Raw genomic sequence first — 144,179 nt, 5'->3', positions numbered from 1 at the left:
TGGAAGGATCTCCAGTGTTAAAAGGGCAAATCAAATCTCAATAAAGTGAAACTATGATCAAGATAAAGCACATGCTTTACCCTCACGTACAGATGTTGTCCTCTTATCAGTCTGTTATCTTACAGAGGTGTAAGCTCATTGTCTGGCATTATGGAGTTCCATTCAGGACCAGAGAAAACAGTTTATTACAATGAGAAGCTTGTTATAAGAGAATCTGTAAGGGTGATATTTAATAAATAGTACATGGTTGCACTCTTGCAGCTAGCAGAAACACTGCTGAAAGAGCTATTAAAACGTCCTTTTGTTAAGTTTTGGTAACAGATGAAGTTTTTTTCCCCCGCTGATGACTCAGTCCCACTGATGGTCTACATACATGTGTTAAGCCTAGCATCTGGTATATTAATCGAGGGCTCAGATCTCCACATTTCCTGTTACCCCGGGTAAGTAAATTTCAAGTGTGAGGGAAAATCTTAGCAGTTTTCCCAAATGAAAAACTACCTTCACAAGAAGGATAATGTGATTTACACAGACATAAAGAAGGAAATTATGAGGTAAATGTTATTTCCTCTCAGATCACAGAAGAACTTTATATGATTTCTTAAATAAAATTCATTAAAATAAATTAAAATTAAAAATGAGACAAGAAAGTGCAAACACAAAGAAACCTTTTCATCCTTAGTGGGAGATACTTTAACAAAACATGTTTGGAAGCTGTGATCACAGGATTCAAGATGTTTATATCAGTTAAAAGCCAATGGACAGAAGTACAGATTAATCTGGACTAGGCTGGTTTAAAAGGCCTGAAATCCTATTTTACAGAAGTAATGAATAGTTCAGCTCACAGCTTGACAGCTATATGAAAAGGAATGCTTTCTAAAATACCTATGAAGAAAACTGCCAAATCTGAGGCAAGGGTTCATTTCATTTATAATCAATATAAATTAAAGGCGGCTTCAAAACAGTCATGGATTATTCATGGTTAAGTGAACAGTTTTGCTATTTGTGCCAATTTAAAGGGGAATGGAAGCAACTGGAAACTATTCAGTTAGGATATGTTTAATAATAACTTCATATTTCCTGATTATCATTCATGTAATGTTGTAACTATATCACAATAGTTAGTCCTTCGCTACAAATGTATCCCACAACAAGTTAATCAGACCACCTCGCTATTGACCACTGTGAAGCCTTTTACTTCCGTGATATGTACCCACATGTTATTGATTGCTGTCAATGTGGTAATTCCCAAATGGTTTCGATCCATTGCTGGTCTGCATGTTGAATCCAACAGCAGAATCTGGGTATTCTGAACATCCCTAGCCTGTTGCTGGGCAATCTGCTTTGGTGCTCCTATGACTGTTGGATGTGGAACAGATCTGGAGACTTCCAACTTTGAAATATGGTAGACAAAGTTAAGTTATTTATTTTTTATTTATTTTTCTTTATTTTAACATTTTTAGTTATTTGGCTGTAATTTATATGTAATCAAATTTTTTTTGTTAAAATATTCCTTTTAGATATTTAATATAATTTGTTCATTCTTAAATATCCCCATCAAAGGGTAAACCTTGACAAGTTTAAGGTGAGGATCCAGCCCCAGCTTTGACTATTGTCAAAGGCTTCATGGTGCTCGGGGGCTGGTGGAGCTCAGCTCGATACTGTCTGAGGCCTCCTCTCCCCTGACACCTTCCCCAGATTCCTCCCAGGTGCAACAGTCAGCTCATTGGCACTTCACATTGACACAAAGTAGGATTAGGTTAGTGCAGGAAAGCGGTGCTGAGGTAAAAGATCAGCCATGATCTTATTAAATGGCTAAGATAGCACTTGTGAGCAAATAGTCTGTCTTGTCTTAAATTCTCAATGGACCACAGTTGGCAAGTCTCAGTGGCAGACGGGATCCAGATTGCTTCAGCCCAGCAGAAATTAATTAACACCGACAGTGAAAGACCATTAAATACTACACAACAGCAAATCCCTGTTCTTCACAATTTGCAGGCAATAGTTCACAGAAGCCCCTCCTTTTTGCTAACACTCATTGATTGTTACCCACATTTTAACCCAGAGCATTGCAGGAAGTTTTGGTGTAAGGCAGAATTATGGCTTGCATCATCACCAAAGAAACCTATGTATAACTGATTTCTATCAGCTTAATACCAAAACATTACAATCAGGAAATACTTTGAACATTTGCACTGTTCTACAATTAAATCCTTATAAACCGTGCATTAAAAAATGAGAGTAAATTCATAATTAAAAAGAGTAGGAATAGCAAACATGGTCAACCATTTCTGAGGCTCTATGACTTTTTTTAGTGATTGGTTAAGTTGATCTTAATGAGAGAGGTGATATTATCCATATCATTGACTATTTTGAACATCAGGTTCTGTTAAATAGTCTATTGTTGCATTTTCTTCAAAATGTTGTGTTCACAGAACATAAATAGTTTGATGATTCCAAACTTTAGTTTTCAAAGGACCGGTAAGCAAACATGGATTGACATTAGTAAAATGGGAGAACCTTCACCACATGGCCAGTGTTTCTTCAAGAGAGAGATTGATAGATTTTTGGATTTGAGGGAAGCAAGGGATACCGAGGCAAAGAGTCAGCAATGATCTTATTGAACAAGTCCTTTAGTACACCACATCCATGCTGGATGTTTTTGCCCATCTACACTAATTCCATTTGTCTGCATTGGGGCCATATCCGTTATGTCTTACCTATTTAAGTGCCTGTCTAAATCCTTCTTAAATGTAGTAAATTGTTTCTGACTCCACCACCTCCTCTAGCATCACATTGTAGATGTCAATCACTCTATATAAAAAAACTTTCCTCTCAAAACCCCTTTAAAGTTTTTCTCTCTCCTTAAACCTATGCCCTCTTGTTTTTTGATGCAGTTACCATGGGAGAAAGATTCTGAATATCTACATTATCTATGTCTCTTATAATTGTTATATACCTCCATTAGGTCACACTTTAGCATCCTTTGCTCCAGAAAAAAACAAGCACAGCCTGCCCAATCCCTCCCTATAACTAAGATCCTCCAATCCAAGCAACATCTTGATGACTCTCCTCTGCACCCTCTCCAACACAATCACATACTGTTGCAGAGCCTTTAATAAGTTGCTTGTGGATGGTGCTACAACCACAGTGGATGGTGGTTGAGGGGGTTCAAGCTGAAGGTGATAGATGGAATGACAACTAGACTGTTTTGTCCCGGATGGTGTTTCTTTGAGTGTTGGTGGATCTGCAGTCAATCTCAGGCCTGTTCTGATGGCAAATGCAGTTAATTTTCCAGTCAACAATGATATCCAATCTCCAGGATCAGAATGATCCCACTTGCAAGTGTAGCTAGCATTCAGGATAGCCAGTGGTAAAGTGGCATTAATTGTGAAAAGATTTGAGTACTAGGGTAAAGAGATTTTAATTATTTATATAGGATGTTAATGAAACTACACCTAGAGTTTTATGTACAGTTTTGGGTTAGTTACCTGAAAAGGAAACATTTGCCATAGAGGGAGTGCATGGAACTTTCATTAAACTGATTCCTGGGATGGATAGTTCACCATATGAGTATTCTCTAGACTTCATATGAGTGAGAAGTATTCTCATTGAAACTTACCAAACACCTATAGGGCCCCACAGTCTGTAATGCTGATGTTTGCCCTGGTTGAGGAGACTGGAACCAGGGCCAGATTAGGGGTAGGCCACTTTAAACTGGGATGAGAAATTTCTGCACTCACAGGCTGTTGAATCTTTGGAATTCTCTGCCCTGGAGACTGTGGATGCTCAGTCATTGAGTTCATTCAAAACAGAGTTCAATAGATTTCTGGACATTAAGGGAATTAAGGGATATGGGGATAATGCAGGAAAATGGAACTGAAGTAGATGATCAGCCTTGGTCTTAATGAATGATGCAACTGGCTTGAAGGGCCAGATGTCCTACTTGTGGTTCTCTTTCTTATGTTTCCAATGGTCATACATTGGGCTGCTGGTTTTCTGTACCAACAAAAAAAACCAAAACAAATACTTGCCCAGCTGCAGAGACAAAGGGTACTTCAAGAAGAATTAGGTCAAACAGGGATATAAGTTAGGAATTGATTCAAAAATTGAAGAATTGCTCATTATTTGGGTCAGTATTACATAATTCATTTTACACTCTGCAGGATTCATTATGGAATACATTAAAATTCAAAGCTCTTGTCTCTGTTCAATCACATGAAATCTGTAAGACAAACCAGCTTTTAATGTTTCCTTGGCCTGTCTCAGTAAATTGTTGGTTGAACTAGTTCATAGAAAACAATTAATCTAAACAGAGACACAAGAGAGACTGCAGATGTTGGAAATCTGGAGGAGCAACACACAAAATGCTGGAGGAACTCAGCAGGTCAGGCAGCATCTATGGAGGGAAGTGAACGTTTCTGGCCAAAACCCTTCATCAGGATTGGAAAGGAGGAGGGCAGAAGCCAGAATAAAAGGGTGGGGGGAGGAGGAAGAGCACAAACTGGTGGGTGATAGGTGAATCCAAGTGAAGGGGGAAGGTAGGTAGGTGGTGGGGGGGGGGTGCGGAAGTGGGAATGATCTAAACATTGGTATAGTTCATTTAACAAAGAACTTTGTTGCTTCACTCCCCAAGGTCAGGGTATCATTTGATTATAAACTGGGCACTAAACATACTGATTCAAACATACAAACATGACATACTGAAACATTGGTGAGCACACAGGTTGACCAACCTGGTTTAGGCACTGTTCTCTTTTGCTTCTTCTGACTGCACATTGGTCTTTGTCCCCTCTCTCTTGTACATCTAGAGGTCTGGGAATAGGGATTGTCACTGATCATACAATCATGGTAATTTTTGTATATTCACCTGTAACTTAATCATATGTAATAGAAGCATTGAGCAGATACTAAAGGGAAACAAGCTTGGGCAAAATCTAGAGGATTTTTGAAGTTACTATCCTAGGTGTTATTGTGGGAAAAGGTTTTTTCGGGTCTCAAAGGCAGAGGAATCCGGACACAGTCTCTGGATTTGATAAAGAATTTATTTACGCGGGAACAGAATGAATGGGAATGGATGCACACTCACACACTTGAGTAATCATGAAATGTGAGGGGAGTTGCAATGGGGTGAAGTACACACACACACACACACACACACACACACACACACACACACACACAGAGTAAACTAGTTACAAATGGTCAGGGAAAATGCAATACAGTGCCTGAATCCCTTGCCTCTGGACAAGCAATGGCTCTACGCTACTGGGAGTCTACTTAAAAACACCCCTAAACCCCTGTGGAAGTGCACACTCTTACCAGTGGTCCCTCAACGTGGTTTCAACCCCAGCAGCAATCAAAAAAGGAAGAGCCATACACATGTGGCATTCTTTATAGTGCTGGAGAACTGGGTGGAGCTAGCTCAGTTAATTCAACAAGTCCAATTGGTCATGGCCAGGTATGAGAGGTATGCACAGGGACCAATGGTCAGGAGTGTGCTGCTAACGGCTGGGTGGGGCTAGACCCTGATTGACAGTGATGTCACTTTCGACCAGTACTTGGTGGTGTCACATGACAGCCATGACCTTTCACATTACAGGTGTATATTTAGTTTAAAAAAATATATTTTGTTTTGGCTAAAACCCATTGACTGGATGTAACATTGCTACTTCTAAACTAAGTATGATCGCCGGAGGAACTCAGGAAGTGGAAATATTTGGATAGTGGGTGGAGACTGAATGTCTGTGAACATGTGCTTCTTGCAATACCAAACAAAAATCTGTTTAACTAAAGAATAGCAGCCTAATATGGTGTTTGTACAAAGTAGTCTGAACTCCTCTCACAGTAGATATAAGCCCATCCCACGAAATTACCATCAAATTTCCAAGGTCTTTACTTATTTTAATCATGGGAAAGCGGCCCAGTGTCAATGGGTAACACTTTCTAAACATCATCCTGACCCGTGTGCACTTCACACTGAATTAGGGATGCTGTTCTCACACCTTTTTTGTTAACTGAAGCAATGTGAAGGTTTTTTAGGCAGAAGAAGAGCGGAACATTTGAGATTATTTTGGTCCTTTGAACTAATTAGTGGGCAAATTACTTTACTATCAAATCTGGGTCTCCAGTGGAGTTATTTGCTGCTGGGTGGTCTGCTCTGTTTATTGATTGCTGGTGGGAACCAGGAGTTTCATGTTTGAGACCTTGACCCACACACAGAGATCCAGTCCAGGATGGAGCACTGGGCCAGATAACCTTCTGAAAATGAAACCAAATAAAGTGTCTCCTACCTTAGGGAAAATAAACAGCTGGACTTCAGTCCCGTAAAACCTCAAATGCTTGTGGGATTTTAGCTTCAGACCAAAAAAAAAGTTTATTGTTTGAGGAGTATTAAAATTTACTTTCAGTTAGCTTTAACCCTATTCTATAAGCAGCTGGTGAGGCTCATTGAGAAGATCAGGAGTTAATGACAAATGTGCTTGGTTCATCCTAAATTTAGATCAAATAATTAAATAAGAGTTAAACACAAAACGACCTGGTGGGAAGTTGCATCTGGTTAATGTATCATCACTATTTGATAAAAATAGAAAGACATGTCATTGCCTGTTTCTGAAGCCACTGCCCATTCACTGTCATTGCCTTGAATAAAAATTGATATACTGTAAATGCTGGAACACAGAAATTGTTGGAAATCTTCAGCAGGTCAGGCAGCATCTATGAAAGATGAAACAGAGTTAACATTTCAAATAAAAGACACTTTGTCAGAACTGAGCAAAAGAAACAAGTAACCAGTTAGATTTAAGACGCAGAGAGGGTGTGGGAGGCAAGGACAAGACAAAACAAATACCTCTGATAGGATGAGGCCAGGGTCGTCATGGGGGAGGGGATAAGGTGCAGATGAAATCAAATGCTTGATGGGTTAAATGAGAAAATTTAGAGAGAGAGAGAACATGAACAAAGAAACATAAAAGCTATGGAATAAGGTTAGGGAGGGATAATACAGAAAATGGAATGTGAATTAAAAAGGAACAGGAGATGCCTAGCAGGTCAGGCAGTGCTAATGGATAGATAGATAACCGACAGCAGAACTGGGCAGTTCTGACTTAAACAGAGACCTGAAGTTGTAAAATTTGACATTAAGTCTGAAAGGCTGCCAGATGCCCAGACAGGTTTCCTCAAGCTTTCAGTGGATCTCGTTGTAACAGTGACAGAGGTAACAGAGAAAAGGGTCAGAATGGTAGTGGGATGGAGAATTAAAGTGGCAGGAACCAGGAAGCTCAGGGCCGGCCCTGTGGACTGAATGCAGGTGCTCTGCAAAGTGGTCATCCAATCTGCATTTGGTTTCTCCAATGTAGAGGAGACCACGTTGCTTCAAATGCTGTACATAGATTGGAAGAACTGCAAATGAATCACTGCCTCACACTGAAGAACTGTTTGGGTCCCTGGATGATGGGAAGGGAAGGGGTAAAGTGAGAACTGTTGCATCTCCTGTGGTTGTATGGGAAAGTGTCATAAGGAGGGGAGTCGTTGGTGGAGACAGAATTATTTCAGCCTGCTCCTGCCTGCCAAACTTATTTCTTTCTATTATCCTTTCCCCCCCTGCTCTTCCTTCTTCTCTCTTCATTAGCACCACCTGACCTACTTGGCATTTTCTATAGCTCTGCATTTTGCAGCTTGTGTTGTTCTCTCTAATCGTCCTCATTTCAGAGATTTTAATGGGTTTTTTTGTTCATGTTCTCTGTCTCTAAATTCTCTCTTTAACATTTCAATTGTTTGACTTCATCTGCACCTTATCCCCATGGCAACCCTGGCCTCAGCCTCACCCTATCAGAGATATTCACTTTGTCCTATCTATGTGTCTTACACTTAAAACTGAATTATTAACTCTGTTGCTTTTTCTACAGGCACTGCCTGACCTGCTGCATGTTTCCAGCATTTCTGTTTATATTTTATTGACCAGAACGCTGGTTTACAAAAAATGCATTTAATGTAAATCTGATCCTTTGCTTGTAATGGTGGCCAATCTCATCAATGAATGGATGTTAGAAATCTTCCAGGTTGTAGGACAATTCAGTCTCCAGTGGCTTGCGTATTGGTTTACACTATTTAAACATCTACATATCCACTCCAGTCAAAAGTTCACCGAAGTCCATCCCACTGAGGGGAAAGGATGGTTTGAACAGCAGACTTCACACAATCTTCTTCAATGCCATGCAATAATGTGCTACTTAGAGTATTTCCACATATCAACATATTGTCCTCTTATTGCATAAGGGAGTACATAATACATCTAATTTGCATCAGTAATACTAACTAGAAAAGTCATTCTAAAGCAGGACTAAGGTGTACTTAGTTAAGGTGTTGTGTTCTGCCTTATCAATAAATCATTATTTTTCGATATCCACTGTGTCTACTTGTATGTGTTAGCACCACATGTAGAACACATTACAGCTACCAGTCTTGATATGAAAGAATGTATTACATTCTCGTAAGAAAAATCTGGGAGGTCACACATAATAGAAAATAAGAAATTAACTGGAGGAGAAGAGCAAAAGAATTTGGCAGTACAAACACACAAGTCACTGTGAGATCTGATAGAGGTCAGTAAGACCATAACAAAAGCAAACTAAACTCCGCAGTTTATTTCCAGAGAGTTAGAATTGAGAACTAGAAAAGTTATCCATGATTTTTGTTGAATATTGATTTGACCAGTCTTGGCATATTGTATATAGTTCTGGTCATCATATTATTAAAAGATCAGAGGCACTAGAGAGAGTACAAAAGGATTTTCAGGGTTGATGCTTGAAAAGTAAACTTGTAATGACCAGAAACAAATAAATAAACTGGATCTCTTTACTCTTATGTGGAAAAGGCTAAAGTTTGACCTAAAAGTAGTCTTTGTAATTACGAAAGCTTATGATAAGGTGGATAGCAAGTGAGAGTTTCCATTTTTTTTCAGAATGAACAGTACTATAGGCCGTTGACAGATGTTAGTCACAAAGATATCAAATAATGAATTCTGAACAATCTTCTTAACCTTGAGAGTGCTGAGTATGTGGAACTCAGAACCTCAGGGAGTGGTTGAGATGAATAAAATAGATGCACTCAAATAGATGCTAAGTTATCATACTGGGAAGAAGTTATGAGGTTTTGAAGTTAGAGAGTTATACTGATGGAGCTAGAAAAAGAAGTTGAGTGGAGATTCCAGTGGGACATAAATATCTATGGGACTGTTGGGCTGAATGGCCTCTTTCTATGCTGTATTTTATGTAATAAACTTGTTATAAGATTCTATCGCTTGTGAAATAGAGTATTTTGCTTTCATGCTGCACTTTCATCAAGTGGCCTAGTGGACAGAACTCACTAAGCTAAGGACACGAACCTGACATCACCCCACTACCCACTGCCCCTGCCCTCTTCCCCAACCCACTCACACTACATTAAATTTCAGACAGGATTGGTGGGTGGAATAGGGTTGAATTTAAAACTCATCCCCTGCCCTGAAAATTGATGTGTTGGTCAACTGAGGAGAAGCACAATAGAGGTCATGTAAATAAGCATAGGTTTGGTAAAACCTCACCAGATCTTGTGGTGGTAGGGCTCAGTTCAGAGAGCAGGATACCCTTTCTACCCAGAGGCCGAAGAATCCCAACGAAGCAAATGCAGCAATCATGAAGGGAAATAGAGAGATTGTCCCTAGGAAGCAAGTCCTTAACAACAACATTGAAAGTTCAGTGCAGTTCTTTCTTTCTACATCTCTTGCAACAGAACATTGTAACAGGTCTTCACTCACCTCTTACCCAACTCAGCTAGGTTACACCATACCACTTCCTTGCCTCATTACAATCAATTAAACACTCCTCACTTCCCTGCTCTCTTCATGGCAGACACCACATATTCTCTCCTCACTTTGCAGAATTGCCATCTTCTCTAATGCCCTTTTAATCACATCATACCCCAGATCTGTGCATTCCTTCTACCAACTCCTCATCTTGATTTTTGTTTGTTTATTCTCCCACTCTGAATCCTTTTCTTCTTTCATTTCTCAACAGCCAAAACCCACAAAAGAGACACTTCAGTGGAGGAGAATTTTTCTGTGGAGCCAGCACCATTGTTCAATCCCTCTCATGTACCAGTAAAGATTGATAACGGGGCTGGGTTATAGAGAACCCAGCAATAAAAATTGAAATTGCTAAAAACACTTTTGTCAGGTTGTGGAGGCTTGCCAAGGAGATCTGCTACTGTGGCTGAAAGTATAGCAAAGTTTGCTTCCAGCTTGTGTGGTATGAGCAAATCTGCACCCTGCTATAACCCACTCAGATTGCATGAAACCAACCAGAATGTCCTAGCCGTAGATGAAGTGTTACCGTCAGCAGCCTGGTCCCCAAAAAGCACAACAACAACTTGCATTTATATAGCGCGATTATGGTGAGCCAAGGCACTTCACAGGGGTGACATCAGAAAGCATCTGATATTGGCCATATACCTGTTGGCAGCTGACCAGGTGCATGATCAAAGGGAGTTCCACTGAGGCTCAGGTGCCTAGACTACAGGATCATGTGCACCTCGAGGGATCCCACCTGAGCAACTGTATCCATGCATCTGCTCTGCCGGACCCACTTGGGGAGCACTTCATAGGAGCAGGAACCATTTAAGAAAAGCTCCATGAACTGTCAGTCGGGTGATAAGAGAGTTCCCATTAATATTGTGTTTGCAATTATAAACACCAGCTAGAAATTCTTTGACGTGTGGAATCATGTTCTAAGTATGCACAATAGAATTAGCAATCCTGGATCAGGTGTGCATACTTAGAACATGGAACATAGAACACTACAGCAAAGTACAGGCCCTTTGGTCCACGATGTTGTGCTGACATTTTATCCTGCTCTAAGATCTATCTAACCCTTCCCTCCCACATAGCCCTCCATTTCTCTATCATTCATGGGTCTATCTAAGAGTCTCTTACATGTCCCTAATGTATCTGCTCCCACAACCTCTGCCGACAGTGCGTACCATGCATCCACCACTTTCTGTGTAAAAAACTTACCCCTGACATCCCCCTTATATCTTCCTCTAATCACCTTAAAATTATGCCCCCTTGTGTTAGCCATTGTCACCCTGGGAAAAAGTCTCTGACTGTCCACTCGATCTATGCCTCTTATCATCTTCTATACCTCTATCAAGTCAAACTCACATGACTCATATTACACACAACTCACATGACAGTCCTTCCGTCTGTGAATTCCCACCATAGTGAAAGGATAAGTGACATGGGGAAAAGTAGGGGAGAGTTAGACTGGGGTAAGTTTAGTGGAGGCACAGATCTAGTTGGGGTGAGACATGTAGGGACAAGATTAAGGGGGCAGGTGCAAAATTGGAAAGGGTCCTAATGCACTGGGGTGCGGAGATCAGGAGATAATAGGGAAGAACCTGAGGTAAATAAATGGGGAGATTACAGAATGCATTGAGAAGATCAGAGGTGGTCAAGAAAATGATCAGGGACTAGATGGTGGTGAGGGATAGGGAGGAGATCAGGAGTGAGGGGAAGTTTGGGGATGGCTGTAAGAAGACTAAACCCAGAGAGATGATTGGGGTTATTATGGAAACGGTCATGGCGAGAAAATGTGGAGGTAATTAATGGAATGATGATTATCATGTGGGGGGAAAGGAGAAACTTGAAGTGCAATAGAAGACAATGAAAGGCTGTTCAGATGTGGGAGGGAGGCAGAAATCACTGTGGATGTTAATACTTTATCCTTGAAAGCAAGGAAAATGCTGCTGGAATCTTCACTCTCTGACTCCCTGACTGCAGCCCAGTTACACTTGGGACCTTTAAGCAATGCAGAGGCAGGTCTTCACCCTTCAGTGAAGACATATCCTATGGAGAAGGCGTGATCCATTTTCAAGTCACGTATTTACCATAAACATGTTGTGATAGTGACATCAGTCTCTCATTCCAGACAATTGACGTCACACTGCTTATCCAGTGGTCTCAGTGCTTTTACAGGTCATATGCCTGGAAGACCTCAAAGGCGTTAGTTTACAGTGAAATTTTATTGTATAGCACACAGAAGTGAGCTTATATCCCATCGTCTTAATTGCATTTAGGACTTTTATCTATAGTTTCTTTTCATTGCAGCTTACAAGAGGGGAGGTGAACTGAATGGATCCAATGAACAAAAAGCAGGGAGTGGGAAAGGTAGGAAGAAGAACTTCTAATATTCATCATAGGGCTTTGAGAAGATCATTGAAGGTATTACTTTATTAACTGATCCCAGGCCCTTCCAGCTGCAATGCATTGTACTTAGTTAGTTCCTATTGTTCTCTTTCACCATTGTCCAGTCCTTTTTTATCCAATTTAGTCCTTAACATTGCTGCACTCTTTCAACAAAGGCCACTTTAGTTCATCATGTTACACATAATGTTGAAACCACTGAATGAGGCAATCTTTGTCTGGACCATATTGCAGGGGAGACCCCAAGCAACAAAGGCATTGAACCTTCCACTCAGTAGTGCAATAGTGCACTCTCTAATGCATCTAGTGGTCCCATGACTCTGACTGGACCTGTATCATTCAGTTGGGATGAGATACGGGCAGGGTGTCAGGAGCCATGCACACAGCCACTTGTTCACCAGCAGCCAAGTTTTGATGTTCTTGAATGGTTGTTAAAATAAGGAGATGGATGATTGTTGTCGGATGAAGCAGTTGTGTCAGCAGACTCAAACATAAATTATCTTTCTGGTGATCACACACCAGCTGTACATTGAAGGAGTGGAAACCTTTTCTTGCACTTTGAATGACATGGATGTGGTCAACAAAATCCTGAATAAGGGGGAAACCAGTCACTGCTCCAAATCCCACTGGTCATTCATTGTTGCTGTTGACATCCATCGTGAAGATAATATGCTAGTTTCATCCAACAAAGAGGGTGCTGATGACCTACTTTACTGCTAAGTAACCGATGTGGGCAACCTCCTGGAACAATCCGGAAGGAACCTGCAGCAGAACCTTCTCCAGGTTACCGTTGATGCTCACCAGTCTTTACCCATCTTTCTTCCTTCCTGATGAAAGGTCTCGACCTGAAACATCGACTGTTTATTTCCCTCCATAGGTGTTGCCTGACCTGCTGAGTTCCTCCAATACTTTGTATACAGTATGTTCCTTCAGCCAGCTGCACCACCAGTTGTTTCAATCAGTCTTTCTTGGTCTCCACTTCATCCTGTTTATTCCCTCTGTCCCTCTCTGCTTTCTCTGCAATTTTAAAACTGTTACTTCTCTACCTTTTCCTGGTTCTGGTGAAAAGTTACTGACCTGGAATGTTGGCTCTGATTCCTTCTTCACACTCGCTGCCTAACTTGATGACTATTATCAGGAATTTTTGTTAAACAAAATAGTTGACAGCCACTGACAAAAGGTCCAGCAGCCAGGGGATTTTCTTGCTGGAAGCTGCATGGGTTAGCTGCCCAGCAAAGATAACCTCCTCATGCAGAGGAAATATTCAAGAACTTCATTATTAGACTAGGTATGACTTCAGCAAGCAGCCCCTTAATGTGCTTACTTCTGTTGTTTGTCCTGAGTCTTTTGGCTATTGTAACTACTTCCTCCAAATATTCACCCATCCAAAGACGTGAGAACCCAAAGACATTAGAAGTGGGTAAAAATGATCAGAAAAAAGCAAACTGAAATTACACTACACGGTAAAGAATGCAAACTGAGTACTCCTTTAAATTCATAGTCATTTTTCACATTTCAAAAATATTGATTATATACGCAGTAAATTCAATTTGTACGCATTCGCTTACATTCATTGAACCATCAACTTTTCTTACAATGCGTGAGCACCACTCATGTTTCCTCAAACAATGAATGTGTGAAGGGTTTGAGGGGCTGTTCGACAGAGCCAGGCACCTCAGTGTCCAGTAATGACAGGACTCTAGACCATGGTCCTTCTCCATAAAGCCTTTGTGGTGTGTGCACCAAACTCAGTGTGTCCCTCAGCATCATAGAATGAGCTGGTTGGTAGCACTTGTTTGCAGATGTCTCCTTACATTGAAAGACCAACAAGTTTCAGGCAGACCAAAGTGCATCCTAGTCATATCAGTCAGTTTGTAAATACATTTCCCTCTGTCTTTTGAATGACTGGGTGGAATTTCTGACCCACCCCGTCAAAATCACATCAGAGTGCAAATTGGACCAGTTATGTACCACGCATCTCCACTGGCGGCCTAAGCCTGCTATTCACTCAAATAATTTTCAATAAGTTCCTGTGGCAACGTAGTAATTAGTTGAGTTTTGTCATTTTAGCTGGTCACCTGTTAAAATCAGTTTGTAGTGACATAAGTCACAAGTAGAATTCAGCCCTGCAGGAATTGACTGTCTTGGTTGAAATGTCATCTGCTGCTGGTTGCTATTCATAATAGAATGAATTGTATATCCTTAACAGTAACATTGTAGATACATGAGCATTATTTTGCAACAAAGTGCAGCAAAATTTCCAGTTTAATTCTTAAATCACAATACCCATTCTCTAACTGCTTTTCATTTAGCTAATTTGCAAGTCCATAGTTCCCTGAAGGAGGCAACACAAGTACATCGGGTGGTTAAAAAAGGGCTACGGCATACTTGCCTTCATCGTTTGGGGTGCTGAGCATAAAAATCAGAAAGTCATGTTACATCTGCATAAAACTTCAGTTAGACCACATTTGGAGTATTGTGTGCAATTCTGTTCACCGCATTACAGGAAGGATCTGGAGGCTTCAGAGAGGGTGCAGAATGTTGCCTGGATTGGAGTGTAATAGATATAAAGAGAGGTTGGACAAATTTGGATTGTTTTCTCTGGAGAGTTGGAGGCTGAGGGGTGACGTGATAAAGTATATAAAATTATGAGAGGCATAGATAGGATAGATAGAATCTTTTTCCCAGGGTAGAAATGGCAAATACTAGAGGGCTTAGGTTTCAGGTGAGAGGAGAAAAGTTTAAAGGAGATTTACCAGGCAAGTTTTTTCCACATAGAGCGTGGTAGGTGGCTGGAACATGATGCCAGGGGAAATAGTGGAAGCAGATATGATAGCAATGTTTAAGAAGCATATAGATAGATACATTAGAAGGCAGGGAATGGAATGATATACACCATATTCAGGCAGATGTGTAGTTTAAATTGGCATCATGGTTGGCACAGACATTGTGGGATGAAAGGTCTGTTCCTGTGTTGTACTGTTCTATGTTTCATGTGCTCTATGTAATTAAGCATGACAATGGCAGAAACACTGGTCCTAGGTCAAAAGAAGGGTCTCCTGTTGCTGTAATAGTTTCACATATGGAATATTCTGTAGAATTTGATTGGATCCTGTTTCGATAACCTGTATTTGTTGGTATTGGCTGTGTTCACATTTCCTGCTGTCATTCAGACTTGCAGAATGCATGCAGTATGAATCCTGGCACTAGAAGCAGTCAGGCTGACTATTTACTGCTTCTGACAGTGTCTGCCTTTTGCAAGTTTGATTGAAAGAGAAAAATGCAGAATTGGTTGATACTGGCAAAGACAAATCTCCCCAACTCCTAATTTGCACAGACAACAATGCTGAGAACAAAAATGTGCACTTGTGTGAAAAACAAATTATCTCACTACTCATAAAGTATTACATCTAAATCTCATTTTATGTACAATAGTCAATTATAGCCACACCACAGAATTTAAAATAATTTTGCTTTTAGACCTACAGCTGTAAGTATAAGTGTACTAATAACTGGCACAGAAAGTGTTACAAATTTGAAACAGAGTCAGGGGGTTCAAGTGACATAATGAAATATGACAGCTAATCTATCCCATGTCCGTAGTTGTTCCTGTAGAGTCGACAAAGGAGTTGAGCTGTGAATTTCACTGGTATTTAGGGGGCTATCCATCCAAGACGTACATTTCCCTGGCAGTCCAGAAAGGTTCTCCTTGCTGAATCTTCATGTCTGATCAAAATTATTTTTTAAAACTTGGTATTTGGGCTATCCAAATTCCAGATGGATGAGAAAGAATGGATTAAGCTGCTTGTCACAATAACAATGTTCCTTTACATAGATACATTTGATCCTAAACTGCAATGCTTTAAATCCTCTGTGTATGTAAGTCTATTGATAACATGAAAAACAAGGCCAGTTATTGCTACATTTTTTTTGTTTTGCTCCATTAATGATGACACGTGTTATTAATATGAGCCATTTTGTTCTGAAGATTTCCCACTAGAGAAGTTGCCCAAAGTTTTTGAGCACTCAAATAGAAAAAAAAACTAAATAAACATAAAGCCATGATATTATCACCCTGCATTCATCACCCACAAGTTAAAGTGAGTTAGAAGAGCAGGAAAGTCATTACTATGTTTATTTTGGTTCAGACAAAGAAATGGTGATGCTACATGATCCCATGTGCCTTAACCTTCTGGACCAGTCTACCAGGGTCCTGCATGATAGGCTGATTCAGAATATTAAGGTACAGGGGATCCAAAGCAACCTGGCTAATTGGATAAAAAAAAATTAGCTTGGTGATAGGAGGCAGAGTGTTGTGGTGGAAGGATATTTTCCTAATTGGAAGTCTGTGTTTGGTGATGTAACACATGGATCGGTGCTGGGACTTTTGCTATTTGTGATATATATTAACAATGTGGAGGCGAATATAGGAGGTACAATTAGTAAGTTTGCTGATGACATGAAAATCAGTGGTGATATGGATAATAAGCAAGGTTGTCTAAGGCTACAGAAGGATATAGATCAGTTGAAAAGTTGGATGGAACATTTGCAGATGGAATTTAATCCTGACAAATGTGAGGTGATGCATTTTTGCGAAGTCATATAGGGGTCAGGCATATAGAGTAAATGGTAGGTCACTAAAGAAAGTTGATGAACAGAAATACCTAATTCCCTGAAAGTGGAAACACGGGTTCATAGGGTGATAAAGGAAGCATATGGCATGCTTGTCTTATAGATGGTGGCATAGAATATAAGAGTTGGTTTGCTATGTTGCAACTTTACCAAACAGTAGTTAGACCACACTTGGAGAATTGTGTCAAGTTCTGGTCACTGCATTAAAGGAAGGATGTGATTGTGCTGGAGAGAATGCAAAGGAGATTCACTAGGGTGTTGCCCGGATTGGCAGACTTTAGTTATGGATAGAGGTTGAACAGGCTGGGTTGGTTTTCCCTGGAGCAAAGGAGGCTGGGGTGGTGACCTGTTAGATTATGAGAGATATGGATAGCATAGATGGTCAAAATCTTTTTCACATGATAGAGTTATCAGAAACAAGAGCTCATAGTTTTAATGTTTGAGGTAGGAATTTTAAAGGAGATCTGGGGGATACGTTTTTTACACAGAAAGTGGTTGCTATCTGGAACATTCTGCCACAGAAAGTGGTGGAATCAGATACAATTACTACATTTACGAGGCATTTAGACAGATACTTAAATAGGCAAGGCATAGAAGGATATGGTCCTAATGTGGACAAATAGGATTAGTGTGGGTGGGCAAAGAGGTTGGCATGGATATACTGGGCCAAAGGGCTGTGCAACTCTATGACTCTGCTGTAGGGTCTCAACCTGAAACGTTGACCATCCCTTTGCCTCCACAGATGCTGACGTGTGCTGATGAGTATTTAGTCATTATATGCATTTTGAGGCAAATGAAATATATGTTTCCCAATACCATATGTCTTCCATAAAAGACAGTACTCCATTCAGCAAACAGAAAAACAATATTTTCTTTAAAATATCATGCCATATTAACGCTGCATCATTTCAACACAACCTTGGGGTGATAAAGGTGCAGCCAGTACCAAAAAAGTGGAGGTGGGATGAAGGGACATTGCCATTTACATGCTCAAGGCCCACAGCTTAGGATTTATGACTAGGTGTCTAAATATGTAGACAATGCAGGCAAGAGAGATGCTTGTGTAAGCAAATAAGGGGCTTAAGTATTCCATTCGTTTGTACCAAGTGGGGAGCAGCAATGATCAACAGTCTTTAAACACAAATACAATCAAATTTTTCTCTGTATTGTGCTGGACTTTGGTAAACGTCAATTAGCAGTTTCTGTTTATGTCGGGTTGCATCCACTTCTTTGCTTTACTTGACAAATTATGAAGAGATTTTTTGTTATTCTTATTCCACCTATGTAATGAAAATCCAGCCCATTTAGTCAGAATTTGCAGTCATCAAATTGAAGAATGCCAGTGTTGGGAAGTTTTCCAGTGTCAGCATCAAGTGCTCCCAGGTCAGATATATAATCATTATATATTTCTGTTTAGTCCAGGAATGTGCCTTAGCTCCATCATTAGAAAATCATCCGGTACTCACCACTGTGAATTTCCCTCAATGGCCATTGTTCAATTTTTTTTAATAAGATTGTCAGTTTATGCTGATAAGGAAACATTTTGTGTTAATGCTTTACGTCCACTAAATACTGAGCTCAGCTTATTTCAATTTAGATCTAACAGCCAGAAGTGAGAAGCTTCTATTCTTGGATCCCGGAAGTGAAAAAAACAATGGGCATTAGACCAAATCACCACCCAATCCATTTTCTCCATATTAATCTTTTAAAATGGTAAACTAACAATTCTAGTTTTAGTGCTATGCTGAAGGCCTTCAAATTCTAACCAGAGAGTAAGGACAAAAAGTAACTTGGAGCAGAATTGCAAAACATGATTTCCCAGATAGTCTTTCTTATTTTATCATTCCAGCTATTTTTTGGTGTAGGGGAGTGTTTGTGAATCTTCTACCTATCCTATTACATCAATGTGACATGTGGGAAGCTACTTTGAGACATTTCTCTTTTCGTGCTTATTCAAAATGCTTCAAAATTAATCAAATTTGGCACAGGTTAATCCCTTACTGTTTGGAGACAAAACTAGCTTCTTTTGAAACAAAGGACAAAGAATGTTTTCAGTCCTGAAGGACTGTGAGGCAATTAGGAACCACCACTGTGCTCTTGCAATTGTTGACAGCCTCGTCCCACCAAGCAAATTACCCCTCCCATTCAGTGTGCAAATGATCCCTTCCATTACGAACAAACAGTTTCCCCAACCCATCACTCTTCCACCAGTTGAACAGCCCCTGCAGAACTTCATTTCCAGAGAGTATAATTTGATACATTTAATTCAAGGTGATGGGATTGAGCAAAGTTAGATGAGAGCAGTCAGGATTCTTTTGTTTTGGGAAGAACTGTAATGGAATATGTAGAAGCGTGCAATAGGACCAAATATGTCCATTGAGTCAGGCTATTGTGCAAGACGACAACAAAAGCAGTTCTCATGAACATATCACAACATCAGCTCTGATGAAAAGTTATCAATCTGAAACTGGCTCCTTCATTTCCCACTGATGTTGCCTGACTGATTGGGCATTTCCAACATTTACTGTTCTTTTTATAATGCATAAATCTATCCAGTTATACTATCTCTGTGAGTAAGAAACTTTGCCGGACCATGCCAACAAGCTTGTATGAATGTCAGTTCAACTGTAGTCTAGTTTTTTTAACCACTATTTCAGGGACGTGCTCAGGAACTTAAATATAGCTCTTCTTGGAGGCACACATTCAACAGATATGCTATACATATATGCACATATATGCTTTCATAGTGTGCTGAACGATTAACGTGGGAGGAGGATGAAGAGCTTGACCTGTAATGCCTCCCTTGCTTACGCAGTGCTTTACAGTTGCAATTGCCATCACCTGACCAGGTGACAACATTTGACCTGGTGACCTGTGGCAACTCCAAGCTGCTTCATAGGTGCAAAACTGAAGGCCCAGAGTTAAAAACATTTCTACATGGACAGATAAATCAAGTAGATGATACAGGCTGGAATATATTTCCTGCACACATATGGTAATGCTTATGTATATTATGTTTTTCTATGGCTCACAGATGATTGTACAACCCACGGATTGCTTTGTGTTGCTGCGAGTTGATCTTGCGTGTAATTCAGTAGCACTCTTCGCCAACATAGTGGTTAAATGGAATCAAAAGTCTGCTTTTTTTAAAAAAACAACTGCATTATGACTTGAAATGCTGCTTGATTCCCTTTATTCCAATGACTGAAATGATAATGAAAACCAAACTTACATCATACTCATATCCATGCAGGAAAGGATTTGATATAATTCTTGAAGTAAAATGTCATTAACGGCCAGGAAATACATCTGTTGAGAACCACAGAGTAAACAACATGCATGGCGATGCTATTATTTGTGACCTCAAAGGTTCTCTTATACCTTTGAGTTTGGCCTGGACCTGCCTGGGTGGGGTAAACTAGTCCAGGCTCACAGGGCAGCACAGGAGCAGAAGTTTATTAAGTTTATTAAGACCGAACAAACGCTACAAATAAAAAGTTATAAATATGAGAACTACAAATAATATAACATTTTACATCTACCAAAGATTTTATGATACAAAGTACTGCAAACTAACAGGCACTGATATGACCTCTGCACACAGTTTTAATTTTTAATCCACTTGTACTTCTCTTTAATTCTGATACTGAATGCAAAACATTCCAACGATCACTTGAAGGAGCACATTCCCAATCTGTATTGGTGATCACTCCTGTTCACAGTTTCCTTACAATCTGCTACTTAATTTTAAATATTACTCTCGTCTTTAACTCTAGTTAATTTTGAGCAGAACTAACTCCAGTGATTGCTCAATGGAGTATGGGCTGGGGATTGGGCTGCCCACAATTGCCTGCACATTGCCAAAGTTAGTCTGAACTGTCCTTATTTTATAATGCAAGAAATATACCGGTGACAATTTGATTTATGCAATCTCCTCTTTGATTGTACCATCTTTATTAGATTTGTTCAAGTCCATGAATTCATCAATCTCATTCTCCCATTTGTTTTCCTGTAACCTATTCCCTCTCAGATGCCATTAACTCCCCCTGAATCTTCAACTGCATACCTACACCAGGGGTAATTTGCAGTGGCCAGTTAACCTACCAACCTGTTGGTCTTTGGGCTGACCATGAGTTAAGGGTACACTTGCTGGAGACTGATTTTAAATTATTTAATTTCTTCACTATTGGAATTGTTTGGCCATTAGAACAACAGAAATAGATGGGGGAAAGGACTGAATTTATCAGCATTCTGAAAAGTTGTTGGATTGTTTTTTTCTCTTGTGACAGTTCTGATGTTTACCACTTTCAAAGGCTGTTGGGATGGAACAAATTCCAGACATGCTGGAACCATGGTTTAACATGTAAATCCTGTTGACAGTCACACCACAGGGGTTCAGGAAAGAACACAGAAAATCAAATTCCAACTGCATCCTGTTTGTGTTTGTATGTTCAGCTTCTTCAGCATTTCCACTCTGCTCAGATCATTTTAAAGGTCCATCACAAAGCCTTGTGGTTCCTCATGGTATAGTGGGAAAGATATTTTATTCAAATTTTAGTCCATGACAGTTTCTCTTATTTATACTTCTCATATTTCTTTACAATACAGATTCATAGAGTCGTAGAGCAATACAGCACAGATACAGGCCCTTCGGCCCAACCAGTCCATGCAGACCACAGTGCCCCCCGAGTTAGTCCCAGTTTCCTGCGTTTGACCCATATCCCTCTAAGCCCTGTCCCTCCATGTACCAATCCAAATGCTCTTCAATGATACTATTGTACAATATATAATGTAGAATGCATAATATAGAGGATTGCCATTCACGCCATTGAGCTCATATAGCTATCAGAACAATCCCATCAGTCCCATTCTCTCACTTGTTTCCCTGTAACCTATCACATGCCCATCAGCTTCCCCTGATTCCCCAACCACCCACCTACACCAGGGGTAGTTTACAGCAGCCAATTAGCCTACTAACCAGCAGGTATATATGATATATAGTAGGTAAATTGGCTACTAATCGACGGCAGAGGTTGTGGGGGCAGATACATTAGGGATATTTAAGAGACTCTTAAATAGACACATGAATGATATAGAAATGGAGGGCTATGTGGTAGGGAAGGGTTAGATAGATCTTAGAACAGGATACAATGTCAGCACAACATCGTGGGCTGAAGGCCCTGTACTGTGCTGTAATGTTCAATGTTCTATGTTCTATAACAATGAGTTAAGGCTGGAGATTAACTTTAATTGACTTAACTTCTTCAATCGCTTCCAGCAGAGGCTAGTAGAGGTTTTGAAAAAGAATGCATGCATTTAGGGCCTGATAGTTGAAGGCACAGCCTCCAATAGAGGAACAGCTAAAAATCATGACTGATGCGGTTATAGAGAAAGAGGTGGGGCATTTCTGGACTGGAAGCCAGTGTTGGTCACTAAGCAGAGTGAAGGCTGAACAGGATTATCTTAACTGATAAGGGTAGCAGAGGTTGTGAGGCCAGATAGGAGTGCACTGGAATAACTAGATCTAGAAATAGCTTGGGCTCAAAGGAATGGCTCATCTATTGGCAGCACAATGGCTCAGCGATTACAGTTGCTGCCTCTCAGTGGCACTGACTTTGGGCGCTGTCTGTGTGGAGTCAGCATGTTCTCCCTGTGACTGGGTGCCCCAGTTTCCTCCCACATCCAAAAGACATGTGGGTTGGTAGAAGGCCACGGTAAATTGCTCCGATTGCGTTGTAGAATCTGGGGGAAGTTGATGATAATGTGGGTTTAATGTAGGATTATTGTGAATGGCTAGTTGATGGTCAGTGCAGACTGACCATGGTCTATCCCCATCCCATGGCACTTTCCCTTCCAAATATGAGAAGCAATACCTGTCCTTTCACTTTTCCCTTCCCACCATCCAGGGACCCAAACTGTCTGACCAGGTGAAGCAGTGATTCACTTGCACTCCTTCCAACCCAATGTACTGCATTCAGTGTTCACAGTTGGGGCACCTCTGCACTGGGGAAGCCAAATGCAAATTGGGTGATCATCTCGCAGAGCAGCTGCACTCAGTCTACAGAAGTGACTCTGAGCTTCCAATTGCCTGCCTTTTTAATTCACCATCCTGCTCCCACTCTGACCTCTCTGTCCATGGCCTCCTGCGCAGTTGCAACGAGATGTAGATGGAACAAAGGGAATGTCTGTAGTAGGGTGAAATGATGTGGTCATTAAATGGACAGTAAAGCCCCTTTGTCTGTGTAATATGTTGCTAATGTTGTGAAGTCTAAGTGATGTTGTATAGTCTGGTCCACTGGGATGTGCCCAACAGGGCAGGATGCACAAACAAAAGAGAAAAAAGAAGGGAGAGAGGAATGGCAGTCAGAAATGTAAGTTCGAGGAACAACACATCATTTTTGGTTGAGGCAATCTGCAGCCTGCAGAGCTCAATATTGAATTCTCCAACTTATGATATCTTTATTGGTCACATGTACATCCAAACACAGAGTGAAATGCATCTTTTGCCTATAATGTTCTGGGGGCAGCCCGCAATTGCCGCCAGGCTTCCAGCGCCAAGATAGCATGCCCACAACTTCCTAATCCGTACGTCTTTGGAATGTGGGAGGAAACCGGAGCACCTGGAGGGAACCCATGCAGTCACAGGGAGAATGTACAAACTCCTTACAGACAGTGGGTTGAATTGAACCCGGGTCGCTGGCGCTGTAATAGCAATACGCTAACCGCTATACGACCATGCCTGCCCTACGCTACCGTGCCTGCTCTGAAGTTAACTTCGGATAACTTGCTCTTTCTTTCTGTTTGCATTAGGACTGGCCATTTCCGACTGCCATTCCTCTCTCCCCTCTTGTTTCTCTTTTGTTTGTACATCCTGCCCCATTGGGCACATCCCAGTAGACCAGACTATACAACATCACTTAGACTTCACAACATTAGCAACATATTACACAGACAAAGGGGCTTTACTGTCCATTCAATGACCACATCATTTCACCCTACTACAGACTTTCCCTTTGTTCCACCTACAACTCTCTCCCACCTTCTCTGCCACCTAGACGAACTTGCTTTCTCTCTTTTGCAGTTCTGATGAAGAATCTTTGACCTAAAATGTTACCTGTTTCTCATTCCACAGATGCTGCCTGAGCTGCTGAGTTTTCTGCTTTTAATTCCTGGTCCATGACAGCTCAAAGTCAAGAAGCAGCATTGAGAATGGCACCGAGAAGCTGAGAGTCCATGTGTTGGGATGTAAATGGCGGCGGAAGTGCACCACTTCACAAATTAACTACCCAGCCATCCTGTAGGGAACCTCCTGCCCAATCTGTCATGGGGCTTGCAGGTCCTGCTCTGACCTCATCAGCCACTTCAGAACCTTTCGATCCAGAGTGGAAGTAAATCATCCCCAAACCTAAGAAGAAGACATCAACTTACAATAGAGGAAAGGCTTGAGCTGAGTCAGATGATATCGTCACAGTCCTGCTGAGATTTGGTGAGACCTCATTTGGAGTACAGTGTGCAGTTCTGGTCTCTGTACCCCAAGAAGGATATCCTTGCTTTGGAGCTAGATTGACTACTGGAATAACAAGGTTGTCCTTTGTGGAGAGATTGAGGTGAATTGGTCCATATTCAGTGGAGTTTAGAGGAGTGATAAGGGATCTCATTGAGATGGACAAAATTCTGAGAGGGATTGACAGAGTGGATGCTGAATTGCTGGAGAGTCACGAAACATGGTGCACATCACATGGTCCACTCCAGACATTTAGAATAAAAATAAAATACACTGGTAAAAAAATTAAGAAATTATACATTAAGAACTTAAAAAAAACTGCAACAATTCATTAAAACAATTAAGTACATTTAGAGTAGCTATTAAATACATGTTAATTAATTAAAAATAATATAAATCACCTACCACTCTTGGAGCTGTTCCTCTCCATTCAAATGAAGATTACACATAGCATTGGTTGATTGGACAGATCTTCCCAGTGTAACTGCTGGGAAACTGCAGGAAATTGATGCTGTGATGCAAGGCTACATGAGGAGTCCAACATCAGAGCACGGTCAGAATAACAGTGATGAGGATCTCTCAGGACGTTCAAGAGATCTACGTTTGTTTGAGGAACCCTCCCCTCATAAATTTGAAGGACATGGTATCAGGATAAGGGTTGACCATTTAGGACTGAGATGTAGTGAAATATATGGCCTTCTGCCTCTTATGTTAATGTTTTGTTTTAGAATGATGTTGCAGAGAGGTACAATTTTTGCACTGCAAGATCAGAGCCAAAAACCGACTGATCTATTTCAGTCAGCTATCTAATTGGTCCCCTTCCCAAATCATAACATAAAAATAACCATTTCATGCATTGAGATTGACAAATTGTGTTCCGTATGCACCTATGTAGGTAAGTGTGTGGGAGGAATAGGATATTTTCATTTTTTCAAGCTTCAGTTGGAATCATCAATATTTTCATCAAGTGATACTTACTAATGCACATTTCAGTTCTACTAAAAACACTCAGCTCCAGTTCTTATCATTTTCAAGTAAACATGGGCACAAGAACTGATTGTCAAAGGAGAAGTGACATTTGCAGCACCCAACATCAAAGCAGAATTTAACATAAGAAGGTGTCAAAAAACCCTGACATAACTGAGGTCAGATAATAAATACTAACAACACCAACATAGTGCTATAAAGGGTGATATTTGTAGTCCAAATATCGCTGCAAGAGTTCTTCAGGCTTGATTCTTTAGCCTTACTGTTATTGGTTGATCTATCAATAGCATTCCATCAAAGTTAGAAGTGGGGTTGTTTACCACCAAATTTACAGTGTTCAGTACCATCCATATTCTCCCCAATAATAATTATTCCGCTCAGGATCTGGAGAACATCCAGGCAAAGGTGGACATAAGGCAGATAACTGTCATGTAATATTTGAAGGATCAAAGATTTATGGCTTCTGTACTTTCCAACAAAGCCAGGTAAACTCAAGTTAAAAACAAACTGCTGGAGTAATTTAGCAGGTCAAGTGGTATCTGTGAAAGCCAAGGGATAGTCGACATCTTGGATTTAGACGCTGCATCAGGACTCATGATCAGCAGATTGTTCTTTTGCTCCAGATCCCAGCATCTACAATCTCTTGTGTCTGCACTCGAGTTGAGCATGGTTCCCTAATCAAGGCAAAGGTTTAGCATCTTCAGTCTTTTCTTTCTATTTCATATTTTTCTTTGATCCAGTATTAATTTTAACCTTAATTTTACTCTGCCTAACCAACATAATTTATTTTGCCTATTCAAACATTTCTGCACCCTGATTCCCACCATCCATTTAAAAATTTGACAGGTTTTGAAACAATTGCCACTTAAACAGCTGCTTTATTATAATAGAATGAGGTGATAAATATTTCCAAATTGGCACAAGTACATAATCAGGCCAATGTCTGACTTGTTTCTCAGAGCCCATATCTCAAGCATTTGGATTAGTTCTCCCAACAGAATACATTCATTTTGTGGCGTATTAAAAATGGAAACAAAAAACACTGTTTATTTCAATTGTACATGATTGAGATCACATTCTTAATTTGGTCACCATCAACATTCGCACATCTGTCACTTACTCGTCTTTCTTATCTTGGCGTTATTATCTTGCTAGTTGCCACCTGTTACATACCCATCTGTCAATTGTACTGCAGTGAAAAATTTGAACCATTTCTCAGACTAGTCAGGCTTTAATCAAAAGAAATATAATTAGACTGGCAAGCACCAGCAATTGAAAAGTCACGAAGGTTTGTATGTTTGCCTCATTTTAAAATATATATTAACTGTTGTTTCTTGGATATTCTGAGGACTTCCCACAGATACTGCAAAAATTTGCGAAAGATCTTCCCGATTTCTCTTTAAAATGTCTGCTGTCAATGGTAACTAGCCATTCAAACCATTTAATGCAAATCAGAGGATAATTCACTTAAATGATGATGTTATATTCTGCTTAAAAATATTTAACTAAAATACAGACCATTTGTTAATTTAGCCTTTTCCAACAATAACAGTCTTTGAGAGCAGTGGTAAAATGGATTTTAATTGTGTATTTTAACCCAGTTTTCAGCCAACAGATATCTGGATTATGATCTCCCCAGTAATCTGAGTAAGAACATTTTGGATCCTAGGCTGCTGTACATCTGTAAAATACTTTCTACAATAAGTCAAGGACTGCCAAAAAAGTAAAACTGAAATAATTTATTTAACCACTAGAGCACCACAAGATTTGCAGGCTTCACAGACATACCATGTGTTAAAATACATAGTAATTAGCCAACAAATATGTATGTTCGACCAAAATGTACGTTTGTAAGATAAAACAAGGAAAAAGCACCCACCCTCCCACCCAAGTGGTAAGATCATAAAATGTCCAACATTTACTAAGGATCAAGAAATAAGTATACAATTTAAAAAAACAATAGATTCAGAGACTTCAGCATTACAAGAGAAAGCTTTATAATAGTATCAGTGCAATCCTGAGGAAAAGAAACTTCATCCTAATGGGGCAAAAAAAAGCAGCAGAAAGAAATATTGAGCAAAATACAGAGATAGGTCTTTTTTTAAAAAAAGCATTCAACATTTGGCTGCGTCCAGCGCAGTCAAGTATAGTTTGACATTCTGGCATCCCATCTCCTTCTATTAGAGCTAAAAGACAAATTATGCCATTCATATAGAGACCCTCATACCATCCACAATGAATGACACCCAGAGAGTTAAAGATAAGTTATCCCTGACAAAAGTGCTTAAACATGTCAGAAGCTATTTCCATGTATTTATCCACAATGCATATTTTGTGAATTTCAACTGCTGTATAAAAAGTGTTAGATGAGAACTAAGTTAAGCCCACTGTCTTCATGAAAAAGGTATTTGGCAAACAATTTTTTCATTTGTCTGAAACACATGACACAATTACCTCATAGATGTAAATCTGGCCAAAATGTATCATTGCAGGCAATACTACAATAATGAAGATGATGCATGAGTCTTCACACTTGCCAAATAAAAGACATGTTGCCAACTACTTTTTTTTGAAGGCACTGACCCTTTAAAATGATTTATTCTTTATATCTCAATGAACAATGTAAATCATATGGGAAAAGATCTAAAATGAATAGGCAGTATTATAAAATAGTTAACATGGTTTTATCATCTAGTATGATGAGCATCACAGGCACAAGGATTTTTAAATGGTTTAAATGAATGCCCTATCCACATCAGTGAGTCATAAGAAGTAATGAGGGGAATCTGGATATTTATTTTATTTATACAACTACATCAGCGTATTTTCCACTGTATATCTTAAGGAAGCTGTCAAAGGTCACTGTTATTTCCATGAGTTAACTTGTGAAAGTTTAGCATGGAGTTTCTTGCATATTTTTCTAGTGACCTTATATTTAGTTTGCACTTACGATATAAATGGAAATAGTCACAACAGTGGGATATTCCCATGGTATAATAATGGAAGACTTTTGAAATTAATATTTAAAATAGGTTTTCACAATTAAAATACATTGGAAGTGAAAAAAAGGCCTACATTATGATAAAACTGACTTTTTATAACTCCTCCAACTAAGTAATACCTAGCACTTGAATAGTCCTGCTGTCCTTCTCAGCTGAGAGATGCTACCATATAGATGATACATGCTGTTTTCCAGCTGCACCTTCAGTGCTGTACCCTAGTTACCGACCAGGGATATTACTGAGGCAATGTAGAAAGATACCTCTCTCTTGGTAGTTATCATACTGTATAGAAGGAATCCCATTTTGCCTCCATTGGATTTTTGAAAAATTGATCCACTTCTTTGCTACTTTCCTAAAGCACTGATTGCTGTCCCATGAATTTGTCCGCAATAACCCATTCTAAGCCATTATTTTGAGTTAGGCATCTCATAGATACTCTGCCAGTCATTATAATGTTTCTTGATTAGGATTTAAATAGCATTCTGCTGAGGAGACATTATCCAGCAGCCACAGAAAATTCAGAAATACTAGTTAAGAATGTACCACTTTGCAGAGCAGAATTAAAACACGGAGCTTCTGATCAGGAAGCAACATTTTAATATGATGGGCAGGGGAGATCTGAGATTCGCCTCCTTTCAGCTGTAGCCTGAACAGACATGTTTCATGGCTCATCCACCAGCATAGTAACGTCAAAGGATTCAGCACTATTGTTCCACCTTCTGAGGTCATACAATGAAAGAAAGAAATGAAGCTCTCTTGGAAAGCGGACTCATCCCAGTGTTCATAAGGCACATGAAGGAACTCTATTAATGACGATAAGACATGGGATATAATGGATCAATGAACCCTAATGATTTTTCTTCTGTGGAAAAATAATTGGTCTCCACTTAAAATGAGAATAACACCACTTGAAGAACTGCAGATACAAACCCATATTCTCTTATTCTGTGTTGCAGCATCTTATAGCATCCCTAATATAACTTATGATTAAAAAGGCACAATCCTAGAATTAATACTATTGACCTGTTTCCAGCCTAAAACAGAATGGGTGCCTGGTCAGAAAAGTGTTATAATGGCTAGACTATCCTTGCAGATAAAACCTTGGTGTAAACAGAAGCGTCACTTTCATATTGTTGTTCTATTTTCTTTATTTTTAACAATACTGTACACATTTCAGTTTTGTGTTTGCTAATTGTTCACTCATTAGTAACTGGCAACAATAAAGCATCACACTAACAGATTTAAAACAAGAAATTATAGCAGAGTTAGAGTTGAAATTTAGTATATAGGTTGATGATCAATTTGGAGAAAGGAGAATGTTACTTAGCACACTTTCGGTTTGATATGTGGGAGCAAGGGGCATTTCCTTAACTGCTTTTAAAGATAAAGTCCAAGTACAGAAGCCCAAGAACCTGAAAGCGCATTGAAAATAAGCCCCATATACTTTAATTTCTGCATTTGTTTTTGCAAATACATTTGCCCTGGATTTGGAGGAATCTGCTCCTGCTGTGCAGTCTTGCTCAACAGGAGGGCAGACTGAAGAGATGGTAGAAAGATCAGTGCACCTGAGTTAATGCTTAGCCAGTTTTTCAGATATTAAAAATAGAGGCCATAATATTACAAGTCCCACAGATTGTGAATGCTGACCTCTGCACGTCTGACCTGCACTGGAACAGGAGCATCACAATTTTGCACGAAAATCTGTAAACACAAAGACAGATTTGCCAGAACTGGCGCACTGTGGAATTATATCAGCAAAGTAGTATATAAAAATAGACTTGCGATTATTTAATGAGTCCAATCTCTGCCACCCCTGATGTTCTGGCCATTGACTTTAATTGTTGGAAAATTAGGAGCATTCTCTATCAACCATGCTGATCGCTGCAGCTAATTACCCAAACAGCACACCTATTGCGTAAGACTCTGCACCACTACATTTTTGAGGTTAACATGTTTACAGATGTTGAAACGAATGCAGAGGGGGGAAAGGAAAGACATTAGCTGAACTCTTATTTTGAAATATTAACCCTGACTCTGAGCTTTCTCACCAAATTATTCAAATCTTTCTTTAGCCAGAAATTCTTTACTGTGAAGACACTTCTCCTCTAAGTATCTTAACATTTGGATACTAAGTGTTCTACCTGATATTACTTCTTTCTCCTATCACTCTGATTTTTACTGCCAGCATTCCAAGCCAATATGATATTTGACCATTCATTTTGATTTCAAATTGTCTTGCCATTTTCTGCCATATTGACCCAATAACATATTCCCTCGATGAACAGATCAGCATTACATTTGATTATACTTGTGCCCTTAGAAAGGAGTATATAGGATGCCAACTGCATAACAATACACAAGAGATCAAGTAAGGCACGGGACCTGTACAGCATTTCCACTAAGTGGGACTCCTTTTATTTCACATATTAACACTTACAATTCTTCCAGTGTTTTATTTTAAAAAAAATTAAAGGTTCTGTGTCTCATCTATCACACTAAAATAGTAGGTGAAGGATAGAAATAAAGCCTTCAATGTACATATTTTGTTCCTTTTGTTTCTGTTGGTAGTTAAACAAGAAAAAGTTTCCGAATAGTTCAAACTAGTACCATGTATTGTTCTTTTGTTTAACACTGATGAACCTGGGATTTTCAAGGGACATATTCGTTCTTAGCTGCATTTGCAAGACTTAACAATCATATTTGAAAGGTGTTCAATTTTGGGATTTTTGCCAATGAAATAGAGGATAGTGAGCGGCTCCAGGTCTTGAGAAACACAGCAAGGGGAGGCGGAAGCTTCAGGGTTTATATTGTTGTACAGGCCAAGTATCTGAAATAAAGAAAACATCCTTTAGTCTGCCAAGTAATCTTTCAGAAAAAAACAGTCATATGGCTTGTGGTCATTCTGGTAGGAAGTTTATATATGACTGAAAGAGTAAATGGTCACTTGAGAAATGTCTTAAACAAATACTGCCATACTGGGAAAAAGGTGCTGTTGTTGAACATTGCTCCATTGAATAGGCAAAAGAGAATTGTTTTGTACTTTGTAATTTAATAAAGCAACATTGCAGGAACGTTTTACCGTGAAAAGATGGCATTCAGCCCTATTAATGGATCCAGGTGGCAGTGGAAGTATTTAATATAATTTGATGGCAATGTGTGAAATGTTGCCATTACAACAGTTTGCCACTTATTGGCATCTGTAAATATTTTGGCTGTCTCCCAGGGACTAAGCAAAGCCCTGATACATCTCTTGCTACATATTTTTTAAACATTAAAAATAACTTTGCATAATGGACTGACTACACTTAAATGCTCTATTATTCAGGACTTCAATGTGCTCACAGTGACTTGCAAGACATTGGTGACACTAAAGATTTGACGGCTACCACTCTAACCACCAATGAACAATCATGGGATAAAGCTTAATTGCCCAGAATTCTTGCTTATTAGCTTCAAAATGGTTTTATAAAAACTGGTCAGGTGGACTTCTGGGGATGACATTATGAACCGTGAGTCCATTCATCAAAGACTGCAGCTCCCACATCTCACCTCATCAGACTTCATGTGGGTCTGATGAGGTGAGATGTGGTCAGTTATAGTCAGTTAATTAAGTATATTGTGCTGTGGGTTGTCAAATAAATCAGTGTTCCTATTTATTGTATTTTCTCACCAGATATTTTGAGTCCAGAGTAATTAAATTAATGGAGTAATGTGTGAATGAAAAATGATACCATTCATAGCCGTAAAAGAGTTGCCAATTCTGGAAACTTTATAAAAATTAGCCAAAGATGGCTCAGACCATAACTTTTTCTTCTTTCACCAGATGATGTGCAAATATTGGCAGGTGCATTTGCACTACTTGATCATTATTTGTATACTTTTATTGAGTAATTGTCCAACATTTCATCTTTTCATTGAGAAAGTATAGAGAATACAAAGTAATAACATATGGCTGTTTTCCAGCACAATAAGTAGATCAAACTACTTGCTATGTGCAATTAACAGTATTGTAAAAGAGCAGAACATTCAAGCTTTTCAATGTAATGGTGTTAATATGACCATGCAGTCACAGATGGTACTTACCTGACTGTGTTGAGTATCTGAGCTCCACAAGTAGGGGCAGGCCCCAGCACAGAAGTTGGCATTGTAGCCCTTGGGTTCATGAATCCATTTCCACCCTAGATCTCTTCGGAAGTCAATGTACAGTGGGCGTAAACAGCAATTGTCCTGTAAATTCCTGTTCAATGAACATAAATTCTCATTTAAATGTCAGAAATATGTACATTTTTGCTCTCTTCTTTTTAATTTCTATTCTATTTTCCTGATAACTCCTGGAATTTCTAGCATGCAAGAATATGGCTAAAGCAGCATATATTTTTCACTTGGGATGTGGGTGTGATCAAGAAGGCTGGCATTTATTGCCCATCTCAATCTGCCAGCAACTGATAACACTGAGTTGCTTGTTAAACCACTTCAGAGAGGTGCTCTCAGTTAATCAGAATTAAATATAAAATAAAAATAGTTTAAAAATAAATATTTTAACTTATATCTATTTAGACTCAATGGATAATCTTCATCAGCTGTGGGAATTTTTATAAAACTATCAACCCAATGCTTGGCTACAATTAAGAAAAGGCAATCAAATTTGTGTTTTGTATTAACAGAGTACAAGTGAAAGGAGATGGTACCATTCCGGTACAAGGTGTGCGCTAGGACCCATCTTGATTACTTTAGTGTGACATTGCTGGGTGCAACTTGGCTCCCATGTTTGCAACAGTTACCACATTCAGGAAGCTGATTTCCATCAGTTCAATCAAGAGTGCAATTGAAGTTCAAAAGTTTACCAAATCTAGTATTAAAAGTAACACTTTGTTTGTTTAGTGCACTCGCATTCAGAGAGTCCGGGCAGATCATACACGGACTCAAATGTCGACATAACTACCTAGAAATTGGACACATAACATCATGCTTTAATGTGTTACATAATTTAGTCTGTTTGAAAAATAAAAAGTAATTGAAAATCATGGAAGGATACCTGCATGATGAAGTCTGTGATTTTTGTTCTGAACCTTTATGGCCTGATGTATCCTGCTCTATCTGCAGGCTGTGAGTGCTGAAACATGCATTCACAGCACCTGTGAACTAGCTTCAAAGTGACCTACAGGGAACCTCCCCAAGTTGGTCCCAGGCTGGCACCAGGAACCCGACTCCAGCAAACCTCCTCTCAGTGATTCACTCACCCTACACTCCCTCAGGACCCCACAATACGATGGTTACAGAACCTGAACTCCCAAAGCTCATACACTTTACCTGACTCTACACCCATCCACCAATCTGCCATCTAATTGAACCCAACTTATCCTCTAAATCTGACACTCCTCTGCCAGACCACCGACCCAACTACCTGAACTTTGACACCATCACCAACCATCAACTCCACATGCCTGACTTCCAGTCATATCTTCTGACTACCCTTCCAACCTAAACCACTGACCCAACCCAATGCTCCGACCCCATCCATTATTCCACTCCTGGACCCATCCCTGGACCACCAACTCCCACCCTCTTGGTTACTGACCCCATCCCTGGACAATGAACCCATTGCCAGACTACCAAACCCACCACCGACCACAAACTGCTACTAACCCAGCTCCTACTCAACAACCCTAGGTAGATGAAATTGAGAAAGGAGAAATAGGTCATAAAAATGGGATAAGATGGAATTTGGCATTTATATTGAGGGGAATTTAACCTGCATACAAAAATGGATGCCTACAAATGGAATATTCCATGCAGATTTGTGGTCTTTACTTAGTACACAATATAAACACTATATTTAACTGGAAGAGTAGAAAGTCCAGAGTAACAAGGAGAAAACCCTATAAGTTTTGGCACATTGGTATTGGTATTGGTTTATTATTGTCACTTGTACCAAGGTACTGTGAAAAACTTGTCTTGCACACTGTTGTTACAGATCAATTCATTACACAGTGCATTGAGGTAATACAGGGTAAAAACAATAACATATGGGTCCTACCAAACTTAATAATAGACCCTAGTTATTCCTTTGGTACCCAAATTTATTGACTGAAAAAACAATGAGAGGAGGCCAAATTAAGAGACCTCTGGAGCCCTTGCCAAGATGGTATCATAACCCAGGTCAAAATCTGCCTCCTTAAAAACATAAACTGACACAATCTTCCTTTTTCAGGCCTTAAACCCTCTGACCACCTGTTCATTATGGGGGGATTAACATCGAGGCCATTATATCAGTGGAGCTTTCACCAGATTCCACACTCTGAATAAACAGTATAAATTACTGAGAAGGCCTGGAACAATTATGATCAGTGTATATTCTCTAGAATGGAGAAGACTGCAGACAGATTTGATTGAAGCGGTTACAGTTATAAAAGAATAAAGATAATGAAGATTAGGATAAGAGGGATAATTTTCTTTTTCACTGAAGGCCAGAAGCTATGATATGGTACGGGTGTCACAAACCAGCAACAAAAGAAACACACTGAGCAACACGGGATAAACATTAAATCAAGCAAAAGTAAATAGATTAGAAAAATAATGAGGAATTACGGGAATGTGAAATGCTTTACAGTAAGTGCTGATCAATATTAAGTTATATACAGCTTTCACAAAACCTGTGAATAGGGACATGAAATGAAAGGGGGAATAAACTATAGCTTTAAGGCAGAATAATGGAGTTCCAGGTGAAAGCCAATGCAGAAGCTCTGGAGAAGGTTAGAGAGGAAGGAGGGGGCAACCACAAAAAGATTTATAAAACTGGAGCACTCAATGTATTGTAGGTGCTTGAAGCTCTCTTTCACAAATGGCAATTGATGTGGGGTCAATTTCTGATTTGAAATCTGTTGATCGTTATTTGTTGTCCCAAACTATTAAAGTATACAGGCCTAAAACAGGTCACAGATCAACATGAGATCAGTGAGTGGTGAAACAGATTCAAAGGATCAATGTCTAATTGCTGTTCCAACGTTCCTTTGAAAGGTGACCTTCAACTTTATTAATGAGGATACAAGTAATGGTTGAGGAGGACAGTATGGAATAAGAACATGAGAAATAAGAAATAAGAGCAGGAGTAGGCCATATAGCCTCTTGGGCTGCTCTGCCATTAAATAAGATCATTGCTGATCTGATATGGCTACGGTTTCACTATCCTGCCTGTTCTCCATAACCTTTGACTCCCAAATAGTTCACAACTCTGTCTCAACCTTCAATATACATTCAATGACTGTCTCCACAATTCTCTGTTGTAACAAATTCCATGTATTTTTGACCCACTGCGACCCCCTTAAGTGGGTGTCCCCTTATCCTGAAACTATGCCCTCAAGCCTGTCAGAGACTTTTTCCCAGGGTGACAATAGCTAACACAAGGGGGCATAATTTTAAGGTGATTGGAGGAAGATATAAGGGGATGTCAGGGGTAAGTTTTTTTACACAGAGAGTGGTGGGTGCATGGAACGCACTGCCAGCAGAGGTTGTGGAGGCAGATACATTAGGGACATTTAAGAGACTCTTAGACAGCCACATGAATGATAGAGAAATAGAGGGTTATGTGGGAGGGAAGGGTTAGATAGATCTTAGATCAGGATAAAATGCTGGCACAACATTGTGGGCCGAAGGACCTGTACTGTGCTATATTGTTCTATGTTCTATAAGTTCTAGATAATACACCCCCACATCTCCCCCAAGGGGAAACATTCTCTCTGCATTTACTTTGTCAAACCTCCTCATAAACTTACATGTTTCAATAAGATCACTTTTCAACCTTCTAAGCTGCAATGAACATAAGCTTGAACTGCTCAATCTTTCCTCATTAGACAATCCCTTCATCCTGGGAATCAATTGAGAATACTTTCTCTAAACTGTCTCCAATGTGAGTATATCATGCCAACACACACAAAGCGCTGGAGGAACTCAGCAGGTCAGGCAGCATCTATGGAGGGAAATAAACAGTCAATGTTTCGGGTTGAGACCCTTCATCAGTCCTGAAACTTCAACTCCCTATTTCCCTCCATAGATGCTGCCTGACCTACTGAGTTCCTCCAGTATTTTGTGTGTGTTGCTCCAGATTCCAGCATCTCGTGTCTCCATATCATGCCAGAAGTCTGGAGGTTAAAACTATAAACAGTACTTCAGGTGTGATCTTGCCTGTGCCTTGTACAGTTGTAGCAAGACTTCCCTGCTTTTACACTTCACAATAAAGCCCAACATTCCAATTACTTACTAATTACTTGTTGTACCTGCAAGTGTTCATGTCTGAGGGCACCCATATCCTTGTACCCCAACATTCTGCAACCTCCTTGCATTAAAATAATGTTTCTACTTTACCACTCTTCCTACCAAACTGGAGAATTTCACATTTTCCCACATAATACTCCACATGCTAAAGTTTTCCCCACTCTCTGTCTACATCCCCTTGCAGACTCTGTGGATTCTCCTCACAATTTTCTTTCCTTCTTATCATGGTATTGTCCACAATGCACTCAATATTTTCATTGAAGTCATTAATATAGATAGTAAATATATTGAGGCCGTAGCATTGCTTATGCTTTATGCATTCAAACTTGACTCAAAATGATTCATTTATTCTGATTCCATTTTCTGTTGATTAGCCAATCCACGAGGCAGGCTGAAATATTATCCCATTGCCATGAGGGATAGAACACAAGCAGCTGAAGTTTTCTAAAGATTAAAGTTTCAGAGAATGGGAGAACAGCCTGAAAAGCATTGAGGGAAGTCAACGTAAGGTGGAAAAGGTCTGTTTCTGACATAAGAATAGAAGCAGGTGGCATTATAATAGGGTTATAGTTGTGCTAAAGCAAATATAGGTTTGAGATCAATCAGATCACCAGAATAGGGAAAGGGAAAAGGTGTGAGTCTGGTTCAATGGATGAAGTGGAGAAAGGTGATTCGCGGGGTCAGGGAGGTAAGGATAGTAAAAAGCATGGCATCGGTGACTAAAGAACAGAGTTTGTACCTTGTGGCAAAGAGGACAACTCTTCCTCATGTTTACATAATATTCACAAATGCAAAATACTCCCCTATATCTTTGGAAGAAAGCTAGCGTGAAGGCATAGAAATTTTAGCAACTAATCAGATAAGATTGAGAGGATAATGCTGTATCAGTCTTTTACATGTATAAATGGTTTAAACCTCAAAACATATTTGTGCTTGTGAAGACACATAGGACAGAGTGCAGAGTGTGTCCATATTACCTAAAACAAAATGTGGCATCCAGTGCACGCTTCTTCCGCCGGCTAGATTGCTGTGACTCAAGTCTGTAGGTTGGTAATAGCATGAGGAGGAGATGTGCTGTTTTCCCAATATGGTCTTTACTTTTTTTTCCCTTATCAATACCAGAATAATCTCCTGGATAGTTATCGGAAATTCCTTTAAAACAACAGCTCAAGTTAGAGAAGACTGCAATGCAAATTGTTCATTTAAGCATATTTCTAAAAGACCTTTAAAAATGTCTTTCAAAGTATCCCACTTACTTGAAAATATTTCACCTGGGCCTTGGGTAGAAATTAACTGTTACAGAAATCAGTGTTTTATTGACTGCATTCTACAGACATTGAGCTTGCCTTTGACACTGAGTACATTCTGATTGGTTTCAGTAAAGCAGATGGAGAGAGACGAAAGGCTTTGGAGATAAATGAGGATTGCCCCATTTGTACAATTAGGCCTTCTTCTATGTTGATACAATGCAGTCTGATAGTACTGTCACGTCTGGTCCAGAGGGTTCCTTTGTTGCACAGAATACCATCTACTTGCCTACTTTAAATACTGAGCAAATAAGATAAATGTTCTGCTGTAAGTAGGAGGGAAAGTGAGATCTCAGCTCTGTCTAGGCAGGTCAATACAGAAGTAAGGTGCTTTTTAATCTGTGGAAAAGCTTTTATGAACTATACAGGAGCAATACTAGCTGTCACATCTCCGAATGAGATGGCTAGTTGTTCCAGAATGATGTTCCCCATCAATCCATCCACCACCACCCTTACAAGCTAGACTTACAGAGGTCAATGTTAGCCTCCCAAGGATTAAATCAATCAGCTTTTTAGTCTGTATGGTTCATACCACTCTGTGCTTTTAGTTTCAGTGCTTTGAAATATCCCTTTAAGCTCAGCATTTATCCCAGACCAAGTCTACAACAGCCAGACACATACTCCTTTGGGAGCTGTAGATTTTCCACTGGTGATAATTTGCTATTATTTGTTTTGTTTTGAATTGAAACCAAATTAAAAAAGACCATGGTTCAAAGGATATATTTGTTATGTTATTCTGACTTGATGCACAGGATCGGCCTTGATGTTATTGGAGTGGGGAGTCTGTTCAGGGGGCTGTACGGTCCTCTCCTGTGTATGTTTCTTATGCTTTTATTTCACACTTGATTCCTGCAACAATGGATATTGACACCAACAATAGCTGCAGGTTCAGCGTGTACGTAACAATGAGTGAGAAAAATAGCTCAAGCCACTCAATAACCTGTGCTTGCATCCCAGAGGCTCCGTTTTCACTGGCACCCTAAGAGGCTGACAAAGAACTTGAAACCACTCAGATTAATTAATTAATCTGAGGGACCAGACAACAAGTAAAGAGATGGACAAAAGGTAAGTGCCTACCTTTAATTGTAGTATCAATTTGGTTTTCAGGCCTAGAGATCCTTTTAGTAGCTATTCACCAACAGAAATCCCCCAGAGCCAGCAGGACATTTTCTATCAACATCCTGTTTCTACCACCAATTCCTGGTAAGCAGTGTTGTTGAAGGGATGTACCTATACCAACCATGCCACAAATTGCCATTTTCTTGAGCAGAGGTCAGCCAAGAAAATCAGTCCCTGGGTACAAGTGTTTCTTTTAAGAAAATTCATCACCCCAAACTTAAAATAGGTAAAATGCACCATTTATGAGGTAACACAAGCTGTACTCAAAATTCTCAAAGGGAGTGCCATAGCAACTCCTGAAACAAAAGTAAACCAGAGCTAATTTATCTCTAGGTTTTTAGCTCTCCTTTGGTGCTGTATTAAGGTTCCCACTGCTTCAGTTCTAACTTCACAAGTTGATTACACTAATGAAAGACACTGAAATGCCACAGCTCAGAGTACTCAGGTTTTTAGCTGGATTTTGGTATCACACTGGTAACTAAAATACTTTGGTTAATTGTTAGAACTTAAAGATCCAATGTAACATTACTGTGAAATTCCATAAATATGACCTAACCAAGGTCTGTTAACTTAAGGAATCTCTGGAATGCTTACTGTTTCCAGTAGCAAGATCCATTTTTCCAGCAACTATAATGTACTTTACTGAGGTGGTGTACTAAATGCAGTTACAGCTGCTCAAAGTCCTGAATTCCAATGTTGGTCCCAGCAATGATATGGAGAGTTTAGCTTAATAAAATGGAGATTTAATAAAGAACTAACATAAGCTTCTAAACATTGTTTTAGCTGTAATTTAGGTATCAAACAAGTAACTTTTAGTGTCTTAAATTATGATATTGGGTCCTCTTAAATATAAGAATACCAAAGCACTCATATACAGATATTGTTTTGGCACTGGGCCTCTTTTGTTACCACTTTCTCATTATTATTAAATGGTATAGCTGATTCATTAGTTTGGCTTTATTGGAATAGTTATGCCATGAAGAGTTAAACAATTACTATTTATCAAAGGAACAAACTTTGTTGGAATAGTAATAAATTAACCAATCAGAAAAATATTTCCATTAACATAAACCTTTGATCTCACAGTCACAAAACCAAAAAACATTTTTAAAGTAATTATCCATTTCTTTTTTAAGAAGTTATAGCTGCTGACATTGGAGAATGTATGTCCTCATCCCAAAACAGTTACAAAACCAATATTTGGGGAACTTTATAAAAATTCTAAGCTGTGCAAATGATCTGTTTTTAAAATGTATGTAAAAGTCAAGATTATTTTGATATCAAGAGAGTTCCCTCTGTGGACTCATTCTGCCCGATCAGTATGTGATAAGGAACATTTTGAAGTCATTATTCATACATGTTGCTTTTTCTATAAGAAATTCAAAGTATTTTAATGAATGCCAATAAAGGACAAGGTTTATGAACATCTCACAGCATGGAGGTAGCTCATTTCAGTTACAAGTGGTACCCAAGAGAGAATTTTTATGATCTGGATTTTCTGCTACTGCCTCTGGTCCTTCATTGCAAGTTAGATTCAAACTAAATAAACACATGTTTGTCTTCTGGTCTCAGTCCAAGCACTATTGAATAATCTATTATGCCAATGTCTCCCAATACACATCATTGATATTTTTCACCCATGTTGTTTCAAAATAAATTTATAATAAAATACAGCAACGCTATTGGATTTTGTTATATTGCAATTTTAATTAACTTCAGTAGTACAATAGGAAGATAAATGACAAAAAACTGAGACAAAAGACAGTGGACCAACAAACACATGGCTTATGCACAGAAGCTGAGTTGAAACCAAAGCTATTCAGGGCATAATGAGGTGGCATGGGCCTTGATGGGCAGAAATGTTATAAGCACTTCTTTTATATTATTTACCTGCAAATCGAACTTCCAGCTCTTCACTCTTATTTGGTATAATATAGTTACTTGAAGGCACAAATGTGCAACATGGGCAATGTAGGCTTATTTTAAATCCACTGTTTCTCTCTACAAAAAAAACAAAATATTAAACTACTTAATTTACATCACCACACAAATATTACAGAACCAAAATATTCTTTAAAAATATCATTTTAGAGAATATTAATGTTTAAATAGAGATAGAAATCACAAAGCTTTACCTCGATGGAGTAACCATTCATTTACTGTCTCTGTAACGTCAAACGACAGCCATTCTCCTTCAGTTCTCGTTCGTACAACTTTACTGTCAATATACCGATGGCTCGGAGATGATATGTCCTTATGCTTTAGAATCTGAGAATAAAAAATGCAAAGTAAGTTAATCTGATCACTTTCTATGAATAAGAATGATCTGTCTTCAGCCAACCTCACAGATAGGAACATAGGCCAGTGAAGGAGTGCGATTCTCAACCAATAATTGCAATGTTATACAAAGTATAGTTATAATAAAATGCGCAATAGAATTCTGGAATTATCACTATCACACAGCTGTGAATGGAACGTGAACATGAAGGACTATATTTGCGATTTTTTTTAGGTATGATTGAGGGTATGGGGAAAAGATAGGTGAACAGACCTGAGGTACAGATCAGTCACAGTCTAGCTGAACTGATCTTCTGTCCTCCACTTACTTCTACATTTTGCCTTTATAATTTGAAGGACAAAAATTAATCTGAGTGGATCTGATCTTGATGGATTTATTTATTCTCTTATTAAAGTGGTCCACTTTCCTCAGGATGCTTTATACTTTTATATGTTGTGCTGTGGACTGAAATGAACTGCTTCATCCCTTTTGCCAGGTATGAATGAAGAGATTCTAAATGACTTCTGTACTCAGCCAGAGTTTAAAAGTATCATACAGCTATGGCCTTATATATTCCCTCCTGTTTACTAGAATTGTTCAATAAATGCTCAAGGCGAACTGATGCAGGTCATATATAAAGATCATTCAGTACAGCTCCTTCTACTATCCATCTCCAAACTGGGTTGTAACATGGTTTGGAAAATAGAGAAAAATTGAAGCTGCTGGACTCTGAAACAAAAACAGAAATGCTGGAAGAACTCAGCCAGTCAAGCGGCATCTGTGAAAAGAGAAACCAGTCGATCTTGGGCCTCACTATAGCAGTGGAGGAGGCTGCACACAGACAGATCAGAATGGGAGTGGGATTGAGAATTAATGTGGCATGCAAAAGAAGCTCAAAATCACCCCTACAGACTGAACTACCATGGTCTGAGTGGTGACATGTGTCTGATTTTTACGGATGATATTTATATCCCTGTAGGCTTCACTATACCAAATAATGAATACATTTGGAAGACCCATCAAGATGTTGCAACATCATAGGAGAGACTTGTTATGAAAACCTTTGGAAGGCACACACAAAATTTACTTTACAGAGAAACCAGTTATGAATAGGACTTTTGTATACATTTCTCTATTAAAATTGTGCATAATAAGAATTGTAGTAATGCTATCGCGCAGGATGGTATTTTAGATGAATAGGATTTTAACAAAATCTTTAAGTTTCTACTGTTTACCATTTGCAATTTGACTGTAAATATACAAGTAAGGAATACATTTATAAAACAATATTGACAGTAATACATTCCTCTGTCATTCTCTCTATTTTGATTACAGTGCAAGTGGTTCATACATAACTTGAAGGACTCTCCACACAGGAGGAAAAGCTCACTGTTGCTGATAACAGATAGCTCACTTGCTCTAGGATTCTTTTTATGGATCTCTTAACTGTGGCCTTTCCTTTCCTGTAGAATGTTTGAGCAATTAGGTAGAGTCCAGCTACCAAATTTCAAGTATTCAGCAGGCCAGTATTAACCTGAACTTGATCGGATATGTTGATTTTGTGCTGGGCTGACTGTGATTCTGCTCTCTACAGATACTGCTTGTCTGAGAGCCCACACAGTGTGGTAAATTCTTCTTTTTGTTTGACATTTACAGAAAATATTTTAAAATATAGAAATGATACTTCATATAATGATGCAAACATTTATCATTATCAACTATAGTTATTTATACAAAATGATCTTTTACCTAAGGAAAAAATAGTACAATTTCTAGGTTATGGATTTTAACCTTTCAGGAGAAAATAAAATAATCCCAGTTGGAATACTTCTTATTCACATGGTAGGAAGAGTAATGTCAATTGTTCCATAATTAAGGGCACAGAATTACATTAGATGGTAGGATTCTTGCTTTGCATATTATAGAGAAAATTATTAATAATTCATGGTTTCCATGCAAGGTTATTACTAGGTTTCCCTTTTGACATTAAGTAGGAACTTTCCATGGTACAAACTGCATTAGTGTATAGTGAACTACAGTTAATTATTTCAAAGCTAATTGTTAATTATGTGTGTGAGGTCCTGAGAGCTATTACACATATCAGTGTTAGAACTGTATTTCTTCATGAGTTTGAGCAACAAAATTCTCTAAGGGCTCTTGTCTTCTAGTCCACTTCAATGGGATAGGAGCAGAACCCAATGAAGAACTGGCTGCATCTTATCTCTGCTATTTCAGGGAATTTCTGGCAAAGCTTGCACCAAGTGGAAATTCCACCTGTGTGTTACAAGGTAAAAGGGGTAGGGATGTAGATAGAGATAGGGTCACCCGACAACATGTGTTTTGACTTTGCCAGTTCATTCAGTTTCTGGCTGTTTGCCCAGCTGTACCATGATGCTTCAGTTAGTGTGAATCTCCAGTCCATCACACTTCAGCGGTGGTGCCTTCTGGTACCTCCTAGCATTTAGATTTTGAGAAAACATTGACAAGACTTTGGAGAAGGTAGTGTTGTGAATAAACAGTTTTCAGGCTTGGCAAGCCTCAAGAGTGGGAAGTAATTGGATGCAGGCAGGAAAGCAGATGTGAGTATGAAGTAAAGTTGTAGCTATGAGAAAGAAAGAGGAAGAGGGAATTGAAGAAGGATGTGAGATGGTCAGTAAAAGGGTCAGACTGTATCACCCATGCTGATTGTGAGCAGAAAAATCAAATCTGCCTGCTTAAATTTATTCAGTGGTGATAAAACAAAGCAAATTGTGTACCGTGAGGATCAGTGGTGGCATCCTTAATGTCTGTGATTATACATTAACAAGTTATATATTGATGTAGAAGGTATGATTAATAGGTTGTGAATGACATGACAATGTTTGGTGTTGTAGATTGTGAGGAGGATTGTCTTAGGCTGTAACATGATATAGATCAGCTGGAAGATTGAGCAGAGCAATGGCGGATGGAATTTAATCCTGCCAAATGCAAACTGATGTATTTTGGAAGGCCAAATAAGGGTTGGATATATACAGTATATAGCAGGGCCCTAGGGAGTGTTGACGTACAGAGGGACCTAGGGGTACAAGTCCTACGATCCCTGAAAGTGGAAGCACAGGTAGATAGGGTGATGAAGGAGGCATATAGGATGTTAGCTTTCATCAGCTGTGGCATAGAATATAAGAGTTGGGACATCATGTTACTAGTTTGTAGAACATTGGTTAGGCCACACCTGGAGCACTGTGTGAAGTTAATAAACAACACACTGTTTATTAAAGATTACTGGAAATAAAAGATGCAAAAGGCCCAGAGGAAGGAAAATCTCATCACTGGTTGTTTAAAAGGCCCAAGGACAGCTTCTATCCTGCTGTTATAAGACTATTGAACGGTTCCCTGGTACGATAAAATGGATTCTTAATCTCACAATCTACCTAGTTTGGCCTTGCACCTTATTGTCTACCTGCAATGCACTTCCCTGTAGCCATGACACTTTACTCTGTATTCTGTTATTGTTTTTACCCTGTACTACCTCAATGCACTGTGTAATGAATCAATCTGTACGAATGGTATGCAAGACAAGTTTTTCACTGTACCTCAGTACAAGTGACAATAAGAAACCAATACCAATATCATTACCAGTTCTCGTCACCAGACTACTGGGAGGATGTGATTGTACTGGATAGGGTACAGAGAAGAGTCACTAGTATGTTACTTGGATTGGAATATTTCAGTTATAAGGAGAGTTTGGTTAGGCTGGGTTTGTTTTCCTTGGAGTGGAAAAGGCTGAGGGGTGATGTGATGGTGGTATATAAAGTTATGAGGGTGGTAGATAGTAAAAGCCATTGTCATTTTCCCTCGGTGTGGGGTGTCTAAAGCAAGAGGTAGGAGATTTACAAGGGATCTGAGGTGGATTTTTTTCACTCAAGAGGGTGGCTGGAGATTGGAATGGACTACCTGAGGAATTGGCAGAGACAGGTACCCTCACAACAATTAAGAAGCATCTAAACATGCACTTCAATTGCCAAGGCAGTGAAAGCTATGGATCAAATGTGGGATAATGGAACCAGTACGGATAAATACAAAGATTGGCATGGACATGGTGGGCCAAAGGACATGTTACATGATTCTATTTGAAGGCTGATGTGGATGATGACCTCAGAGTTGAATTCAATGTCGATCAAATGTCATTAAAGGAGTGCCACACAAGTGGATAGATGTGGATGTCTTATGAGGATAGGTTGAGTGAACTAGGGCTTTTCTCTTTGGAGAGAAGGAGGATGAGAGGTGACTTGATGGAGGTGTACAAGATGATAAGAGGCATAGATCGAGTGGACAGTCAGAGACTTTTTCCCAGTGCGACAATGGCTAACATGAGCAGACATAATTTTAAGGTGATTGGAGGAAGGTATAAGGGGGATGTCAGGGGTAAGTTTTTTACACAGAGAGTGGTGGGTGCATGGAATGCACTGTTGGCAGAGGTTGTAGGGGCAGATACATTAGGGACATTTAAGAAACTCTTAGATAGACATATGAATGATAGAAAAATAGGGGGGTGATGTGGGAGGGAAGGGTTAGATAGAGCTTAGATCAGGATAAAATATCAGCACAACATTGTGGGCTGAAGAGCCTGTACTGTGCTGTAGTGTTCTATGTTCTTAAGTACAATCATAGCCTCCTGCACTTGGTAAGTCAAATAAAGTCATCCCAGAGTCCTACCAATGGGTACAGGACCAGCATAATGGACTGGAATTTGGGGGAAATAACAGCAGTTTTGTAGGTACCAGTAAGTTTGGAAGTCCTGTGAAATCACTGAAGTCCCAAACTTATTAGTTGTTCTTCATCGGGAAATCTGCCCACAGAACCATCAACAGGTTAGAACAGAGATCATTCATTTGAATGGAGGCAGATTATTTTGAAGCAACTCGGAACACATTATTCCATTTACATTTTATTGAAATAAGTGAATACTTAAGTTATTAATTGGTTAAAAGTGTTTCAAATAGTATAACTTTATTAGATAGTAAATTTGAATACTAAATATATAATATTATGTATTAAATTATTTTGTTGATTTTGTTAATGGCTTTTGAATGTTTCTGAATATTCCTGAAGGAGCAGCTTAAACAACTGTTAATATTCTTGTTCTGGTATTTTGTGGGCTGTAGCTTGTTCTGACCTATCCCTGTGAAGGCCTTCCATGATGTAAGGCCCTATTGCTAAGCAGGGTCTCACCATTTTGGTCAGGAAACAAATCAACCCGAGTTAGAGTTAGAGTCAGAGTAATACACCATACAAACAGGCCCTTCTGCCCAACTCGTCCAAGCCAACCATGGTGCCCACCAAGTTGTCCCATTTGCCCACATTTGGCCAATATCCCTCTATACCCCGCCTATCCATGACTTATCCAAATGTTTTTTAAATGTTGTTATTGTACCTGTCTCAACCACTTTTGCTAGGAGCTCATTCCAGCTAGGCACCTCCCTCTGTGTGAAGAAGTTGTTCCTCAGTTCCCTTTTAAATCTTTCACCTCTCACCTTAAGCCTATGCCCTTTAGTTTTTTGTTCCTCTTCCCTGGGAAAAAGACTATGTGCGTTCACCCTATCTATACCCCTCATGATCTTAAACACCTCCATAGTTATCATGGGTAGCTTGCTCTTGCAGCATGTTTGGCCCAATGCTGTAACCTCTCCCCACTTCTGTGATACAGTATATAGATAAATGTGTAGTGGCTTAAAACACTTATTGCATCAAAGCTGGTTACAACTGAGTACTTTTGGCTAAACCCTAATATTACTTGGCACTATCAAAATAATTCAGATTTGGGTTGACTAAATAGTTGAGTTAGAAAGAAATCTCTGATTGCAATCATAAACCCCGACACCCGAAAGAACCTTAAATTCTTCTGGATTTAATTTCTCCTTAATATATGAGCAAACTGAAAGTCAGTGTCATTCCAATATTTTCAATGAGCCATCAATGGCATAGCCCACCTTGTGTAACCACCAGCACTAGGAATGAAAAATCAAAAAAAATAAACAGCATAAAATATAGAACCTGGAACAGTACAGCATAGGAACAGGCCCTTCAGCCCATGATGCCTGTGCCGAACACGATGCCAAATTAAACTAAAACTCTTCTGCCTGCACATGATCCTTATGCCTTCATTTGCATATTCATGTGCCAATGTAAAACACCCTCTAAAACACCACTGCACTGCAGATGCTGGAAATCTGAATAAAAACAGAAAATGGTGGAATCACTCAGCAGGTCAGGCAGAATCTGTGGAAAACAGTTCAGTTCAAAATTCCTTAGTTAGAACCTGGAATGACTTGGACCTTTTTTAAGCTGGTGTAAATCTTTAAGCTCAGAAAGACTATTCAGGACCCATAAAGTGGATGGACAAAGAAAAAAAATCACCAATGAAAGAGTTAATTCAGTGCACAAGATCTCTCAATAGAAGAAAAATGTGACTACAGTGTAAGCCTGGTTTCTATTTCAGCAAGCATGGCATTTGCTATATATCGGTAAACACTGTAAGTGCTGGTGTAGCAAGATTTATGTTACCAGTACCTCCCAACGCCTGCCTCGCTTATCCCCGTTCTAAATGTTTCACCACCCAGAGCTATCTTCAGTTGACCAGGAAGAAAAAACCTTCTATTTTAAGCTTTTTCATTTTTACCTCTTATACACACACACACACACACACACACACACACACACACACACACACACACACACACACACACACACACACACACACACACACACACACACACACACAACTCTTACACCCTTTCTCTCTATGTTGACTCTGTACTCTCCTTTTCTTCACATGACAAGATGGAGAACTATATTGAAGCACACTTAAAGTACAAGTTAAATAATGAAATATCCAACTAACAACTGATTCGGCATTTCTTTTTGGAAATTAGGAAAAACATCTGGTAGGCAGACAGTGTCTGCAGCAGCAGCAGTCCAAGAAACCAAGGTTCATTTTCTTATTCAAGAATGGCAAATAGAATTTGTACATGCAGCTGACGACTAAAGCAACAATTTTAAGGGAAGTGCAGAATTCTTTTCTGGTTCCAGCTTTTCTTCCAGTCATTTTTCTATTTTCCATTTCCTCTCCCACAGTCTGTTCCAGTTAAACAAAATGGGCAAGTCTACACATATGCACATGGTTAAATATTTTTTTTTAAATGTTCCCCTCTATTTTTAAAATAGTTTTGTTCAGAAATCCCATGAAGAGAGGAAAACAAATAGAAAAAATAAATATCTTACAGTTTTCCAAAATCTGGAAGTTCTTGGAAGGAATAAGATAATGATGCTGGCATTGTGATAGGTTGGAGCTCTCTAATCTATTTTTCCTATAAATATTGTACTTCCTATTGTTGAAATTGTTCTCTGATCTAGAAAATATTCTGCCTTCAGGGGACAAGGGAACAATGGACTGGCATCAATATTTTGGGACTGTACTTGTAAAAACAACCTTTGGTTTATCTCTGAGACACAGGTGTTTGGATTGCAAGTTTGACTTTGGCCTATATCCTGCTCACCTCTAGCTAGTGGTTCCACTGAGAACCTTAGGTTATCTCCTCCTCGCTGGACAGCTTGACACCCCTGCACATTGAAATGTAGAAGTCAGAAATAAGCTGGAGGTCAGCTGCCAGCATATCAGACCTCTCATTTCACCACTGAACCCACCACTGAGACCAGCAGCAGGGCTCTGATTTACTTTACCTCAGCTTTACTCCAGCCATGGCTAGTGTATGGAGTGTGATTCCATTCATTTTCCTGGCACTGCCATACCTCAGTGAAAAGGTAAGTGGTTTATTTATTTTGCTTTATTTAACTCAATATTAATGTCTTAAATTAATTTCTAGGACTTTGTCAGAGAGCCATACAGCTCGGAAACAGGCCCTTTGGCCTAACTGGTCCATGCCGACCAAGTTGTCCATCCAAGCTAGTCCCATTTGCCAGTGTTTGACCCATAAGCTTCTAAACCTTTCCAATCCATGTACAGTACCTGTCCAACTGTCTTTTAAAAGTTGATATTGTACCTGCCTAACAACTTTTAAAAGACAGTTGGACAGGTACATGGATAGGTGTTTTAATTACATCTACTTTTTTAACTATTTTCCTATTTGAACTATTTTTAAATATCCATGATTATTAAAAATTCAAAGACCTTTAACAGATGCAAGCTGTCAAAAGCCCATAGGGCCTTAGGGTAGGACAGCCTAGGATCTGCCACCTGGAGATCAGTTGCTGTTCATGGCCTTCAGTGCTTTGTTGGATGTGGAAGGAGAGCTTGGTCTTCCATATCCACATCAGTTTAGTGCACATGGACATCGAGAGTGGCAAGTTCAAATACTGGGTTAAATCCAGTACGACCTTTCTCTTTATGAAAAAGCCTTGAAAGGCACTTTGAGAACATGAATTGAGAGAAAGTAACTGCCCCTCAGGATAAAGGCAAGGTTCAAATAGTATAACAAACAATTGGCTGGAGGAACTCAGTGGGTCAAGGATCTTGGGGGGTGGAGGAACTGATGTCAATTCAGACTGAAACCCTGCAAAAATTCCTTGGTTCTCTGTAGAAAAGGTGAAGAGGATGTATATCCTCAGGATCCTGACAATTGCCCAAAGACTTTGCATCACAAGTGACATCAGAATAATCCAGAGCAAATGTGACTGCCCTTACTAGCTCTAAATGGAAAAATTCAAACAATTAAATAAACTAGATCACCCAAAACTGAGGATACACCACATGTGAATATCTATATTAGCAGCCTCCTTGAATGTGGAGAAAATAATCACCACAAATGCTTCTCAGTTTTACACACTGCAAATTTATCTTTCAGATTGTGTTAAGGTGCAGTACTGCTTCAGTCTGGAGGAAGGAACAAATGAAAAGCTGAAAATGGGAGCAAAGAGAAGGTAAAGCAATTTAAATAAAAACAATTTTTAAAACATAGGGGCATGCGCCAATTAGGGACGATATAGCGGATTTCACTCATTTGCAACAAATGGATTAAATAAGGGATTTTAAGATGTAGCTTTAAATAAATACAAAGGAAAAATACTGTATTGAATCACTGTGTACAGAATAGAAATGCAGGTATTTAGAGATGAAGAAAGACACCACAAATTATTATCTTAATTCATTACCACTATGTTTAATATTTTTCCTTTAAGTATTCATTTTTGTATTTAAAGGTCACATGTTTTTACATTTACTAACTGCAAAAATGTTATTATTGGCCTCTATAACTATTACTTTTGGCAATGATAGAATATGGGAACAGGAAAGTGCTATTACAGTGTTAGAAAGGCTTGATGGTTGGTATTAACACACTGCCTGTGCCGTGCTTTCCATTAAAGTCAATAGATTCTCAGGAACAGCTCCAATAAAAAGACCAGCACACTAATTAGAAGACAAGAAGGATCGAAAGTACTCGGATATGCATCTGAAGTGCTGTGACCTGCAGGGCCAGAGACCTGATACTAGAAGGTGGGATTATTCTGGGAAGCTCTTTTTGACCTGCACAGACACAATAGGCTAAATAGCCTCCTTCTGCCTCAGAAATGTACTTCAATTTTTATGATTCTTTGCAATTATAAAATCAATAACACACACATCAAGCACCATGTGTAGAAAACACCTCAGAAGGTACCCCTGAAAGCTGATAAAATCATGAGAGACTTAAACCACACACTCCTCCTCCACCTTACAAAATTGTCCAGTTCATGAATGCTTCAGGCCTTCATCTACTAGTGATTCTTTTAGTTAAAGTGACAATGTGTTGCAGAGCATTGTGGGTTTTGCAGGAAGAAGAGAAACATCAGACCAAGCCCAAAACTGTTTTACAAATGGCTTCAATGGATGTACATTTTTCAAATATTACTGCTTGAAACTTTCCTATGAAAAAGCAACTCATTTAGGTTTACAAACAGAAGTGGAATTTGGAGTATGGGAGGATTCTAGCTGCGATTCTAATTGATGTTTGTAGCAAGCGAGGGGAGAGGAAACAAGGAGGTGGAGCCAAGCTCTCAATGCTTATGAGAATGGCTTAAAGTCATCCTGCAGCCATACACCATAGAACCCAAGACCACACACATAATCTAAACAGAACACTATCTGTGCCTGAGTAGTCATTTGCTATAAGATAATAGATACCTGTGGGTGAATTATTAGGTACTCCTGTTCTTCCTGAATTCCAGATTCAACATGCTACACACTCTTTCTACTTTCTGTGCCTTGTGGTGTTGAAATCAACTCATCACACTTTCTCCTTGCCTAAGTCATGTTTTTTTCAAGGCATCCAACTTGTCAAATGCCTTCCATCCCCCAATGCTTCATTCCTCTTTCATCCACAAGTTTTTTGAACCTAACCTTCATGACACTCACTCACTTGAATTATTTTATGTTCTCCCCTATGCAGCTCAACCTTTGTGGTATCATGGTCCTTAGGATTTATGACCGAAATAAAAAAAAATCCAATCCAAGAATTTGATTGGCGTCATAAACTGCCTGAACACATTTGCAAAGGAGCTCTGAACCTGGGATTTACCAGCTGCCTTAACCAATATTGGCTATTTTCAATACACAACAGATATAAGTTGTTCTGCTAGTTTTCTCTTCTTGTCTCTCAAGTACTGATTCGATGGTGATAACAAGCATTCTTCATGCCTGCATCAGGCAACTGACCAATTATTCAATGTCTGACCATCTCACAGCTATGCCTTGCCTTATTCACACACATACCTATATTCCCAGCAGGGATCTCTGAGAAATAATGGAATTTATTTTTCCCTCTATTGATCAAAGTTGCCTAAATGTGGCTTATCTGTCCTTATTTGGTTAGTACCTGCTAACTTAACATATTGGAGGATCTTAGCCCTGTGGACAACTTGATCAGTTTGATTTGGTCTTATTGTAAGCAATGCACTGAGATACTCAACAATCAGAAAGTTACAATACTATCATTCAGTTTTATAAGATATCCATAACATAATTATTTCAAAAATCACTGCCCACCTGGATAAATGTCATTGTCCTACCTTGTGGTTTAGCATCCAATGTTTGCAGATTTGCATGTCATTAAAAGAATGGATCTAAACCCTGGAACATCTCACCAATAGCACTGTGGGAATATTTTCACCAGATGGACTATGGTGATTTGAGAAGACAGCTTGCTATCACCTTCTCAAGGGCACTTAAGAAGGCCTATAAATGCTGGCTTAATAAAGTAGTTTGCCATTTACCGTTTAAGTAAAAAGTAATTTTGCTTCAATAGAACCATAGAACAATATAGCACAATACAGGCCCTTCGGCCTATCATGTTGTGCCGCCCTTCAACCTACACCTAAGACTATCTAACCCCTTCCTCCCACATATCCCTCTATCTTAAATTCCTCCATATGCTTATCTAACAATCTCTTGAACTTGACCAATATATCAGCCTCCACCACCACCCCAGGCAGCGCATTCCATGCACCAACCACTCTCTGGGTGAAAAGCCTCCTTCTGATGTCTCCCTTGAACTTCCCACCCATTACTTTAAAGCCATGTCCTCTTGTTTTGAGCATTGGTGCCCTGGGAAAGAGGCACTGGCTGTCCACTCTATCTATTCCTCTTAATATCTTGTATACCTCTATCATGTCTCCCCTCATCCTCCTTCTCTCCAATGAGTAAAGCCCTAGCTCCTTCAGTCTCTCCTCATAATCCATACTCTCTAATCCAGGCAGCATTCTTGTAAATCTCCTCTGCACCCTTTCCAATGCCTCCACATCCTTCCTATAATGAGGTGACCAGAACTGGACACAGTACTCTAAGTGTGGCCTAACCAGAGTTTTGTAAAGCTGCATCATTACTTCATGGCTCTTAAACTCGATCCCACGACTTATGAAAGCTAACATCCTATAAGCTTTCTTAACTACCCTATCTACTTGTGAGGTGACTTTCAGTGATCTGTGGATATGAACCCCCAGATCCCTCTGCTCCTCTACACTGCCCAGAATCCTGCCATTTACCTTGTATTCCGCCTTGGAGTTTGTTCTTCCAAAGTGTACCACCTCACACTTCTCTGGATTGAACTCCATCTGCCACTTCTCAGCCCAGCTCTGCATCCTATCAATATCCCTCTGTAAGCTTCGACATCCCTCCACACTATCCACAACACCACCGATCTTTGTGTCATCTGCAAACTTACTAACCCATCCTTCCACCCCCTCATCTAAGTCATTAATAAACATCACAAAAAGTAGAGGTCCCAGAACCGATCCCTGTGGGACACCACTAGTCACAGCCCTCCAATCCGAATTCACTCCCTCCACCACAACCCTCTGCTTTCTACAGGCAAGCCAATTCTGAATCCACACTGCCAAGCCTCCCTGGATCCCTTGGCCTCTGACCTTCTGAAGAAGCCTACCATGCGGAACCTTATCAAATGCCTTACTAAAATCCATGTAGACCACATCCACTGCACTACCCTCATCAATCTTCCTGGTCACCTCCTCAAAGAACCCTATCAGGCTTGTGAGGCAAGATCCTCCCTTCACAAAGTCATGCTGGCTGTCCCTAATCAGTCCATGATTCTCTAAATGCTCATAGATCCTATCTCTTAGAATCCTTTCTAACAGCTTACCCACCACAGACATAAGGCTCACTGGTCTGTAATTCCCTGGACTATCCCTACTACCTTTCTTGAATAAGGGGACAACATTTGTCACCCTCCAATCCTCCGGTACCATCCCCGTGGACAACGAGGACTCAAAGATCCTAAACAACGGTTCAGCAATCTCCTCCCTCACCTCACAAAGCAGCCTGCAGAATATTCCATCAGGCCTCAGGGACTTATCTGTCCTAATATTTTCTAACAACTCCAACACATCTTCTCTCTTGATAGCTACATACTCTGGAACATTAGCCTTATCAACACTGCCCTCAGCATCATCAAGACCCCTCTCCTTGGTGAATACTGAAGAGAAGTATTCATTGAGAACCTCACGCACTTCCACAGCTTCCAGACACATCCTCCCACCTATGTTTTTAATCGGACATACCTTTACTCTGCCCATCCTTCTGCTCTTCACGTACTGGCAAAAAGCCTTGGGATTCTCCTTAACCCTACTCGTCAAAGCCTTTTCATGTCCCCTTCTCGCTCTCATCAACCCTTTCTTAAGTTCCTTCCTTGTCACTCTATATTCCTCATGAGCACTGTCTGATCCTTGATGCTTACACCTTATGTATGCTGCCTTCTTCCTCATAACTAGTTGTTCCACCTCTCTCGTCACCCTGCACCCTGCACTATCGTTCCTTAACCCTGCCATTCCTTCTCTGCCTCACCTGGAGAAATGTATCCCTAACATCCTGCAAAAGATCCCTGAACATCGACCACATCTCCATAGTACATTTCCCTTCAAAAGTATCATCCCAATTTACACTCCCAAGGTCTCGCCTTATAGCCTCATAATTCTCCTTTCCCCAATTAAATATCTTCCCGTCCTCTTTGCTCCTGTCCCTGTCCATGACAATTCTAAAGGTTATGGAGCAATGGTCACTGTCCTCCAAATGCTTCCCCACAGATAGACTTGTCCCCTGTCCCGGTTCATTACCCAAAACTAGATCTAATATGACATTCGGTCTAGTTGGCCTGTCCACATACTGTGTCAGGAATCCATCCTGGACACATTTATCAAACTCCGCCCCGTCTAAACCTTTGGCACGAAGTAGGTGCCAATCAATATTTGGAGAGTTGAAGTCTCCATTATAATAACCCTGTTGTTTTCGCTTCTTTCCAAAAACTGCCTGCCAATCTGCTCCTCAGTATCCTTACTGCTACCGGGGTCCCATAGAATACTGTCAGGAGGGTAACTGCTCCTTTCTTGTTCCTAACCTCCACCCATACTGAATATAGAGAGGATCCTTCTACATTACCTACCCTCCCTGCAGCTGTAACAGTCCCTGACCAGTATCGCCACCCCTCCTCCTCTTCTCCCCCTCCCGATCCCTTTTAAAACACTTAAAAAACAGGAATATTAAATATCCATTCCTGCCTTGATGTCAGCCATGTCTCTGCAATGGCCACAATATCGTAAGCCCATGTATTTATCCAAGCTCTCAGATCATCTACCCATTCTTCATGCTTCTTGCATTGAAGTAAATGCACATTAGCACACCCACCTGACTACTTTTATAGACTGCACTCTGCTTCTCGCTCCTCAAAGCCTCTCTGCCTGTCAGATCTGACTTTTCCCCATCGCCTTCTTCCTCTGACCTACTCCTCTGGTTCCCTTCTCCATCGCAATCTAGTTGAAACCCTCCTGAACCACCCGAGCAAACCTGGCTGCAAGGATATTGGCCCCCCTCTGCTTTGCGTGTAACCCGTCCTCTCTGTACAGGTCCCACTTTCCCCAGAAGAAATCCCAATGATCCAAAAATCTAAAACCCTCCCTCCTGCACCAACTTCTCAGCCACGGATGTATTTGCCATCTCCTCCTAATCCTACCTTCACTATCGCGTGGCACTGGCAGCAATCCCGAGATTGCTACCCTTGAAGTCCTGTTCTTCAGCCTTCTGCTTTGTTCGCTAAACTCACTTTTCAGGACCTCATCCATCTTACTACCTATGTCGTTGGTACCAACATTAACCACGGCTTCTGGCTGTTCTCCCTCCCGCTCTGGAATCATGTGGACCCGATCAGAGCCATCCGGGACCCTGGCACCTGGGAGGCAACATACCATCCGGGATTCATGATCACTGCCACAGAACCTCCTATCTGTTTCCCTGACTATCGAGTCCACTATCACTACTGCCTTCCCTCTTCTCCTTCCTTCCCTTCTGAGCAGCAGGACCTGGTCCCAGTGCAAGAGATCTGGCTGCTGCAGCTAGGCCCCGGCAGGCCATCTCCCTCAACAAGCTTCCAAAGCGGAAAACCTGTTATTGAGGGGAACAGCCTCCGAGGTCCTCTGCTCTATCTGCCTGTTTGTTTTCTTTTTTCTTTTCCCTCCCCTGACAGTCACCCTTCTATCTACTTCCTGGACTCCAAAAGTACCTGCTCTAAGGAAGGTGACCGTCTCCTGATGTACAGTGTCTACATAACTCTCCCCCTCCCTGATGCTGCGCAGTGTTTGAAGCTGCAATTCCAGCTTATCAATTTTCAGCAGAAGTTCCTCCAGCCAAAAGCACTTACTGCAGATGTGGCCATCGTGGACCACAGCAAGGTCCACGGGCTCCCACATCAAGCAGCTGCAGTACGCAACAATGTCCTCCATCTGAACTATTTCTTTTTTCTCCCCCTAGTTTTTCCTACTTAAAAATTTATAACAGATAACAGGTAAAACCTTACCTTTACCTACTTACCAGTGACTCACCCGCCTTGCCCCTTTACGCCTAAGCCCCTTGAGCCAAAGCCCAACCACTCTGCTCCCTCTCACTCCACTGCCTGCTCCGACACTGCCTGCTGAGTATGGCGTAGGAATATTCAGCCTTCAACATAGGAAGGCAATGTATGGAGCAAATTATTATTCTATGTTTTGGCACAGAAGGATATTCACATGTGGCTGTAGTGTTTCACCAGCTGTATTAAAAATATTTATCTATTTGTAAACAATGTTTCCATTGCAGGATTGTAAGATATACATAGATTTCCTGATATATAATATCCAGGAAGAAAATAAATTCTGTTTATTTCTGAGTGAATGATTCCACTGAAGGTCAGATCTATGGAGTTGGGGTGATGGGAGGAGTGGATTAATTATCTGCCTTCTCAAACAGGGATCGTATAAGTAAAGAGCTTCATGCTTTGACAGCTTGTTCTCCCTGTGTTCTTCCTTTTATTGTGGTTGAGTATTTTTCCTTCACTAAGCCACATACTGGGAAATGCAAATTCAAGTTCATTCACTGTCATTACAGTAACAATAAGTACATTTTTCAGACTTATCTCTGCAAACTTCTTACTTGTAGAACACCCAACACGTTCTGAGATCGGAATATTATTCTTGTGCCAAAAAATAAAGAATGCCTCTATTTGTATGATCAATGCTGTGAGCTAAGAATCTTCCCAAATGGTTTTTAAATTCTGCAATATTCAGCATTATAAATTAAAGCTTTATATTCTTCCCTGTTCTCACACATCCACGTATTGTTATTGAATGTTACATAATTTAGTTCTACAATGGTTAAATCTTTTTGGCAAATTCACTTAAACACCATAGCCACGTATGAATATTTGTGGCCGCCTGTGAATACAAAAAGTTTGCCTTCCGAGAGCACAACAGAGCCAATTTTTTTTTCCCCCGATATGAATGGCGTTCCTGGCATTTCATTCTTACAACGCATAAGGACATGGTCTCACAAGAACTGGAATGCAGTTCAGAAAAACAAACGTGGAGCTGTTGAGCTGAAACTCACATCAAGAATGAACCCGTTTTTTCCCTTGTGAAAAGCCTTCATCTAATATTAACGTATAGTGAAATGCACGAGGAGAGTACATGGTTAAAAAATCTTCTGTCTGATTCTTCCATCTATTCTGTTCCAATAAAAGTGTCTCTGAATTGGAAATATGTAAGTCATCAAAACTTTTTAACCTTGCACTTGAGACTCTTCATGGCAACACTTCCTCAGGAAGAATTTCAAATCATTCTGTCCTTTTTAAGTGAGAACATTTTATGAATCTGGTGAAAATTATTGTTTTGATTCTCAGTGTTTGGAATTACAGTCAACTATCAGTTAAGAATGCACAGGATTAGGACTTGAATATATAAGACTACCATGCAAAGAAACCAGCAGCTGTTGAATATCTCTGGCTCACAGTATTGTAGTTCTCTTACTGGATCTAATACACACATAGGAGTGCCTAGTATGTGTGTTTGTATGTGTGCGTGTGTGTGTGTGTGTGTGTGTGTGTGTGTGTGTGTGTGTGCGCGCGCGTGTGCGTGCGTGTGTGTGTGTGTGTGTGTGTGTGTGTGTCCATCTGTATCCCTGTGTGTGTGTGTGTGTGTGTGTGTGTGTCCATCTGTATCCCTGCGTGTGTGTGTGTGTGTGTAGTTCAGCAAAATTTAAGTTGATAGCTATTGAATAGATTATTGGGCCATTTGCATTCTGAATATCACTGGCCAATGTTACACATTCTGCTCTTGGTTCAGTGGATTGAAATTAAATCTGATTACTGCATCAGGCAATCAGGCTTGTAGAACAAAAAAATGGTGGCATGGCCAAATAGGTTAGAGACAGATGAATGTATATGGTGCAGCAAAGATGGTACAAATGTATAAAATAGAACACAGAAATAGTAATTCTCTCTATATACTGTACTTTGCTTTTAAATAGAAATAGCATCCCAACACATACCAAACATCCCCCTTGGCACAAATTGGTGATCTAAATTTAAAAACTGCATGGGTCTGATTTCAATTTCATAGCAGCTATTCTAACGGAAACATTATTAATGTGATACTTGCAAAAAATTTGCATCTACCTTACAAAAGCCATAACATTTTTAATTGATTCAATTCAGAGCTGCTTCAATTAGCTCTCTCATTATCTTCTGAAAGACTCCCTCCTTTCCTGAAAGTATCACACATTGGATTTCAGCTATCTATTTTCTTACTGTATTTCAATAGAGTAGCCAACCTTAATGTGTAACTTGAAGCAAAGTCCCAAAGACACACACAACAATTTGCTTACACACACAATGCAGACTACAGATGAAATTTGGGTAGTTCCTTCTCAACTACATGGCTTTGTACCACACTGTAGAGTATGAGAGAAGTAGACATAAAATAAACTTGGCTAGATTTTCTCAACTGAAGGGCCTCATAACCAGTATAGAATCAAAAATGATGGATTCAGTGGGCTTTTAGTTGGTGATTAGAGTTCCTTTTATTTCTGCCTCCCTTTTGACCACATCACAGTAATCCACAGAAAACCTGGATTTTAGTTTGAATATTTAGTTTTGGCCCTTCAAAACATTTTTTTCTTATTTGTCTTAGCTACAGAAAAGAAAACCATATCCCCATTTATTAGTCCATGTGTCTATGTCTGGCAATTCATCTCCACAGATGAATAAGTTAGTGTCACTGCATTGGAACTGAAATCCATTGCAGAAACCTGAAAAATCTCAGGTTGGGCAATTAAAATTTTGTGTATACACCGCATATGCTAGGATCATAGAACTTTATATACAGAAAGAAGCAGTTTGCCCATCAAGTTCATACCAGCCACTTCTCAGCTCTGGTCCACATCCTGCAGGTTAGGGTTTTTCAAGTTCTCATCCAAATAGCTTTTAAGAGTGGTGATGATTTGGCTGCCCACCACCCCCCAACTCCAACACACATTCAGGCAGTAGATTCCATATCCCACTCTTCATAGACCGTTTTATTTTCCTCTCCTGCCAAATAACAAGTTTCTCCGCATTACCCTTCCCCCCCCCAGATGCTGGTCTCTGTTTTTGTTTTAGGATCTTTGCTCAGGGATACATGTTCTTCCTGTGTGTAGACCTTATAATAATTTCTCTTTTCTTTTTCAATATTTTTATTAATTCCAAATAAAAAGTACAAAGTGCATGAAACAAAGGAAAAAAAAACAAAATGTTACAAAATAGATTGTATTGAATCACACTAGAAATCACAATGTTTCATATTAATAAATTAAAATGATAACTAATTAGTATTGATAAGTTGGAATAATTTTATTATAAAAAAAATCTAACCCTACTACCAAAACCGAAGCTGTTTAGTAACATCCTAAAGACATAGTAGTATTGGCCATATCTGTACTTCAAGCACCAAATCAGTGGTTTGAAAGTAGTTCAAAAAGGTCCCCATAATATTTGAAAGTTCAGAATAGATTCTATCTAAATTTAGAGAAGATCCATTGCTCTATTTCTGGACCTTTTAATAATTTAATACAACATAGTTAAATATCCCTGATGTGTCACTCTTGTCTCAAAGAAAACAACTCCAACTGAGTTGCTTTTTTCCTCATAACTACAACTTTTTCCAGTTCTGGCAAGATGCACTTGAATCTTCTCTTCATCCTCTCTAGTACAATCACATGCTTACTGCATTTGTGGCCCAATGGATGTTTCATACAGTTTCAGTATGACTCTCCCTACGCTTGTAATTATGGCTTGGCTGGATGACCTATGCCTGCTTAACCAACTTAGCTCCCTTTTCCAGCTACTTCAGGGAATTGTGAATGAGCATTCCAAGGTTCCTCTATTCCTTTACACTGCTTAATATTCTACCCTTTGTTAAGTATTCACTGAACATAGAACAATACAGCACAGGAACAGGCCCTTCAGCCCATGATGTCTGTGTCAACCATGATCCCAGTTTAAACTGCACACCTGCTTGCATGTGGTCTATATCGCTCAATTTCCTGCCTGTTCAGGTGTCTGGCTAAATGCCTCTTGAAAGTTGCTATGGTGTCTGCTTCCACCACTTCCCCTGGCAGGGCATTCCAGGCACCTACCACTCTCTGTAAAAAAAACTTGCCACATAAATATCCTTTAAACTTTTCCCCTCTCACTTTAAAGCTATGTGCTCTAGTATTTGACATTTTTGACATTTCCATCCTGGGAAAAACACTCTATCTACCTGGTCTATGCCTCTCATAACTTTATATACTTCTTTCAGGTCACCCCCTCAGCCTCCAATACTCCAGAGAAGTTTGTCCAAACTCTACTCATCAGTCATACTCTCTAAATCAGGCAACATCCTGGTGAACCTCTTTTTGCACCCTCCCCAAAGCCTTCACATCCTTCCTGTACTGCAGTGACCGGAACTGCAATTCCCTTGTCTCTTTGCACCCCTCCAAAGTATTATCTCACACTTCACAGGATTGATTTCCATTTGCAATTTTAGTACCACTTAAGCAGTTATATTTTTCTGTAGCCTAGAACTTTCTTCCTCACCAGCAAACATACTGCCAGTTTTGATATCGCGGTCAAATTGTTCACCAATGCTCAGTTCCAAATCAATGATATATACCACACAAAGCAAGTGATGAGTGATGCAATGAGCTGCCAACTTCCATATATCCACATTTCCTAAATAGGAGGAGGCCATTTGGCCATTCTGTGAGTCCATACCAGCTCACAAGGCAGTCCCATCAATCCCTTGCCCCCCACCTATTTCCCTGTGACCTCTTCTCTCACGCATGCCAATTACCATCCCCCTGACTCTCCCACCAGCCATCTGCACAAAGAGTAATTTACTGTAGCCAATTAACATAACAATCATCGTGTCTTTGGGATGTAGGGGGGGAAACTGAAGTACCGTGGGGAACCCATGGGGTCACAGAGAGAACACGCAAACTCCACACAGACATAATTGGGGATTAGAAGTGAACCTGGATCACTGAAGCTGTGAGGAAGCTGCACTACCTGCAGTAACATTGTGCCACCCAAACTTACATTTTGCTGAACTATATCCTCACAAGAGAGACACTCCTGTGTGTCAATTAGATTCAGTAGGGCAGTTGTTGTACTGTAACTCAATGATACTCAGCAGCTGCTGGCCTAGTATGACATATGAGGCTATAGCATAACGTTTAAACAGTAAAAAAAAATCTGCGGCCCCAGGTCCAGATATGCAAAGTCAATAATGGTTGGAAACAGGAAGTTCAGCACCTTGAATGCTATCAGCTAAGCTACTCTGTTTATTTAGTATATTAATGATATTTTCTTCCTTTGTAATAAGAAACTAATGGTCCAAAGAAGCAGACGTTCATTATGCATTTTAGACAAATGAAATAGATTAGGTCATCTCTTGCCAAGTCCAAAACCAGACAGGGGGTGGAATTGGGGCAGGAGAGAGCGTGGGATCATGGCTTGAAAACTGAGACTCAATGTGTTGCTGATGAAAACAGCCTTAATAAACTTAACAATTAATGGCCCCACATTATAAGATGCAGAATGTATGGAAAGAATTGAAGCATACTTTAAACTTCAGACTTTTGATGTCTGGTTTATGTCTTAGAACTTTCCGGACAGCCCTCTCAAAAACAGGACTGTCTAATCTAAAAGTGTATGGGTGGCAACCCAGCTTTAGAAACTGGGAAGCTCCACAAAAGGACAGCTGAGGGCGTTTGAGAAAAGAATGTTTTAATACTGTAGTACATTCCACAGAGAAGACAGCTGGGACTATGAAAAAAGATCCTGACAAAAAGAGGAATACACAGAATACAAACAATTAAATAGTCTGCAAAGAAGATGGCAATGGGCTTGCTGTGTGATACGTACTCCTGGCTCTTCTTCAATTCAGGGACAACTGGCAGTCTGAAGAGTTAGGAGTCTGGTCTTGCAATTATTCAGCCAAGTGTCAGTGTGGCGAGACAGGACACACATGCCTCCATTATATTTCTTTTGAGCTGGAATCAGTTCATGCCAATGTGGCACACACATGTAATACCTTTTCCACTATGGGTTGACTGTGTGTGCCAGAATGGGCTGTCTGAGCCTTTTTTTTAATCTTGATAAATGGTTGGCAAATGACTAGAAGGGCCCAGAAAACTGAATGCAAGCAGATATGTGTACTTCCAGTGACAATAATTGCCACATTCACTGCAAACACCTTCCTGCCTACTTCCCAACTTGAGTTTTAAAAGCTATTTAAAATTTGGAAGAACAATAAGCCAGTATAAACACCTCTAAAATCTCCATGCCAGTGTGGCTAGAGCAGTAGCAACAAACATAAAAAGAGGGGTTCTTTTTATTTTATTAATTTCTCAGGATGTGGGTATTGCTGGCAAGCCCAGCATTTATTGCCCATCTTTAATTTCCCTTGAGAAAGCAGTGGTGAGCCACATTCTTGAACTGCTGCACAACAGTGCTGTTGAAAGAGAGTTCCAGGATTTATACCCACCAACAATGGACTGCTGATGTATTTCCAAGAGAGAACAGTGTATGACTTGGAAGGGAACCTGCAGGTTGTGGTGTTCTTATGCACCTGAAATCCTTGGTAGCAGAGGTCATGGGATTGGGAAGTAGTTTAGGCAAGTAACATTTTTTATATGCTGAACACTGTTGCCACTGTGTGCTGGTGGTGGGGGAGATGAATGTTTAGGGTGGTGTATGGGATACTATTCAAGGTGGTTGCTTTGTCCTGGAAGGTGTTGAGCTGCTTGAAAGTTGTTAGAGCTGCACGCATCCAGGCAAATTAAAAATATTAGAGTACACTCATGTATTGTACTTTATGGATGGTGGAAAAACTTTGGAAGGTCAGAAGAAGAGTTATTTGCTGTAGGATACCCAGCTTCTGACCTGCTCTTGTAGCCAAAATATTCATGGTCCAGTTGAGTTGTCAGCCAAGAGTGACCTCTGGAATGTTAATGGTGGAGGACTTGGCAATGGTACTGAGAATAAATATCAAAGGTAGTTGAATAGGCTCTATTATTGAAGATGGTCAGTGCCTGGCACAAATGTTATTTGTTTTTTTAATAGCCATTGCCTAACTGTTTTCTGGGTCTTCCCTGGAGTGTTTTCCCTTTGGTTCCCATTTTCCAGGACTCCTCGATGTCATACTTGGCCAAATACTGCCTTGATGTCAAGATGAGTTACTCTAATCTCACCTCTGGAATTCAGCTCTTTAGTCCATTTTTGGATCCAGGCTGTGATAAGGTTGGACCTGAGTGGTTCTGGAAAAATCTAAACTGGGAATTGGTATGCAGGTTGGTAAATGGAATTGGTAGGTAACTGCCACTTGATGGCAATGTTGATGGATATTGTCCTTCACTTTGCTGACGATTAGGAGTACAGATATTTCTCACCTTTGGACATAGATGTATTTGTGGAAACATTTTGTTAATCATTAAGCAAAATGTTATACATCAAAAAGGCTGGGCAAAATGCATTATGCCTACTTTAATACAGTGTATTCCTATGGGCAGAGAGTGGAATGTTAACAGTTAAGAGTGATGTGGTATTTGTTATAGTGGAAAATTGATATGTAAATCAAAGACATTATGGCAAAAATTCCCAGATAGAACACTTGTAAATTGAAGAATACCTTTAGACTTTATGTGGAGTAATTAGCCAGATTTGATTTGTCCTGATTTGATTTGGAACAGGATCAGGATTTGTCCTGATTTGATTCTAGACAGGACATATGTGGGCTATTTTCTACATCATTGAATTCATGCCAATGTTGTAACTGTACTGGAAGAACTTGGCTGGAGGTGCAGGCAGCTTAGAAGTGCATTTCTTTAGTCCTACATCCTGGATGTTGACTGGTGTTCTCATCCATTTCTTGATATCATGTAGACTGAATCAAACTGGGTGATGACTGGCTCTGTGAAGATGGGGTTCTCTGGAGGAAGCTGAGATAGGTCATCCATTCAGTGCTTTTGGTTGAACATGGCTGAGGATGCTTCAGCCTTGACTTTACTACTCAAGTGTTGGGCCCACCCATTGCTGAGGAAGGGGAGACACTTGAGGCCTCCTCCTCCTCCTGTTAGCTGTTTAACTAAACAATATATTCACCACCCAGTGTGGTAGGATTGCATGTGATCTGTTGGTAATGAGATCATGTAGCTATGCTGTTTTTGTCATTGAGCATCAATGAAGTCCTGTATTGCAGCTTCACCATCATGGGTAGATGCTTCTATCAATTGCATTGCTACAACATTATTTTTGTCCAATGAACTTCACAACAAGTGAACTTTAGAAACGTTATAAACACAGTGATGTGAGGCAATCTGGTGAAGGTATGGAAGGAAATAGCTGTTTCTGGGATACCTGTAGGTTGCCTCTAATAATAACATTAATATCGTCTTACATTGAACAACCAACAGCAAAATGTCCTTCACTGAGATATTATCATGCCAAGAGAGAAGCTGAGCCATTTGGTGAGATTTTAAGGCATATAACTCTTTGAACAAGCTTTGAACTAAGATTTAAGGACCACTTAAAGATAGAATGAGAGAAAGAGAAGGAATTCCAGAGCTTTGGGCCTTATCGTCTGAAGGCATAGCATCAACAGTAGTGTGATTAAATTTGGGTGTTTTCAAGAGGCCAGAATTAGACTGGATAATTCAGAGGCTAATAGGTTGGAAAAGATTACAGGGATATGGAGATGTGAGATCATGAAGGGATTTAGAATTTCAGTATCATGGTTCAACTTTACTGATAGCCAAAATAGATTAGGAATCAGTGTGGTGACAGGTGAACGAGACTCTATCTAAGTTAAGATACTTGACTGGAGCTTTGGATGACCATGTTTATGGAGATTTGAATCAGAAAGAATGGCTATGCATTGGAATAGTCAAGTCTAAAAGCACATGGGCATGAGTGAGGGTTTCACTCTAATTGCTTCATATCTCTTTTGTTACATTTATCAAAACTAGAGTTAAATAACCACTAACTTATTATGTTTAAAAAGAGTTAAATAGCCAGCCATAACATTATACAGTTGTTAACAATGTGCAGTGTTTTATTTTTAGTAATGTAAAATGTTTGCCACTGGAACCTTTTACACATATCACTGATAGCACTCTATAAAGCATTGGGATTGTTTTGAAATACAGCCCATAGAAAAAAAATGGCCTCAGATATTTGGGATTTCAGCATGACTTGTATGAAGAACACAGCTGCTCTGATGATCCTAAAGCTAATGGAAGGACACTTGTATCAAAGCTTAGAGACAGAGGAAACAAGTATTGACAAGAAAAAAGGCAAAGAGAAAGGCATTGAATCATCTCTGGTGAATCCAGTGATTTAAGCCTACTGGAATATAATGCACAAATTCTTTTTAGTTAGTTTATAACAAACAGATAATCCACCTTTAGTCAGTCTCTCTAACTGGAAAGCAACTTTTGTATTTTCAGTGTGCCTGTGAATGGAAACTAAATAAAGACCTTCATAAACAAATGAATTCCAAGACCCAACATGCCCTGTTTAAGTTGCAAAGGGAGCATGCCTGAATTTGGAATCCAGAGGAAATCAATTCAGCAGCTTTGCCATTTAATTTTAGCCCTTCTCTATTATAGGATCATGTCCAGAGCCTGTGTTGAAAGATCCTATCCGGAACAGGTGGGAATATCAGCAAGGCTTTCAAAGAGAGACTTTTCTTCTGCCTGTGGATGTTCTAGACAACATATCCTGAAGCCCTGTCAGGAGTTATATTTTCACCTTCACCTCTCAACCCCAACAATTATGGACAATAATGATAATCAGCCATAATGTGTATCCTTAGTTCTGTAAGATTTAGTGCAATCTCTCAACATCCAATATTAGTTGTAAAAAAAAATACACAGAGTTCACTACTGCCCTCGTTTGTGTTGCAGCTTAACATTAACCATGTGAGAAATGATATTATTCACACCCCTAGTCTGGCCTATCCACTAGCAGGAACACTGTTCCCACTAGAGTGTTTAGTTCTTTCAGGATTTTATATGTCTGGATGAGGTCTCCTCTCATTCTTCTAAGCCTGAGTGAATATAAGCCCAATCATTCCAATCTCTCTTGATATGTCAATGCTTCCATCCTCATGAATCAGTTTCATCGACCTTGCAAGACTCACTCCATCATAAGAAGATCCTCCCTCAGATAAGACCAAAACAGCACACACTATACAAAGTGTGATCTCACCAAGGCTAGATATATTTGCAGTAAGAGATTTCTGCACCTATTGTCAAATCCTGTCACTATGGAGGCCAACATACCATTTGCCTTCTTAACCGCCTGCTGCACGCACATCCTTACTCTAACTGACTGATCCACAAGGACATTCAGTTCTTGTCACATCTCCCCAATTCCTAATCTATTGCTGTTCAGATAATAAGCTGGATTCCTGTTCTTGCCCACCAATGTGGATAATTTCATATTTGTTTTACTACATCTACATGCATTTGCCCACTCACTCAAACCTGCCTCAATGAGACTGGACCCTGTCTGGATCTTCCTCACAACTCACATTCCTACCCAACTTAGTTTCATCTGCAAACTTGGGGATATTACATTTAATTTCTTCATTTAAATTATTTATGTATATTGTGAATAGCTGTGCTGGAAGCACTAAATTGTGCAGTACCCCACTAGTCACTGCCTGCCACTCAGAAATACAGTGGAGGCACGCATGTCCTGTCTTGCCACACTAACACTTGGCTGAATAATTTATTTCTGCTCTCTAATTTCCATCTACCAATAAACTGTCTATCCACATCAGCGTATTACCATTAACCATGTGCTTTAATTTTGCACACTAATCTCTTAAATGGGACATTGTCAAAAGCCTTCTGAAAGTCCTAATACACCAAATCCACGCTACAAGTTACATCCTCAAAAAACTCCAGTAAACTTGTCAAACAAGATTTCCCTTTTGTAAACACATACTAATTTTGTTCTATCCTGTCATAGTTTTCCAAATGCTCTGCTATTACATCTTTAATGATGGACTCTAGTATTTTACCCAGTACTGATGTCAGGTTACTTGAGTGGCAGAGTATCTTGAATGAATCCAGAGGAGAGCCTATTATTGCTGCTAAACTGATCTGATTAGATTCCAATAGATAACAATTGAATTTGTACTCCAGAAAATGAAGAACATGCAGAGAATGGTATGAGCTTAAACTATGGTGACATTGTACATCAGAGACTGTTTGTACAATGACACTTAGTAAATTCATCAGGCAGGAATAGGTCGCTTATCATTTCTTTCCCTCCTCTGTCGTTTACAGAAGGCCTTCAACAAGGTGCCACACATAAGGCTGCTAAACAAGATAGGAGCCCGTGGTATTACAGGAAAGGTACTAGCAAGGATGGAAGATTGGCTGACTGGCAGAAGGCAAAGATTGGGAACAAAGAGGGCCTTTTCTGGTTGACTAGTGGTGTTCTGCAAGGGTCAGTGTTGGATCCACTACTTTTCACATTATATGTTATTGATCTGGATGATGGAATTGAGGCCTTTGTGGCCGAGTTTGCGGATGATACAAAGATAGGTGGAGGGGGAGACAGCATTGAGGATGCAGGGAGTCTGCAGAAAGACTTGGACAGGTTGGGAGAATGGGCAAAGAAGTGGCAAATGGAATACAGCGTAGGGAAGTGTACGGTCATGCACTTTGGTAGAAGGAATAAATTATTTTCTAAATTGGGAGTAAATTCAGAAGTCAGAGGTCCAAAGGGACTTGGGAGTCCTAGTGCAGGACTCCTTAAAGGTTAACTTGCAGGTTGAGTCGGTAGTAAGGAAGGCAAATGCAATGTTAGCATTCATTTCAAGAGGACTAGAATATAAAAGCAAGGATGTAATGCTGAGGCTTTATAAGGCATTGGTCAGGCCACATTTGAAGTATTGTGAGCAGTTTTGGGCCCTGTACCTAATGAAGGATGAGCTGGCATTGGAGAGGGTCCAGAGGAGGTTTGCAGGAATGATCTTGGGAATGAAAGGGTTAAGGTATGAGGAGTGTTTGATGGTTCTGGGCCTGTACTTGCTGGAGTTTAGAAGGATGAAGGGGGATCTCATTGAAATCTACTGAATATTTAAAGGCCTGGATAGAATGGACGTGGATAGGATGTTTCCAGTAATGGGAGAGTCTAGGACTAGAGGGCACAACCTCAGAAAAGAAGGATGTCCCTTTAGAACAGAGATGAGGAGGAATTTCTTTAGCCAGAGGGTGGTGAATCTGTGGAACTCATTGCCACAGACAGCTGTGGAGGCCAAGTCATTGGGTATAGTTAAAGCGGAGGCTCTTGATTAGTAAGGGTATCAAAGGTTACAGGGAGAAGGCAGGAGAATGGGGTTGAGAGGGAAAAATAAATCAGTCATGATCGAATGGTAGAGAAAACTCAAAGGGCCAAATGGCCTAATTCTGCTTCTATGTCTTATGGTCTTATGGTGTAGTATTCATGCAGTTAAAGAATTAATAATTGTACATGTACAAACTGAGGAAAAGCAGTAACATAGAAGTTCTTCATTTGTTCATAAGATAAATGTGTCCCATTTGAAATTAACTAATGGCACTACCAATATTACATCAATACTACCTTCCCTAGAATATTGGTGCATTATCACTAATGGCACACAGGTAGAAAGCTGGATTTCTTTCATTCATTTCTAAAAAATCTGTCATGAGCTCCACTGGGTTTCATGGACTTGGGGTAATTAAGTGCTCATTTCAAGATCCACTGCAATCTCCAATAATGAGCAAGAACTGACCAGCAGTCTATGAGATAAAATAAGTGGCACTATAGCAGGATCACTGCTGCAATACAGAAAGAGGCAGGAAGCACCACTGCAATAGGTAAAAGGCCATGCAGCCTGGAATAACCCATCTGTGCTGTAGTGCTCTATGACTCTATGACTCTATATGAGATTCAGGGTTTGAACAGGCAAGCAATTTGAAGGAAATAAAGCCTCCGTAGACCTTGTCTCTCATTTCAAGTTATTTTAGGCCTTCTCCAAAGCTAGCCCAAGTCTAACTTCCCAAGTATCAGAAATATCCACTTCACTGCCCTGTCCCCACATCCATTTACACGTGGCAGGTAGAGAAGAAGTCATTCAAGCTGGGTGTTTGAGTTTATAAAATCAATGGTGTGGCAGTATTATTGTCCCATTTTCCACCTCATTTAGGTAGGGTCCATAGATCACAGATCCAACCTTGACAGTGAGAGCATTACAGGCCATATTAGATTTTATACTTAAGGTATAACTTCCATTACCAGCAGAAGCCAAAAAGACTTACAAATGTGGATATTCCAGATGTTTATCTTAAAAAGTCTATTCATTTATCTTTTAAATCCACTTTCATCAATATTTTTCCCCTTCACCCCACACACACCTCCCCACCTAACATTCGCACTCCTTCCACTTCCTACATTCTATGATAAAACAGGACTGGAATGATTTTGGCTGCAGACACTTTATAACTGCTTTCAACAAAACGAACTGTCTAAGTATTTTCTACTTGGCTCTCATCAGAACTGAATAGACTCACTTTTGTGTGGTACTTTTATCTAGCAATCCCACTGACAATGAACAATGCTCTTCCAAAGAAATCAATCAGCTACAAGGACTCAAAATATTTCAGCCTTTTGGTTGGGAGTCAAGAGCTTAGTTTCCTGTGATACTGGCCGGCTTCAGACATTCCATATCTCGAGAAACAGCAAGACTATCAGCTTTACTGCTTGAGCTTTGGGAAATCATTACTTAAGGCAGAAATGCAAAGCAATGCCAGGCTAATAAAATTCTATTGCGAGCAGCTCAAGATAACTATAGAATGTAGCAAGCTAATGTCAATTTAAACAAGCACTCTTCAGAATTATATTTCTGTTTTGACTATATGATTCATGAGTCAAAATATTCCCACAGTTAAAGGCTGCTGGCTCAGAAATTGCCCTCCTGATATTGGTGGGCCATAAGATCAGATTTGACACTGCCGAGGTCTTGTCTGCTCTCTCAGGTAGATATAAAAGATCCCATGGCACTATCTTCAAAGAAAAACAGGGAAGTATCCATGATGTCACAACTATCATGCATGCTTTAATTTATATTTCTATAAACAGATTATCTGGTCATTCTCACATTGATGTTAGCAGTGACTACACCTCAGAAGTACTTCATTGGCTATAAAGCATTTAGGGATGTTCTGAAAGAAATTTGAAAGATGTCACATAAACACAATCCTTTCTTTATGCTACCATTTAAGGCTGATTCCTATGACAATATTTTATTCTTGATCACATTTCAAATCCAAAATTACATGACCATTCACTCTGAAAATATTATTTTTATTTATTTGATTTTAATGAGATCACTTTGTAAAAAGTGGGAAAGTACTGCCACTCTGGAAGACAACCCTCACCACTTTTCCTGTTATCAGATATAAATCACTACTTAAAATGTTTGTTCAAGCCACAAAAAGGACATTATTAAAAATATCTGAGTAATCTTAGAATATTCTGGTTTAGCTGCCAGTAGCATTATTGACATAATTCAGCTTTGGTGCTGCTTCTATTTGCAGCAAATCTACCCTGCCTTCCAATGAAAAGGAAAATGGCTCTGTTTAACTCATATCTTGTAAAAATAATAAGCCTCTGGAAAGATATGATTACAAATCAACGTACCATCATTTTTACAGGTTTATAAGGAAGCAAGTCAGCCTCCTGTGGTTGGTGGCTAATAGTGCAGATGAATGCAATCTTTTTGTGCAACCATTCGCACATAAAAGCATGTTGGTAGAAACTTAGTAATGGATTGCACTGTATGAATAACATTATACTATTTTCACTACTTGTTGCATTTACATGTGACTATATAAAACAATTTAGTTATTGCAGAAGCAGCCAAGTGCCAATCAGAAATTATCTGCATGGATCAGGATCCCATGGTGAGTCATGTTGCCCTAAGAAAACAAGTTCAAAAGTGATGCTAAACACGAGACCTACACCAGTTTGTTCAATGTCATACGTGCATGATTTCTGTACATGCACCCTCTTGCAAGAAGGTACCAGTCACATTTTTCCCATTGACAGAAAGAACTTCATGAGTCCCAAGATTCTGCAGGAACCAGCTAACACTGACTGACATCACGTCTTCACCTCTTTAAAGAGAAGGTCAGCACTAAATCCAAACACTGCAGGAAGTCATTCACTAGCTTAGGAAACATTGAGAAGAATGGTGTCAGCACAAGCAGAGTATCAGACCCTCTGATTCATTGGTGCAGGCCTGGAAACCTCGGCGGAAGAGACAAACATCTGCAGGAGGTTCTGCATGTTCCAGGGGCCTAGAAGACCCCAAGGGCAAGAGAAAACCCACAGCTCGAATGGCTGCCATTGCAATTACATGCTCCAGCATGACTAGGTCTGTAGTGAGGAGCCAAAAATGAAGGGGATACCCTTTGACCCACAAGAGCCATCCATCCAGCTGGCCAGTGCAGTGGCTGAAATATGGCAGGCAAGGTGAGCATCCTCTGGATGAACGTGTCATGTAAGCTTACTGAATAAACAGTGTTGACCATAGGGACTTACTACTAGAGGTCGCATGTCGTCTGTACATTCAAGGAGTGATAACCTTTGCAATTCATGATGAGGTCCCAGTTCATCCCAGGAGCCTGGAGCACCATATGGGTACAGTTAGAGTCATAGAGTAATACAGCATGGAAAAAGGCCAGGTAGGCCAAAATGCCCATCTAAGCTAGTCCCATTTGCCCATGTTTGGCCTATATCCCTCTAAATCTTTCACTATCCATGTACCTGTCCAAATGCCTCTTAAATGTTGTTATTGTATCCACCTCAACCACTTCCTCTAGTAGCTTATTCATATATGAATCATCTCTGCATGAAGGAAGTTGCCCCTCAGGTCTCTTTAATTCTTTCCCCTCTAACCTTAGGCCTTTGCCCTCTAGTTTTTGATTCCCTTTCCTGGGAAAAAGACTGCGTGTATTCACCCTGTCTATGTCCCTGAACCTTCAGAAAGCTTGGATCTGGGAAAATCCATGTGTCTGTGACATCTGCCTCCCTTTAATCAAGAAAAAGGAGATTAATTCCCTCTCTTGAGTAGAGAACATTTGTCATATCCCATTCTTTAGAGCTGTGATATATATTAGCTGCTGCTCCTGCAATAGTAACCTCGCCTCTACTGGAATGGGTGTATGACAGGACCACTGCCGACAAAAGGTATATTGGCCTTTATTGAAAGAGGATTTGAGGTTAAAAAATGTCTTCCTCCACTTACAGAGCCCCAGTCAGGCCACATCTCAAATATTCTGTGCATCTGGGCCTCCCTACCCAAGCATGGATATACCTATAATTGAAGATGCACCAGATTGATTTCTGGGATGATAGGTTTGTCATATGAGAGATTTTAGCAAACTGGGCCTATACCTTCAAGTTCAGAAGAGATGATCCCATTAAAATATACACGATTCTTGCAGGACTTGATAGAGTAGATTAAGGAACATTGATTCCCGTCTGCGGTATCCAGAACCAGGGATCACAGACTCAAAATGAGGGGCTTGTACAGAGAAAATTTTTCTTCACCAAGAGGGTGGCGAACCTTATAATTCTTTCTCAAGGGGCCAGTGGAGACTTGGTGGGTTGAGTATATTCAAAACAGGAATCAGAGTTTTAGATATAAGGGAATCAAGGGATAAGGGATTAATACAGAAAAGTTGAGATAAAAGATCAGCCATGATGGGGCCATGATGTCGGCACAACATTATGGGCCGAAGGGCCTGTTCTGTGCTTTACTGTCCTATGTAAAAAAGACGACAGATCTCTGTCACCGCTGCCTTAGCATGACTCTCAGGAGACTCTTAAGGGATAGGAGCTTCTAGTCAAAGCCTTTTGCTCCTCCTCCTTCAGCTTCAAGCAAGTCATTCTTGCTTTTTGGCCCCTCTCCTCTTACTCCTAATAATGCTGGAGACCCAGCATAATCATCTCTGAAACACCTTTAACAAGCAGCAAAAAGAAGCAACATTAAGCCCAGTGCTCACTCAGACTCTGCACAGAACTTCTGGTCTGCAGAAGAAGCAATGAATTACTCTGCCACCAACTTGCATATGACTGATGATCCCTTTCTATAGTGCAGGCGCAGGGCCTACACCTGCTGCTAAGACTTTCTTTCCTGTGCATCCTCTGCACTAAGCGTTAATTCAGTGTTGATTCAGTTTCACAGGCAAATGCCATTGGAGCATTGTATGTGAATTGATGTCAATTGTGCTCCATTCCCAGGTGCACCATGTGCGTGAAGGCTGCTAACTGAAGTTTGCATTGTGCGCTATGAGCAATATAATTCTAAAATGCCTTTCACAATTGATCATATCAATCATAGAGAAATTAAATAACATGCACCACACAACAGAATTTTTCAGCTATAAATATTTGCTTTTTTACTGGGTGTTGATGGGGAGGGGGAGTTGGCAGGGAAACACAGGAAAGTAGTAAATATATTTTCTTGAATAATGTGACAGGCAGACAGGAACCAGGAAGAGGGAGGTATCAGATGAACATTTCAGGTCATTGTCCTGCAGAATTTTTTGCTAAATATCACTGACCTGAAACGCTGACAGACTAGCTGAGTATTTCCAGCAGTCTCTGTTCTTATTTCAGCTTGCTAGCATTGATTTTTAATCTCCTATTTTGATTGCTTGTAAGAATTGCCAACTATTCTCCAGGGCAGAGGAAGGGCAGGGAACCTGCTCTGAGCCATCTGAAAATGATTTGAGTTCAAATTGCGAGACTACAAAACCAATCACTCTGACTATCCGGTGTATTTTCCTGTTGTGAAATGTGTGTGCCATGTTCTCTCTTTGATGTGTTCTGGAACTTGCGAAATGAGAAACTGAAGCCATTGATCTAATTCAATACTAGAACAAGCCTGAAGGGCCTAATGGTCTAGTCCTGCCCCTGTACTTAAGCAAGTCTCTACCTTTCATTTTCTGATATTGTATCCTGTGGCTTAAATGCACTGTGATGTGTCACCACTCTGCCACTGTGCCATCTTTGATTTTTTTTAAAGTATAAAGAGATTGATGGCATTGTGCCATCTGGCATTCAAACAATGATTAGATTATATTCTCAGCACCACATCAGGAGATTTTCCAATCTCCAAAATAAACATGGCGCTGATGTACTTGGTTCTGGCATGACAGAAAGAGAGGATTTAATGCAGACTATTAAGCAGTAGCCTTAAGGAAATAAACAAATCCCATCATCCCTATCCACAGTCAATTTGCTTTCTACCAAAACAAGATGAACAGCCCACAACAAAATTTTAGATAATCAAAACAAACCTTTAATGGTTTTTTGAAAGCTTTTTACTGCAAATAAATCACTGGCAATAAAAGTTGCCAAAATTGCACAGTCTAACAAATGAAACTTCCTGTAGAATAATGTGAGAGATTCCATAAACAATTGACACTAAACATTTCCTCCTAAACAGAACAGCTCCCTGTACAATTGTGAATATATATGAAACATTCCCTACCTACATTGCGACGTCCCAGGATTTCCTATTTGCACCAGAAAATTCAACATGAACACAATATGATGCTAATTTCAGGCAAGGAAGATTGGTGGAATTAAGGTGTTTCTATACTACACCTCACCCTTTTGTCCCAGTTCAGCATAACACTCACTGCAGCCTTCAGCTACTTAATAACATAGTCCATTCCGAGGACAACACATACACATTTCTCTGAATATACACTAATTCGGAAGGGGCAGTAAATAATGCCTTGACATTTTCAGCACAATAGGACATAAAGTGCTAGCTCTGGTATTTCAGCAGTTTTTAAAATCTTTTTTCACTGCAAATTAAGAATACTTACTGCATTTTTGAATGCTTCTTTATGGAAATAGAAAATTTTGTAGTAAGAACTAAAGCATACCATGGCACATCATATATGATTGTTTGATAGCTTCCAACCTTAAATTTCATAAGGGAGTTGAAGAAAGAATATTGCATCAGTTGACATGTTCTTCCAGCCCTAATGGTTTACTCTGGTTTACATTGGCTTGAGGTATGCTTTTATGTTCCATGATGGTAAGATCTTGAAGAAATTGCAAAAAAATGACTTGGCACCATAACCCACATAAATTATGGTATGGTAATGTTTTAGGATAATCCAGGGAGCTCAGCCTCATAGAGGCTTAAATTAAGAACAATATATGGCCCCATTCTTGTGCTCCTATTATCTCCATACTCTAGAATGAGTCCTCCTGGTACAAGGTGATGTATTTTGTGTATTCATTTGAACTACAGAAGCATTTTGAGCCACCTTTGAGTTTTAGAGATTACGACAGCCAATAAGGTAGTGGGTATATATAGAGCATTGCAAGATGCCAGGCAGATTATTCCTTTAATTGGGCATATTGTTTATTTATGGTTGGCTCCTATCAGGACTTCTTCTATCAAGATGGAGTCCACCAAGTGAGAACAAGTAGTGTGAAGGGCTGAAAATGGGGCAAAACTTTGGGAATGAAACTTCTTCAGAAGTTCTTGATCAAGACCAAAATCTTCATTAGCTACCAGAAAGAGAGAAGAGAAACTTTCCCTATAATATCAAAAACTATGCTTTTCACAGGTTGTTCCTGGAATTTAGCTTCATCCTCCCCAAGACTTCCCAAGGACAAGCAAAAGTTAGGTAGGCAGGACCAACTCCATAAGGAACTTAAGTTCTCCCTTCTGGCTGTTCATTTACATATGGTGGGCACAGAAGAAACAACATGCAGTGAAATGCAGATTGGAGCAGTGAGGGTCGGTTTTGTGCCACTCTTTGATCTTTTGGATGGCAATCGCAGGGGAGAAATTCCTTTCCCTGCCCCCAAGCTTTAGAATGTGCTGCAGAAGTATGCAGTGGAGTTGTGGAGTTGAGTCTGCAGTGAATATTATTGGACCCACCTAAACAATAATCATTTACTAACTTAGTACAGGAACAGTGAAATGGTAGAAGTCATTCAATCCCTTAAATTCATTTTCCTGACCTTGCCCAGTATCCTTAATGACAAAAATCTATTGATCTCATTCCTAACAGTTTCAATTAATACCAGACCTATAGAATATTTTCCCTGGAAGAAAAGTGCCCGAGTCAGTTCTGTATAGCTTCTAAATTTGAGATCACACGTCCTTGCTCTAGGTTCTATAAGCAGAGGAAATAGATATATTTTGAAATACCTTAATTAAATCTCACCTTATTCTTCAATGCTCAAGGAAATAGAAGTTTATATGTACAAGCTGTCAGCACAATTTAACCCGTTAAACACTAATAATTTCTGGTGAATTTGTATTCCATCAAGTTTAATGTATCCTTGTTGCTATGCAGGGCACACAGGACAGAAACAGTACTCCAGATGAGATCTGACCATAGCACTGTAGAACAGAAACATAAATACCTTTTTTTTGCACCAAAACAAGAATTCCATTGCATAGTGTATTTGCATTAAAGGAGAGGCTGGCCAAGTATGTGACATAGAAGGGAATAGTGGGTTACACCGGTGGATTTATCTGAGGAAGGATGGGAGAGGCTCAAGTGAAGCATGGGCTGATTGGACTGAATGGTCTATTTCTGTCCCATATGTTCTATCCAATCCTAAATAATTTAAGCCTTTTGATGCTTTTTCTACGTAATTTTCTCACTTGTGCTGACAAAAGCTGCCCTTTGCAAATTCTAGCTTCCCACACGCTTCCTGACATTAAATGATCTAAGTCTCTATGTAACTTAATTCCTCCTATCTGTGCTACTCAGTATCTCATCTTAAAGTCATTTAACTAGGATATATAACCCTGTCTATTCATTCATCTAAGTTATGGATAAATATGGCAAAATTAATGCCCCAGTTTGGCCCATGGCTATATCTCTGGACTCATCCTGCTAATCAGTGCCTGTCCTTATCCATGGTTAATGTCTCTTTTGTTCTTTTCCTTTTTGCTAATAAAATCTTAACAAATACCTACTTTTCCACTCAAATGAGCTTTGGAAGACACAGATGGATACTTCTGCAGTTGATTTGCAGATTCAACTGCACTATTTGAAGCAACAGTCTCCATTGAGAACTGTTGCTTTAAGAAGTCCTGCTCAAGCAAGAAATCACGCAGGCATGTTGGCACATTATGTGCATCTCTTGAAATTACATACAAGTACTGAAGATCCAGAATCAGAAGACTTACACATATAGAGTCATGGAGATGTAGTGTCATAGCAAAAGGCCCTTAGGCCCACCTTGTTTGTGCCAGCTATCAGTTCCTTCTCTACATTAATCTCCCTTCCAGCAATCAGCCTGTAACTTTCTAAGCTGTAGCACTTCAAGTTCTCATCTTAATCTTTTCTCAGTAAGAACACCTGCCCACACATCCCCCTCAGGTTCCAGCTTTCAAACACCCTCCTGGTGAAAAAAAATCTTTCTCAAATCCTCTCTAAGTATCCTGTCCCTTACCTTAAACCTATGTCCTCTGGTCATAAATGCCTCTGCTCAGGGAAAAAAAAGTTTTTATGTATCCTATCTATGCTTCTAATAATTTTGTATACCTTAATCAGATCTTCTCTCAACCTATCCACTCTCTCCTCACAGCTGAAACACTCTATCCCAGGCAACATCCTGGCAAACCTCCTCTGCACCCTCTCCAGTGCAATCATGTCCTTCTAACAGTGTGGTGAACAGAACTGCACACAATTCTCCAGCTGTGACCTCGCTAACTAATGTCTCATTTCTGTCTGTTTCCTTCTACCTTGTCTCCTTGCACTAGGTACAATAGAAAAGTCTGCCTGTGTTCCCAGCAGAAACTGGTGCAATGTCTAACCCAAACTCAACAGCCCAGAACATAATGACTTAGACCCATACACTTATAATTTAAGTAACATCCAATAACTCAAAAGAGAACGTTGAATACTGGCTCAGTTCTGGAGCTACTCCTTTATGATGATTAAATATGAGAAACCTTATTTCACTGCATGTGATTCCAGGATTTTCAAGAACATTTTGCAATCACATCAAAAAATTCAGATCCTTTTCCATCAGAAAGAAAAAATGTTTTCCTATGGCATTAAAAAAATTGGTTACTCTGAGAATGCAGTGGGACAGATACTTATTGTAACTATGCTTCTGGTTTACCAAATACAGCCTTGACTTTTCTTGTAGTGAAAAACAGAGAAAATGGATTTTTTATTGATGGAGTTAAACATCTGTGCACTTAACTACAGAATCTGGGTACACAGCCTCCATCTCCCCCAAGATATTTGAGTTTTTGACCTTTTATTGGTAAACGTTTCAACATTTTGAAGTGCACCATAGTCAGTCTTTGAAAGCTTTTGAATATTAGATTTATCTACTGTTGCAAGTTAAGACTGGCTCTTCATTTCTGTGTACAATACAGCAAAATGCAGAGTGAATTTAATAGCCAAATCCTGGTTTACTCCAAAATAACAGAAGCTTGTGAAATGCTGGAAATGGTGAAACTCTGGTCTCACAACACAGGGCTCACTAGTTGAAAGGAGATCAAGTGAACACTAATTCCACTCACTCGTCACTCGTCACTCGTCACTGAACCATCTTGGGATCCATGCATTCTTTTAACCTCTACATGTGCACATACTCTTCTGGTGTCTTTAGGATATTTAGACACTTTAGGATATTCTAAGGTGATTTATCGAAAGGTCCCATAAACTGAAAAGACTGGCTTTGCTACTCCCTGACAGAGTTTATCTCTAATGAAGGATCTGCAAAGGTAATAAATACACACCTGATTCACTAGTGTACTTCAGGAAAGAAAATCTGCCCTCTTTATTCTGTCTGAACTATTTATGACTTCCAACATGCAACAATACAGTTGACTCTTCAATGTCCTTTGAAATAACTTAGCAAGACAAGCAGTTAAGAGGCAATCTATGGGCAATAAATGCCAACTTCACCAGTGATGCTTGCACGCTATGAACAAATAAATAATTAAAATAAACTTTACCCATTTGTAACACTTACTTGACTCCTGGAGATGAAGAAACAGAGTGGATTCATTAGAACTAATGAACAATTACCGAATATTTACATTAACACCAATTAAAATAAATGTTAAATGTAATAATATATTTAAATCAAAGGTTACCTGATAAAGTTCTATTCGTTGTTCCTCTACTTTTGCCTTTGGATTCTGTAAACGAAACACTCTGAACTCTGCCTTCACCAGGTTGGAAACATTTTTCTCCATTGAGCTGACGTCAAAAGGCACACGTCTGAAGTATCGGTTGTATTGTGGGGACGAGATGACATCTACGTGGAAGCATATGGAGCAATATCAACAAAGATCAGCAAACATCACTGTAGGTTCAGCTGAAGCAAATATGCAAAGTATTAATTTCAGTCAGTAATCCTAGATGTCCCTATGTAAACAGATAATAATAAACGAACCCCATTCCCAATTTTCATAAGAAATGTGTTTGATTCTAAATTATTAAATTATTCTAAGGCTGGTATTATTTAATAACAACCTGCTTCAAAAGGTAAAATGACAGCAGGTTTTAATGTTGGGGATCAGAAAGATGACAAAATGTTGTTATTCCAATATTTATAACTCTGGAATGCTGGCACACTAGGCTTAAAATTGCTTATAATTTGCCTTAGAATTTCTAGTCAGCATCCATACTTTGGCCTCTGTGCTCCACATGACATTTCAATTTTGAAGATAACATTCTAGTTGTTGTATGGGATATTCATAAAATATCTGAACTAATGTAGTTGTGACATTAATAGTTCAGCTTAGTTGAATCACCGCAACAGACATGCACTGAATTTATTCACATTCTCCAAGATATCAGGCATTAATATGAGCTATTTCAAAAAGTACTGAATAACAAATAATATGATTGTTGTGAATTAGCAAATTGTAATTTGATCTCAGAGGTTCAGCCAAATTCCCTGAATAATGTGAGCTGTCACTGTGCTACTCATGATGATACCTGGATATTTCAATCAAAGAACTGGCATTATTTATCCTCAAACAAGCTTCATCTTATTCATATATGTTCTCTTTTTTCCTGAGAGTGTGTCTTCATTGGATTAATTCTTTGTTTTCTTCTTGCAATTTTTATTGTTTAACTTCCTTTAAGAAAAGTGAATATACCAATTAAGGACTTCAGTGTCAGGACGAGGAAATACATCCCTCTGGTTTAGATGTAAAGATGTCCACTGTTGAAAACATGTACTCATTTGTAATGATTGCTGTCTTGCTCTAATAATTTAAATATCGAAAAACCCTGGCAAATACTTGTTAACATTATTTAAAATGATTTACTCTTTGTGGTTTGAATAATGCAACAAACTTTACCTCTAGAATTCAAAGGTTGTCTCTACTGAGACAGTCTTAGTAAAGATAGTACAATCATTTTGGACCAGGAGAGTCCTGAATCACCCAATGGCAAATGTGTCTGTTTGTGTGTCAGCATCAGGCTTGGCTATGGTACCTCTGTTGATTAATTCTTTATGTCAAATATAACATAGCATTAACAATTATTTGGATACAATATAGAAAGATGAGTGGAATTCATTAAACTATATTCAATAGGGGCCAATACCATAAAATAAGAAAGTAGGAGATTAGGATCCCCTGGGTCCAGAAGTGGTTGGGATGAAATTAGGCTCAGCTGCCATTGCACTAAATAAACTTATGCAGCCTCAAGTTACTTTCAAATGAACAAAATATTTTCCTTACTTCAGTACTGGGTTAACAACTTCATTGAGAACCAGCAAAGATAAAGCTCACAGTAAATTGTCACATTGTTGCAGTGGAAGGTGTCATTCTGAGGTGAACATTAAAACAAGGAAATGGTAGTTTGGCCGTTACAAGATCACACTACTGCAGGGGTGGAAGACTGTTTGGCCTATTTTAATTCACCCACTTCGAGCAACCTTACTCTCTCCTGATACCTGCTTCTAGATTTTTCTGAACTGATTCCAAGATTTTTGCTCCTCTACTCTTCCAGAAGCCAATATCCAAAGCATTAGATTTTACTAGATTGATCCTGTGTCGCTGTACACTACTCCCATTGTTTAATGTTCAACAGTATTCCAGAATAATTCTGTTTCTCTCTCCACAGATGCTGCCTGCCCTGCTGAGTACCTCCAGTATTTTCAAATTTTATTTCAGTTTGCTTTTTCAAATTTTTTACTCAACTTTGGTTAAGCATTGAACGTACTTAAGCTCTGAGCTTCAATGTTGCAGCTGCTTGCTTTAAATTTCATCTTGTCACTCACATATTTTGTCCATTCACATATTTTCTTTAACTCATTCTGTTGTTTCAGGTGTATATCAATGATTTATTTGCCCTTCTCAATATGGTATTTTATTAAAACGTGAGCATTTTTGTATTTGATGTATGTTAAAAATACTGAGCCCAGGGATGTTCCAGTCAATGCTTCTCCAATGATCCCAACATCGCCCTTCTCACCGATACATACTCATTTCTATCATTCATCCAATTTCACTTATGTGTCCATGTTTTGTCCTGAATATCCACAGCCTTACATTTAATTATGTGGGAATTCATCAAGCAAAGCAGGCAGGCATAAGAGATTCTTTGGCACCATTCTGAAATAGTACAGGAAGTTTTTCTCTCTGGACTGGCAAATCCTCACTCAACATCACTAAAGCAAATTAACTGGTCGCTAACATATTACTGTTTATGGGAGCTTACTGTGTGCAAATAAACTGCTGTGATTCCTCCATTGTGGTAGTGATTATAATCTAAAAGTAAAAGACCTGAAGTCTTTAGCACAAATGGTCTGGGTTCTCACTTCTAAAAGAAGACAAAGGGATAAAAATTTATCTTCTGTCATTTACATGTCACATTCCTATAGAGTGGCAACTGTGCACTCAGCTCCACTTCTGAAATTTATTTCTACTGAAGTCAACAAGAATCAGCTGCTATGTTGTGAGTTTAGTGCTGCACATGAAATTTTACACTCAGGAGTTTGGTCAGGCCAGGTCTTGCCTGAATAAAGCTGTGTTCACTGTTGATTACCAGATTAATTTTGGGAAGTTAATCCTCAAAATTACTCCTGACATTCAGTTCCATTCTTTCACACAAGTTGCAGTGACTATTGTATGATCATTATTTGCACTTATTTCATTCTTTTTGAACATGGCCATACTTTAAATTGTCAGTTACGCTGAACAGTCCAAAAACTCTCTCATCAGTACCTCGGAGATCTCTTTATGTCACACTCTTTTTCTGAGTGCCCTAGAATAAATGTCAGGCAAGCCTGGATATATTTATTTCATTTATTTGTGCATGTCCGGAATTGTGCTTCTGTTTTTGTTCAAATCTTTATTTGTGAATACATGATGGAAGTAGTAATTATACTTTGAATTTTCATTCCATGTTTATGCCATTGAATATAAATTTAATTTAGATTTCTTAGTATGGTTACCAATTACAAACTGATTTGGGTACTTTGGAGAGAGTTTCTTGTACAGGTGGCCAGATGTTATAACGACTGTGCCAGCTACAATGTAACGGTTAGAGAGGAAGAAGTGACCTAGAAACCAAGGCATGTTGAGAGATCATTCTTTTTGCTCAGTGGAACAAACCTAACCAGATATCTGTGCATCATTCTGTATATCTGAATCCTTTAGCATCTCCTCTTTATGCATATGCAGTGATGTGCTACTTTCTACAGGAAAATAGGGAATGATACATGATTTTTATCAAAATCTATATCAATCTGATATCAAAATCTAAAAAGGAGATGGACAACATTGTACCTGACTTGGTAGAAGGTGAAACATTGCCAGGGAAGAGAAGGAAAATGGTTCCCTCTCCTGTAGTGATGTCACAAAATCCATCCATCCAAAATGTGAAAGAACTGATCTGTACATTTCAAACCTTGAATATTTTAGTTAGACTTAAAGGAAAATATGAAACCACAGTAATACTGTTTACCGCAGCCTCTGAGTGAAGTCCCATACAAGTTGGCACAGTCCAGCAGCACACCGTCCAAGTAAGCCCAAGGGATAATACACAGCAACACAAAATAATAAATTACTGCTGTTTTGTATGAGTCTACAGTCCTGGTGGGGGAGCTGAGAACAAGGGGGCATAACCTTAAAATTAAAGCTGAGCTATTCAGAGGTGAAGTCAAGAAGCACATCCTCACATAGTAAAAGTATGGAACTCTGGTCAGTTGAGATTGATAAATACATGTTAGGCAGGATTATTAAAGGATATGGGATCCAGTGAGGTAATGAGTCTAAAACACAGTGCAGCCATGATCTAATTGAAAAGCAGGACAAGCTTGAGGGGCCGAATGCCCTAGTCCTCTTCCAAATGTCCTAGTTGTAATCTGCACAGGCAAGCCAAGGCTGTCATGAGTCATTGTTTGAACTGATAGAATAAAGCTCCTTGACATTGTTGTCAATGCTATTTGGTAACCCAACAATGTGGCCACCATCAACAGCAATCCTTCAAATGTGGGCTTTGAAATGTTTCCACACAAATCTTGGCAATGACATTCTGGATTATTTTCCACAATCTACAAAGTCCAGATGCCCTCAAAATAAGTTGGTCGATATAAAGAGCTGTAAGTGGCCAGCACGTTTATCCGACCCACATGAAATACGTTTTTGAATATAGAGGTCACCATGACAACAACTTTGGCTAACATATTTTAGTTTCTTTGCACAAAATTGCATGTTAAATTAATTTTTCTTTCCACTTCATTGGAACTCATGTTTAACTGTTTCAGAACTGAACTTTAATTTTCCCTAGAAAATTAGTTTTATTTTACTTAAAATTACAATGTATCATTGAAAATTGAGTAGGTGATGGTCTGGGTAATGTTGTCACTGAAGAAACAATGGTACTTACTGCTAACATTGAAGAAACATTTTACAGAGCAAGAAATAAAGATTATTTCTAAAATTAAGATGCAAGTTAAAATATCTTATATAAACTGCAAATAAATAAATGTCATTATTTTAGAATATTTAACATTTCATCTGCAGTATTAAAATTATATATTAGATCAGGATCAGAGAATTTTCTAAACAGTAATTATGGTTTAATATGCCATTAAAAACTCACTTAACCCTGATACAATGTTAACAAAAATCCATCCTTTTTGTCAACTCATTGATATCCTTTGACAGTGGTGTAGAAGGCTACAAAATATTGAAGCCTATGGAGAAGTGGTGAGTAACAGCCAGCAATATTGATATCTCTGCTTTAAACAGCAAATTAAAGTTACTGTCAGTTTCACAGAGTAATCATGGTGAACACTGCAAGATTATTTCAACTGGACAATCCTTGCCATTAATTAAGAGTAGTCAGCAGATGACCATAGAAAGGTAATGATTTCTTTGACAGCGATATATGATCAAGTATTAGGCTCAAAAGTAACATTTCTGTGTTTTCTTTAGAGGTGCAAAGCTCACACTTCTCTCTTGAGGTTTAAACACTGGGTGCTGGAAAGTACTGAGGTTTATAAACTCCAGGGTTATATACTGCTATGATATTTCTGTCCAGTGGATGGGAGTGATTCACCCCATACCAGTAATGGGAGTTTATTCCCAATTTATAGGATCATGAACTGCAGTAAAGATGGTCATTTACCACATTTGAAAAAATGTGCATGTGATGGCCTATCATAACTGACAATGAGCCTGTAAACCTATCCACTATTCAGCAGATTCCCCATGCCATGAATGTGAAATGCAAAAACACTAATGACTTCCAGTTAGATGAGCAACATATACAGTGGCCAACCAAACCCATAACATAAATAATTTCACCAGAGACAAATCTAGTCCTTTGATATGCATCTTAAACTAATTACTGTAGATATAGGGGAAACGTTAATCTTTCAGTGCCTCTGAATAACTAAGTGGAGATTTATGTTTTCAGTTAAATCGGACATTTTTATCTGACTGTATTTTGGCATATAATGATTTACAATCATTGCCTGCAATTGCCCCTCTCCCAAGCTCATGTAATCCAAAAGGGGGACTATATCACTGGTCCAAAGCAGTGCAGAGTCCAGCAACAAGGTCAACAAGGCAAATGGAGAAGCCTAACCCTGGAAATTCCCCTTTCAACTTCAACAGCCAGAACAGACCAGCTCACAACTTAGCCTGCTCTCAAAGCTATGAAGACTTTAAATATTTCAGCAAGATATTAAAAAACTATAAAATAAAGGAAGTCATAGTTTTTTTAAACAAATTATTTAAAAAATGCTTTTAAAAATGTAGAATACTGAAAAACAAGTAAAACTGCAGGTGCTGGAATCTGAAACAGAAACACAAGTGCTGGAAGAACTCAGCCAGTCAAATAGCATCTGTCGAAAGAGAAACCAGTCAGTGTTTCAAATCAGTGACCCTTCCTCAGAATTGAGGGAAGATTTAGTTTTCATAGCAGAGCTGGAGAGAGGAGTGAGATGCAAGATGAAAATCCATATGGAGATAGGTTAAGATAGATCAGTTGCAGACAACAGCACGCTGCAATCTTTCACCATTTAAATAATAATCTGATCTTCTATTTTTCCTTCCAAAGTGAATGACCTCGCATTTACCAACATGGTACTCCATCTGCCAGACCCTTGCCCACTCACTTAACCTATCTATATCTCTCTGTAGACTCTCCACATCCTCTGCTACATCTATTCCTTGGTTTATTGCCTGTGCCACTGTGATGTTATTATTTAGTGGCCTATAGACAATTCCCACCAGTTACTTTTTCCCTTTACTATTCCTAAGAGCAGACACGGTAATGTAATGGTTAGCATAACGCTATTACAGTGCCAGCAACCCAGGTTCAATTCTGGCCACCGTCTGTAAGGAGTTTGTATTTCCTCCCTGTGACTGCATGGGTTTCCTCCGGGTGCTCCGGTTTCCTCCCACATTCCCAAGATGTACGGGTTAGGAAGTTGTGGGCATGCTATGTTGGTGCTGGAAGCGTGGCGACACTTGTGGGCTGCCCCCAGAACACTCTACACAAAAGATGCATTTCACTGTGTGTTTTGATGTACATGTGACTAACAAAGATGTCTTGTCTTGATAAGGAGCATGAGTACTGATTGACTATTGATAAAATGAAAGACTTTCAGCTAATTAAAAAAACTGAACAAGCCGCAAATAATTTTCTTAAATATCTTAACTTTTCATCTTTCTTCTCAGCAGCCCACAATCTCCATAGAAATCAATGGATTTGTGGATCATGCATCAGGTCTAATGCTGGAGAATTCAGAAACATCCAACTCCACCACTGGCCTCCATGAGGACGCCAATACTGAGGCGTATTGAAAGCTAAGATGACAATTGTGGGGGAATAAGTTTAAAATTTACGCCTTTGATTACATATGGGTGGAAGTTTCAGTCTTAAATGGATAAATACAGGCTATTATGCAAGTAATTTAATAACATGGCATATGGTAAACACAGCATGCTTGGAAGGCACAGTGGATTTTTTGATCTATGGCTCCCAAAGCTTTCCACCACTAAGGATTTTCCTTATTTCATGCCTGATGTTGATCAAGATTGATTGTCACATTTACTTAACATCTGCATTATTGCTATAACATGTACTTAACAGGATGATGGAATGAAAACAATATCAACTTTAGTCTTTATTCATTCATAAATTGATTCCATTATCCACAAACATTGAACCTTTTTCCATATGATCAGCACATGGCTAAATCAAACATGCATTACACTTGCAAGTGACTTTGTTTAAGGAGAAATCTGACAGCCAAGGTTTTGACTTGCAGACTTTTAACAGCCAGACCAATATTTTAGGCCAAACTGTCTGGTGTCAAATTTAAGCTGTAGTACAGAACTGGGGACTTTGTTTTGACTATTGTAAACATGAAAAACAGAAAGTTGTAATTTCATATTTCTAATGGATGTGATTCAGAAAATATTGCTTTATTCCTTCAAAAGTTGGGGTTTTCTGGGCTGGTGGTGCAGTGTATCGTTTGCTGTACCACATGGCCCTGTTCAATGACACTGTACCAAGTTGTATTCCATGACCCCAGATGCTGAGTTCCAAATGAAACCTACCCTTAACAAAAGGAAAATTAAAGGCAAAATTATGTCAGAATATCAAGAACCCATCTTATCACTGCATCAGAAGGAATGCAGGATAAGTGAAGGAAAGAATGTCGGATGCCAATACAGACATAATTAAAAAATATCTCAAGTGCCAGTATTCCTCCTGTAGCTTTATCCTTCAAAATTAATCACAACTACAAAAAAATGTAAATCAAATTATCAAATGTCAAGGTTATGGAACTTCTCAAGAATTTCTGGACCATTTCAATCAACAATTAGATTGGACAATGGAAAGTAAACTCATAGGCAGACAAATGAAGACAACTGTTTCCTGCTGCCATTTTGACTGACTGGAAAATATTTCAGATGCCATAAACAGGACTGGCGGGGGGATGGGAAAGTTATGCTGCCTGGCATTTATTTTGGAAACTTCACTTGACGATATCAATTTCGATAAATTTTTTCATAAAATCATGCAAACTTTAAATATTCTTCTGGAGTCCACTGAAAAGATTGTTTTATACTGCTCACTGTTGTTTGGAGAGTAAACATTTTGGAAATAGTATTTGAATAAATTATTTGTGGTGCTGCTTAGGAATTGTTGGCCCATTCTTGGCTACAGGAATTATTCCCCTTAAATGCTAGAAACTGCACTCAAGGTGGGATTGCTGTGGCTTAAATAGAGTGGATTTTCATTCTTAACTTTGGATAGGAAATAGGAAGTGGTGGAGTGGCCATCCATTTCACATTCCATTCAAATTTCTGCTTTGAGCAACATGCAAAGGGGAAAGTCCTTTCCACTCAGTGGTCAAATTATAAATCTACTCCAATGCGATTTCCTTATAAAAAAACATTAGTTATTAATAATCCCATATAGCTCTGATTCATTGTACAGCTCTTCAATGAATAGGGGAGTTTCCCAGCACAGCACTCAGGTTTACCATCTTTATCACACTTCCAGAAAAGTATAATTGGAAAATCAAGCTCTAGGGAATTTCCTCATCTATGAAATTACCTGTGTGTACCTGATATACATATTGATGTACTGTCAAAATCATTGGTTGCATTTAGATCCTAATGCAAGGATAAATTGAGGATCCTACATCCACTGCCAATCTTAGTGCCGTCTTGGCAATCGTGGATAGCAAAGCCACAGTATGCCTGGTGCAGATAATAAAAAGATGGCACACTGTCACATCGCTTAGGATGGGTGCTAAATACATCATTAGGCATAGGAGGGAGAACTTTGTTACTTGTCTGACCATACTGCAACAAGCTTCACAATGCTTAGTATTGATGCAGAATGATTCACATGTAAAATGCTCTATTTTTTAATATTGACATACACCTCCTTGATGGAAGCTAAATCCATTCTAAAAATAATTGGGAAAATGCATTATCATGAGCCAATTGAACTGACCATTAATTACACATTTGTAACACATTAAATAGTGCTTTGATTCGATTATTATAATATTGTCTATTTGTGCTCACTTAGAGCTAAGCCATCTTTCCAGACAATGCCTAAACACACTGTAAATCCCATTGCTGCTTTTGGTTTTAATCATCAGCACCTATCTTTCCTCTTTCCGAATGGAAAATGATGAATTCAAGATCTCTTTTGAGGAAAAGATCATAAAAAAGCTGTTGTATACTTACAAATTGCTCAACTATCTTTGGTGTGTTGAGTAAAGTACATGTTTTTCAAAATAAAAATACTTTAGCTTTCTTAACAGTGCCTAACTGTTCCACAAATTTAATGTTTGTTAATGAAAGACTGAAATTACTGAGAAAATAGCAAAAATAAGTAACAAATAAAATAAAAATACATAATAAGAACTAAGAAGTCCAGCTGATATATACTTTAAGGATTTTGACTGAAGTAGACTCATCAGTGTGATGAAAGGTGAGGAATATGATTCAAAGACTGCGCTTCTTTCATCTGATTTACCTCTTTCTATCTTTCCAGTGGTTTGGAGCTGGTGTAAAGTTATAAATGGGAGAATAGATAACAACAGTTTAGGAATACAGCCATTACTAATGCCAAGAAATTTAGGCAATCTGAATTCCATGTAATGCATGCAGGTAGCTCTGTACAAAGTTTCTGGAAATGAGGTGTTTGGGCCCTGTCAATCACCTGACCGATACCCTCAATGTCTTCATTTCAATGGGATTGTGTACAACTGGCAAGCTTTACAAACATATTCCCACTGAATCTCAGGCTGAATACATTGTGTTTGTTCCAAAGATAGATCTATTAATACCTGTAAGACTGATAGGTGTTGTTAGTGATGCACTAGATTAAGGAAGTGCTTAGCACGGTATTAGGATCAGATGAGAGCAAGTTTATCCAAGATCATTTCCTCATTGCAAGAACTTGCAAATACCAGGAAGTCATTATACTGACTACAGTGACAAATGCATTTCATCATGTGATACACCAATGAATTTAATGCTTTTTATATGTAGCCATTTGTCTTCCCAACAGAACTTGGCTAAATAGGAGCAATTGAAAAGACCTTCATAAAACCTCACACAAAAATGTACATATATAAACTAGCTGCTACTGTTCTTCTCAGTGTATCTTCTGTTAGACTGTACTACTATCTGAAGCCTGTAATTGTGGAGTGTGAAATGCAGCCAGTAATGCTCAATTTATATTCTGAACTACACGTGGTGGGAAACTGTATTCTGCCCAAGAGGAAAGAGATAAGTGCATGTGTGCTTCCGCACATTCATAGTACGGGGTGAGTGGACTTAAGAATCCACTTTCTTATAGCATTAGAAATACTCAATCCTAAATTTATGAACTGCTCAGCTATTCCAATGGACCACCTGAGTGCTTTAATTTAAACCCCCCCCCCCAATATTTTGCATCTTCTAAAAATGTTTACATTCCTGAAAAGGGGCAATTTCAATATTGCACTCACATAAAAGGTTTAATATGAGGACCATTGGTGAAATACTCTGGAGAATTACATAGACTAACACTTATTGGGATAAATTGGAATAACAATAATTACTTGATTTGAAGTACTTTGCATGTTTCCTACTTTTAATGTATTTCACTTGTATTCCTCTGTATCCAGTTTTGGATTTCCCACTGTTTTAGGTGATTTGTAAAATATATAAAGATGATGCTGTTTGTACACATCTTCATTAGCAACAGCATTCATCAGAAACATTATTTGTCATCATGTTCACTGCCTTAAGCCACCAGAACAAAATAATGAAAGCATTCCACAACACTGCATTTAGAGACTGGATCCAAGCCTGCTTCTATAAGCTAGCCATTGTTTTCATTATTCCTGTCAACAATGTGAGACTGTCCTCTTTAACAAAATTGGTAAAGAACGCCATACAATATTTAGATCTGCAACTTTGAGAATGGTATTTCAGCCCTTCTTTACTTTTCTAATGTCGATTTACTTTTAATACTAGCCCATTTAGTTACAATGGCTGAATTATTTTGCTTACATGGGATTCTGTGACATCTTATTTTTGAATTTGCAACCCAGCATCATCTCTATTTAGGATGAATGGTTTGCAAAGGCTGGAAGCATACTGTGTTTATATTAAATGAGATTCTGGGAATATTACCAGAATTTTAGGATTTTTCACAAATCCTTCTCTGAAAACCACAGTGCCGTGCTATGTTAAGAATTTACACTGCAATTACCTAAATGATTTCCTAATCAGGGAGCACAATGCATAATCATTAAATTGTAGGAATTATTTGCCATTTTGTTTTTGTTTGGCAAGTATGTTGTACGGCAGATTTTCGGGTTTTAAAGCAGCGTCCATTGAACACTGAATATTCTCCATCCTGTGTAAAATACACCAGTAGCTGGAAGCTGCCAGGTCCAACTATTGACCAAAAAATGTTTAAAAACTCCCTCCTGGGCCAAAAAATAATGAGAAAAAACTGCAATGAAAATGGGCTGGAAGGAGGTTCACAGGATGGAATGCCGGCCTGGAATTTCCTGGAACGTTTCTCTGAAACTGCGGTGTAGGAGTGAGTTGCACCAGATTTTTCCAAAGAAATAGTTGACTTGCGCCGGTGTAACACCTGTCATATGGCTAGGTGCAAATATCCCCGACTTTTTAGTCCTTTTTTTTCAGATACATCTGTCCAGCCCCACTGCCGCTCATCTACCTAGCTCTGTCTCTACGAGTAACTCACCCATGTTCTCTAAAGTTAGGATGCTTTGGGGGTAGATGTAGGCACAGCGCAGCAAAGTGTGGCCTGGTGTTAACGAAATTGAGATTTCTGGAGTTTGATGATGATTTTCTTCAATACAAACCGAAAAGTTGCAATGCACTTCAGCAAGGCTGAGTGTACGAGAACAGTTTGCTGCAAATGACCTCCGGATGGATACGACCACGTCCTGCATTTTAAATACAAGAGATCAGGGGGCAGCAGAGGCACAATCCTCTGAGAATAGAGTGTCATGGCAGAACGGCCGGTCACTGGCACTATTGGTAACTCTGCATCTGCCTTGCTTTATGCCGGTTATGATGCTCCGCAACTTTGCTCTAAATTCCTATCAGCGGGCTGACGGGCAAAGTTCGGCAACTTCAGCGAAAGGCTGATTCAGGAGCTTCCAATATTTCAGGCTGATGGCATGTCTCCCCAGGAAACGGTGCAATGAGTGCTCCTGAAACAAATTCGCCGTTTCAAAGCAGCAGTCCCGCGCTGGTTTGACGTGGATGCAAATAAGATGCGGCCTTTAAAGCATTGTTTTACTGTGAATGGCTGAAATGTGATTCTGTATCATCTCGTCTTTTTTGGGGGGGGTTCTGTAATGACTTCTTTTCAGAAGCATGTCTCTTCCGAGCGCCTTCACCGCTTCGTGAAATTACAACTGATACAAGCAAAGCAGGCAGCGCGGAGAGTCTGGTGCCAAACTCGTTTGAAGAACGTGGCCAACGGTGAGGAACTTAAACTGAGAAAATCTGTGATTCGCCAAGGTCCAACTCTGCACGTCCTGAGCTAGCGTGCGCTTTCTTTTCAGGGAAAGTAAGTAAAAGTTCGCTGTTGGGAGGTCACTGTATTTCCTGAGTTTTATTACAGGACTGCCTGTTGTGGTCGATCGGTACATTGCATGTTTCCTGGTTCGCTTTATCTCCCAGAATGCTTTAAGACGCCACACCATCAATTCGTGAGCTGTATGTAAGATCCTCTTGAAATTACTGGGGAGAGTACTGTTTCAAATACAGAAGGATTCTGGCTATTCGGAAACTGCAGCGACAGCAGAGTTGTTGTTGCTTTTCTTCCTGGCTTCCGATTGGTTGAATCTTGTTCGGAGAGAAACATGCAACTCACCTTAGAAAACAAGCAGATTGGGACGAAGCCTGGAGTTCAGTGGAGTCCACGGGCAGGAGCACGAAGTTTATAATAAGGCGTCTGGAGCATTGGGTACAAAAGGTTCAAGCTCGTGACCGGAGATTTTAGGAATAGGAGTTCAGCACAGAAGACGCATTTCAAAGGCAGATGAAATTAATATGGACACTGGAGTTCTGTACCAGGAATACAGTGCATTGCAGTTTGGAGCAAGTTTGCTACTGTGCCAGATTAGGCAAAACGAAATAAGAGACGTGTTTTAAGGTGGTCGGGCGCTCCGGTTCGTTAAGGAATATCGCCCCTCCCCTCTCTTGGCTTAATTCATTTTCAATTATCCAACACAATCCTTGTCCATACATTTCATAATACGATACGTTTCCATCAATCTCATTTCCTCGTCCTATATTCCGGGTTTGAAAACTTTCAAAAGAGAAAGAGAAGCTCACAACCATAAATTAGAATCTTTAACTTGGATACTTGACACCAAGTGATTCAAAGTAGACGTTTTAAGATTTGCATCACAAACGATTGCAAGAATAGTGTGGAGGGGTTATTTGTTTGGCAGAGCTTCCCGTTAAACGATACTCTCTCCCTATTTAACTTCCAATCACACTTGTACCCGGCAACAATTAAGAAAAAATGTTTTCCAAGGCAAGTAAAGTAACGGCACTGCATCTCACTTCAAAGTGAGTTGCCTTTAACTGTTTCGTTATTAAAACTTCCACTACAAAAGACTGTACCTTTGATATTGGATTCACGATTTTTGCACAATGTTGCAGTTTATCGGACATTGCCATTGTCCAAAATCGGGATAACAAGATTCAGATCAATAGAGACAACCGAGTAGACTGTTGAAACATATATAATGTATACCTATAATTGCTGTGATATCACGGTTTATATCTCACAACTACCCTTTTGACCCACTTTATTGTGTAATGATTTTGGCACTCCGCCCAAGCTGGAGGCTGACTGCATTTTTGCAACCGCCAAGGATAGGTCTGCATGTGAAACTGTACACTGAGGACTGTGGGGCCTGACATTTTTCTCCATTAACCTGGTGCAAAGCAACTTAACGGGCGCTATCCCCCTCCATTTGCGGTGAATATGGTTGTTCGGAGCTGTTCGAAAACATTTGGTTTAATGGTTAATTTTTTGAAATAGATCACTCACTGTTCACTCATTCGCAGTTGTAGGCTATATTAATAACACGCTTCGACCGACAATTTTTAGAATGTCATGTTATATTTTAGGCCTGTTGATAAATAACTAATTGTTTAAAATTTCATAAATTATTTCAACAAATATCTTAGGCCTGCCTCCATAAGGCGTGAGATATTGGGACGATCTTTCAATTCACTTTCTACTCACTATTCCTCTGAGAAAAAAATAATTATTTAAGGATATCAAGGCTGCTGTTACAGATACTACAACACTTACTAGATGTATTTTTATTTTCTCGACATTAATTGCTATTTTCATCCAACATGAATATCGGATTGTTAACTCTATGAGCACTGAACCAGAGAAAGCGATTTTAACTTAAAATAAACATTTATTGAGCTTATCTTATTGAATTTATTTTACCTCTGCAATATTCGGCGTTAAAATTGTGCACGTACGTGTTGATTTTGTTTACTCTATGTCCAATTCTCTAAAGGCACATTTTGAAACCGGCAAAGTATGGTTCAGCACATAATGAGTTAAATGGTAGTCGGCGATCAGAATATTCAACCCCGTGCCTGACTGTCGTGTTTGTTTACAAAGCACCTGTCTTGGAATTTCTGCATTTCCACTGAAGACAGCAGGTTCTAGATTCTGCGCTGAACAGTTTAGATATGATTTCCACGAGTATTATCCCAAATCAGTTGGTGGTCAGGCGGCTGTGCACGCCGCCCAAAACTCAACTTACCGCTACAAAAATAAACAGGACCAAAATATGTCATTATTATTTTTTTCCAGTCACGTCAGTATGCTCTGTTCAAATAGGCGAATACCTCACATGCTTTATATATCACAATATCTACATTACACACAAACAAATCTGGCGAGGAACCAGGCTATTTCTTTGGTCGTGTTGATTATCCGTGCAAAAACGTTTAAGTAATTCTTAAGGAGGAATGACATCCCTTTTTGCTGGCACAGGTTGGGTATTAGAACTATTAAACTCTCGCTTTAGACGAAGCATTGCCAATCACATATCTGGAGCCAGTCTAATGGGCATTTGAAGTAAGCAGATTTATGTCGTCTTAATGTTTGGTAGAATACATACATTAGGCTGACAAAAAGGGATGCGGTCTCTTTAAGCTACTTTTAAGGCTTACTTTCACGGGAGCTATATGGATTCGTATCAATCTTGTAAACTTCTTTTGCGTAATACTCCTCTTCGCTTCTCTCCCGTTCACAAGTGGCAGCTCTCTCGTTTGCCTTCTCCTGAAGCAAATCCCGGGTGCTGTTGTAAATCGCGATCACCTCTGTCGAGACCTCTTCTGGCTCCGGGTACTGTTCCGGGGGTTTAGTGAGTTTCAGTTTGCTGAGGATTTGCCCTCGGATGGCCTTGATCCTCTTATCCTTGAACTGGTTGATGTCGAGAGTGTTGCAGGTCGACAAGCAAGCGCCGATCATCGCCAAATCCAGCGTGAGAAACACAGTGAAAATGGAGTGGTGCATTTTCAAAGTTGGGAAGTTGGAAGTTGAAGGGAGGAGGGGGAGAGGAGGGGGAAGAAAAGCAGCTGCAGATCGTAATCTTCACGCGAAAAAAAGCACCAGATTAGATATTTACAAAAAAAAAGGCGTAAAGGAACTTTCTTGTTGCTTATTCTTGATTCTCAAGCCTTGTGCAGTTCACAGACTTGCCAAGCGCTGCCTCCTCGCTGCAGCGCCAGTCCCGGCACCAACACTGCTACTGCCGAAGATAAACACACCTTCACTTCATTGCAGTCCGCACCAAGTCTTTAAACTTCGCCCAACTTTTCTCTCTCTCTCTCTCTCTTTCTCTCTGACCCCTCTGCTTTTCTCCAATGAAATATCAATAAAACACCAGCTTTATTCCACCAGGATGAGGTCTTGGGTCCACGGTGAGATTAAAAAAGAGAATCTTGCCAAAAAAACTATTAATCTGTCAAATGCTACATTAGCTTTTTTTTTGAAAAAAGGCAGATAGATTAGATTTTTCTTTCTTATAAGAAATTAACGTTGTATACTTTAAAAAAATCTGAAGCAGCGAACCGTTACTTTCGCTGTCCTATGCTAGTAAAAGATCCCAGGCTGGGAGTGAGTGAGTGAGTGGGGAGAGAGAGAGAGAGTGAGTGTGTGTGTGTGTGTGCGTGTGCGTGTGAGGGAGAGAGTTGCCAGCAGATAACATCAGGCTCGCACACGGGAGGCATTTATAATGTCTTACTTGACCACGTGTTTGCCTCCATCCAGTGACGTGGGGGTCCGAGGATTCCTCGCCGCTCGTTACCAGGCTGCCCACAGACAGGCGGCTCTGGTATTCCCGCGCTGTCCTAGCGCCCGCCAGTCGCCCTTTCTCCTCGACTCACTTACGCTCGATTTTTAAGACAACGACTCGGGCAAGCGATCTGCCATTTTAAAGGGGTCGGGTTTTCTCAGATTGTGGGTCGTCGCTTCGGGTTATATATCATTTTAGAAGAATGCAGACCCATCCCGTCGCAAGGTACGATCTTGCGTTGTTTACCAGTGCCGGGAATGAGCATGCAAGAAAAAGCATCCCGACCTTTGCAACACATACAGGTTGAACAGAATGTATTACCACCTTTCAGTGAAGTGAAGATTTGTGTAACTCGCCTGGTCAATATGACAGTAACATAAAGGTGCTACTACTGATTGTGCTGGAAAGTGAGTTTATTTGTACCACCCGTGTCCCTAACTATAATTAAGCAATCCTCTGTCCATTGAGAGGAACAGCCCCTGAATACCATGAGACTTGTGACAGATTTACAACTGTGGAGGCCACCGGGATCAGAAAATGACCTGAAAACCAAGGTGCGCGAAACCAGGCGATATTTGTCCCACTCAACGCCGGGAGTCTGAGTTATTCAATCAAACAGGCAGCCTTGCAGGTTTACAAAGCACCGGGCGCGGGATCAAAGCCCTTTGGCGAGAGCCAACTGAAGGTGAACTCCAGTGAGTGATGAGCCTTCGTCTGCGTCATTAAGATCAAGCGCTTCCCTCATCATCCGCAACCTTCCCACTCGGAGACAGACTCCAATACCACTTACAGCTCAGTTACAGATATATCAAGTTTAATATTTTCTTTTTTTTTGGGGGGGGAGGAAAGAGGTGGAAGTGACAGAGAAGAAAACTCTCGTTTTTGTTGCTTTCTAATCAAACACTGCAGTTCAAATTGGATGAAATTACAAAACAATCAAGGTTGGGAAAAATACAGCGTTTTATAAACGACCCTTAAAACTAACATCATTTAAAGGAGCACTAGGGCCCAGGTGGGCTCCAGATTCTGAAGCAGGAGGCATCCCTCTACAGAGTGGGCCGTTGTGGCTCCGGTTACTTTGCTATTCTGAACATCTGAGTCTCCCTACGTGACTCAGAAAAATCAGAGTAGACAGTTGGACAAGGAGCTTGGTTTTTAAACTAACAGACAGATGGGCAAATATTTCCACATCGCAGGGGAAAATAAAGTGATTCAGACTCGGCAGCACAATTGGAATTCTCCCATTAAAAACGTGCAGTAAAATAAAGAACACAGGTCACACAGAGTAAATGTCTGTTGCTCCAGCAACTCCCACCAGCTGAAGCTCGGCATTCTTGCTGGCATTTCTCCGTTCACCATAACTTACAAGATCTACGTTATCTGTCATGCAATTGGTGCATAAATATTAAAATCACAAATATCCATTGTCTTAGATACTGTTATTGGAGCTGTTAAAAAAAAGCAAATCCTCCCAGTAAAAGGTTTTACGGGGCTGGAAGCTACGTGGTCAGGGACACTAACATTCCACTGAGATACCAGGTGGACGCCACAAGTGCCACAGCAAAGGTGAGAAGAGCAGCCGGTTCTTGCAGGTGCGATGGCTGCTTCTCCCCACTGACGAGATTCCTCGCCCACCGTCGCATTACTCTGCCGGGGCGAATCCTGCGCAAAACCCTTCGCCTGGAACAACTTTTCACAGAACTTCAGAATGGGTTATAAGCTGCCCGAGGAGCTGAGGCGTTTAAAACACCTCACCTCACTGGCGCAGCTCCGACACACATCAACCTCGAAAAGACGAGATCATGTTCAAGAATAAACGCTATCTCTATTAACCCCATCTTAAGTGCGATCTCAACAAGCATCAACATTTCTCCTGCATTCCAGGTAATCACATTCAGCTCGGAAGGAAGCAAAGCGCCGTGAAGTGTCTGGATTTAGGAAACGATTAAAAAGAGATTGGAAAGAAATAGTTTGCTTTATTGTGGGGGGAAAAAAAGTGGGCCCTATATTTATACAATTTTTTGCATTCACAGAATGAGCATCGCTGTAGTTTACGTTTTAAAGCGAGAAGTGTTTCTGGTTAGAAGGCTCATCAGTCTGAAGCACTTTCCTGGCCAGCAACATCAAGCACTTTTCTCCTCGTCACTCTCCTTATCCCAGTCTTTCATGGTAGCTCCCATCATGAAGTCATCGCGTAATATGTTCCATGCTGCAACTTCTTCTGATTTAACCACAACCTGAAAATAAACCAGTTGATTACCAAATATAACCAAAAGCACAAATTAACACATGATCCCGGCTATATACCCATCTGATGTATTTTAAACCCACCCCCTGGTGCTGACTCATTAGAACAGTTCCTGGCGCACGAATCTAATACAAATGTGGCCTTAATAAATGTTTTGAAACGAGATATTCTTTGGTCTTTGAACCAACTCCCCTTTATTGCACTGCATTAACTCGTATGGGCACAAAGCTGACTTTTAGGAAATTTGATGACTGCGGATAGACGCGTCCTTTGGAACCCGTCAAACGTTGTTATCGTGGCATTAATTCGTTTCTTGCGGTCGGTTGGTTAAAACGGAAACAATCTTGTACAACATTTCCTATTTGTGTTTAAAACCTCGAGGCATCCGGCTCGGTAGTTGGAATCAGCCGTAAACTCCCCCTCAACTCTCTTTCAAGAGTTCCTATATATACACAAGGCTGAGCATCACGGCCATGTAGAATTTCACAACTGGCTCCGTGTGGCAGGATGTCCGCGCCGGCACTGTTCCCGTGGAGCTGGAGCGCCACTATGAGGCGCTTTGCAGCAATACGCCACCAAACCTCGATTCCACAGCCTTCTCTCATGCACCATTGGAATACAAAAGTGGCAGCACATTAAAACAGAGAGGATAACCCCGTTAGATGCTTAATATGTTCGTGAAGCTAAACAAAATTAAAGGCTCGTTTCTTGGGAAGAAATGTTCCTTTTTGGGATTCACCCCTCCTTCCCTGGCCCTCAACTCTTCCTGCTGCAGGAAAGAACCCCTTTCCATTGCAAGAAATGTTCTGCACATTTTTTTTTGTACACACAGCTGCAGGTTAATTCCGCTAGCTTTCATCTTCAATAACAACGTACCTTCATTTTAAAACATGAATGAGAAGGAATCTTGAATTTGGCATTCACCACCAAGAACTGTAGCCACTTGACTATGAATGAACAGCTGAAATAGATAACCCCTAAAACATCCAATCAATATGCTAGCCTGGTATTGCATGAAGTTTAGAAGAACTAGAGAGCTCATTGAAGTTTCCCGAATTTTTGCACAGTTGGAAATAACGTCTCACAACATTACACCATTTTATCCAATATTCAGGATTGGGAATGAATATCAATATTAATACCTTAGGACAACATATTCTGTGTGATAAAGATGTGCTATGAATTAGGATTCTGTAGGGAATTGCAAAGTTAGCAGGTATTGGGTTGGCATAATTTAAACAGTTCGTGTAATTATAGCTATTTTGGAGTTAACATTAACACAGTAACTGCTGAAGTAGATAAAGTGTAAGAACACAAGTAGGAGAAGAAGACTATCTTGCTTTTTGAACCTGGTCCACCATTCATCAAGAACATGGCTGATGATATACCAGTGCTATTTTCCTGAAACATCTTCATATCCCTTAATACCCAGAAATCTATAGATCAATGATTTGAATTAACTCAATAACTGGACCTCCATAGCTATCCAAAGATTCATCACTCTGTGAAAGACATTTTTCCTCACCTTAGTCCTAAATGCCAGAGATAACATCCTCCCCGAATCCATCCTAATCAAACCTGGAAGGAATTTTATAGGTTTCAATGGAATCTCCTTTCATTCTTTCAAACTCTAGAGAATAAAGGACTAGTCTACTCAAATCTGTCCTCATACAGCAAACTTGCCATCCCAAGAGTCAATCTGGTGAATCTTTCTTGTGATCCCTACAATGGTAACTATATACTTTTGCTGGATGCAGAGGCCGTAGGGGTGAAAGGCGAGGACAAGGGGAGCTCTCTCTCTGTTTGGAGAGGGTGGGGTGGGGGGAAATGCAAGAGAGAACATCAACCATACTAGAAGGGCCAGTAAACAGTAAAAGGCCAAAAACTTCACAATATTCCAGGTGTCAGTTCATCAAGGCCTTTATTATTGCTAGCAGACATCTTTACTCCTGTACCCAAATCCTCTTGTAATTAAGGATAATATACCATCTGCCTACCAAATTGCTAACACACATTATAGCTTTCAGTGACTTGGACACCTAGGACCCTTTGAACATCAACATTTCCAATATATTATTTAAAAAAAACTACCCTGCCTTTCTGCTTTGTACATTGAAGCAGTGAACGTCACAACTCTCCACATTAATATCACCCACATCACTTACCCATGTTCTCACCCACTCACTTAGCTTGTCCATAGCCCCTTGAAGCCCTTTTACATTCTCCACCTTATTCAAAATCCCACTTGGTTTTGTATTAATAAACTTGGAAATATGACATTTCGATCCTCGGCCAAATAATTTGATGTTGATGGTCAATAGATGGGGCTCCAAGCACTGATCCTTGCCTGCCAGCCTGAGAAAAACCTGTATTCTTTGCTTTCTGTTCAATAACCAATTCTGAAGCCATGTCCTCTAACCTCGTTGATCAATTTCTTGTGTGGGTCCCTTAGTAAAGCCTTCTGAAAAATTAAATAGCTCACATCCACTGGTTCACTCTTATTTATTCTACTTGTCACATCTTTGAATGAGCATGAGAATCAGAATTATCACCGACTTACATGATGCGAATTTTTTTGTTTTGCAGCATCAGTAATGCAAAGACATAAAATTATTATAAATTACAAAATGGAGCTGGGCGAGTCTACAACCTAGTAGATCAGTCACACATCATTTCCCTTTCATAAATCCACGTGATCAAGCACAAGGCCCTGGTGGATTTCCAATCCATTATAATCCTAGCATTCCATTTATTACCCCAGCTGACATAAACAATTCACCCAAGACTAGAACTCGAATCTGCGATCTTCTAGTCTGTGTGTGTTAGTATTGCAGCAGACAGCATCTTTATCCTTTGGGACAGGGATGCTCGATATTTTCATCTTTATGTGTGCATTGGTGTATACCCTGGACTCGTATACATCCTACTTTGAAATATTTCCTTAGTCTTGTGGGCCGATCTCACGGGCTGGTACCACTTTCATGCATAATCAGTTGAATGCTGAAGTCCAAGAGTTAAACAGATTTTCAGTGCCAAATCTGTCAGTGCACTACTCTGTTGGACTCCAGAGTTCAGCAGCTGAATCCAGTCTTGCTGAGGCCTGCTACAGGATCTGAGATTCCACCAACCTCAAATCTTTGGTAAATCAAACATTAGAAGGCAAAGAGGAAGGTAGGTTACCATATAACAGATATAAAAATTTAAAAAATCAAAATCTGCAGATGCTGTAAATCTAACTGCAAATGCTGGAAACCTAAAATGCTTCTCTTCTAATGGACATGGCCTGACCTGCTGAGTGTTACCAGCATTTTGTTTTTTTTTAATATGTATAAAAAGTGATTTAGTTTATCTTTATAAATTTTAAGGTACTTTGAATTAATTTTCCTCAAAACCAATACAATGGAAATAATTAATCATCTCTGAAGGAGAGAAAAAAAAATTAAAATCAAAAATTAAAAAACATTCCCAGCTTTTACAGCTGTACACTTGGGATAACAAGATAACTAGTCCAGATAGAGAGCTTACACACAGACATGGGAGCACTGCAGAAGGCAAGTGCAGACCAGGCTGTGGTTGAAGGGGTGGGGTAATAAATGGGTCTTTTCTAGTTAGCAACATAGGATGAGTGATATATCACAGGAAGTAATGATGGGGCCTTAGCTTTTCTGTAGTTTATTGTAAATGACTTGATGAAGGCACTGAAGATATGGTTGCTAAATTTGCTGATGACTCAAAGATAGGTATGAAAGTGATGAAGAGAGCACAGGACTACAAAAGGGATAGAAACAGGTTAAGTGAGTGGGTAACGGTTTGACAAATAGAGTATAATATTGGAAAAGAGAAACAAAGGACTGCAGATGCTGGAATCTAGACAGAAAACACGATGATGCTGGAGGAACTCAGCAGGCCAGGCAGCATCCATGGAGAAAAGTAGGCAGTCAATGTTTTGGGTCAGGACCCTCTTCATGACTGAAGATAAGAAAAGAGGAAGCCCATTATATAGGAGGGAAAAGCAGAGCAGTGATAGGTGGACAAAAGAGGGGAGGCGGGGTGGGCATAAAGTGGTGATAGGTAGATGCAGGTAAGAGATTACTGATAAGGAGGCATGGGGGAGGGGAGGGGGAGTGCAGATACACTGGGGGATAGGTCAAAGGTAAGGAGGAAAAAGGGGGTTAAGAGAGAAGCTAGGAAAGGGAAGAAAAGAGACATGGTTGGGGGTGAGTGTGGAGGTGGGGGGAAGAGAATGTGGGGATTACTTAAAGTGGGAGAATTCAATATTCATGCCCTTAGGCTGCAAGGTTCCAAGACAGAAAATGAGGTGCTGTTCCTCCAGTTTGCGCTTGGAATTCTCCTGGCAGCGGAGGAGGCCAAGGACTGACATATCAGTGATAGTGTGGGAGGGGGAGTTGAAGTGACTGGCAACAGGGAGATGCAGATCGGGGTTACGGACGGAGCCCAGGTGTTCTGTGAAATGGTCAGCTAGTCTGCGTCTGGTCTCACCAATGTAGAGGAGGCCACACTTTGAGCTCCGAATGCAGACGATATTAAGGGAGGTGCAGGTGAATATTTCTCTCACCTGAAAGGACTGTTTGGGTCCCTGGATGGAGGTGATGTAGGGGCAGGTGTTGCACCTCTGGCAGGGGCAGTGGAAAGTTCCCGGGGTCGGAGCGGGATGGGTTTTGGGGGGGAGGAAGACGAGTGAACTCTGGAGTTGCGGAGAGAGGTCCCTACGAAAAGGCAGAAAAGGATGGGGAGGGGAAGATATGCTTGGTAGTGGGGGTCCCATTGGAGAGGGTGGAAGTGGCAGAGAATGATGTGTTGGATACAAAGGCTGGTAGGATGAAATGTGAGGACAAGGGGGACCCTATCGTTGCTGCGTCTGGGAGGGGTGGGGGTGAGGGCAGAGGTGTGGGACATGGCAGAGATACAGGTGCAAGTTCTCTCGAACACAGCTGGGGGAAGTCATGGTTAGTAAAGAAGTTGGACATCTTGGATATCCTGGAGTGGAAATCTCATCATAGGAGCAGGTTTGGTGGAGGCAGAGAAATTGAGAAAAAGGGATAAGTGTCCTTGCAAGAGACAGGGTGGGAGGAGCTGTAATAGAGTATGGAAAATCTGAAATTATCCATTTTGGTAGAAAAATAAAATCATACAATTTAAATGGTGAGAGAGAGCAGGACTCAGATGCAGAAAGATCTGGGTGTCCTAGTGCATGGTTCACAAAAGGCAGATATAGCAATAACCGGGAAAGCTAAAAAGAATGTTAACATTTATTGCTGGACAACAAGAATATAAAAAAATAGGGAGGTTTTATGCTTCAGTGATATCAAACATTAGGAGGTTATGGTTCAATTGTATAGAACATTGGCGAGATCACATCTGGAGTACTGCATTCAATACTGGTATCCTTATTTAAGGAAGGATATTAATGCATTAGGAGCAGTTCAGAGGTTTACCAGGAGTGCAGTTGTCTTATGGGAAAGATTTGACAGACTAGGCTTACATCTGCTAAAGAGCAAGAGGGGACTTTATTGAAATACAAGATCCTGAGGGTGGATACAGAGAGAATATTTCCTCTCATGGGAGAGTCTGGAGCTAATTGTCACTAGTCAAAAGTAAATGGTCACCCATTTGAGACAGACGAGGCAAAAAGTGACCATCTTTCAGTGGGTTGGAACTCTTTAGATGGGATGGTGGAAGCAGAGTCTTTGAATATTTTTAAAGCAGGGGTTGGTAAAAGGTTACAGAACATAGACAGGATTGCACAGTTGAAGTTACGATCCAATCAGCCATAACGTTAATGAATGGTGGAGCAGGGCCCTTAATTTCTGTATCCTTTTCTCCCTCTTCCACACTCTCCTCCAACTCGTCACTGTACTCCAGCTGAAATTTCAAACTTAGACTTTCGTGTAATAACCACTTGCAGGGAAATTCCAATTTTAAAAGGTTTTTTTACCACACTTCTCTCCAGCATTTTGTATTATGTTACAAATGGTAATTTTATACACTGATCTGACCACAGGAAAGTAATGTCTAAATATAAAGGAGAAACAAGGAAAGGTTTGATGTGTTGCGGTTGGCAATTCCAGATTGCTTGGTTTGAGGGGAAAAAAAGTAACAACTTAATTGTGTGGCTCTGAAGTGCATGCCTATCGGTAATTGAAAAAATTCCTAAATGTCAAGTTAATCAATTTGGTTTTTGATCGACTTGAACATCCTATTAACTAAATGCAAAGAAATCAACACAGTTATCTTGGTGGTTATTCAAGCCAATTATTATACTTGAGCTCCATTAGATTCATTAAATTTTTCAATGACAAGAATACCGACTTAATTTCACTTCCTTTCTTTGCTGATCTTCTGCAGCTATTTTTCCAATAGCTGAGTTTCATTCATGGGTCTATACATTCTTTCCTTTACATCAGGATCCATGCCAAAACTTCATGGAACAGATCAAATGCGAAGCACAACAGTTAGAGTTACTCTGATCAGAGGCCAGTAACAAGACTTTACTTTTCTCTTGCTGCTGATCGAAGGGGCCGACCACTGATACTCACATTAGAACCATGTGTAAAGCCCACAAGCTGGAAGAATCTCTATATGGCAAGGTTTATTTCTAACTAATTGGAGAATACCATAAATCACAACTTGAATTAAATACAATTACCAACAAAGTTGTGCTGAATTCAACTTTTTAAAATTCATTTTAAATTTTAATACCCTATTGTGAATAGATTGATTGCTGGCTGCTTATTCTAATTACAATTGTATAGACAGCATGAGGTATTAGCAGCAACCCAGAATTTTTATATTTCGGTGCTTTGCGTTCTCCTTAAATGATGGATAAACAACTGATGCCATCCTGAAAATCAACTTTCCTGTCCTTGGGCCCAATGAAAAGTTAGACTGTACTTGGCATAACTACTAATCAAGTAGTACTAATCAACCTTTGCTGCTAACTTCCACCCTGCCCTCAAATTTGCCTGGACCATTTCTGACACTTCTCTCCCTTTTCTGGATCTCTGTCTCCATCTCAGGAGACAAACTATCCACCAACATTTACTGTAAACCCACCGACTCCAATAGATACCCAGACTACACCTCTTCCCACCCTGTCTCTTGTAAAAGATAGGGACGCCATCCCTTTCTCCCAGTTTCTGTTTCCATGGCATCTGCTCTTAAGTTGAAATCTTCTATTCCAGGACATCTGAAATGGCCTCCTTGTTCAGGAAATGTGGTTTCCCTTCTAGTGTGGTTGATGATGTTCTCTCTCGGCATTTCCCCCCACCCCACCTCCTCCAAACAGAGATAGAGCTCCCCTCGTCCTCACCTTTCACCCTACTGGCCTCTACATCCAGCACATCATTCTTTCAGATACATCAGGGTCCCACCACCAGCCATATCTTCCCCTCCCTATCCCTTTCCGCCTTCCACAGAAATCACTCTCTCTGTGGCTCCCCTCCAAATGCAACACTTATCCCTACACCTCTTCCCTTGCCATCATCCAGGGGCCTAAACAGTCCTTCAAGGTGAGGAAAAGATTCATGCGCACCTCCTCCAACCTCAACTATTGCATTCAGTGCTCCCGATGTGGCATCCTCGACATCAGCAAGACCAAGCGCAGACCAGGCGACCGGTTTGCAGAGCACCTGCACTCTGTCCGTAATGGCTATCCTGAGCTCCTGGTTGCATGTCATTTCAACTCCCCTTCCCACATCGACCTGTCCATCCTCGGCTTTCTTCATTTCCAGAGTGAGGCACAACACAAACTAAAGCAGGAACACCTCATATTCCATCTGGGTAGTCTACAACCCAATGGTTTACCAATTTTCCAATTTCATGTAACTCTTACCTCCTGTGTTTCTCTTTCTCTCTCTCTTCCCCTCCAGTCCCTCACCACCCGTTTACATCGCTCTCCCCCTGCTGGTTGCATCCACCATCAGGCTACACACTTCACTCCCTGTATCCCCTAGCTCATCTGGTTCCATCCATCCTTCATCTCTCCCTTAATGGTTCCCATTATCAGATTCCAGCACTTGTAGCCTTTGTGTGCCCACTTATCACCCACCAAGCTTGTCTCCACCTTCACCATCCACCCCCCACCAAATGGCTCCACCTGCCCAATTTTTTTCCCTCATCTGTTTCCTCCTATCACCCACCAGGCTCTGTCTAAAAACTCCCCCTCCCTCAACTCCATCTGCCCATCGTCCCCCATCATCATCTATGAGCCCCCGCCTCACCCCTCCCTCTCACCTCTTTACCCTGGCTATCTTTCCTCTACATTCTCAGTCCTGATGCAGGGTCTCATCCTGAAGTGTCAACCATCCCTTTGCCTCCATGGGTGCTTCTTGACCTCCCGAGTTTCTCTAGCAATTTTTTTTGTAAACAAATTAACCTGGAGATCATGATTCTCAAGTCAAACTTTCAAAGCCTAGTTAACACAATCATCTAAGATAGATAAAATAAATAGATTTATAATATATTTGCTAATTATGGTGATTGGAAGCACAAACAACTTAGCCTGCAGATTTGAAAATAAATTTGGAATCCAGATTGGGCATTGAAAGACTTGCATCTCAAAATGCTCATGAAAAATATAGAAGTATTTTAAACAAATTACTTTTTGACCTGTAACAGGCCACTGTTTGCCTACACGAGAGCAAGAATTTGAAATATTAAATGACCTGACCAAATGTGTTAATTTGGTTTTTGGTGACATTAGTTTAAGGAAGATAGTTAGCTAAAATATCAGAATTGTCCATCCTCCTTTAAAAACTGTCAAGGGGTAAGATGTCACTTCAACAACAACAAAGTACTCCTTCAATATTGCATTTATGCAGTAAAATAGACTACAATCTTCAGTATTGAATCAGGACAAAACCCCAAATCTCTGGTATACCCATTTACTGTTACAAAAATCACAGATATTTTACAAATAAGCTAGTACAGAAGCCGTATCTTAAGAGTTAGAGGTAATATGATTACATGAGATTAGTGGCACATTTTGTGTTCTTGGAGCAAAAAAATCACTTTAATATTACACAGCCTGGGTGAAAAAAAGTCAGTTTTTATTTTAAACACTATTCAGTAATGCAAAAGCCAAAGATTCCATGGAACATCAGAAGAGTGGGAAGAAACCCAACAAGTTTGTATAATGTAAACAAATTCATAGGAAGTGCATTTCGTTGTAAATGGGGTTTCTGTGACTCCTATTTGTATCTATTTTTATCCATTCTAAAACAACCTTGATTTTGTGTGACCCCTTGAACGTAATCTCAATTAAACAAGAATTCTCTGTGAATAAGATGGTCACTATTATAGAGATTAATCCAGTGGCTATTATTGAATCAGTAGGATCACAGAAACAAACTTTAAGAATGATTTATTGAACAAATTGCACTCTGCTGGTTGGAGAGCATTGGTTTGGCTAACAGGATGTCCCAGTCCTCAAATATTACCATCCTTAACTTTCACATAAACTGCCACACACATCTCAAGGTTAACCTACAGATACAATGACATTCCTGCACCCAGTCTGCACAACATCAAAGTACTCTGGTGACTTGCAGATATACAGATTGGGTATATTGAGAACTGCAAAGTTAATCCCTTCCATTCTATTTTTCTTCATCTTCTGCCTCCAAAGATGCCTAACAGAAGCCCAAGGAACACCACCCCAGCTTCCAACTGTGTATGCTACAATACTCGAGACTTAAAGTCAGAGAGATACAGCATGGAAACAGGTCCTTCGGCCCACTTGATATTGAAGTTAACAATTTCAAGTAACCGCTCTTCTCCCCCCACCCCACCCCCCCAATCCCTATCGTCACATGGCTGTATCTAGGTTTCAGTTTTTTTTTGTTTGTCTCTACCTGCCAGTATTTAAAGTAATTGGCACCTTGATAACTTTGGTCTGCACTCTATCAGAGATTCCCTCTGTTCTCTTCTCCCTAAACCTAAAACATACTTGTTTCCAGTTTTCCAGTTCTGGTGAGAGTTTTTTTTTACTTGAAATGGCAACTGTTTCCCTCCCTCATTGATGCTGCTCAGTACTTTCAGCATTTTCTGTTTTTCTTTTGGATTTCCAGCATCTGCAATTTTTGCTCATGACCTTTTGAGGAGGCCTTTTTTGCTTAGAACTGGAAAAGGTTTCAGTAATCTCACCAAGTTAATCAACAAAAATACTTAATAAACATACATACAAGGCTTATTTGAGATTTTGAATAAACAAACATATAGCAAACACCATTAATGGATGAATCTAACATTTGACTTAAAACCAGAACATAATTTTGCTGGTATACTTGTATATTTAACCCCAACTTCCTCCTCTTGACATCACTTAAAGCAATTTGACAAATTATTTCACTGTCACTATAGCTTAATCAGCTGTATTTTGGAGAGAGACCACCTAACAATTTTCCTTAAGAGGTAGTCTCTAACTGCCTTTCCAGAGGTCAGCAGTGATAATGGAAGCAAGCAAAAGTGATTTAAGATTTTCACATGTGAAATGCTGAAATCTGCAACAGCTCTTCTGATAGCTATGTGAATTTTTCCAAATAATTCTAGTCTTTTTATAACCATTAAGTGGACATACAATTTCTACAATTCTAACTTTGTTTTCGACGAATGACTGGCAGTAAAATAAAACAAATTTAAGAAAAAAGTCAGAAGTGTGAAAAATTTAAAAATAGTATTTCAAACTACCAAATAACAAATGTCCTGGACACAGGGTGTTACATTAAAGTGCAATTGATTCATGGTTTCTCTCAGTCTCACTTCTTTATTTTCTTGAATTTCCTGGCTTTACGTTTGATTTGCCACAACTGCATCATGCTATGTTTTACAGCATTTTAAACAGTTTGACAAATACATAATCTGCTTGAAAAACATTGACTGCTAGAAAGTGTCCAACATGAAGCATCATTGCTGTTTCCACTTTCACACAAGACTTCATTACATTAAATTGGAGATCTGACTAGCAGTGCAAAACATCCAACTGATTGTTGTAGGCAGTGCATATTGGCAGCCTCATGTCAAAGGCATTACTCATGCTCGACTCAGGGTTTGAGTACACAAGATTGGACTCCGGTGGAATCTAGGGGGGATATGGTGTTGTTGGAAGTGCTGCCTTGCAAATGGGACATTAAGCCAAAGTTCTGCATGCTTCACATAGATCCTGTGGCACTACTTGAAGAAAAGCATGCAAGAGAGTTATCCCTTAACCAGTACTACTGGAAACTGGTCATTCACATGACTAAGGTTTGTAGGACCTTGCTGTGTTCGTTACATTTGAAACTAAGAGTACATTTCTTTATGATGGACTACGAAATATCCCAAGCTACAATGAAAGTGCAAGTTTCTCATGCATATTTTTGAGACCTTTAGTATTCTGAGCAGACCTTCAAGGCCAATTAGGGATAGGCAATAAATACTGGTCTTGTTCATAAAAACGAATAAATTAAAAAAGGCATTCACTTTTCAAAAAGAAAATGCTGTACAGCACTCATTTGTTCCATATTGTCCAGTGGAACTAGAAAATAATGAGTTGGAAGCAAAAACAAAAGGAGAGATTCTATCAGCAAGCTAATTAATAAAATTGATGTACTAATCAGAACAGTGAATGGAAAAGCCAGAGTTAAAGAAAATGGATTCTAACAAGTTCTACTTGAGCTCAACATCCACATGATTAGAAATGATTTTTGAATCAATTGTTAAGCATGTTAAGTATTAGTCAGATATTGGCAGGCGCCTGGGTGCCTTGGAAGGGGAGAAAGATGGAGGGGAAAGAAGATGAAAAGCCAAATTTGTCAACTGTTGAATTCTTTTTAAAATAGAGTGATAATTTAACAAAATGACTCACTTTATTCAAATAACAGTTTTCTTCAGTGTGTTGACACAATTACATGGGTACCAGCCCAAGAAAGTGCTGCATATACATTTACTCAATTGTTTAGATTCCATTCAACTGAAGGCCAACAAAACAAGCACAATTATGCAATTTGAGTCTTTGGTTTGGTGGCTGGCTAACTATGAATTAGTTGAAAAAAAACATAAAGCCAGCTGGATTTCATTATTTACAAGTAATACGATGTAGAACTCTGATTGTTTAACCCGAAAGAACGGTTTAATATATCATGATGGAATATTTGACATGTGATTTTAGCTTCCCACCAAATTACAAAAAAAAGCAAATCTGCCATCTGCCCCCTGCCATATTCCTTAATAATTGCTATTAGTTCCTCAGTAATTACACGCCTTCATTAGAAGGCATTAGTAAGTCAAACAAAGGTGACAGAATTTAGCCCAAAAGATGAGTCCTACATGTAACTTTCCATTCAATATTTTAAACTTCTTACGATCACCACAGTTCTTCCATTTGGAAACCATGATAGATGGACAGATTTTCATAATTAGCCACCTGTTTCTCAAACAATAACAAACAACTAGCAACCAAAAGTCTGCTGGGAACTCTGTCTGCCCATCTGCATGATATGTCAGCCAAGCTTATAGTACCTACCCAAATGTCTTGCACAAAACAGGACAGAAACTGTTTGGTTAAGCAAAGTCTGTTAGTGACAAGTGGGGGTTGTACCCTATTCACCAATTCTTATTCGAAGTCTAACATGTTATCTTTTTAAAAAATGAACAAAGAGGTAGGTTTTATTTTGTCATATGGTCTGAGTGCTCTTCTAGTTCTCTTAAGATTCTTCAAGCCCAGCCTCACAACCCCTCTGTGTCATTACCAAACTGTATCCTCCCAACCCTCTGGGACGAGCTGTGACATTTTTCAATGCGAGAAATAAGTGGGTCCTGTGCACTGATATGCACAGCTCCCCAACAAAATGTTAAAGAAACTGGAAGTGCCTCTGACTGTCGTGTTAACCTGGTTCATCATCATTCAAATAAATACAGATCTACCCTTGATCCATTACTGCACCTCGGTGAAGCCTCACACATTATGAAGTTGTCCAGAACACTATTTTAAGTTGCTGCCTTAAAGCATTTTTATCTTTTAGTGACTGCAAGAAAGTAGTGTATGTATTTGAAAGACTTGTATAAACATTGTCTCTAATGGTGCTGAAACGCTGCCAAATTAATCCATCAAAATTAACTTTATCTCTTTCAAACTTCCAAATTGTGCGTTGTTTCAATACATTATACAAGTTAAATTCAATAAGTTTTCATCCTGAAGAAGGGATTTCTTCAGTTCGCCGCAAATATATACAAAAAAAATAAGTAATCCAGCTGGTTTGCTTATTGTTTTTATTGTCCACTGTTCAAAGTATCCTTCTGCATTGGCTTAGAGCTAACACCACCACACAGAAATGAGCTCAGCTAAAACTCAGTTCTCTCATGTTGCTAGGTAACACATCAAATCTTTCCAAATATTTCAGTATTAGTACACAAGTTAAGCTTTATGAGTTTAAAGCATTTAATTACAACACCCAATCTTTATTTGGGGAAAATCCTTCCATAATCTACTGAAGTCTCCATATTGACACTCAAGTGCCACAAAAACAAAGTTATTAAAACAGAGAATAGGAATACGAGTTGTAAATGGACATGTAACCAATTAAGTATTACTTTAACACTACAAAATTATGTGCAAAATAAAATAGATCTCCAAATGCCAAGTCCAAGTCATTTACAGAGAAAAAGACACCTTAAGTTAGTTTAAAAAAAAAACTATTTTGGCTTACATTCAGGGGTAATCATTTCCATCTGGGCATACAAATTCTGCAAAAAGACTACAGTTTCAAGCCATGAAAGCAAATATTTGACTTCAGCCCACAGCTCTTTCAATCACATGCGCTTGCAAAATAAACAGTCAAACCTCAAACCATTGAGGAGCATTTCTACTCAAAATCTAGAAAAAACATATACATAACCAAGCTATGTATTCCCCCACCTTTTCCAGTACTTTCGCTGCCACATTTTAAACCAGAAAACAAGTTACATATTTGCATTGGTTTGAAACAACAATTTAATCAAATGCCAAGGCCCTTCAGTAAAAGGAATTAAGGACTGAAACATAATTGCCCACTCAAGCTGCCAAGTACTTTTTAAAACAAATATGATTTCCCATATATCCAATTTCCCATGCATTGTGATGCATCATCTCTAACCAGAATAGTGTTAAACATTTCTGCTGAATAGCAATAGAAAATGCCCACGAAAAGCTACAAAGCAATTACAGTCCAGGACCTCATCAGCTCAAATGGATCAGGATGTCCTTAAACACAAATCACTAAAAGTTAACATGCAGATTCAGCAAGCAATCAGGAAGGCAAATAATATATAGGCCTTTACTGCAGGAGGATTTGAGTACAAGAGTGGAGGCAACCTGCTTCAATTATATGGACCCTGTTGAGGAAGCATATGGAATATTGCTGACAGGTCAGGGCTCTCCATCAAAGGAAATATATTCTTGCAAATAGAGGGAGTGCAATGAAGGTTCAATAGATTGATTACTGGGATGGCAAGTTTGTTGTATGAGGAGAGATTAAGCAGACTAGCCCAGTATTCTAAAATTGAAAAGAATGAGAGGTGATCTTCTTGAGATATACAAATTTCTAAAGGGGCTTAATGGAGTAGATGCTTAGATGATATTCCTCCTAGTTGGGTCAACCATTCAGGGATCAGAAGAAACTTCTTAATTCAGAGAGTAGTGAATCTATGGAACTCTCTACCCAACGAGACTTCTCAAGTTTAGTCACCAAGTGTATTCAGGGCAGAGATCAACAGATTTTAAGGATATGTGGTAAGAGCTGGAAAAGGGAACTGTGGTAAGAGATTAACCATGATCTTATTAAATGGTGGAGCAGGCACAGGGCACCCAATGGCATACTCTTACTTTTATTTCCTGTGGAAATAACTAAAGATAGAGGTTTATTTTAGATTCTTTTTTATTCCCCATTAAGATAAGGATGACAAAGCTACTAAACGATGAAAATTGCTGCCAGTCCAAAACAGACCTGCCCATCATTTACATTAATTTTCTGGACAAATAATAAACAAAAATTGAATCTATAGGACATTGCATTGTGTTGAGACATCCCAAGACACGTCATCAAACAAAGCACCCAAGTATTTTTGAAGTATGATTACTATTGTAGTTGTCCCTTTGTGTTTATTAGTTTTGGTGGACATCAGTAGTGCACCGCAGGCAGTTTGCTTGAGATATAACAATTACTTGACTTCTCTCAGTGCCTGTTGCTGCCAGCAGTAACTGAACTTGAGCGTTAAAGATTCAGAACTTCAGGTGACTGCACTCTCAGGTTAAGGAGACACAGAAAAACAATGCCTGAAACCCGAGAAATAAAAGTGCAGTTGCAGCAATATTCTGCTCTTGCTATAAAGATGAATATCTGTGGTGTAATCATCAGTAACCAAGGCAACTTTGTATAAAATTGTACAAAAATATCTCACTGGTCTTTAAAATGGAAAAGACTATACTGTAAAATTTATGGTCTGAAAGTAATTGACTGCATTGTTTTGTTTATAAAGCCACATTATTTCATTAACAGTAATTTATGAAGGTGACTGAAGTTTCTGACACTGATAAATTGGAACACTCTTGATTTACACTGCTGGTAAACTTCAGACCAAGGGTCTTTGGCTTGAAATGTTGACTGTTTCGCTTACCACAGATGTTGCCTATACTGCTGAGTGTTTCCCAGCTTTTTCCAGTTTTTGTTTCAGATTTCCAGCATCTGCAGATTTTTTTCCATTTGTTAAACTTCAGATCACTGTCAGGTTACCTTCTTCGTGAGAGGCATGTGCTTAACTCCCTCAGTAAAATATTGGTTTTGCCAATATCTGGCTTTGAATTAACCTTGATTTTAAGTAAAAATTTCAAAATTATGTCCACACCCAAATTAAAGGCTTCTTCAGATCATTTTGGGGTTTGGAAGAGCGGACAATTTAGTTTTCATGATTGATGTCAATTACCATCAATTAGGCTTGAAGCAGTCTTGAAAGTATTTTAACACTTCTCATTATTTAGCACCCAGTGGATTTCAATTTAACATCTTCGACAGCTGACGAAAAGTGCAGGTGGATGTGGGTAAAACCACTACAACCTCAAAAGGGAATTGTCAAGAATTACAGAACCAATGCAGGTAGGTGGTGTCATGACACAGGTCTACCCCAATCCAACTGAATGTACAAATTAGGAGCAAAGTACACTACTTGACCCCTCAAACCAATTCCACGATCATGGCTTCAACTCAACATTCCTATCTATCTGCACTAACCTTTCAGGTCCATATCAATCTTTTTACCTGTCTTACAATAATTCACAGATGCAGTTCCAAAGGCTCAATGCTCATAGAGAAAATTGTTTTATCAGTCTTAAGTAGGAGACCACTTTTATTAAAAAAATTTACACACAGTAACCCCTGGTTCTCGATCTTTCTCATATGAGGAAAACATTCTCTTCACGTCTGTTCTGTCAGGATCTTATACATTTTAATCAAATCCCCTCCTACTGTCTTAAACTCTAACATATACGAGATCAGCATGGTTCAACTTTTCCCTATAAAAAATATCATCCATTACATTATTCGTCTCATCTAGTCTGAATGGCAAAACAAAATCCACTCCTTGGTCCTACAAGTTAATGATCTATGTGGCATATAATGAATAGATAAGGTAACCAGGTCACATTGCTAACAATAAACCCCAAGTCCTGATCCTTACAGAAACAAATACTGAATCAATGACATGTCAATCCAGACTTCAATCCAAATGGGCCCATATCCAGACTTGAAGCAGTGTACTATAATATGCTTTACTTGATCTAAAATGGCTCCGATATGCTCGCAACCAGGGGTAAGTGTTGGAAAGGTTACTCTCAATTCTGCATATTGTGTTATAACGATGAATCAAACATCACATACAACAGTATAGGATTTCACCTAGACAAGATTAAAAAATGGGTTTCATTTCTGCAGTGAGCAAGTAAAGCTTTAGTAATAAGTAATAAACACTTTTCAGAGACTGCTGTTGTGTATGCATGTGCACGAGAGGTTAGATGAAAGGAATGATCAACAACATGCAGTTTGTACACCACCGCCTCTTATACATTTTCACATATACAAAGCAGATAATTATGTGGGAGGACACCAATTCCAGAGTTTGAAAACACAACTGGACTGAAAACTGGTTAACGCATAAAAACAGAGCTGTAATGATGTAACTAGTGGAGTACGCCAGGAATGAGTTCTTGGCCCTCAATTATTTGCATTAATGACCTGGAGGAGGGGGGGGGGGGGGGGGGGGGGGGGGGCGCGAGAATGCAAGGTGCCCAAGTTTGTTGATGACACAAAATAGGTGGAAAGGCAAATACAAAGAAGAAATTGTTGAATCTGCAATATGATAGATTGAGTGAGTGGAGGAAAAACTTGGCAAAATGGAGTTTAATGTGGGAAAGTGTGAGGTCATGCACCTCAGGAAGAGGAAAAGGCAGGGTTTATAATGTAAATGGGAAAGAGACTGCAAATGAGTGAAGTACAGAGGGATCTAAGTACTCCTGTATATGAATCACAAAAAGAGTTAGAAGGCAGGTGCAGCAAGTAGATAGCATATTGGCCTTCATTGCAAAGGGATTGGAGTTCAAAAATAGGGAAATTTTGTTACAATTATACAGAGTGTTGGTGAGGCCACACTTGGAGCACTGCACATAGTTTTGGTCCCCTTACCTAAGTATATAGTAGTTGTGGAGGCAGTCCAAAAGAAATACACCAGAAATTCCTGGAATGAGAGGATTATCCTAATCAAAAGAGGTTAAACAGGTTGGGTCTGTATTCATGAGAGTTTAGAAGAATGAGAAGTGATCTTATTAAAACATGCATGATTAAAGTACATGGAATGCATAGAGACAGTAGATTGCATTCAAAATTAGCTTGGCCATGGAAGGCAGAGGGTAATGGTGGAGGGCTGTTATTCTGACTGGAGGTCTGTGACTGGTGGTGTTCCACAAGGATCAGTGCTGGGACCTCTGTTTGTGATAATATACAATTTGGACAAAAATGTAGGCAGGCTGATTAGTAAGTCTGCAGATGACAAACAGTTTCAGAAGTTGTGGATAGTGAGGAAGGTTGTCAAAGATTCAGCAGGATAAGGACCAGGTGGAAATGTGGACAGAGAAATAACAGATGGAGTTTAATCCAGGCAAGTGTGAGGTGTTGCACTTTGGGAGGTCAAGTGCAAGAGACTGTATACAGTAAATGGCAGGAGCCCTAGGAGCATTGGTGTACAGAGGGATATTGGGATGCAAGTCCATTGCTCCCTGAAAGTGGCACAAGTAGATAGGGTGATAAAGAAGGCATACAGCACACTTGCATTCATTAATCAGGATGTTGAGTATAAAAAAGTCAGGAAATCATGTTGCAGCTGTATAAAACTTTGGTCAGGCAACATTTGGAGTACTGTGCGCAATTCTGGTCACTGCATTACAGGAAGAATGTGATGGCTTTGGGGGACGGTGTGGAAGAGGTTCACCAGGATGTTGCCTGAATTAGAGAGTATTAGCTCTAAGAAGTTGGACATACTTGGATTGTTCTCTCTGGAGCATTTGAGGCCAAGGGGGCCACCTGAGTGAAGTATATAAAAACTTTGAGGAGGCATTGACAGAGTAGATAGGTGGAGTCATTTTCCCAGGGTAGAAATGTCAAATACCAGAGGGCATAGCTTTAAGGTGAGAGGGGGAAAATTTAAAGGAGACTTACAAGGCAAATTTTCCCCACATAGAGTGTGGTGGGTGCCTGGAATGCATTGCAGGGAAGGTGAAGGAAACAAGATATAATAGCAATAGTTAAGTACTTGGACAGTGCATATGAACAAGCAGGGAATCGAGGGACCATGTGCAGTTTACATTGGCACATCATGGTCAGCACAGACACCACGGGCCGAATGGCCCTGTTCCTGTGCTGTACTGTTCTATGTTCTAAAGATCCCAAGAGGGCTTGACAGGGTAGATGTTGAAATGTTTTCACTAGTGGGAGAGTCCAAATGAGTGAGCATGGGTTCGAGGTGCCAGTCACATAAAACCGAGTTATGTGAAAATTTCTTCTACAGGAGGGTAGCAAACCTCTGGAATCATAGAACAGTACAGCACAATACAGGCCCTATGGCCCACAATGTTGTGCTGACCTTTAAACCTCGCCTAAGACTATCAAACCCCTTCCTCCCACATATCCCTCTATTTTAAATTTCTCCGTATGCTTATCTAACAATCTCTTGAACTTGAACAATGTACCTGCTTCCACCACTGACCCAGGCAGCGCATTCCATGCACCAACCCCTCTCTGGGTAAAAAACCTTCCTCTGATATCTCCCTTGAACTTCCCACCCATTACTTTAAAGCTATGCCTTCTTGTATTGAGCATTGGTGCCCTGGGAAAGAGGTGCTGGCTGTCTACCCTATCTATTCCTCTTAATACACCTCTATCATATCTCCTCTCATCCTCCTTCTCTCCAAAGAGTAAAGCCCTAGTTCCTTTAGTCTCTCCTCATAATGCACTCTCTAAACCAGGCAGCACCCTGGTAAATCTCCTCTGCACCCTTTCCAACGCTTCCATATCCTTCCTTAATGAGGCGACCAGAACTGGACACACTACTCCACGTCTAACCAGAGTTTTGTAGAGCTGCATCGTTACCTCACAGCCCTTAAACTCGATCCCACGACTTATGAATGCTAACATCCCATAAGCTTTCTCAACTACCCTATCCACCAGTGAGGCAACTTCCGGGGATCTGTGGATATGAACCCCCAGATCCCTCTGCTCCTCCACACTACCAAGAATCCTGCCATTAACTTTGTACTCTGCTTTGGAGTTTGTCCTTCTAAAGTGTACCACCTCACAATTCTCCGGATTGAACTCCATCTGCCACTTGTCAGCCCAGCTCTGCATCCTATCAATGTCTCTCTGCAATCTTCGACAATCCTCCACACTATCCACAACACCACCAACCTTTGTGTCGTCTGCAAACTTGCCAACCCACCCTTCTACCCCCTCATCTCAGTCATTAATAAAAAAAAAAATCACGAAAAGCGGAGGTCCCAGAATTGATCCCTGCCGGACACCGCTGGTCACAGGCCTCCAACCTGAATGCACCCCCTCCACCACAACCCTCGGCTATCTACGGGCAAGCCAATTCTGAATCCACATGGCCTTAGCTTCCCTGGATCCCATGCCCTCTGACCTTCTGAAGAAGCCTACCATGTGTAACCTTGTCAAATGCCTCACTAAAATCCACGTAGACCACATCTACTACACTGCCCTCATCCTCAAGAAATTCTCTACTCCAGAAAGTTACGGAAGCTAGCTCATTAGGTGTTTAAAATGGAGATAGATGAAGTTTAGAAAGATCAGGGGACAGAGAGCTATGGGGGATCTGGCATAGAGAAGGAGTTAAGGCCTAGGATAGGTCAGCCAAGATCATATTGAATGGCAAGGCAGGCTTGAAGGGCCAGGTGACCTAGTCCTGCTCCTATTTTCTTGCATTTGTGTGTGTCTTGCACAACTGATTTCATCAAAAGCTGCAGAGGTTATGCTGTGGAAGACAGGTAGGCTGGGGAAGTAAAAAAAAAGAGGGTGAGGGGGAGAAAAAGTGCCCACACCAGCACTGAAGAAATTTCAATTGAATTTCCTGAATACATCAAGAGAGTGAAGCAAGTTCAATGCATTTCATCTGCACCACTTAAATCTATTCCTTTTGTCTTCCCACAGCTGTGATAGAAAGATAAAAGTTCAAGTTATTTTAGTGTTTTTTTTAAAGAAAAAGTTGCAATAACAGTTTTCTCCTTCTCAATGCCATAATTTCTCAGGTCTTTTCCACTGTAGCTAAGACTGCAAGCATTACTACCTCGAACAACATTAAGAGTACTAATGCTCTTAATTACCAGATTTCACATTTTACTGCAAGTTTAATGGATGTGAATGTGCAACTCCAGCAAATTCTTAAATAACAGTGAAAGTTGTACTGAAACGTTGGCTTGTAGCAAAGAGTGGCATATGTCAACAAATGACTTCTTTAAATTTGCAACTCAAAACCTCTTTTAATCTCCCTCAAATAGTCAATCATAATAAAATGGAAAGCTTGGGCTAGGAGAACAGTTTTTGTCCATATACAGTGCTGCTTTTCAGCAACGATGTACAAATTATCGAGAACAACATTAGCACATGCTGAAATATTTAGGCACTTTTTGTCCATTAAAAAAGCTACAAGAAGTGAAGACTAGCAATGAAGAACACAAGCACCTTTGTAACAAAGTGCTAATTGTTACTGCAAAGTCAATGGAACTCTGAGCCACTATGGGAACACATTGAAGTATTCAATCCATTCATTGGGATCTGGAACGTAACTGAGAGTTACAATGATGAATGGAGTGTTCTCACCTACCACCTAGATTTCTCTTCTTCATCCAGCCATGTAATAATTTTGGAAAACATCAAGAGATAAAGACAAACAGAAATACCGACATCTCAAAAATATAGCCATGTGTCTTGATATTTAAATATTTTCTTATAAGTTTGCTTTTTGTATGAAACTTAACCTAATCCTGATGTAAAAATACGCATCACTGTTAATTAAAACAATTTGCCTGTGAGCTCAGGGAACTAAGAAATATGCCTCAAATTGCACATCAGATTTTGCTGGTTGATATATGCCACTTTGCCACTTTTTTAAATTTAAATTTTATTTACAGCGTGGTAACAGGCCCTTCCGGCCCAACAAGTCCACACTGCCCATTTGAAACCCAAATTAACCTACCCGTACGTCTTTGGAATGTGGGAGGAAACCGGAGCACCCGGAGGAAACCCACGCAGACACGGGAGAACGTACAAACTCCTTACAGACAGCGACGGGAATTGAAACCCGATCGCTGGCGTTGTAATAGCGTCACTGTAATAGTACTTGCTTCAAACTAGTAACATCTCACCCTTCATCTTTGTTATTTTTGAGAACTAGCCTGTTTCACATTAATTGTCTGTTAAACAAGACACAGAAAGTGAAGGCTGCTGATGAAGAACACAAGCATCTTCTTCATGTGCTAATTGTTACTGCAATGTCAATAAACCTCTGATCCACTGAGGGTCCACATTGAATTTATTTTTATTAGGATCTGGAATTGCCGGTGGTGGGAGCAGATTCAGTAATAACTAGAAGTGGTGATAATGATGTTGCAGAATTGCAGAGCAATAGGGAAAGGGCAAAGAAAGGGGATTAAATGGACAGATATTTTAAGGAACAAGTACACGCACAATCGGCCAGATGGTCTCCTCCTGTAGTCTACTGTTCTATGATCTTAAAATATGGTCAGCTGTTGGAGACCTTGAAATTTAAAATCCAAATATGTGCCTTTGTATTTTTACTCTCCACACCCACCCCTGGTTCCACCATCCCCAACATCTCAGTTTAAAGGTCTTCCCACCCCGCTTTCTTCACGACACTCGACTCTATTTCAAAGTCAAAATCAAGTTTGTCATATGCACAAATACATGTGTGCACAGGTGCAATGAAAAACTTACTTTCAGCAGCATCACAGGCACAGAGCATCATATAAACGGCAGTCACAAGAAAAACATAAATTATACTAAATTTTTACAAGAACAAAATTAGAACAAAAAAAAGTCCATCTTAGTGCAAAGTGATCAGGGTGTTGTAGTGATTCGGGTTTTGCTGTTTGGTTTAAGAACCGAATGGTTGAAAGGAAGTAACTGTTCTTAAACCTGGTGGTTTGGGAATTCAGGCTTCCGTACATTCACCACATTCTCAGTCACTCCTGTTTCATTCTCAGTGATTACTTGTCAGCCCCAGTGTTCACCAAGGTCCCAGATTTCTCATTACCAAAATTACACTGACCGCAGCTCATATTTCTAGTAAGTTACTGTAAAAACTGAAGGTTACAAGAAGAGGGAACATTGTGAATGACCCACTCCTGCCAGATCTTACTGTGTCTAATACTCAGTTTAACAACAAAGCAAATTAGCAGCCAAAATAATTGTAATTATTGGTCCTCCCCAGGTGAACAGTTCACAAGTCAGAAATGCAGCCACAAACCAAGTTCCTACATGGCAGAAGATGCCTGCTGAGGTGTACTGTCCCAATAAGAATAGAAAGTCTGGAAAAGCATTTTAAATCTCATTTTGCCATTCTTAATAATAAAGCTGATAACAACAAATTTAGCTTGAGCCTATCTCAGGTTAATAATGATATTCTTTTAAAAGATTTTAATAATGATATTCTTTTAAAAGATTTTACTGCTAATGAGGATTTAACTGTTATTGACGGTTTTAAAAAGAACACTGCTGCTAGCCTAGATGGAATGTCTCGAGAAAGGATTCGCAAAATGGAGATCAATGTGTTAACTTGAATGTATTCTGTGGCGAAATTCCAGCTAACATCAAGAAGTCACCTGCAGCAGCTGGAAAATCAATCCTGCCAGTTTCCCAAACGCCTGCTTGCATGTATGGGCTGTATATAAATTGGGCATTTGTATCCTGGAGAGAACCCGTATTGCTTTTCCACTTTTTTTTCCTGTCCCTGGCATGTAGGTGAGTTATAGAATCTTAAGGAGTAGATGGAAATATGGGAGAATAAAGTGCAATTTGATGGTGGTCACCAACTTGATGGGCCAAAGGGTCCATATCTGTGCTGCATGACTACAACCCAACTTTGGGCTGGCTGGTCCCACACATTCTTGCAGTCACTGGCAATAATTACACCATTTTTTCCAGCTTTTAATTGTCTCCTGTGGTATCCACTTAAGAGTCCAAATGCTGAAGCAAACATATTCTGTTTCTGAGAGAAATATCTGTAGCAAATTTCAGCAATTCATATTACACTACAGCTCAAACACATACAGTCTACTAGGCTTGACAAATTACAACAGTGTTCCTGGAACTTGCACAAGACAATGTTTGAGCAGACACACTACCCAGAGGGAGTAGGCAAGTTAACACAATTAAGTTGCTTTAAAGCCTGAATCTAACTTCAATTCTGCTGGCCGTCTGGGGTAGAGGTGGAAGAAAGAATGTTCAGGGAAGAAAAAAATAAATAAATTTTGAGCAGCATCTACTCACACTTCTGTCTGACATTGTCAGCAGAGGGAGATAGTGCTGAAGGATATGTTGGATGTATACAAGAACCAGGTATAAAAACAAAAGCCAAAGTAATTAACAACTACCAATCATTTTTCCTGTTGAGTATCATGGGAAAAATATTTCTTTGTGTTGCCCTCGCCATATTGGTCGATCTTAGCTGATCACATTTACCCAGAATATTAGTGTGGTTTTACAACAGAGAGATCCACAATCAAGATGATCTCAAGCAAGTCAGGACACATCTGTGGGAAGAGAAACAGAGCTAACGTTTCAGATCGATGCCCTTTGTCAGATCAGTTATGAACGTTAGCTGTTTCCTTTCCACAGATATGGACTGACCTGCCGAGTATTTCCAGCATTTTGGTGTTTTCATTTAGATTTCCAGCATCTGCAGTTTTTTTTGATCATCAAAATAATCTTCTCAATTTGGCAGATGCAAGAGAAGCACCATGAACAAGGAGCAGATTACACACACACACCAAGGCATTCAGAATGTCAGATTATGGGAGGTTTATTCAAATTGCTCAATAAACAGGCTGCCGCTGATGTTACTCAGTGTGGTCCTATTCCTCAAGATAACATGTAGGGCAAGGTCATGCTGATAAAGCAACAGAATTCTTCAAGGTCTATAGCATGGTCAAACAGGACAGTCTTTTTTCCCCTCTGTTGCTATCATATGCCTAGAGCTCATCCACAGATAGCATCCATTACATATCAGAACCACTGGAAAGCAGTTTTTGCCTGCCTGAGAGCCAAGACAAAAGGCTGCCAGGTCCTCATCAGGAAGCTGCTCCATAGCAACAGTCCCAAACTGAGGAACAACCTCCAACAGCACGTGGAGAGACTCATTCACATCTGTAAAGAATTTGAATTGACTGTCAGCAGTAGGAAAATGAATCACATGGCTCAGTATGCTGCTACACTATCAACTAGTGTTGATAATGTGTTTACTGCAGGTTGTTAACAAGCTTCACACACTTAGGCTCCACAATCATTAGCAATATGTCATTCAATGCATAAATTAAATACACATTGCAAAACCTGTAGAATTTATGTCCAAGCTGACCTGGAGAGCATGGTTCAACAGCAAACATGAAGGAGAACAGCAAAATTCAACTCAAAAAAGAAACCTTAATACATTCCTCTATAGCAGAAAGCCTGGGCAACAGATACAGACATGAGAAAAGGCTTAAGAGCCACCATATGTGCAGCTTCAGTGGCATTTACACATCTTTTAATGAGATTTAGAAGGTCCTGGAACATGCCATTTCCTTCAGCACACATCCATTACTAAGCCAATGATATCTGCAGTGGATTGACCACATTCATCAGATAGATGAAGACAGTGTTCATGAGGGCAGCCTAAATAGTGATCTTGTTACTGAACCATGACCTGCTGTCTGTTCACAACCTCTCTTTCAAGGGCAAGCATAAGCCAGTTGTGAAAATGGGCTGGCATCAATACAGACAACTGGGAGATAGCCAACTTAATCTTACAGTTCTACACCCATAATCATGGAGTCATAGTCAGAGTCATATGGCCTGTTTCCATGCTATTCAGCCCACTACGTCCACTCTGACCAGTGGACACCCATCTCGCATTAATCCCATTTCCAGCACTTGGCTGTTAAACTTCTAATGCCTAGACAATTTAAGTGCTTGTCTCGACACTTCTTAAATGCTATCAGTGACTCAGCTACCGCCACTCTCGCAGGCAGTGTATTCTAGGTACTTGCCACTCTCTGGGTGAAAAAAGGTCCTCCATCAGATCCCTCAAAAAAAAACATTCCCCCTCAGATCTCCATTGATGACTAGTCTACAGTAATTGATAAAGAAGATTTGGACCTAGTGGACTTAAAAGTGAGAAGACAACAGAGAAGCACTGGATATCACTGTTAATCAACGAGATGCCACAGAGTATTTGACTACCATTTGTTTTATGTCCCAAATTTATTTTTTTTTCCCCAAAACACTTTTGAATTTGCATAAGGAATGGTTCTGCTGACAATACTATATAATGGGAAAAAATAGAAAATGAATAGCTCAAAGTTCACAGTGCTACATGCCAGATGATGTCAAACATCAAATGCCACTGTTATGCATCACAATGAAAAAATTCCCAAATCAATCAATAATGGATAAAATTAATTCTGGTACATCACCAGCATGATCATAACGGCAAGTTTTCCAAAGTACCTGCATAAAAGTGGCACCATCATTCAGAAGCCAGACACCACTCTGTCTAATTGCAATGAAGTGGTCTCACGATTATTGGGCTTTACAGAGGTGCAATGTAACCCAGCCAGCTATAAAACTACACTGCACAGACTGTCTATTGGCACATTCAGATATTTTAGAAAACATGCCTTATAACTGCTGTAAGTTTATAATAGTGTTTGGAGAAGTAATGCTCATGTAGCTCATTTGCACAGTATTCCTTTGGACCCTTTACTAAGGTAACAACAATTGTGTGTTTAATTGAGTCTATTCCTACTTCAAACTGCAGTAAACCTGTAACATTAACACTGCCCGTACTCCACCTAGCAGGTCAATGAACCAACACTACATGGGACGCAGTTTCACATGGCAAATGTTTCTCCAATAACCACAGGAAACTGTTGTTATTTACCAATTAAAGATCAAAGTACTCAAATTAGTTAAAATCAGCTGATCCCCCACAGTACAATTGATTGCAATGATTATTAATGGAAGAACTGACTGATAATTTTTATTTAAAGTGCCACTATATTTCCACAATCTCCACAAGAGTAATTTAATTGTCATTACTCAGTAATTGTAAGAAACTTCACACACCTGTTTTTCACTGTTAGGAGCCTTTTCTGCCGAGTCCCGCTGTGCACTCTGTGATGATCCACGAAGCATATTGATAAAGTCTTTCTTTGAGACAGATGACAGCAACTTGGCACGTTTTCGTTCAGACCCACCCACTTCTTTAACCTTTTCATCCACAACAATTTGATGCTTTCGCATGCATTAAACAGCTGCACAACGCCTCTGTAATTTAAACAAATAGGTCAGTCAAATCACGTAGATGCCACGGCCAAAAAAGCTCACCAGCGCCTCTACTTCCTCAGGAGGCTAAAGAAATTTGGATTGTCCCCTTTGACTCTTACCAACTTTAACCGATGCATCATAGAAAGCATCCTACCTGGATGTATCACAGCTTGGTACGGCAACTGCTCTGCCCAGGATCGTAAGAAACTGCAGAGAGTTGTGGACACAGCCCAGCACAGTCACAGACACCAGCCTCCCTCCTTGGACTGTCTTTACTTCTCATTGTCTTGGCAAAGCAGGCCAGCATAATCAAAGACCACACCCACCCAGGACATTCTCTCTTCTCTCCTCTTCCATCGGGTAGAAGACACAGGAGCCTGAGGGCAAGTACCACCATACTTATGGACAGCTTCTACCCCACTGTGATAAGACTAGTGAACGGTTCCCTTATACAATGAGATGGGACTATGACTGCATGATCTACCTTGTTGTGACCTTGCACCTTATTGCACTGCACTTTCTCTGTAGCTGTGACACTTTACTCTGTACTATCATTGTTTTTACCTGTACTACATCAATGCACTCTGTACTAACTTAATGTAACTGCACTGTGTAATGAACTGACCTGTACAATCAGTATGCAAGACAAGTTTTTCACTGTACCTCTGTACAAGTGACAATAATAAACCAATGATGCCTAGTTTCTGGATAATTGTCCAAGTTATCCTCAGTTATACTGAAAAACTGAAGTGCTCAGTTCTCTGCCTGCTCCAAGCTATAATTTGCCATAATTTCCTCATTGATTCACCAATTTGGTAAGCTAGAGGTTTAACTGTGTTTTCCATTTTCTTTAGCTGTCTTGGATAACATTCAAAAAAAGTAGGAAAATATCTTCATGAAGTGATTTCAATAAAAGACAGTCCAAATAGCATAAACGACATTGTGAAGAGAAATTCCAGATTGCCTCGGACAACATAACCACCTTCAAGCTAAAACCCATGTCATTCCAGGGAAATTTCACAAAGATTTATGCCTGCTTTGAAAAATCTATATTTGATTGAAATTCACAGCAATGTGCTTAGACCTCAAACACAAACAATTTTGGTCCTTGCTCAAACCATTGAGAGAAATGCATGAAGATTTCAATATCAATTAATTTGATTGCTGAATACAACTGCCGTGAGTCCTTACCATGTTAACTGTATTTCTACCACAAATTCAGATGGATTAGATTCAAATAGACTGCAGCAAAAATTCTGGAAGTGTAGCATTAGTCATGGTCATACAGCATGAAAACAGGCCCTTTGGCCCAACTTGTCCATGCCGACCAAGTTATCTACCTGAGCTAGTGCCATTTGCCTGGGTTTGACCAATTTCCCTCAAAACCTTTCCTATCCATATAAATGTCAAAATGTCCTTTTAAAACACTCTAATTGTACCCATCTCTACAGCTTCCTCTGGCAGCAAGTTCCATATACCCCCCAACCCTGTGTGAAAAAAGTTGTCCCTCCTTTAAATCTTTCCCGTCATCTTAAACCTATGCCCTATGATTTTAGACTTCTCAGCCCTGGGAAAAAGACTGATCATTCACTTTGTCCATGCCCCTCGTGATTTAATATACTTCTATAAGGTTCACCCCTCAGCCCCCTACACACCAGGGAAAAAAGTCCCAACCTATTCCAACCTCACCTTATAACTCAAGCCTTCCAGTCCCGGTAACATCCTCAATTCTTTTCTGCACTCTTTCCAGCTTAATGACATCCTTCCTGTAGCTTGCTGACCAGAACGGCACACAACACTAAGCGTGGGCTCATTAATGACCGATATAGTTCTAACATGGGCATCTCAACTCTTGGAGGTCAGTACCCCTAGGTCTCTCTGTTTGACAACACTTTCCAGGGTCCTGCCAGTTTACTGTGCAAGGTCCTGCTCTAGTTTAACTTAGCAAAAATGTAAAATCTCATGCTTGTCAGAGTTATCTTCCATCTGCCACTCTTTGGGCCCACCATCCCTGTTGATCTAGATCCTGTTGTAATCTTAGATTCACTGTCCACTGTACCATCAATTTGTGGAATTATTACACTGTTCTTTCATCTCCCATGAAAGTTCGAACTCAGCTCTAACAAATGGAATAGATGAACCACAAGTTTCTTTGTTGGCTGTAGGGATTCCAGGTGAAATGAACTGATAGTGAATTTCATACTTAATAACTGATACTTAATTTCACTAACAATGAACACCTGCTTTATTTTAATCCATTGGTCAGGGATCTGAAATGCAAAGAAATCCATGTTGACAGGACCCAAGGGAGGCGAGAGATCGTGAGACAATATAAAATGCCTAATATAATGTCAAAATTTAAATCAGGTAGCTAGAAATTCTGCTTAGTTTGAAGACGTTAACAGTTAGAAAATCTGGCAGAAAAATTTACCAAGCCACACACATTAATGCCAAGCTGTGACCACGCCAGATTCCTGGGTAGGGTACACACAAGAGTCTCTCTGCCTGGTTTCATTGCAAATCTTAAATCAATTAAGGGATTTTTTTTTCCACTCAATCAACAGATGCGACCATTTGGAAATGAAGAATGGCTTTCACAAAACAGGCAATATCGGAGCATTGGGTATCCAATATTTATTTTTCCCTTTGTTTTTGAGAGGAAGAATCAGAGAAATATGTTACCCTCTGCCTACTAGAAAGATCAAGTAAGGGCTGAGACCCAAGAATTTCAAAACCTAGACTTTCAGACTGAGCACATCAGCAGCAATGAGAGACATTTGCTGGCCACAGACGGAGGTTCTTCCTGATGAATTGGGGTCATTAACACAATGGAGATGGTCTTCTCTCCTTTGAAATAGAAATTTGCTGAAGTAGGCATCTAAGTCTCCTGAAAGACTGAACAATTTTGTGTATAACCTGACAATTGAATGTGCAAATTTTTAAACTTCTCCACCAATCCTTGAAAGTTATATCTCCAGATTTGTATAAAGATCTGGTGTTTCAACATAGAAAAAAAAGCAGGTGAAATGAAGAACTTACTTCAGTCTGTTCTGAGGCACATGTGGCAATTGCAATTTACGTCATCAGCACCTTCACCCATTCTTCAAAAGAATTGTATCGGAAATAATCCCATCTGTATATGGGAATCTTTACCGAAAGGACAACATCACTACCTTATGTCCCTCCCACAGCCACCAATTCTATTTCTCTTCATGGCAATTGTTCAGGTCAGAACCAGGCAATTCACAGCTTTGATATCATACTTAATCCAAGAAAAGCACTCTCTCTAGGACTGCCTTTCTCAGCTGTAACGTTACCCAACTTCACCCCTTAGCTCATCTGTTGCCTAAAGCATTGTACGTGTGATTGCCTCATCCAGACATGACTTTCCAACACTCTGACTGGCGTCCCTCTTATCCTTCATAAACTGGAGATCACCCAAAATTTGCCTGCCAAGTTGAATCAAGTCTCGTTCAACCATCACCCCACTGCTTGATGAAATGCATAAGCTTCCAATTAAGCGATACTTCAATTTTCAAATTTGCATTTGTTTTCAAAACTCAATCTTATTTCCTCCTTTCACACATCCTCACAATAACTGCACTGCTTCAAGTATGTCCCCTTAGGAATTTCCAACTTTAATTACTCCATCTTTGGTAGCTTATGTTTTCAGCTGCTGAAGCTTTAACCTCCTAAATTCCCTCTCTAAATGTCTCACCTTCTCTTTCCCTATTTAAGATGCTCCTTAAAACTCTTTGACCAAGATCTTAGGCATTTTGCCTGATATTATGTTTGATCTTGCTCATGTGAAGTGCCTCAGAATATTTACTTATGTTAAGATAAGATATAAATGGTAGTCCTTGGAAATAAAGGGAGCAGGAATGAGAAAGTGAAGGCCCAGACATCTGCCTTCAGCTTGGGTAACCAAAGAGACCAAAGAAAAAGTATGTTGATGGATAGTTCACAGAATTGACCCTTTGCTTTAATGAGAAAAGGCTATATTAAATATGAGACACAATAAAAAGGTATTTCAAACAGAGCCTCTAAACACATCTCAATTTCAGCAATCTGAAATAAGCATGTACTTAGCATTCTGTTTACCCTATCACCACACCAACTTTGTATTCTCAAGTACTTATCTGTTGCAGTCTCACAATTTTATCTATCAGAAATTAAATTTCTCAACACTAGAAAATTATTTCAGGCTGAGCAGAATACCTACTTAGTGGCTATCCTCTGCAAGTTCCTCTCAGCCTCCCGGTCTTGAACTATATCGGGTTTCACTCGGCACATCTGCTCCCGTTCTCTCTTTTCATCCAGCTGCCAAAAAAAAAACCATTTAAGAACATGCAGCATAATCCCTTAACTTCATAGAAATTAACAGGTTTTTAATGAATGAGTTACTATATTGAATATTCCAGATGTTTGTTGGAAACTGACGAAACTAGCCAGCAAAATTAAAACTTCAGCCGAAGTTACTACCATATGTAAATCTGTAAGTTTATAAAACACCTTGCTATTATTGGTATCAGGAAAGTGACATTTCTGAAGATGAAATTCCATACTAAATGAAGGATGTGGTTATGACATGGAGGTTTTCCCTTCATTCAATGTCTGCCTCATTTACCTCTGCAGCAAGTAGAGCACAGGATGGATGTAGAGTAAATTCTAACAATGTGCCTTTCCACTAAATGTAAAGTTTCCTTATCCAACACTTGTCTTTGCAAGATCTATTTAATGAAATTGGAAGTGCATGTGGTAGGTCCGCTTCCGTCAGGAAATGCAGCAGAGTCAGGCAAATGCATTTCAGATGGAACCTGTGTGACCAGGGAAAAAAAAAAGATTGTCTCCTGTCAGATTCCATTCCAGAGGCGAGGAACAACATGCCAACTTACTGCACTATCATGCCCCTCAGAACCAGGGTTTTCCAAAACATCTTGTCAAATTCAAATTTCAATTATTTGAAGTGTGTGTAAATTTAATTTACTAATAAACATAATTAACACTGGAGGTCTGGCCCAGGATTGCTGTCGGCAATCGAATATTGGAAGTTTGTTGACAAACTCCTTGAAATTCACTTCTGGGGTTCAATGACATTGCTGCCTCCAGATCTATTGCCAGCTTCACTAATATAACCCTCCTAGTTGAAACAGTGGCCAAGACAAATATTTGCAATTCCATATTAGTCTACAGAAAACGCAGCGTTTCTGATAAGTATTTTAGTATGGCTCACTCACGTACACCAGGCACTTCCTATAATACCTTCTGAGATTTTAATCATTCAATTAACAAGGTAAAAAGATGGATCCAGCACCAAAACCCCTTCAAAGTTGTAATTTTTCTTAATTGTGATTTCAGCACTGCTTCATTTCACTTGACACGGAGTTAGCAGTTTGACAAAATTCACATCTTGTCTACCACTTTATGACTGGAAACACCCTGTTTTATCTGGGAGGAAGAACTATTGGGTGGGAAAACGGGAGGGTGGGGGGACAGAGGGGAGTGGTTACTGGAAGTTAGAGAAATCAATGTTCATGCCATCAGGTTAGAGACTACCAAGACAGAATACGAGGTGCGTCTAGCCTCAATTTAGGCAAGAGAGGAGGCCATGGACAGACATGTCAGTGTGGGAATGGAAGTGGAATTAAAATGGCTGGTCACTGGGAGATCCTACCTGTTATGGCAGATGGACTGAAGGTGCTCGACGAAGCGATCCTCCAGTCCGTGTCGAGTCTCTCCAATCTGGATAAGGCCGCACCGGGAGCACTGGATGCAATAAATGACACTGATGGATTCACAAGTGAAGGACTGCCTCACCTGGAAGGACTGTTTAGGGCCCTGATTGGTGGTGAGGGAGGAGGTCCAAAGGCATGTGTTACACTTAGCACGGTTGCAGGGATGTGCCTGGAGGGGAACTGGTGAGAGGGATGAGTGGACAAAGGAGTCACAGAAAGAGCGATCCCTGCGGAAAATGGAGAGGGGAGGGGTAGATATGCCTGGTGGTGGGATCCTGTTGGAGATGGTGGAAGTTGTAGAGAATGATGTGTTGGATGCATAGGCTTGTAGGCGAGAACAAGGGGAACTCTATTCTTATGTCTGGGGGGGGGGGGGGGGGAGTAGGGGAAGGGGGGATGGGGTGAGGGCAGACATGCAGGAAGTAGAAGAGATATGGGTGAGGGGGGAAAACCCTGTCCTCTGAAGAAAGAGGACACCTCAGATGTGCTGGAGTGGAAAGCCTCATCATGAAGAGGAGATGCAGTGGAGACGGATAAACTGAGAAAAGGGAATAGCATCCTTACAATTGACAGGGTGGGAAGAGATGTAGTCAAGGTAACCGTGGGAGTCCAGTGGGTTTGTAGAAGATGCCAGTGGATAATCTGTCTCCAGAGATGGAAACAAAGAGATCAAGAAAAGGGAGAGAGGTGTCCAGAGATGGACCAAGTGAATTTGAGGGCAGGGTGGAAGTTGATGAAATTGACGAGCTCCACACGGGTGCAGAAAAACGGCACCAATGCAGTCATCAATGTAGCAGAGAAAGAGTTAGGGACCTTGGCCGGTGTTGGCTTGGAAACATGGATGGCTCCATGTAGCCAACAAAAAGGCAGGCATAGGTGGGGCCCACGTGAGTGTCCATGGATACACTTTTGGTCTGGAGAAAGTGGGAGAAACCAAAAGAGAAGTTGTTGAGTGTAAGCACCAGTTCTGCCAGACAGAGGAGGGTGATGGTGGAGGGGAACTGGTTGGGTCTGTTATCCAGAAGGAAGTGGAGAGCCCTGAGGCTTTCCTGATGGGGGGATAGAATGTACAGGACTAGATGTCCACGGTGAAAATGAGGCCATTGGGGCCAGGGAACTGCAAGTTGTTTGAAGCCCTTGAAGTTGTTTGAAAGAATCTATAAAGCCCTTATTTGTTTGGAAATTTTCATAAAACACATTTGTGTGTTAAAAATGTTTAATATTTGTAACTAATGCTGCAGTATTATTTGTTCAGAAAAATCAATCAAATTAGCTAGTTATGATATTGTCAATTATCTTCTCAACTCACATGAGCCTGCAGAAAACATTAGGCTCAATAAATCCTTTTTCACTAAAAATACTGATCAATCCCACTACTTTCCCTTCTCCCTTTCTCCTCTCTCCAGAAACACAATGAATTGTAAACTCACGTCAAGCTTCAATGGTCTTCCTTAGTAATATATCTATGACTCTTACCATAATCGCAATTGTACTATACATACTTCTGCTCCTATAAACAAGCAGCCCATTTTTTTAAAATCCTCTGGGTGCCACTCTATTTTGCCTCCTCATTTCAACATGACCAGAATAATGTAATGAATAGGAACCAGGTGAAGAATAGAGTTGGATATTCATTTATCATGCATTTTCTTTGGGCTCATGCAAAATGTGTTAATTCCTTCAATTTCAAGAGATCAGTGCAATACCTTTTTCATCTTTTCTGACATCTCTTGTTTCTGTTTTTTGTTTTCTTTCTTTTTCTCCTTATTTTTGGCAAGTATGGTTGGTTTGTCATCAGGTACGTTCTTATTTAGAATTCTGCTCATTACATCTGCCCAGCCAGCATTGGGATTCGAAGCTGTTGATTCCCCTCCAGGTTCAGCCATTGGGTCATCATTTTTCTCATCTTCCTCTGAAGAGAAGCAGTCATTTGCAAGATCTCCATCGGAATCTAAAAAAACCAGGTTTCTCTGAATATAAAGGGTGCTCTCCCATTCAAATTTTCATTTGGTGCTATGCTGCCATCTAGTGTCAAAGTGAGGTTCAGCATCTATTTTCAACAGCCAACAACCATAAATAAAACCCAAGCTTATAAATATTAAAGAATTGTGGAAGATACTTGTGCATCACAAAGGGTGCTTGTATTTTCAAAGATGAATTTTTATGACATTAGGACAAAACTAATTTGTTGTCCATGACTGGAATTCATAGATGTATGTAAGGTGAAACCTACCTCTATATATTCCTATCTTTGTTCCCTTCCCCTTAAGCCTTTGATTGACCTTGTTAAAACAAGTTTAAAGTTAAAATTAACAAATGATCTATAGTGGCAATAATTAAAGGCTGCAGAAGTGTGTCAAACTTTTTTCACCATTTGCAAATAAAAGTGTGTCCCAAATAGACCCCAAATTCCTGGCTTTTATTCATACTAATCAAAGAGCAGTCCAGAGGCACAAGGCATTAGATTTACACTCCATCACAAAGCACGGACTTTAGCAAGGCCATTGACAAGGTCCTGCATGGCAAGGTAATCTGAGCAGCATGGGATGCAGGACCTTGTCAATGCAGGACCTTGTCAATGCTAAGTAGATATATAATTGGCTTAATGATAGGAAGCAGAGCATGATGGTTAAAAGGTTGTTTTTTGGACTGGACGCCTGTGACTAGTGGTGTGCATAGGGATTGGTGCTGGGCCCATTGTTGTACATCATTTATATAAATCATTTGGATGAGAATGTAAAAGACATGGTTGGTAAGTTTGCAGATGACACTAAAATAGGTGGTATTGTAGACAGTGAAAAAGGTTATCAAAAATAACAAGGGGAGCTTTATCAGCTGGGTTAATGGGCCAAGATATGGCAAATGGCATTCAATCCAGACAAGTGTGAAGTGTTGCATTTTGGAAAGTCAAACCAGGGTAGAGCTTCACAGGGAACAGCAGGGCCCTGAGAAGCACTGTAGAACACAGGGACCTACAAGTACAAATACATTGTTCCCTGAAAGTGGCATCACGGGTAGACAGGGTGGTGAAGAAGGCATTTGGCAGGCTGGCCTTCTTCAGTCAGGGCACTGAGTACAGGAGTTGGGGCATCTTGGTCTGCATGGATGAGCTGGGCTGAAGGGCCTGTTTCTGTGCTGTATTATTCTATGACTATTAGGATCTTTTATATATGAAATCCATAAAGAGGGTATCAGGTTGTTCCACCATCCAACAAAGTGCCCAATTTTGAGTATTAATTAAATACTTATGCCTTGTTTATTGTTAAGAGACAGTAACTTTCACCTACTTACTATATGCTCTTATTCCAATACTACCTTGACAAGATCATGGAAGACAGACAGGCAGCCATGGCAATCATCCCTCAGTCAATTATATTATATACTTTAGAAACAAAACTTTTGATGCGAGCTCCCTTTAAATTTCTTAGTTAGATCACACAAAGTTTTCTTTTGGAGCTGCCCAACTTTGTAAGGGGGATTCAGAAAGAGCCATTAGAGCACAAAATCAAAGGTCATTTCAACTGCAGGCAAAAATATTCTGGCATCATTAATATTGTGGACAATGTGCCCTCATGGATGTTTTGCAACTATAATATAGGCCACTTTTTTTTAAAAAGGCAAAGTGACAGATCTGAAGTTGTCACATTGATTATATCTACTTTCATTTATAAAGTATCAGTGGCATTGAAACATGCCAAGGGATTCAGTGGCAATGAAATATGCCAAGGTCAGAAGTTGATAGAAAGCTCCAGAATATAACTGAGATAACTGCAAGAGTGGTGGATGGTCTATCAAGAGGTGGTGCCTCAAGAAGGCGGCATCCATCATTAAGGGCCCTCATCATCCCGACATGCCCTCTTCATGTTACTACCACCAGAGAGGTGGTACAGGAGCCTGAAGACCCACACTCAACGTTTCAGGAACAGCTCCTTACCCTCCGCTACCATATTTCAGATTGGTCCATGAACACTACCTTGTTATTCCTCTTTTGCACTATTTGTTTATTTTTGTAACTTGCAGTAATTTTTATGTCTTGCATTGTTCTGCTGCTGCAAAACAACAAATTTCACAACATACATCAGTGATAATAAACCTGATTCTTACCCTGGTAATGAGGAACAGAAGGTTTGAATAAGGGAACTGAGTATTCTGGAGGACACACAAAGCAGTAAAGATAACACAGATACAGTGTGGAAAGGTATGGAAGAGTTTATGGACATAGTCAAAGATTTCCTAACTGAATATGTTTTTGGATGAGCAGGACACAGACTGCAGTGTTGGAGCAAGTGAAAAGCATGCACAAAGGCTTCAGCTATGGCAGCTACAATGACAGAAGTAAGCTACTGGTCAAGCTGTTATACACTTAAAGGCAAGTTCAAAACCATATATGATAAGCAAGACTAAATACGATCCATCTATAACAGCCTAGGTGGGCAAGAGAAAGGATGAAATCAGTAGTAAAGGAGCAGAGATTGCAGTCAAATTAAAGAAAATAGCTTTCACATTCCCAGTACTGAGCCAGTGGATGTTGTGGCACACAAGAGGGTGATTGCTGGACAAGCAGATGCAATAAAATGGTAGAGAAGCAATTAAAACAACTCCAGCTTTCCAGACTTTCAGAAAAAGTTGCTATAAGACAGTATGTAGATAAAAGGGGGCATAAGGAAAGATCCTGAGAAGACCATGATCTCAGAATCTGCATTTGGCTAGGATGAATGGAACCAGGTAATATTACAGATCTCAATGAAATCCATTACAGGAACCAGTCAGTTCCAGCAAATTTTACTTTTGACTTTGTCTCACTTGCCCTCCTTTTCTTCTCTGTATTTTAACACATCTGCATACAGATACAGATGAAATGATTAAGGCTAAAACGGGAAACTACACTTTGAAGATACTTGACATCAAACTGAATTCTGTGGTACAAATTTTTTGTAAAACTTGAAGAGAACTTTAATCAGTACAGCACAGGAACAGACCCTTCAGCCCACGATGTTTGTGCCGATCATGATACCAAATTAAAGTAAACCTATCTGCCTGCATATGATCCATATCCCACCATTCCTAACATGTTCATGTGCCTGTCCATATGCCTCTTAAATGCCACCTCATATTACAAAGATCTTATATTTCACAACGTTAAACTCAGTCAGCATATCTCAAATTATTCCTAGTTGGAACCTATAGATTCTCGATACAAAGGAAACTGGTACCAACAATTATACAGGACTTCAGTGAGACAACAACTGATGTCCAGTTTACAATTTGGTGTCCTTACCTAAAGAGGAATACTTATTTAGAGGAAGTGCAGTGAAGATTCACCACTGATTCCTATCAGACAAGGTGAGATAGAGTAAGCTGAGCCCCTATTCTTAACAGTTTAGTAGCATGAGAGGTGTAACTCATTGAAACAAAGAAGTTATTTGTGAAATCAACAGGATAGAATGGAGGAGGATGTTTCCCCTGGCTGAGGAGCCTAGAACTAGGAATCACAGTTTCAAAATAAGGAGTGGGCTATTTAAGACTTAAATGTGGAGATATTTTTGTTCAATTAGGGTGGCAAATCTTTGGAATTCTCTATATCAGAGGCTTAATCATTGGCTGTATTCCAAAGATAAATAGATTTCTGGATATAAGGGAAAATCAAGAAATTATGGAGACATGACAGAAAAATGGTGCTTGATAGAGAAGATCACGCCGGATCACATTGAATAGGAGAACAGGCTCACGAAGTGACACAACCCTGTTCACAGATGTTTAAACCAGTAAGGCATGAAGATCTGAGAATGCATTTAAGCTTTCACAACTGTGAGTACAGAACTGAGAGCAGGTTTGTGTGTGGATCAATCAGGATTACATGGGCTATCAAAGATGAATTAAAATATATTAAACTCTTCTCTTAAATGTGTATTACAAAAGGTGGATGCAATCATAGCTGCCAAATTACACTTTCATTGAGCCAATTTGAGAAGGCAGTAGGGAGACTGAGAAACTCATGAGAATAAGTGTCATTAAAAGCTGAAGGGGTTATTCTCAATTTGAGCACTATTAACTCAGTGTAGATCTGATCCATCATGATTTGGATTTTGGATAATTTGACCGGTTGGCAAAAATCTTTAAAGTAATGGAAATGGAGTCTATTGGCACATGCGTGGAAGCGGAGTAACGTTGACAAGGAGTAGCACATAAACTATACAGAAATGGCAGAGGAAAGATTCAGGCATACACGAGCGGCAACGCAGAAACGAGGCCACAAGTGCCACTGCTTCGGATCCGGGAAGCTCAGGAGAACATCAGAGACTCCACTTCAGGCATCAGAGGAGGAAAAAAAAAACTGTCAACATTACGAAAAGCAGGAGATGAACGTAGAGAAAAGCCAAGGAGCGCCTGCAGCAGGTAGATGCTGACCCTCTGTGTAGAGGCTTCACAAGGGAAGCACGGAGAAGGGTTTAAAGCAAATGATCGCAGAATCACTGAATCGTCAGCAAACGAGGCCCCAAAGATCAAATGAACTCCGGGCCCTCGAGCCGCTCTCCCTCTCTCCCCCCCCGCCCCACCCCGCATGGAGACCCACTGTTACCCCCCCTTCCCTTCCCACCCCACCCAGTCCCCTCCCGTCCCAGTCCCCTCCCCACCCCTCCCAGTCCCCGTCCCCACCCCCTCCTTTTCCTCCCCCCTCCCCTCCCAGTCCCCACCCCCTCCCCTTCCTCCCCCGTCCCCCTCCCCGTCTCCCCCTCCTCCTCCCCTCCCCCCGTCCCCCCTCCCTCCCCTCGCCTCCCCCCTCCCTCCCCCTCCTCCTCGCCTCCCCCCTCCCTCCCCCCTCCTCCTCGCCTCCCCCGTCCCCCCCTCCTCCTCGCCTCCCCGTCCCCCCCGACTCCCCCCTCCCCCCCTCCCTCCCCCCTCCCCCTCCCCCCTCCTCCTGTCCCCCCCTCCCTCTCCCCTCCTCCTCCCCTCCCCGTCCCCCCTCCCTCTCCCCTCCTCCTCCCCTCCCCCGTCCCCCCCTCCCTCTCCCCTCCTCCCCCCTCCCCGTCCCCCCCTCCCTCTCCCCTCCTCCCCCCCTCCCTCTCCCCTCCTCCTCCCCCCTCCTCCTCCTCCCCCCCTCCCCTCCCTCTCCCCCCTCCCTCTCCCCTCCTCCTCCCCCCCTCTCCTCCTCCTCCCCCCCCTCCCCTCCCTCTCCCCCCCTCCCTCTCCCCTCCTCCTCTCCTCCTCCCCCCCTCTCCTCTCCCCTCTCCTCCTCCCCCCCTCTCCTCTCCCCTCTCCTCCTCCCCCCTCTCCTCTCCCCTCTCCTCCTCCCCCCCTCTCCTCTCCCCTCTCCTCCTCCCCCCCTCTCCTCTCCCCTCTCCTCCTCCCCCCCTCTCCTCCTCCCCCCCTCTCCTCTCCCCTCTCCTCCTCCCCCCCTCTCCTCTCCCCTCTCCTCCTCCCCCCCTCTCCTCTCCCCTCTCCTCCTCCCCCCCTCTCCTCTCCCCTCTCCTCCTCCCCCCCTCTCCTCTCCCCTCTCCTCCTCCCCCCCTCTCCTCTCCCCTCTCCTCCTCCCCCCCTCTCCTCTCCCCTCTCCTCCTCCCCCCCTCTCCTCTCCCCTCTCCTCCTCCCCCCTCTCCTCCCTCTCCCCTCCCCCTCCTCTCCTCCCTCTCACCTCCCCTCCCTCTCCCCTCCTCCTCCTCCCCTCCCTCTCCCCTCCTCCCCTCCCCCTCCTCCCCTCCCCCCTCCTCCCCTCCCCCTCCCTCTCCCCTCCTCCTCCCCTCCCCCGTCCCCCCTCCCTCTCCCCTCCTCCTCCCCTCCCCCGTCCCCCCCTCCCTCTCCCCTCCTCCCCCCTCCCTCTCCCCTCCCTCTCCCCTCCCCCCCTCCCCTCCCTCTCCCCTCCTCCTCCTCCCCCCCTCCCCTCCCCCCCTCCCCTCCCTCTCCCCCCCTCTCCTCCTCCTCCTCCCCCCCTCCCCCCTCTGCTCTCCCCCTCCCCCCTCTCCTCCTCCCCCCCTCCCCCCTCTGCTCTCCCCCCTCCCCCTCTCCTCCTCCCCCCCTCTCCTCTCCCCCCTCCCCCCTCTCCTCCTCCCCCCCTCTCCTCTCCCCCCTCCCCCCTCTCCTCTCCCCTCTCCTCCTCCCCCCCTCTCCCCTCCCTCTCCCCTCCTCCCGTCCCCCCTCCCCTCCCCCCTCCCCCCGTCCCCCCTCCCTCTCCCCTCCCCCTCCCCTCTCCCTCCCCCCCCTCCTCCTCCCCCCCTCCCCTCTCCCTCTCCCCCTCCCCTCTCCCTCCCCCTCCCCCCTCCCCTCCCTCCTCCCCCCTCTCCTCCTCCCCCCCTCCTCCTCCCCCCCTCCCCTCTCCCCCCCTCTCCTCTCCCCCTCCCCCCCCTCTCCTCCTCCCCCCTCCCCCCTCCCCTCCCCCCTCTCCTCCTCCCCCCCTCCCCCCCCTCTCCTCTCCCCCCCTCTCCTCTCCCCTCCCCCCCTCTCCTCTCCCCCCTCTCCTCTCCCCTCCCCCCCCTCTCCTCCTCCCCCCTCCCCCCCCTCCCCTCCCCCCCCTCTCCTCCTCCCCCCCTCCCCCCCCTCTCCTCTCCCCCCTCTCCTCTCCCCTCCCCCCCCTCCTCTCCCCCCCTCTCCTCTCCCCCTCCCCCCCCTCTCCTCTCCCCCCCTCTCCTCTCCCCCTCCCCCCCTCTCCCCCTCCCCCCCTCACCCCCTCCCCCCCTCTCCCCCTCCCCCTCCCCCTCCCCCCCTCTCCCCCTCCCCTCCCCCCTCTCCCCTCCCCCTCCTCCCCCTCCCCCCCTCCCCCTCCCCCTCCCCCCCCCCCCCCTCTCCTCTCCCCCTCCCCCTCCCCCCTCTCCTCTCCCCTCCCCCCTCCCCCTCCCCTCTCCCCCCCTCCCCCCCTCTCCTCTCCCCTCCCCCTCCCCCCTCTCCTCTCCCCTCCCCCTCCCCCCCTCTCCCCTCCCCCTCCCCCCCTCTCCCCTCCCCTCCCCCCCTCTCCCCTCCCCTCCCCCCCTCTCCCCTCCCCTCCCCCCCTCTCCTCTCCCCTCCCCCCTCTCCTCTCCCCTCCCCCTCCCCCCCTCTCCTCTCCCCTCCCCCTCCCCCCCTCCCCCTCCCCCCCTCCTCCCCCTCCCCCTCCCCCCCTCCTCCCCCCCTCTCCCCTCCCCTCCCCCCCTCTCCCCTCCCCTCCCCCCCTCTCCCCTCCCCCTCCCCCCCTCTCCCCTCCCCCCTCTCCCCTCCCCTCCCCCCCTCTCCCCTCCCCCCCTCTCCTCTCCCCTCCCCCCTCTCCTCTCCCCTCCCCCCCCTCCTCTCCCCTCCCCCCCCTCCTCTCCCCTCCCCCCTCCCCTCCCCCCTCTCCCCTCCCCCCTCCCCTCTCCCCTCCCCTCCCCCCTCCCCTCCCCCCTCTCCCCTCTCCCCTCCCCCCTCCCCTCCCCTCCCCCTCTCCCCCCTCCCCTCCCCTCCCCCTCTCCCCCCTCCCCTCCCCCTCTCCCCCCTCCCTCTCCCCCCTCCGATTTACCGCTGAATTCCTCTCCGACTCTCCCACGCGAAGCCACCATCACCTGCGCCGCCATCTTAACGGGGGAAGCAGGAGGGCGGCTCTAAACGTTCCCCGGGTAAAGAGCTGCGACCGATGGTTCCGGCGGAACACAGAGCAGCGGTAATGGTCACTGCCCTTTCACATGAGTGGAACTGCGTGCACTAAATTAACGAACATTTCGTCCAGTTTTTTTGCGTCCACAACAAACTTCATATTAGCAGAGCAGGATTGCTATTGAGTATTGGACCTGCTGAGTTCCTCCAGCACTTTTTGTTTATTGCTCCAGATACATCCAGCATCTGCAGAATTTCTTGTGTCTCGACATCATTAACTGTCGTCTGTCCTTCCCTGGGACAACAGTTTAGCTTGTTTAGCTTTAACTGTGGCTTTGGAAGTTCAGATCCAAGCAATCGCCTTGTGTTTTCTTACTGTTTGCTTTAGTGCTCAAGTGCTATCGGCTTATGTTTGAGTGGAGCGGGATGGGGACAATAAGGCCACAGAAGGAAACCATTCTACGCCATTCTACAGAAGTAAACTACTCTACGCTGGTTCCCGGATCGGGGGTGGGGGTGAGAGGACGTCATTAGTCCCACTTCCCCTTTTATTCTTTCCCTTTACTCCATGCAGCGTTTTCTCTCACACGTGTCCATCAACTCCCCTTTGATTCTTTTGTTCAGATTAGCCCACACATAAAGCGTACTTTACAGTTGCCCGTTAACCTAAGGTCGATCTTAAAAGTATGGAGATGATTTGAACCTGCTGAGAAATTACCCGAGTTTTATTTAAAGCCAGAAATTTGAATTTGATTATCGTCACTTTTTCTGTTTCCATGTACACTTCATGTGTGACATTTTTCTTTATTAATTCTCCTCCTTGGGCACGATGCATCAGATGAAAAATGGGCAATCCTGTTTGAAGGGATAACGCTGGCAGTTGCTAGCGTTGGGGAATCGATCAAACATTGGACATATAGGCCAATCCCAGAATCCATGGCGCAGGTGAAAGCCCTCTATTTACATGCAGAGCCTGTGGTTTCAACAGAGGACTTTTCGCAGCACAATGAATGCTGGGATGGAAGGCTCTCCATTGTGACCTTAGCTTTCCCTCAGATAACAATCGGCTCTGAAGCGTAATCCTGAACTAGGACGGAAAAAAAGATAATAATTTAAGTAAAAGTTAATATACATGTTAGATGCAGCTGACTACTTGTAACAACATTTAAACTTTGGGCTCAGATCAACGTGAAGGAAGTGTGGTGGTCGATTTAAATTGTTATAGTTCTGTGCATTACTGAACAACTAAATTCAGTTCATCGGGAACTGGCAAGTGGGGGGGATGGGGGCGGGTTGTAGACATTGGAAGCGTGAAAGAAAAACAGAAAATGCTGGAAACATTCAGCAGGGCAGGTAGCAACAGTGGCGAGAGGAATGGAATTAAACGTTTCAGGTCGAAAAGCTACAATTATAGGGGTTACTACTTTGGTCCGAGCTGGTGCTGAAATAAAAAACTAACTACTAAAACCGGCTCAATACTCAAATCTTAAAGGACTTAATCTAATTACGCCATTCTGGGTCAGTTCTTGCTTAGTTCTGCAACACGTGGCTTCTCTCCCTAACTGCTACCATTGCAGTGCCAGAGTCAGAGGCATGTTTTTCTCACATGATGCGATGTGTGTCTTTGTGTCTATCTATGGAATACCATATAACTAATGCACCTCCACAGTTTTGTTTTCTTTTCATATATAATCTACCACCTTTGTGAAAAATATAAATAAGAGAAGATGGCCTGTGGCATATATTTAAAAGATGGATATTTCTGCCCAGAAATACATTGATGTCTAATTTCAGCAGTGATATTGACTGGCATATGAAAATGGTCTGCAAGAGGACAACACAAAATCTGTTATCCTGCATTATCAATACACCGTTGGTTCTAGAGGTGGTGAACCAGCTGGGAAGAATCATTGACTGTGCAACATTAAGTGTGCAAAAAATGTGGAGATCAGGAGAGAGACAAGTGCACAGCAGAGCACAATCCAATGTTGACCAATGTCTTTTTGGCTGGAATTTCCAAACCCAGAACTCTATAAACACTGTTTTAGGATCCAGAAAGCTGGCTAGAGCAAACAAAGCATAAGCAGCAATCAGTTAAAATTGAATTGCAGAATGGGGCCTGACAAAGGCTTGAGGCTTTCCATTTGCACAAAGCAAATGGAGCCTTGCTCTCCCAACTGCAATGCTGGTTGATGCATTAGACTTTTCACCCTTTCAAAGTAATGTTGACCAGAAGTTGGAAAACACAAAACACTCTTTAATAATCAGGGAGCGGATAAGGGCTGAATAAAAAGAAATCTACCCTTTGCAAAAATCTACAATAGGCAGCCAAAGTATAACTAAAATACACATCATTTCACACTTGTAAAGCGTGCAAAAAAGATAATGATAGAATGGATACTGAATTATGTTTCATCAATCATTTATAATGTTAGGAGACAATTCAAAATACATTTCTCAAAATTTCTTATTATTAAGATTTCAAGCTGAGCATTAACTGACTGCATAACTTATATTATGCATCCAAAGCCAATCATAAATTCAGTGGTACAGCAAAAGAGGCCTATTATGCTCTTTGAATGATTGATCCCATTCTCTTGCCCTTTCGTCATTATCTTGCAAGTTTCCTCCTTCCAGTATTTGTCCAGATTAATGCCAGGCACAGCCATCAGTATAAATCTGTGACCTGTTTGTTTCAACTCTTTTGCATTTGGAAAATGTTTCCATCTTTTCTGTCTAGCAAACCCTCCATGTTGCTGATACTTTTATTAATTCTCATAACTATAATTGGTCTGAGAAATTACTGAAATCCCACATCAATCTGGTTTGCACTTGGTTGTACTTACACCCAGCAGGGTTGTTCTTGTCTGTGTCAGTCCTGTGTAATGTTTTGGGACTGTGATAATTATCCTGTGATCAACATTGGCAAATTTCTTGTATATCATGTTT

At 40.6% G+C, this 144,179-nt stretch overlaps 2 protein-coding genes across 3 annotated transcripts; both read right to left on the bottom strand.

Moving 5' to 3' along the window:
- Window positions 1-27,258: 27,258 nt before the first annotated feature.
- tgfb2 (transforming growth factor, beta 2) lies at window positions 27,259-96,465 on the bottom strand. Of its 2 annotated transcripts, none has more exons than XM_052012317.1 (7): window positions 95,453-96,465; window positions 79,850-80,013; window positions 41,193-41,325; window positions 40,948-41,058; window positions 37,609-37,783; window positions 32,444-32,597; window positions 27,259-31,187 (listed from the first exon to the last, which is right to left on the bottom strand). In XM_052012317.1, exons 1-7 carry the CDS (start codon window positions 95,796-95,798, stop codon window positions 31,029-31,031), a joined length of 1,242 nt encoding a protein of 413 aa, XP_051868277.1. In that variant the 5' UTR covers window positions 95,799-96,465; the 3' UTR covers window positions 27,259-31,028. The 2 variants fall into 2 exon arrangements, with proteins under 2 accessions (XP_051868277.1, XP_051868278.1); XM_052012318.1 differs by lacking the exon at window positions 95,453-96,465 and adding an exon at window positions 91,968-94,593.
- Window positions 96,466-97,404: 939 nt separating this feature from the next.
- Window positions 97,405-141,308, bottom strand: rrp15 (ribosomal RNA processing 15 homolog). The gene is given in 6 exon segments (XM_052011435.1): window positions 97,405-98,816; window positions 125,758-125,933; window positions 125,936-125,958; window positions 130,181-130,278; window positions 133,400-133,644; window positions 141,157-141,308. Coding segments are annotated over 6 exon segments (711 nt in total). The 5' UTR covers window positions 141,212-141,308; the 3' UTR covers window positions 97,405-98,702.
- Between the last annotated feature and the right edge of the window lie 2,871 nt (window positions 141,309-144,179).

This window comes from Pristis pectinata, chromosome 3 (genome assembly GCF_009764475.1).
Source record: "Pristis pectinata isolate sPriPec2 chromosome 3, sPriPec2.1.pri, whole genome shotgun sequence".
NCBI classification, from domain to species: Eukaryota; Metazoa; Chordata; class Chondrichthyes; order Rhinopristiformes; family Pristidae; genus Pristis; species Pristis pectinata.
The sequence above is the reverse complement of the archived record's forward strand: the minus strand, read 5'-3'. Positions and strand labels throughout refer to the sequence as shown.

Bases quoted from the DNA above. Each gene is read 5' to 3' on its own strand.
- tgfb2 (XM_052012317.1), bottom strand. From the start codon at position 95,798: ATGCACCACTCCATTTTCACTGTGTTTCTCACGCTGGATTTGGCGATG. The intron at 37,784-40,947 runs GTAAATAATATA...GTTGTTTTAAAG, and splicing joins GCTGGAAGTTCGATTTGCAG to GAATTTCCGATAACTATCCA. The intron at 31,188-32,443 runs GTAAGTACCATC...TCTTTATTTCAG, and splicing joins CAGATACTCAACACAGTCAG to ATACTTGGCCTGTACAACAA.